The sequence below is a fragment of the Lissotriton helveticus genome, chromosome 10 (assembly GCF_964261635.1).
Source record: "Lissotriton helveticus chromosome 10, aLisHel1.1, whole genome shotgun sequence".
NCBI classification, from domain to species: domain Eukaryota; kingdom Metazoa; phylum Chordata; class Amphibia; order Caudata; family Salamandridae; genus Lissotriton; species Lissotriton helveticus.
In genome coordinates this window covers 751,247,230-751,391,408 of record NC_136071.1, presented here as the reverse complement: position 1 = coordinate 751,391,408, position 144,179 = coordinate 751,247,230, and positions in this window count along the sequence as shown.

Genomic DNA, 144,179 nt, shown 5'->3' with positions numbered 1-144,179 from the left:
ATTTTCATAATGTTCTCAAAAAATCTAATCTGATTTACTGTGGTTACCTTTTACTACTTCCCTATCTGCACACTCATCTCTACACTAATAACTATTTGACTATCCCCTTTCTCTTTCTCTCACCTCTGCTATTTCTCTCCTTCCTCTTTTCTTTTTCTTCTCTTTCCTTCTTTCTTTATTTCCTGTATTTCCTGTATTATATAAATAACTAATAATGAATAGGTACCCTAATCTTTTTTCTTTTAATCTTTTACAAAAGGTTGTATGTTACCTGTTGTATTCCATAACATGTTATTTCTCTTCCTCATGCAGCATGTATCCTTGGTACTTTCTTATTTTGTTCAATAAAAATTATTTATTTTTTTAAATCACTGTCTACGAGAGTTTCTAAAGGAAGTAGGGGGTAGGCTGTGTGTGTGTGTGGGGGGTGGTCTCGGTTTTATTATTTCAAATTTTGTTGTCAATTTAAATTCACCTTGTTAAGGAGTATGTATCAAAACTGCAAGTGGCTTTGAAAGCTCCATCCTATTGGAGGTTCTGGATGTACTGTGTGTAAACATACATAATATCCACTAGAATGAGAGAAGAGTTGGAGTAAGGAGGTCGCACAAGTGTATTATCAAAATACATTCAAATAATTTAACAATTTCGAAGTCGAATTCAGATTATGGTATAGGGGACATTTTCACAAATATCTGCTATGGCGGAGTTTAGTTGCCAAAACATACAAAAGTATAGGAGACTGAATTCTGCAGAGCCCGCGAAAAGTGTTATATCACTTGTATATATGACCAAGTCATAGTAAAGCATTAAGAATGATCATACCAAAATCCTTACACTGTGGACAGAAAGATTAGGGTTTGAATTTTCCTATGAGGAATGGAAAAACAGTCAAACAATTCATTTACTGTCTGATCTAATCTAAGAATACAGTAGGACTGTACAAAAGCGTTATTACTTCACAATCCACCTGCAAGAATTGTCTAACAGATATTTGGATAGGGTGTTAGATATTCATTTGGACAGGGAGATCGTCTTCACATTCTGTGGGCTAACATGGAGTTTAAACATTTTTGGAGAACTATAGTTAAGGGATTAAGGGATATATGTCAACTAGAGATACCTCCTAAACCTTTTATGACTTTGTGCCAGAGCGATCCGGCTCGCTTTATGAAACAATACACACATTTTGCGTATTTTGGTTATTTGATTACTCGCACATTATGGCCTAAAAGTAGCACCCCGTTGAAGATTCCTTCGCATTTTGCGTGGCTCAACAAATTAAAACATTAACGGTAAAGAGAAACTGTTATATAACAAAATAAGCAGCACGACACGTTAATCGACATACTGGACTCCTCATAGCAAACTTAGGATAAAGAATAGTTTTATCTTGTATTTCTTGCGTTGTTTTGGAAAATGTCATAATGTATGGTTCATGTTATATTAGAATTACAAATAGTTTTTTTTATTTATGGTATCATCTGACCTTGCCTCAATTAAATGGCAACGCATCGGTCCTACATAAAACTCCTAAATCAATTAGTGTATTCTGTTATTGGTAAATTAAGTGGATGTCGAAGTATCCATGTCTACTGCAGCTTTTCCAGTTAAATTGATGTAGACAAAGTACGAGTAGAAAAACAAAAAAACATGTTTTCCGGTAGCGAACAGGAGGTAGAAATGTTTGCAGGTCGTGAGAGAAATGAAGATATTTTTCGAGGAATGCGCCCTGTCGCACAGCAGGTATGTCTGCTCATGTTTTAGAAAGTCGGCATCTGTTTTAAATAAACCACCGTGTGCTATTCTGACCCCTACCCTCTGTGTTGAGCCCGCTTGACAAGGTGTTTACAGCTACATATTAAATGAACAGGAACGATTAAATTATGCTCAGTAAAGTGAATTTATTGTAGGTTCCTTACTGGCATGTATTCCAAGAGCTTTATAAGTTCTCAGAGAACGTAAGCGCCTCTGCCTTCTACTCACCACCACACAAAAGGCTGTTCTTATAAGTGGCGCCCTGCCAAAGCGCACCTTATGCACTATGTAGTCGTTCATATTTTTTAAATACATGGGTCAAAAAAAGTTAAACATGATTTCAAATTGACCCTGTAAGCCATCTTGTCTATCCTCTACACAGCACCAGATGTTATTTTCTGTCTTTGAGTCAGATATATGGGCCTGCAAAGCATGCTGGAGTAGCGTCTATTTATCACGTGACCTTTGTACTGCCTTGGCACTATATAACCCAGCCTCTTTCTGGTTCACCGGCCAGAATCAGCACTGCAATAGTTTTAGCAATCAGTTACCCGGCTGTTTCTGACAGTTTGGGCTACTTCACAAAACATTGTTGATTAGCCGGTGAAAGGGCGAGATTTTGATCGATACCTTATTTCTATTGATCCAAACCTCGATCTGGTCGACTGAACCTTTATTGCCTGTCTTGGAAGGAAACAGTACACCTATCTGCAAATTAGTTCACCCAAGAAAGGACTCTACTCTTAAAGATCACGGACAACTTCTAGGTTTCAAAAGTTTATTGTAGAGATATAATGAGCTGCAAATACAAGCATCTCAGAATGAGATTCACGAGATACACAGGTCCAATTACATACATGTGCTCTCGAAAAGCCCTCAGACGAGCAACAGAAATCACTAACACAAGTTCTAAAAATAGCAAAGCTATCAGCATAGACGCATATCTCTCCTTCATTTAGGTTGGAGGAAAACAAACACAGGTTAGGCGTCCCTACCCTGTTCTAGATGGTATCCCTACTTAACCAAATCCCAACCTAACAAAGGTGTCAGCAATGAATGACCCCCAAGGGAAGTCACCCACTCTAAGTCTCTTGGTGAAAACCTAAAGTTCTCCAGTCATGACCCCTCACTGCCTACCCATCCGCTCTCTAAAGGGTCCTCAGGTCTCTGCTCTAACTCCACCCAGGGGTGCTGTCCCTAATACAAAACAGTCAACAACATTTGAGACGCCCCTTGCGAAACGCCTCTCACGTGGTGCAACTTCAGGCTTTTTCCATGATGCTTTGTATTGGGCCTCAGACGTTAGAGTTGACCTTGCTTCTCAGTCTCTTCTCCGGCCCGCTGATACCCCTTAAACATTCCAGAACCCTCCTCCATGTCTGGGCCGTCTACTGAACAGACCTCTATTCATTCACTTATAATTGGATCCCCCCTTTCCTGTTGCAGACAGATATCTGCCGCCAAGAACCCAACTCTCATAGACTTCTAAAAAGGCTTGCAACATTTCTCAGCCCAGACATGTACGTGTAAATCAATGCTAAAACATTTCAGGCCTACAATATTTCACATTATGATTATAGCATTCAATTTCTTCATTTAATTAAAGCATGTTAAAACTCTTATTCTATTATTTAGAAAACATTACTCTAAATCATGGCCCATTAATGCAATGACCAAAAACGTTAAACAATCTGTGTCGTGAAAAGAAACACCTTCCCTTTTAGCTCCAGCTCTGGCCCTGAGGCCTACCACGTTCTGCGTTTTACCACAGACCATCTTATATGTTAACAGCTACACGACATAGATTCAAAATAATCACGTCTAATAAAATCATATAATGTCACACATTTCTGTATTAATTCCACTTCTACTTAAATCTCTATATTAGCTATACATTTAGAATATAATTTCAAATACTATTAGCACTCATGGCATTTCTCTTCATGAATTATGCTCTCTATAGGTAAGTGTGATGTACTCATATATTTATATCAGTTTGCGCTCTCTCAGTTCCCCCCTTTGATGACCTCTCGGGGTCATCACTAACATTTAAACTGCAGTTATTGCTGGCATTCTCTGCGCTTCCAGAGCTCTCAGGCTCCTGTACTGATTATCTTGTATGGCAGCCAATCTCTGCAACTGTTCTCTTTGGGCCCTTTCTGACCTTCTTGCTCTGTACCATTTGAATACCCTCACCAATCCCCACAATATTATCCCACAGATCAATATTATGATGATAGGCTTTAGGATATACCAAATAAAGCTTTTGCCTAAGGTGGAAAACCACCCTCCAACTGTACTCATTCCGTGGCCCACCTTTTCCCAGACATTTTCTCTACTCAAGTCTTCGATCTCTTTGTGTATATTAGTTATGTTCTTAATAACTTTCTCAAGGGGTTTTGAAAGGTCTGGAATGTAAGTGCAACATTCCTGAACCTTCAAAGCCTTACAGACTCCGCCCTCTTTTGCTAATAAGACATCCAATGCAAGCCGATTTTGAAGAACCATAGCCCTTATCGATTGCATCTCTCCTTCTACCAGCATTAAGGACTGAGCAGTGCTGGCAGACAACCTGTCGACAACTGTTGCCAGTCGTCCAATTTTAACATCATTAAGGATTATTCCCAAAAGAGGGAACATAGCTCCAAAGACATCTCCAACCATTTCTGCATCGCCTAAATCCCTCCTTCCCCTCGATGATGTCTGGCCCTCAATGATCAATAAGTCTTGTGCATGATATATTTTGGGGAAGACAATTGCCAAGTAACATGATCCATACCAGTTGTCAGGTAGTCTCACGTAAGCATTTCTTCCACATACAAAATACACATTTGGAATTACTTGCATTCCCTTCAGGAAATCCTTAGTGTAGTACTCTAAATTAAAAGCATGTTCACAGTCAACTTCACCCACGTATACATTTTCATAATACGTTTTGGCTCGGTGAAGACATAACTTTCCTTTCTGCGCTTTATCTAAAGCTATTGGACCACTACTACCCTTTCTCTTGTGTGACTTCTCTTCCTCGGTCCAATCTAATTTCCCTTGTCCTGATTTTTTCAAAATCTTTTGTCTCCTGTAACGATCATCCACCTGCCCTATGAACTTTTTCTCGACTTCGGACACCTTACATGTCAGGTTATTTCTACGGGCATGTGAAGTATCTAAGGTAATCCAAGGAATGAAGAACTTGGCCAATCTGTCTTCACTCTTCCAGTAATCCCATTTATTCATCTGCTTATAATTCGGGACTTCTGGCAACACAGAATCATAATTGGAGAAATAGTATTCAAAACTATCTCTCTCATAAAATATACTAAGCAATAAGCTACATGTAATGCCATATGTCAGAGGGAGGTGATGATATCGAATTCCTTCATCTACAGACGCAGGCAACTGCATGCAGACGTAGCAATCCTTAACCTCCATGGCATCCACGTATTCATACAAAAGTTTAGCATAAGCATTTGACCTAAAGTCTCCTTGGGACTCGTCTACATGTAACCTGCGGGCTTCTGCAGCCAATAACGCTTTCTCTTGAGTGTTTTCCCTTTTCTCACCTGCAACAGTGGGTGTAAGTGTTACTACAGAATTCGCATCAGTTACCTTTACCTCTTCCTCATGTCCCTTTACATAAGAAATTGTTACCACTAAAGCTATTAATATTATCACTCCTACTATTAGTGTACCTATTATACATTTAGCTCTGCGGTTCGGGGTGCCGGCCTCCATTTCGTCAGACAATCTAGCTTTTCCCTTTCTCTTTGCAAAAAAAGTTCTTTTCCTCTCGTTCCTTTACAGTCTCTTTCAATCCTTTTTTTGTCTTTAGAATCCACACAGCTGGAGGCTGACAGCCTTTTTCGCAAAAAGTCCTTTCACAGTTCAAAAAGACAACCCTAGCCCTTCTCCATCCACTCAAGGGGTTCCCTAAAATTCTCTGCTTCCTGGGCGCTAGGTAATCTTCTTTTCTTCTGCTTGCTTTATTTACAAAGTCCTTTAACAATCGACTATTAGATTTGTGGTTGCAGCTTCAATAGCATAGTTCAATATTTCCATGCGAAGAGTATGCTCTTCATGTGCTGTTATCGTGGTACCAAAGTCGGGGAATTTCAATTCTGTAAGAAACATGTGTTTTAACTTGCTGAGGCGGGGAGGTCTGGGGAGCACGAATGTTAGTGACCCTTCTTGTTCGACACCGGGTACCAACAGTTGTATTTCCACGGTGATAATGGGCTCAGAACTGGACACCACCACCGCTCGGATCCTCCCTGTCTCCGGTTTCACAGACATTTGTCGCCAGATATGTCCACTCAGGTGTGGAGTATCTTCTGTTAGGCACACGCACTCTTCTTGACCTTCTTCGGTCTGGTGCTTCAGCGCCCTGAGCACCTTCTTCTGGGTCGGAGTCTTCTGATATCGGAGGAAGGGTTGCTTCTGGAGTTGACCTCAGGCTAGAACTTCTTCTTTGCGGCCAATTTGCTTCTCCACGTGCCCTTCTACTCCTTCTCCTTCTGGTCTGTTCTCGCTCTCTTTCAGACCTGTCAGGGTCAGACTCGTACTCCCAGCTGTCTTCTCCTTCTGTAGCGTCTTCTGTTTCGCTGTTGTACTGACCGTCCTCAGCTTGGTCAGACTCGTTCCCTGCTTCCACTGGCACCTCTACAGCTTGGCTAGCCCCCTCTATGGCTTCTTGGTCCTCAGCTGGACGTCCATCCGAGAGAGGAGCTGTTTCCAGAGGTGCTGGAACCCTTTTCGTATGCGACGCGTGTATCCAGTTGGGCAGGCCTCCCACCTTTACAGCTGTACTTGTGATCAGGATGACCTGGTAGGGCCCACGCCAACGAATATCCAAGCAGCTTCTTCTCACATGTTTCTTCACCAGGACCCAGTCCCCAGGATACAGGTCATGGCAAGGGCCCTGGCACGCTGGAACCTCTGCAGCCTGCACCTGAAGGGACACAGAACGCATGGCGTCAGACAGCCCCTTACAATAGTCCAGGATCATATCATCTGTGATATTTAACAGTGCAGTAGCTGGAATAGATGGCAGTCTCATTGCTCTCCCCATTAACACCTCATGTGGTGACAACCCTGTTCTTCTGTCTGGGGTACTACGAAGGCTCATGAGTACCAATGGCAGGGCGTCAGGCCAATTCAGGGTCGTTGAGGAGCAAACTTTCGCTATTCTGGACTTGATCGTGCCATTAATTTGTTCCACAATTCCTGAGGCTTCTGGTCGGTAACTGCAATGGAGCTTTTGGTCTATATTCAGTGCAACACAAATCATCTTCACAAGCTCGCTGTTAAAATGTGTTCCCCTATCTGATTCCAAAAAGGCCGGCACCCCGAACCGAGGGATAAGTTCTCTAAGCAGTAACTTAGCCACTGTGAGGGTGTCGCACCTACGTGTAGGGTATGCCTCAACCCATCTGGAGAACACACAAACAACCACCAGAACATAGCGGAGGCGGTTGCATCTTGGCATTTCAATGAAATCTATCTGCATTCTGTTGAATGGACCTCCAGACTTTCCTATGTGACTTAGTGCAACTGGTGTTCTTTTCCCTACATTCAGCTGCTGGCAGGTCACACAACGCTGGCACACTGCTTCTGCTGCTATTCTAAACTTAGGATTGTACCAAGTCTGTCTAAACACTCTCAGCATAGCATCTCTCCCTAAGTGTACGGGACCATGTATGAGTCTAGCCATTGGACTCACCATCTCATTGGGCAACACTGCTCTGCCGTCTGCTGAGACCCAAAAATGAGTCTCACCCATTACACATCCTGCCTTTACCCATGTTTCCTTTTCTGAATCAGGAGCATTTTCTTGCATGGTTGACAATTCATCCCAAGTATCAACAGTTTCCAGTATCATGGCTAATTCAGTTCTTACATTTATTCCACCCACATCCACCTCTGTGAAAGAGTAACCTTGTTCTGCGCAATACCGCGCAACTTCATCAGCATATCTATTGCCTTTCGAAACAAAGTCCTCATTTTTGGTATGTGCGATGCACTTTACAACTGCGATACTTGCTGGACATTGCAATGCTTCTAACAACAAGCGCACAAACTCTCCATTGCGAATGGGAGAGCCTGAAGAAGTCATGAACCCTCTTTGAGACCATAACTGCCCGTAATCATGAACTACCCCAAACCCGTATTGGCTGTCGGTGTAGATGGTGACTCGAATTTGATTGCCTGCTAAGCAAGCACGTGTTAGGGCAATAATCTCGGCTACCTGAGCGGAGTGTACTCCTTCCAGGCACCCTGCTTCCACAACTCCTTCAATTGTACAAACAGCATAAGCTGCTCTCAACTGCCCAACTTCGTCTCTTACACATGAGCCATCGACAAAGAAAACTTCGTCTGGGTCGGTCAGTGGCTCATCTACGATGTCGGGTCTGGGTTTGGTGCATAGTTCAGTCACATCGAGACAGTCATGGTCTGTATATTCATCATCATCATCAATATCATTTGGAAGTGGCATTAAGGTAGCAGGGTTCAAAACAGAGCATCTCTTGAGGGTCACGTTCTCTGCAGCAAGAATAACTTGCTCATAGCGCGTGAGCCTGCTATTGGTCAGATGCTGTGTTTTAGTCCTGGTCATCAACAGTTCAACAGAATGTGGCACGCACACCTCTAACGGGTGCCCCATGACGATATTTTCACATCTCTCAATGCTGACACCCGTTGCAGCAACGGATTTGAGACATCCGGGCAACGCTGCGGCTACTGGGTCTAAAGTAGCTGAGAAATAAGCAACTGGTCTACGGGCATTCCCATGGATTTGGACCAACACAGACAACGCACAACCTTCTCTCTCACAACAGTAAAGAAAGAATTGTTTATTGTAATCAGGCATTCCCAATGCCGGAGCACGACACAGGTCCTCTCTCAGCTGTAAGAATGCCATCAAACAGTCTTTGTCCCATGGTACCGGATCACTCACCTCTTTGTGCGTCAGTTTTTGCAAGGGCTTTGCTTTCAGTGAAAAGTTCACGATCCACTGTCGGCAATAACCCACCATCCCTAGGAACATCCTGACCTCTCTCTGTGTCTGAGGCGCGTTCATTTTCATGATCGCCTCTATCCTGTCTGGTGACACCTTTCGTTTGCCTTTCTCAATTCTGTGTCCCAAGTACTGTACTTCTGTCAGGCAGTATTGCAATTTTCCCGGGGACACCTTGTGCCCATTGGCAGCTAGGTGATTTAACAAAGCAATGGAGTCTTCCCTGCAAGCTTCTTCTGTTTCTGACGCCACAAGGAGGTCGTCTATGTACTGGACCAGAACTGACTTCTGGGGCAGCACTAGACTTTCAAGATTTTTCTTCAGAAGCTGGTTAAAGATCGATGGACTCTCTGTATACCCCTGAGGGATACGACACCATGTTAGGACGCGATTTTCCAGCTTAAATGCGAAAAGAAAATGGCTATCTTCGTCCAAAGGGATCGAAAAGAAAGCCTGACAAAGATCTATCACAGTGAACCACTCAGCTTGGAATGGAATCTGAAACAGTATCACTGATGGATTCGGTACCACTGGACAACATGAAACAACTATGTTATTAATCTTTCGAAGGTCCTGCACTATCCGGAATTTCCCATTTGGTTTCTGCAGACCCATAATCGGGGAGTTACATGGACTACCCACGATTTCTTTCAGTATTCCCTGTTTAATCATGGACTCGATCACGGGTTTTATGCCTGCAATCGTTTCTGGAGTCAATTTATACTGGGGTGTTCTTGGGAACTCAGCATGCGGTTTCACTACAATTTTCACTGGGTCCACCCCTTTGACTAATCCAATCTCTTCCCCAGTGAAATCCCATACCTCTGATGCCACTGTCTCTCTCAAATCCCAGGGAAGCTCGTCTACTGTCAAAGTAGGGTACAGCTCCACACATATTCTTGAGTTTGCAACTTTGAAATCTGCATCATCATCATTAGTCAATACCTCCACTCCCTGGGGTGTACAATATATAGTACAATTCAATTTGCACAACAGGTCTCTTCCTAGCAGACACACAGGGCTTGAATCGCAAACCACAAATTGGTGCTCATCGCTGTACTTCCCTATTTTCACCTGTACCGGTTCTGTCAATTGGCTGGTTATTCTCCTGTTTGCGACCCCTACCACCTGTATGGTCTCTCCAGACATGGGCAGGTCTGGAACTGCAGCTGATCTGATCGTGGATCTAGTGGCTCCTGTGTCCACCAGAAATGTCGTAGGGCACCCTGCTACTTCTGCTTCCACATAGGGTCCCCTCTGATCTACCTCTAAGGCTGCCCCAAGGGTGCAGTCTTCTCTTTCCACTCTCTGTCCGGTTAATGGGTCCACATAATAGCATTCTTCACCTTCCACAAACAGGGGCATTTGTCTATAGGTCTTACCCATACTCCCTACTCGAGGAGGTTGCGGGAACTGGGCTCGGGGAGGAGCCCCCCCCCCTTTGAGCACCTTTCCTTGGTATGGCGTCGCCCCTCTCATAGGTGCGCTCTGGACCTCTTCCTCCTCTATCTCTTGCTCTCCGATCTCTACATTGTAAGGGCACTCGCGTTTCCAATGCCCCAACTCGTTGCACTGGTGACACCTAGTCGTTTTCTTCAAGGTAGCTATGTCTACTCTGGGTCTAAAGGTAGTACTCTCCTCATTACCCTTGTTCTGACTGTACTGCTTCTTACCTCCTGTACCTGTCCCTTGTTGCTGTTGTTGCGGTCCCCCCTTTCCTGCTGCCTGCAATTGTACCACCATCAGCTTCTCTTTTAGTTTCTTAGCCTTGGAGTCTACCTCATCACAGCAGTACCTAGCATATCTCAGTATTTCATCTAGGGGTCTACTTTGCCAACAAATCGAGTGTTGCTGAATCATTAAACTAATATCCGGTCTCAGTCCCAGGACGAACTTGGACACGAATTGCCCTATGTCCTTTGGATCCATTACATCCAAGCCGCTATACTGTTTAAACGCCTTCAGCAATCTCTCGTAATATTCATGGACTGTCTCTTTGGGTTCCTGTCTCGTTCTGTCTATTCTGACCCAATCTATGTCTTGCATTGGCACTTTTTCTTTCAGCCAAGTCATCACTCTCTCGAATTTTGCCATCACGATCTCGGACGGCCCATTAGTCCTAGCATCTCTCTCTGGCTCCGTTGTGGGCCACTCAGCGCTAACCTTGCATGCTGTCCACAGATCTCCTGGTACTACAATGTCAAACAGCGTGTTCAGATCTATCCATAGGACTTTTGAGATCTTTACAAACCTCTCGACTTGCTTGTACCACTCCACGGGGCTCTCTCGTAACTTGGGGAAAGATGTGGTAAAAGCAGCTAAATCTCCCCTACTCCAAGGGACATGTACATAGCTCCCATTGGCAACTTCACGCAAAGGGTAAGCTTCTATTCCCTGCTGTCCTGGTGTTATACCAATCATGCTTCTTCTGCCGGTCCCTTTCTTGGACCACCTCTCTTCCCATTTATCTAGTGCCCTCCATGTCCTTATTCCAGTAATCAGTTCCCTTATGTGTGTTTTCAGCCCAATCGTTCTCCTCTCATCTAGATCTCGATCTGAGTAATGTAGCCTGTGGTTACCCTGTAATGCTTTGGTTCTTGACAAGTCCACCATATATTTGCCTGCTAGTTCGACTAACTTCTCATGGACTGCTCTCGCCTTTCGTGTGATGTCCTTTGCCATATACAGTATTTCATCCTGTTCATACATTTCCATTCTTTCTAAAGGCAGGGTACCATCTACCATGTCATCCAGATCTGACCTTAAGCTGGAGACATCAAGTCTCTTGGCTTTTATCTCAGCTCGCAATATGTCTTTTGAAGGGGGCTCACTGGTCTCCCTACCATCCCAACTTCGAGCTCTGCGTTTGGGCTCAGGAGAATTAATGGGTGGCCTCCCTTGCTCCCATCTCTCCAGGTCCCATGCTCGGCCATCCAATCTTGGAAGGTGATGGAACACGGGCCTTTTATCCCTACTCTCTCTCTGCCCACTCTCGTCTTCTTCTCTCCTCTCACCGCACATCTCTCTGTTATTTTCCCTCTGGTCGCTACACTCCCTTTGCCTCGTATCGCTCAGTATCCGATACGATCCTTCCTGGTTCCCCATATTCCCTGGGCTGCGCTCATTTCTGTCATCACAGGGACTATGGTGCGACCTCTCACAACTCCCATTCAGTTCTCTGGTGCCGGGCACACAGTGTGGACATTTAAAGCTGTTCCTGTACTCTTGCGCCCTCCTCTCCCCTTCACTGAGTATTGGGCACGCCACCCCTCCATTCCCGGGGCCCCCGTTTTCCAGGTCTGTTCTACCTCCACTCCGGGCCCAATGGGTGACTCCCCTACTCCCTCTACAGTCCCACTCCGGGCTACTCTCCCCAGCCCCGCAGTGAGTTCGTGCTCTGCTGTCCTGACTTTCCCTTTCTGCTTCTGCAGCATTGATGCACTTTTGAGCCTTCACTGCCTCATCCCACTGCTTCATGTACTCATTTAGCTCTTGAAAGGATTTTCGTCCAGATCCCCTCAGATCCATTGGCCATCTAGGGCCCCCAGGATCTCCCCCTGGGTCCCCTGCTGTGTGCATCGGGGTACTCCACTCTCTGGGTATCGGCATCTGACTTGGGGAATTAGTGGTATCGTTCCTCCTTGCCTGCTCTGCTCTTTCTCTGTCTTTCCGTTTCCGTTCTTCCCCTTTTGCTCTCTCTTGGTCATATATCGATATTATAGGACCTATGGTAACAGGTACCTGTAGTGCATCTGGTAATGGGTAGGATGTGGCGCTTTCCGTTTCCGGCGCTCTTTGTACCACAAACCTACCGACTACCTGTTGCACCTGACTAGGCTGGAGCAACTCTTTCTTTGGCTCAGGATCCCACTCTGAACTGGGAAGCGGTCTATGCTCTCCTGCATTGCCCCCCTTTTCTCCTTCAGTATTCTCGACCTCTCCCCCTGCTCTATTATACGGGGGTGGCCTGTCTGTCAGTAATCTGTTTATCAGGCTGTCCTCTGTTTCGCTCTCATCATCTTCTTCTAGGGGGCTTTTATTTACTGGCGCCTCTAACACTGGGTACAGTTTATTTATTTCCAAATTATGCACTCTCCATCTTTTAGCATCCGCATCCCACCTGGCATCCTGTACTGCCCTTACCGAGCGTTTCACCCTTTCTTGTCGTCTGTTCATATTCCTTTCATGCGCTGCCCTAAGCCATGCTTCAAGGGCTTCAAACTGGGTTGGTCTAGGCAAGGGTCTCTTTGAGGTCATGACTGATTTCAATCGATGTAACACCTCTAATCTGAACGTCCCGTACTTCGGGAACGTCAGTTCCTCGTTTCCTTCAGTAATCTTACTCCACTCTGATATCCAAAGGATCGTATGCAACCCAACATTTACTGCCATGTAACGAGCTGGCGTACCCTCCGGCGGGGCTTCTTCCCCTTCATACGATCCTCGCCTCTCTTTCTTAAACAGCGCTTTCAACCATTTAAAACACTTCATAATTATGCGCACAAAATCCAGCCTCGCTACTCTGTTTACTTCCTGATGACAATCCACCAATCCTGTCGCGGCTTTGCTAGCTTGGCCTATCACAGCGCGGTCTTTCTCCTGTCAGCCAATCACGTCGCGACCCTGTATGACGTGTTCGCTAGCTGGCCTATCACAGCGCGGTCTTTCTCCGGTCAGCCAATCACTGCGCGACACCACCTGACGTCTCTTTTCTCCGCTTCGCAGCAGCACCCCTCCTTTCTCAACTCGTCTCCCGGTTATGCATGCGTCCCATTCATACACTGAAAAATGACTACTTCCGACCAAGCGGTCACTTCTCTCGACTGTACGTCCACAGTCTATCTGTAATTGTCAACACAACTGACGAGATGTCTATCGTCTCTCTGATAGGTTACTTACACACACAGTAACTTCCGACCAGCGTCCGTTACTCACGCACTCACTCTTACGTTCCCCCTATCTCGGTCTCTCGGGTGATCAATGGTACCTCATGACCCCCTTCACACTAGTTGACAATTACTCTGGGTGTCCGATACACCCGAACCACTTAAGCTCTCCTTGAACTTAAGATTTCCACCGGTTGCGCGCGCTCACAACCTGTTCCACAGTCACTCTACAGACATTCAACTCCGCCAGACATTACAACATAGATACAATACAAAAACACCGCAATCTAACACGCATAACCCTTTATACTCACTCTCGACCGATACTGCTGCTTTTTCTGTCTCACGTCATCCGGATCTTCATCTGCGGGCTGTTCTTCCGATCATCGATTTCTAGGGGCCTTGGGGTAAGCTAACCTGGCCTAGGTCACCGTCCTCAAGAAGGCAACCATCCTCTATAGCTACCAACTGAAAGGGCGAGATTTTGATCGATACCTTATTTCTATTGATCCAAACCTCGATCTGGTCGACTGAACCTTTATTGCCTGTCTTGGAAGGAAACAGTACACCTATCTGCAAATTAGTTCACCCAAGAAAGGACTCTACTCTTAAAGATCACGGACAACTTCTAGGTTTCAAAAGTTTATTGTAGAGATATAATGAGCTGCAAATACAAGCATCTCAGAATGAGATTCACGAGATACACAGGTCCAATTACATACATGTGCTCTCGAAAAGCCCTCAGACGAGCAACAGAAATCACTAACACAAGTTCTAAAAATAGCAAAGCTATCAGCATAGACGCATATCTCTCCTTCATTTAGGTTGGAGGAAAACAAACACAGGTTAGGCGTCCCTACCCTGTTCTAGATGGTATCCCTACTTAACCAAATCCCAACCTAACAAAGGTGTCAGCAATGAATGACCCCCAAGGGAAGTCACCCACTCTAAGTCTCTTGGTGAAAACCTAAAGTTCTCCAGTCATGACCCCTCACTGCCTACCCATCCGCTCTCTAAAGGGTCCTCAGGTCTCTGCTCTAACTCCACCCAGGGGTGCTGTCCCTAATACAAAACAGTCAACAACATTTGAGACGCCCCTTGCGAAACGCCTCTCACGTGGTGCAACTTCAGGCTTTTTCCATGATGCTTTGTATTGGGCCTCAGACGTTAGAGTTGACCTTGCTTCTCAGTCTCTTCTCCGGCCCGCTGATACCCCTTAAACATTCCAGAACCCTCCTCCATGTCTGGGCCGTCTACTGAACAGACCTCTATTCATTCACTTATAATTGGATCCCCCCTTTCCTGTTGCAGACAGATATCTGCCGCCAAGAACCCAACTCTCATAGACTTCTAAAAAGGCTTGCAACATTTCTCAGCCCAGACATGTACGTGTAAATCAATGCTAAAACATTTCAGGCCTACAATATTTCACATTATGATTATAGCATTCAATTTCTTCATTTAATTAAAGCATGTTAAAACTCTTATTCTATTATTTAGAAAACATTACTCTAAATCATGGCCCATTAATGCAATGACCAAAAACGTTAAACAATCTGTGTCGTGAAAAGAAACACCTTCCCTTTTAGCTCCAGCTCTGGCCCTGAGGCCTACCACGTTCTGCGTTTTACCACAGACCATCTTATATGTTAACAGCTACACGACATAGATTCAAAATAATCACGTCTAATAAAATCATATAATGTCACACATTTCTGTATTAATTCCACTTCTACTTAAATCTCTATATTAGCTATACATTTAGAATATAATTTCAAATACTATTAGCACTCATGGCATTTCTCTTCATGAATTATGCTCTCTATAGGTAAGTGTGATGTACTCATATATTTATATCAGTTTGCGCTCTCTCACCGGTTTCATGTCCCGGTAGTAAGTAAGGCGGTACTTAGTACAAGCACCTTTTACGATGTATAAATAAAGTGGATTTCCGGACTTGGTAATGTGTGACAAGAATGTTTGCGCATATTTGTTTTGTGGCATTGTGTTGTACTGCTTTTCTTTATGCTAATGTATAATGTTCTGATGTTTCCTTCAGAGATGTCAAGAAATGCAGCTACAGTTCCAGCCAAATGAAGCACACGCCTTGAAGTTCCTTTAGAAGCAACGATTGAACTCTATCACGTCTATGATTACCAGTGTGTGCAGGAGTTATAATTATAAGATATGCAGAGTTTACTTCTCCCACTAATTAGCGGGTTTGTTGAAGTCATCACCTCTATTTTCTTCTATTAGATATCAATAGGCAATACTGACAGACCCCTATGTTCCACTGGTAGATGGCGATAGGCAATACTGGTAGATGGCACTAAGCAATAATGATCACACTTTTTAGATTCTGAGCTCCCCAGTTTGGATTTTAATGTGCAGTAAATATTACATCCGAGGCCGTCATTCATAATCGAGGCCTAAGGTGGTAAAGTATCCACTGCACCAGCCCAATTTAAGACACATGTCAGACCAAAACTGTGGCAGAGTCCTGTCTTATATTAAAACGTCCAGGGCGAGAGACCAAGACAGTGGATACCAAGGGCCTCAAAAGAGAAGAAGTGTGTTTGAATAATGGAGGATTAAGACATGGAGCCTTAGCAGTGAAATGAATTGCATCTTGAAAAGAGTAAGGAACCAATAAGTCACGTCAACAGAGAGCCAAAGGGGAGAAAAAGGGTCTATGTTGTGTGATAGCCAGCGAGAAGCCTGACGAAGAGAGAAAGATTTATGGTAAAGTCGGAAATCTGGAAAATTAACCCCACCATGGTTCACCGACGAACTCAAGAGCTCCAAGAAGAACTGCCGAGCCCTCGAGAAAGTCTGGAGAAGGGAACCGACACCGGACAACAGGACCTCCGTCAAACTTGCCACCCGGAAACACCACCAGCTAATCCGCGCCGCCAAGAAAACAGCTTTCAAGGACCGGTTGGACAACAACGCACACAACTGCAAGGAACTCTTCAACATCGTGAAAGAGCTTTCCAACCCCAGCGCAGGAAACAACGACATCATCCCATCGCAAGACCTCTGCAACTCCCTCGCTTCATACTTCCACAACAAGATCGCGGACATACACAACAGCTTCAACAACCAACCTACGCACACCACGACCGAACAACCACCCCCCACCACCACCCTCCACGCCTGGACCCCGATCAGCACCGAAGACACCATCCGCACGATGAACTCCATCCACTTCGGATCACCGACCGACCCCTGCCCTCACCACGTCTTCAACAAGGCCGACGCGGTCATCGCACCCCACCTGCGAGACATCATCAACACATCCTTCGACACCGCCACCTTCCCCGAGAGCTGGAAGCACGCCAAACTCAGCGCTCTACTCAAGAAACCCACAGCGGACCCCACCGAACTCAAGAATTACCGCCCCATCTCGCTCCTCCCGTTTCCAGCCAAAGTCATCGAGAAGACCGTCAACAAGCAGATGGCCGCCTTCCTCGAGACGAACGGATCCCTCGACCCCTCACAGTCCGGCTTCCGAGCCAACCACAGCACCGAGACCGCCCTCATCGCCGCCACCGATGACATCCGAGCCCTGATGGACAATGGAGAAACAGCGGCCCTCATCCTCCTCGACCTCTCCGCGGCATTCGACACGGTCTGCCACCGCACCCTGGTACGGCGCCTCAGCAACATCGGCATCCAGGACAAGGCGCTGGAATGGATCACCTCCTTCCTCGACGGAAGAACACAGAGAGTCCGCCTACCACCGTACAAGTCAGAGGCCTCCGAAGTCATCTGCGGCGTCCCCCAAGGATCATCGCTGAGCCCCACCCTCTTCAACGTCTACATGAGCCCCCTCGCGGCCATCGTACGCAAACACAACCTCAGCATAATCTCCTACGCAGACGACACCCAGCTGATCCTCTCCCTGACCAACGACCCCGCCGCCGCCAGAGCCAACCTGCACGAAGGGATGAAAGAGGTAGCCGAGTGGATGACGACCAGCCGCCTGAAGCTGAACTCGGACAAGACGGAGGTCCTCATCCTGGGCTCCTCACCCTCCGCCTGGGACGACTCCTGGTGGCCTCCCGCCCTGGGCACCGCACCCAAACCGACAGACCATGCACGAAACCTGGGCGTCATCCTGGACTCCTCCCTCTCCATGACCAGACAAGTCAACGCCGTCTCCTCGTCATGCTTCAACATCCTACGCATGCTACGGAAGATCTTCTGGTGGATCCCCACCGAGACCAGAAAGACTGTCACCCAGGCCCTCGTCACCAGCCGGCTGGACTACGGCAACGCCCTCTACGCCGGCACCACCGCCAAGCTCCAGAAGAGACTCCAGCGGATCCAGAACGCCTCAGCCAGACTCATCCTCGACATCCCACGAACCAGCCACATCTCCGGACATCTGAGAGACCTTCACTGGCTCCCCGTCAACAAAAGAATCACCTTCCGCCTCCTCACCCACGCACACAAAGCCCTACACGACCAAGGCCCGAGCTACCTCAACAGCCGAGTCAACTTCTACGCTCCCAAACGCCACCTCCGATCAGCCAACCACGCCCTCGCCGCCGTCCCCCGCATCCGAAGAGCGACTACAGGAGGAAGGTCCTTCTCCTACCTGGCCGCCAAGACCTGGAACTCCCTCCCGACCGACCTGCGCCTGACCCAAGACCACCTCTCCTTCAGGAAGAAGCTGAAGACCTGGCTGTTCGAGCAGTAGCTGATTGATTGACGAAGGGCTAAGAGAGAAATACGCGCTTTCTTCTGTTTCCAGAGAAACTTAGACAAAACTGAGTCAATACGACGGAAGTAGAGAGCCGGGATATGGATTGGAAGCATGGAGAGTAAATAAATCAGGATCGGAGCAATCATCATCTTGATCGAGTCAAGACGACCCCACCAGGAAAGGTATAGGGGGTTCCAAGAAGAGAGCAAAGAATCAATTCTAGAAATGACTGCAGACATGTTAAATTGAATAGAAGATGAAAGAGAGTTAGAGAAGAGAACGCCAAGATATTTTATTTTCTTACTATTCCAATCAAAGCCAGTGGAGGCAAAGAAGTGTGGGAGGCAAAATTTAGTTAAAGGAAGAATCTCCGTCTTATCCGAATTTATTTTATATCCGGAAACCAGGGAAAATTTCTCAAATTCATCTAATAAGGAAGGAACAGATGTGACTGGATCTGAAATAAATAAAAGTATGTCATCTGCATAATCAGATAGTTTCAGCTGATGAGGACCGTACGGAAAACCAGAAATGGAAGAGTTGTTACGAATAGAGGATATGAAGGGTTCAAGTGCTAAAATAAAAAGAAGGGGGGAAAGAGGGCAACCTTGACGCACACCACGTTTAAGTGTGAAAGGGGAGGTAAGTTGACCGTTAACGAGAACTGATGCTTTGGGCATAGAATTGTAAAGCGCTCTGATATCCTTCGGGATCAAGTTCGCGCTATATAAAACTTTATAAATAAATAAATAAATAAATAGAGTAAATTAAAGAGATGTAAGATATAAATTTCGGGCCAAAGCCATGCCATTTCAGGGAAGCAATCAGAAAGGACCAATCAACCCGATCAAAGGCTTTTTCAGCATCAACCGAGATAGCTGCAAGGGGAATAGAAAGGGAGGGGGCCTTATTGAGGACATTGAGAAGGAGTCTGGAATTATCTGAGGTAAGACGGCCCTTAACAAAACCACATTGTTCTTTCCCAATGAGATGTGGCATGAATGGATCAAGACGAAGAGCCAACAATTTCGCAAAGAGTTTATAATCTACGTTAACTAAAGATATTGGCCGGTAATTCTTACAGAATTTGGGATCCCGTCCATCTTCAGGGATGAGGCATATGGTAGCGTCTTGAAATGAACCTTGAGCTAAACCAGCGGAACAAAAAGATTGAAAAAGGAAGAGAAGATTAGGTAAGAGAAGATCGGAAAAGTGTAAGTAAAATTCAACTGGAAAACCGTCAGGTCCTGGAGTCTTACCCTTGGTTAGAGAAGATAGAGCAGTGGATAACTCAGAAAGGGTAAGATCTGATTCAATGTTCGAGAAATTAAGTTGGGAGGTGTCTGGTTTGGGCAGATTCTCAAAATATGTTTGGAGGAGTTCCGAGGTAGGAGGGTTCTCAGGGGAGTACAAAGACTCATAAAAGGATTGAAATTGCTCCAAAATTTCTCTATCTGTATGTAAGAGGACATTAGTCGGAGAATAGATAGAGTCAATGAGAGTTCGCTCTTTACGCGATTTTAGATAGTTAGCAAGTAATTTACCTGATTTGTTACGACCCCCATAATACCGTGCACTACCCCGAAGGAGGAAGGAAGAGGCGGAATCCGTAGTAAGTTTGTTAAATGCAATTTTCGCTTGAAGAAGTTCAGGGGACATATGATTTGGAGAGGAGGTATAAAATTGATGTTCTAATGACTTAATATGTGCAAGAGCAACCTTACGTTTGTGGATACATTTTTTCTTCTTTTTTGAGACAAAGTCAATAATAAATCCGCGAGCTGTGGCTTTGAAAGAATCCCAAAGAACATGGGGGGGAGTGTCAGGATCAGAGTTAATTTGGAAGAATTCAGAGGTGAAAGAGCGAAAAGAGGAAGAGAAGATAGGATCCAGAAGGAGAGAAGAGTTAACGCGCCAGCGAGAGGGTTTAGGAGTAGGAGGAAGAAGATCAAAATCAGTGATAATAGGGGCATGATCAGAGATGACAATAGGTTCAATAGAGGAAAAGATAAGGGTCTGAGATAAAGAGGAAGAAAGAAAGATATAGTCTAAACGAGAAAAAGAGGCATGGGGAGGAGAGAAAAAAGAAAAATCTACAGTGTCCGGGTGAGTAAGCCTCCATGAATCCACAAGATGAGCCTGTGTAATAGTATCAAGAAACTGTTTGTGAGGTTTGTGAGGGGTAAAACGAACAGAGGATTTACGATCTAAAAAGGGATCCATGATCTGGTTACAATCTCCACCCAATAGGAAGGAACCATCTTTATGTTGAATACATTTTGCAGTAATCGATGGCCAAAAAGAGGAGTCAAAACATGTAGGCCCATAGACATTGAACAAGGTAATTGGGATGGCATTAATAAGTAACTTAGCAAGAATCCAACGACCTTCATCATCCTTTTCCTCAAGAATTACCTTACATTTGAGACGTTTGTGGAGCAAGATGGCAACACCATTCTTTTTATGAGAGGCCGGAGAAAATAAGACAGTACCAACCCATAATCTTTTTAGTTTCAAAGATTCAATATCTGAAAGATGCGTTTCCTGAATGAGAACAATATCAGGATTATAGGAGGAGAGGTGGGAAAGTACTCTCTGCCGCTTAATCGGATGATTAAATCCTTTCACATTCCATGAAACAACTTTGAAAACCAAAACATATTAAACTGTTCAAAATTGAAAAATGCAAAAACATACTGTACAAGCAACAAGCCAAACATTAAAGAATTAGAAAGAAAGCCAACCATTAAAAGAATTATTATCACCCATTTGGTATAACTCACTCATCCTCATACGAAATAGACCTATTGCTTGGACTTCGTGGAGATCGAAAGGTATCATCTGGGTTCATCATCTTTTTGACGGGTCCACTCCTTGTTCCTTTCCTCAATTTCACTCAATCCTTATTTTTCTTCTATCACAGACTATACCTTTCTCCCCTCTCTCTATCTCGTTTTCTCTCCTCTTCTACTGCTAATTGCTGGACCTGTAATGCTCCAAACGCTGATCTTTTTCATCTTTTCTTTCTCTGTCCTTCAGTCCGACTTTTCTGGACGCAGGTCTGGTCTCGCATTTCCCGTATATTTAATCTTTCTATTTCTTTTTCTCCTTCTTTGGTGCTTTTGGGTAGCCTTTCAGAATCTTTGGACCTTCCTCCACATTCACATGGTCTTTTTGACCTTATGCTAGCTCTTGCACTCCAACATATTGCTTCCAATTGGAAATCTTTGACCAAACTCTCCATAATTTGTTGGTGGAACCTCTTATGTCACTCTCATAGATTGGATGTTGCATTCGCATCCAGCTGTAAACCTTCTCGCAATGTTGAACTCTATTGGTTGCCTCTTACCCTTTATTTAGATCAATTTGCAAAGAAGTCATACACCCCGCTTTCCTGTGACGATTTTAAGCCTCCTTGAACAGTTGTACTCCTGCTTGTAGTTTCCTGTTTTAGATTTCACTAATGTAGTTTCTTTTCTTTATTTGTATTTTTGATAAGGTTCTTACTTTACATACTTTCTAAGTATTTGTGCATTTACTGTACTTTAGTGCCACCAATTAACTTGCATATCTTTATTTTATTCTTAACTGTATTAGCATTGTTTCTCATCCCCTTCCCTCCCTATCCTCCCCCCCCCCAAAAAAAAAGAAATTTCTCAAAAATGCTTTGGGTTTTTCAATGTGCCACCAGCTGCCTATGTTTTCTCTCACCCATGAATGCCCCTTTTGCATTTTTGTTTGCTGAGGTCACCTTACTGTATTAACAACTTTATCTCAATAAAGCTTTCAAACATTAAAAAAAAACAAAAAAAAAACGTCCAGGGCATTATAATGAACAGTGGTGCTCTTTCAGAGTAGAGCTAAACACCTGTTTTTATCTGCTTTCAGTCAAAAGTCCATTAATTTAACCCAATATTTCTCTGAATTAGAGGATGGTTATCAGATGGCACAGCTCGGCAACAGCGTGCAGTGTTTGCCCCTTACTGTGTGTTTGCCCCTTACTGTTTCCTAACTCTGCTGTGTGAAAATTTTGTGCTAACTCAAAGAAATATCAGATTATATCATTTAGACAGTGGAAGTTCATAAAAAACAGTGCTTGAATTGAGCCAGCGCAACAGTTCAGAAAATGTTCCCCTTTGCTCAGTTTATGTCATGCAGCCCATTTGTATGGTCTGGTAATCCCAGGAGAGAAGAGCTTTGGGTCCACCCACATGTTGGGAGCCAGGAGTACATGTTTTGATTCCGCATAATTTGTGTGATTCCACCAAAAAGGTGCTTGCTCTCCACACAGCTGTGATCATTTTAGTTTATTTATCCAGCTGCCTGGGCTTGAACTTTCAAGGGGAAGCGCATGACATTGTAATGCTATTAAAGTGTCACAGATAACTAGATCATTGATGGTGTTTTTTTCTCTGGCAGCAGCATAGATGGAAGGAGGACAGTTATTAACCTACATGGATTTTTAGGTCTGGATAGACAGTGAAACTTTTACCTGACCTTTTAAGGTCCACCACTTTCCCTTTAACATCCTTATTTGGCTGACAAAAACAACCATAAAAGAGTACAATAAATATGGCATAAAAATGACCTTGTATAACACATTAGGAAACAGGATTACTGAACAGTTAGAAACCAGATTTGCAAACATTAGTAAAAACATGTACAGTACATGAATAACATTCCCAAGATCAATCAGGTCTCGACAGCCTGGACATTAGTTCAGCTCGTAAACAACAGGATACCAGAAATAAAACAAGGTCATATGGGTCATCTACAGGTAGACGAGAGCGGAGCGTTCTTGGGTAAAATGAAGAGATTTCAACAGAGAAGTTAAAAAATTGCCTCCTGTGCCTGCTAAAAAAAAAAAATCAAAAAAATCATTGAGCATAACAAAGTGTAAAGTGTCCTGCGGAGACCTATTGTCACAGCTGCAGGGCAACCTTGACCCAGAATGAGCCGAGCCACTAGGTCAGCTAAAAGATGATGTATCTGGTTGAATCTAAACCTGGCAAATAGAAACTTACTTTGCGTATTGAGTACCTGTGCTAGATAGCACTCCATGGCCTGACTGGTCTTTAAAAGCATATTTCCTCTCTCTGAAGGTTTCTGCAACTCAATCTGTTCCCTAGATGATAAAGCTCGCTCAAGGAACAGACTCTTGATGCTTAGGAAGTCAGGTTGTAGGGAGCAGAGAAGCAATCTGCTCTGCCAAGGGAGGCAAATGTTGCCTTTACATATGCTATCCAGGGGATTCTATATGCAAAGTAAAGAGACAAGCAGCTGGAGAGGATCAGACGATTAACCTTTAAATCCTCCCTGGTCCAGATCTTGAGCCAACATAACAATTGGTTGAAGGCTACTAATTCTGTTATGTTGCCTATTCCTAACTCCGCAGCCACTGAAAAGGCATGGATGCATTTACGGACCTTTTCTAGTCGAAGAAATTAATTTGAAACTACCTGAATTCTATCAATATTCATGAACCCCCAAACCTCACTCCCATATCGAATCTGGGAGACACATTTAGCCTGGTATACCATGAGTAGAACTTGCGGTGACCAGGAATCCAGTCTATGTGGGAAGCTGTTTACTACCCCAATGGTTTTGATGAGGTCCGATTTCTTGACCTCCATTAAGGAATTCCAATTGTTCTTCACATAAAATAAAACCTCCAAGTAGGGGAAAGCAGAATTTACCCAAGGTATGGTTTGCCACTTTAAAGGTCTTGTAATTGGTGGATTGTGGACCCGCTACCATAACATAGGACTTAGTAAAATTTACTGTCAGGTTCAGAATCTCCATGAAGGAAACAAATCTGCCCAGGAGTTGCTGCAGCCCCCTGGCCATTTGAGCCATGAGGACTGCATCATCTGCATACATCAACACCGGGAGAGATCCAGCTCCTGCCCTCGGGCAGTCCGCCTGGGCAGAGAGGTGGGCAAATTCAAGGCCATTTACATACAACGTAAACCGGAATGGTGCGAGGATGCACCCTTGGTGGATGCCACTTCATACTGAATGACTGTGGGGCCATCACCTGCGAGATGCGCACCAAAGCAGTGGTATCAAAGTGCAGGTCAGTCAAGAGGGCCACTATGCTTGAATCCACCCCTAACTGGGACAACAGGGCCTAAAATGTAGTACGATTGACCCTGTCGAATGCGAATGTTCAGTCCATGAATGCAGGATGAAGGAATTCTAAGCCAGGTAATGGTGTATTTATTAATTATAAATGAAGGTTCAGACATTGGTCCAATGTTTACCTACCTGGTATGAAACCATATTGGACATCACTCAGGATGTCATTGACCACTCCAGTAACCTATTGACAATTGCTGTCCCCAGGACCTTTATCTCCTCATCTATTAATGAAGGGGGGGGGGGTAACATTGAGAATTATGGGTATGATCACTGCTGATGACCATGAGGACAACACCACTGCCCATGCGGTAGCATTCAGAACCTGGGTCAGGTGGGGCCCCTAGAACTCTAGATCTGCCTTAAGAAGGTCGGCAGGAATTTCATTCAGTCCAAGGGCTTTGTTACAGGATAATTGCTGAATGCCCTGTAAAACTTCTGCCAGTTAAAAAACCACAGGGTCTCTCCTCAGTACAGCATCTGTCCTATCCTTGCCCTTCCCGAACCCCCAGATTATAGACCCTTCAAAGTGTTCAACCCATTGTTGTTTGGATAAAGGATGGTATATTACTGGGCCGGTCCCTTCCAAAAACACAGGGCCCGTTTACAAACTTTCAGAAAAGAGAGCTGTCCCCACTCACATGTCTTAGCCTAATTCCTCTCAAGCAGTCTCCTGCAGAGTAGACTTACGAGCAGCAAGGGCCTGCTTGTAAGTCTTCCTACAGGTTGCAACAAGGCTCCTGTCCTTAGGGACTTGTTTGAAAGCCACCTTCAGTGACCGAAGGCTCCTCGAACAATCTCCATCAAATCATCTAGGGTCAACTTGGCTCAATTTGGGCACTGGTATTAATAGTAAGCTTGATACCTCATGAGGAATTCCCTCTAAGGCTTGCAGGGCATCTTGCTCAGGGGCATTTAGGACCAAGCAAATGGAAATGTCCTGCACACAACTGACGAAAAGGGAGGCATAGAATGACGTTGAGTCCACCAAGGGCCACTCTACCATGATCAGTCAACGAAAGCCCACTGTGAGCATTCCCATATACACTGGCGACAGCAGTTCCTACTTCAAGTACTAAGGACAAGAGATTATGATCACTAAAAGGGCTGTAAGAAATGTTCAAATGGGAGATGAGCAGAAATAGAGGCCCTCACACAAAAATAAAATCCATGATTGGCATTCAGCTCCTTCCCTGGAAAGTTGGAAAAATGCAAGGGTGCGAAGAGTTACCTAGCTTTTCCAGAGTGAATTCAAGATTATGAACATCCAGAATGGCTCCCAGCTCTAGGCCCTCCTCAGAATGAATAAAATAGAGCCTCTCCCTGCCGTTGAAGGTACTGCAGGACGGCAATATGTCTTATAACTCTTCAGAAAAATACAAGTTCTTCACCTCCCATGTTTCTCGAAGACAGATATGCTGGGTTTTAACAAACAAAAACCTATTGGGTTAAGCCCAAAGGACCGGGGACAGGTAGGGCTATTCGAAATTCAGAAAAACGAACAGTCAACTCTTTTATCTTTCCGAATGGAATTTTTATTAGACCATTCCTGTTTTCTTAAAAGTTAATCAAAACAATATTTTTTGGACTGAAAAAGAAACATAGACTCATCAATTTCACACATGAATTTACGCATATATACAATTCACAATAACATACACTTAAAGAAAAAAATGGACTTAGAAACTGTGAAAAAAATATTCGCAACAGCTTGCAACATGACAAAATCAGCAAATGAATGCATACCTAATTCTGATGCAAAACACATTTTTAGAGCGCACTTGAACTTAACGAGAAGAACACATGATACTCCGGACAGAGTTCGACACCGCACCACAACCTTGTTGTGGTCAAAAAACAGTCGTCTTAGAATTACATTCAGCGGGATCTACAACCACACCTCATCCTACTTGAGAGTCACCCCTCTCGCTATCAGCAAACAAACTCCTCTGTTTCAAACCCCTCAGCCGGGACCCTCCTGTTTGACCACAATAACTGTTTGGTAATTTTGTATGCAATGCTCTTAAGTTTACAAGCTGTGGATTCTGCCTCCACTGGTAAGGCGCAGAATTGTACCTGCTGTGAAGCTCTCTGATACCCTCCGGTCCAGCTAGCGCTATACAAAACCTATAAATAAATAAATAAGTAAATAAATAAATAAACAAAAGTATTGAATATATCTACTTCTACTCTCGACTTACAACCCCAAAGGGAAGCACCAAAAAGATATGTACCTTTACTGCAGAGTATGGGCAGGACTGTCCTCACTTAACAATGTATCAAAACAGGCACAATGCATGAAGCCCTTTAAAACACTATGAACAAGCGGGCTTACTTTACCACATCTTCACCAATTCGAAACTCTGGCTGCAATGGACTATCCTTTTGCTCAAATACAGGCATGCTTTCCCTCAAGGGTATTATCAATAAGAAGTACAAACGTAAAGGCATTTAAGCATATGGTCGTATGTTTTTTAGTATTGTAATTTTTAACCAAACAAACACAGGGGCAAAACAGTGACTTACTTTTCACTCAAAAACGAGAAGGAATATTCAACTCGTGCACCATGCTGGTTGTGACTGAACTCGGCATCTCAAACCAGAGCACTTCCTGTTTGGAGAGCTATTCATATTCATGAACAATAGCTCTCCAAACAGTAACTGCTGTATATGAAGCCCTGATGATAGTCCCAGTACTATTTACCTGGATCTTGAAACGCATTGGCATTTTGGGAGGCATTTAGTTAATTCTGAATGCGGCGAATGTTGAAGGAAACTATTGGATAAAGGATTGATACATTATGCAGATACTCTTTTGACCCTGGAGCTGGAATAACATATGTGGTTCATAATATTGGATATGTTCATGTTTATTATTAAATGTTGTATATGATGTACATTTTTCTAAAAATGTTTTGTGCGTCAGATCAATGTATGAATTAATTTGCTGATTTTGTCATGTGGCAAGCTGTTGGTAATAATTTTTTCACAGTTTCTAAGTCCATTTTTTTTAAGCGTATGTTATTGTGACTTGTATATACATGCAAGTTCATGTGTGAATTTGATAAGTCTATGTTTCTTTTATAGTCCACAGAAAATTGTTTTGATTAACTTTTAAAGGAACAGGAATGGACTAATAAAAATTCCATTCGGACAGATAAAAGAGTTGACTGTTCGTTACTCCAGGAGTACTAGGAGTGTACGGTAGTACGGAGCCGGGTTTATTGTTTTGTGTTCTGGGTTTTAACAAACAGCACCCAATCAGGATCGGTGAACTTTGCAGAGAGTCCTGTGATGTTCCAAGACATACACTTCAGGCCCTTTATAACCTCAGAGATAACCCCGGAGGGAGTTTTCGGCACAGGGGTTGGGGGGGGGGGAGGAAGGTCTGTGATGCCCAGTCAGTCGCACATCTCTAGATTACTCAAAGGGGAGAACCTGTTTTCAAAACTCATGAGGTGGTCTGCTGCAATGCTAAGCTACAGCTGCAGTGGAAGTCCAACTACTGTCTGGCCTAGAACCTATTTTGACAGCAGACTATCTCTGGCTTGTAAAAGAACCCCAATGGGAGGACAAAAACTCTCAGTGGACCGTATACCCTAGGTGATGGTAATACAGACAGGACATGTGCCAAATTGGAAGGGCTGTTAAAATTGACCAGCACACAATCCCCTGCCCATCTCTTGGAATCCTTGGAATCCACTCCCACCCAACTAACTCTGCGGGCCATTATGATGGACTCTGAAATCCCCAGGTCAAAACGGGGGTGCAGGTTAAACCAGTGTGTCACCTTGTTTTAGAGCTCCTGAAAAAGCGCAGGGTGGGATTAGTCTGAGAAGGAACATTCCCTAAGACAATGACGTATGGAGTTGCCTCAGGGGGCATGTTGATCCCAACACCAGGGTTCCCTAAAGAAGGGGAAGAAAAAGCTAATGAACTGTTCACCCTCCATGAGATGGATTGAGTCTGAGGAACACCAGGAGCTGCCTTAATGACACTGAGAAGCTCAGAAATACGTACAGGTTTGACTGCTTCAGCAGGGGGACTGTTTCCACCAGTGGCAAGAACAAGTTGGACAGGGATGGATCTTAAAGGAGTCAACCAGACCAGGATAAGTGGGTTCCCTCAGCTGCAAAGCCCTTCTGGATTTTATATAAGTCAGGATATTGGAGATTTAGGACTCAATATGGATAAGTATTTACATGATCGGGTCAAGCTTAGCATTCAGGGCCACCTTAACCTCCAATATTAATTCCCTTGCATTGGGTTGTGCATCCTCAGGGCCGGGTGGATTGTGAATAGTATACACATCCACATTGGTCAGGGAGTTACTCTTAGACACAGCACCCCTGTTTTCTACGTTTACATCTTGGACTGATCGTGCAGTTATAGGAGTTGGTTCCTGGACGGGCCCTCCCACTCAACCGCATCAAGTCAAACTAATCAGTCAACCCCCCTCCCACCTAGGAGCCTCAGAACAAGTGGGTGAGGATGGAGGGGTAGGGGGAGACTGTTCCTAGACAGAAAAAGCCTACTTTCTGCCAGCTCCATTTTTTTAAAACGACCACCACTGCTTGATTTAGAATCCCCTCAATCTTAGAAACATGAGGAGCAGTAAAGTACAGGACAAAACTTTATTGTATTAATCACAATGATTACAATATAAAAGTAGTTATTCCACACACAGAGTGAATTATTAAATCAGGTTTAAAAAAAGTAAAATAGTGAAACATACTTAATTGTGATTACTTAGCAGTTTAAAAGTTAAATCTAAAGAAATTCATTAATTGGATGATACAGTCAGGATTTTTAAAATTGAACCAGTGTTTTCCTCCTTCTGAGATTGATCCTATATTAGCATAATGAAAAGGTTCACAGATAGCATCTCTATAAGTACAGGAGTGTCAGGCATATACATAATAAGTGACTAAAGGTTTCCTCTCTATGTTCACAAATATGACAGGTCTTCTTTCGTTGTAAAGACTGGTGCCATGACCCCTCAAATTCAATAATAGGGATATATAACAATCAAAATCTTAGATATCTCCTTTTTATCGCATCTTTCAAGTTAAAGTGGATGTAATCCCATTGATACAATACATAGGATTCATGTACCAGTTCTAAATGCTTGTACACGATTAGGTCTTTTGAATGTGAAATAAGGTCTTCCTTACGAAACTCTTCCAAACAGATCGGCTCGGTTTAGTTAGACTCTCAAGATCTCCCAGTTTGTATGCTTTTATGACCTCATTTAAGGAAGATATATTCAATTCCATATAATTATTTAAGTTCATGAGTTCCAGATAAATTAGATATTTTAGGGGGATGGAATCTGCACTTGTACAGTCACAGAAATAGTTGATCGTAGCTCCAATATGAAGTGATATGACTGATTTAAAATTCAACGCCAACCTGATGACAAAATGAGGGGTGGCAAATCAAAGACATAAGAGATGGTGAATACTCTGCATAGAGATTCTCAAATTGAATAACCTTCTTCCTATTCAAAATGGGCAAAGCATAAAGTAGAAAAAGAATGAGTCAAGTCATGACTTTGAGACAAATCTAAAGCTCTACCTCCAAATGATTTTGCAAATCTCATAATGGATTTAGTGATGATGGTAGATGTCTTCTGACTTGAGGAACACCTGAAGTACTCAAAATGAAAACACGCTCTTCAAGAAAATTGACATAACCTACTCACATTAAGGATTTGGCAGTGTCATCTAGGAATAAGGCCTCTGTGGACAAGATTGTACCACATTCCACGATACCTAGTCAAGGTGGCCCAGATGGACACTTAATGGATATGCACCAGCAGGAGATGGAATATGTAGAAGGAAACAAAGATACAAGTCTAAGGTTAATAGAGACAAGGATAAAACTAGCACAAGGCAACAATCAATCTAAGAATGTTTATAGAAGGTGGTAAGAACAACAGATAACATATTGCTGTCTAATCTGGGGAATCCGGGGGAGTTCTTTGTGAAGCATGAATGTGAATCCGGAGTTGTTAATAAAAATCAATGTATAATAACTACAGTAGCAGAAATATTTATACCTCCTGTTAACATTATCATATGAGATTGTACTATCCCTGATGTCTCGAATCCACATGTATATTTCCCTGGAAACTCAGGGATTCTGGAATCAGATTCTATTTATGGGTATGACAATTCAGGAGTTGGAGAAATTCTGGGATCAGGACTGGATCATGATCAAACTGAAATTTCAGTGAATTCTTTTGACGATTCACTACCCTTGGATCAATTTCATATTTTAGAACACAGATAGTAGTTGTGCATACGTTGTGATCTTTAGGTAAACAAATGGTACTTTAACATTTGGAACCAATTGTAATGATGGTATTTAATTTGCTAGGTGTTATCCTCTAGGTCGGAGCATGTGCAGGTATTTAGGGGTTTCAATTTGTGTGATCAAGATGCCCCAATTAGCAAGGTTCTCGATAGGCTCCAGTTATCTGGATGATAGAGTTCCCTGTCCTGGTGGTACAGGTCATTTTGCCACCTCCTTTATTTGGTGATTTTGAAGAATGCACACTCAATAAGGTTGAAGATTTTACTTCTCTTAGTTTGTCAAAGAAGTTTAATAACTTGATTATATTTGGATGATTGAGTAAATCAAAGTAGACCTCTGATTTATATAATGGGGTAAAATGTAATTTGTGTATCTCCAGAATAATACTCCAGATAAGTGAGCCATATCTGCTTGTAGTATTAAATATAGTACTGTCACTCATAGTTGTAGTGTGCTGTTGCATCACCTATGCATGCTCCTGAGTGTGCTCTAAATTACATTAATCTATATTGTTATAACTTGATAAATTTACCTTATTCAGTGCAATAGGTGTTTTAGAAAAGGACTTGCTACCTGCCTATTGGACCCATGGGTGGATCGGATTTAAATTGTTTGCGCTTTCAGTACCAGAGTAGGGAATTTCTAGGGTTTTTGCTATGAAGGTGACCCCATCCATTATATTTTTAATATTACAAAATCTGCTGACTGATGCGATGATGGAGAAACTTCCACCTTTTCGTCTGCTCCTTCAGGAACAGGCGTTCCTAATTTCACTATGTCACTATACCTAGGATGATGGTTTATTGGCAAAGTGACATTTGAGATGACTGAGGTGGAAACCAGCATATCTGTTGAAGCTGCAACATCTATATTTGTAACTGGTGATGGTAAAGTGGGTGTCCTAGGAGAAACTGGTATAGTATTGGAAGTTGGGTTCTAAAAAATTGAATGGTTGTCTAGTGTTGTTTGAAAGTTTTGTTTTGTAGTTTCCTTAGTAATACATACATTCTTCTTAAGCCGTTTTTGTTTCTTCATTTGATGCTTACTCATAAATAGGACAAAGCTGTCACTATTTTATTCGTTCCCTGGTGATGTTTCAAATGATTTTCCTGTGATTCTGGAGGGGGAATGAAGAGGAAGTATTGCATATTTCAGCAACTGCTCATTTGTACTATTCGATTTATTAGCTGATATATTCTTTGGGCCACTATCATAGATTTCATCTGAGTTTGTATTGATTGGTGTATAAGTCTTGTTGGTACGTTACAAGATTCTGTATCTTCATATGGAGTAACTGCAGTAGATCTGCTATATCATCCAAGTGATGTAAATTGTTTGAAGCAGATACCAGATCCTTAAGGCCATGTTCAATTTGGATATCTGATTTACATTAGTTTTAAGCAAGGTTAATTACCTGTTAATTTGATTTAATAGTGACACCTGTCAGATAATAATGATGATTGATTGCTTAGTATTTCTGATATTTGTTTCCGGGAGTTACTAATAGCCCCAATTGCCACTAATACTGGATAGTTAGGAGGAGTACACTCATCTGTCAGGTTGATCCTGTCAACTCATGTAGATTTATTATTTACATCCACCTTAACTGACAACAGAGTGAATTGATCCATATCCCCCAAGTGTTCTAACATTTGAAGTTTATCCAATGTCAGTGAATCGTCCAAAGAATTACCCAAAAATGTCCGTTTGCTCGTGATCCAGTCCTGATCCCAGAATTTCTCCATCTCCTGCATTCCCATGCTACCTACTTGTAATGCATCACATTACCATACCACATTCCTTTCAAGACAGACCTATTAGCATTGCTAATGCTTATTCCTCTATTAAGTGACATGTGAACAGAATCTGATACATAGATTTCACTATAACCGAAATGAATGTAGAGAACGTTGACAACATGGTGCTTCAAATGGACACCTGTTGACTCATAAGATGTGCATACTTTCTTAAATTGTATTCTACTTTTAAATAGAACTGAGTACAACAGAAACTGGGTGTATTTTCGCAAATATGAGCACAGTTTCACTCCTCGATACTTTATTAATTGTGTTATGCCAGTGGCTGTTAGACTGCTGTACAACATTCCAAGCATTTTGTATCATATACCACACTGAAATATGTTATGAAATGTGGCAAAAGTTAGTGTGGGTGGAGTGAATCCCATGGATGTCTTCCTTCAATGAACCTTTTTAGTGCATATGTTCTATTTTTTTTAATGTAAATCCTTCCTGACATGTTCCTAACTGAGATATTTGATCCACCCTGCTGGTGGTTAACGTGGTGCTTGCTTCACTAACTGGGTAGAAAAATCGTAGAGATGTTAAAGAGCTCATAGATACCCTTGCTATACTAGGTATGCATAAATACCATTATAATGCTATTTCATATTAAATAGAGTTTGACGCCAAACTTCCATGGATATTAATCTGATTTCTTATTTTCTCTAAAAGTATTAATTAATTATAATTCTCTTGTAATCACATTAACATTTAAGAAAAAATACAAAAAAGAAATTGTGAAACATAAGTTTTCCATTGAAAACTAAGGGCCAGATTTACAAGCCCTTGCACCTCCTTGCGCCACAATGGCGTCACTTTTTTTGGCGCAATGGCGGCACAAACAAAGCGGCCAATTTATAATGTTATGCATCGAGGAAGAAGCATCAAGTTGTAAAGTCCTGCGTCACAATATACCTGCACCAGGTATAATGTATGCAGGCTAGGCGTTCTGGCGCAAAAAGCCATGTAGAACTGACGCAGTGAAATTTACAACATTTCACTGCATCACTCAACGCCTTCACTGCGTCAAAATCCCTACGCCTGCTCAGACCAGGCGTAAGGAACGATGCTTAGCTTTTTGTATGGAACTCACCTATCTGTTGTGGCACATTGCTAGAGTTGCGTCACTTTTATGAGCAACTCCAGCAATGCGTCACTTTTGTTAATCCTTCGCCATAGAGCACTCTATTGTAAATATAGCGCATCCATGGTGACACAAGGACATTTGGTACTAGAGCAAGGAAAATGACTCATCTATGCAGATGTGTCAGTTCCTTGTAAATCTGCCCCTCAGTGATCTTTTTCAGATCCCTCATTCCTGATAGTGACACACCGCAAATTTTGGTGGTTGGAAAAGGCCAACATCATGGATCAAATTTCCATTCATAGTCAAATTACCAATGACATTTATTCCTATTTCCCTTAGCACTGCTGTGCTTTGTTTCCTACACCTTGCTGACATGTACGTTCTGGCCAAATTTCCCTTTTATCTTTAACAATCTTTATTCAGCAAACAATGCCATAAAAGTTCACATGAATAAAAACAGGATAAAAAAAAATAAAATCAATAAAAACACAATTATAATCATTTCATAAATAGCAGCATAGAATGTAAACTTTTACAGCCATACAAATATCTCTTAGAAAATAAATACCTACAACCAGTCAGCTAAAAAGTCAAGTTTAAAATTGGGTAATTAAACCGTACATTCAAACTAAATCCACTCAATTATAATTAGGATATCCTGTTTTAGGTTTAAAACTATAATAACTGATAAAACCCCACTGAAAGGAAAATAACCCTTACCAGGGTAAACATATAAACATTGAAAAAACACCTGCACAGCCACAAACTAAATACCATTCAAAGAAAGTAAAAGGAGAGTGAAAAGGTCATTGTTATTTTTTCCTGAAGGGGCCAATACAATGTAACTTGGTCATACAAGGTAGCAGCAAAAAAGACTGGGATAACATTGTTCTGCTTGAGCTTTGTTGTTAATGTTTCTTCTTCCTCTTGCTTTTTTCAGTTTTGTTGCCTTTGGTCTAATGATATAGGGGCTGATTCACAGAACTAATCTGAGACAAAATCCAAAACGTACTACTTTTGTTATTCTCAAAAGGCATTTAGTAGTAGTAAAGTTAGAAATCTAAACTACTACTACTACTAAATGCCTTTTGTGAATACTGAAAGTCATAAAGTTAGTATTTTGTCTGATTACTTTTGTGAATCGGGTCCAGTGGGTGTAGAAACATGTTTTAGGTCTGTTTAATTTAATTTAATTTAAATATCATTTATAACGCGCAGCTATGCCCAGTGGGCGTCAAGGCGCCTAAGTCAAATAACAGGCTGTTAGCGGACAGAAACAGAGCCTACTGATATGCATTGCTAAAGAGCCAAGTCTTCAGTGACTTCCTAAAGAGGGCAAGGGAAGGCAGTAGTTTAATTTCCAGGGGGAGTGAGTTCCACATCTGAGGTGCTAGTATGGAAAAAGCTTTACTCCCCCATCTAGCCTTCTTGGCTCTGGGAATCACCAGTTGACTAAGCTCACTAGAACGTAGGCATCTGGTCGGAACATATCTAATAAGTAACGACCCAAGGGCATCAGCCGAGCCTGCAGTTAAAGCCTTATATGTTAGGCAGAGGAGTTTGAAAGTAATCGTAGAGGGAATGGGGAGCCAATGGAGGTTCTTCCTCGCTAAGGTCATAGAAGCCAACCAAGGCAGAGCGAGAGCAAACCGAGCTGCCGCGTTTTGGATGACCTGCAAACGCTGGAGCAGGCCCTTGTTGGCCCCGGCGTACAGTGAGTTGCAGTAATCTAGCCTTGAGCCAACAAGGGCGATCACCACCTGTTTCCGTGCCTGTGGGGACAGATAGTGAATGATCCTTTTCAGGGTCTTGATGACACCCCAACAGGTAGCCACCGTTCTATTGACCTGGAGCTCCATGGAGAGCTTAGTGTCAAAGATGACGCCAAGGTTCCTAGCAGATTGTGTAGGTATAGGGCAGCTACCTAGAGAAGGAGGCCACCAATCACCTGACCACATGCCCTGGTCTTTGCCAAAGACCAGGACCTCTGTCTTATCACCGTTCAACTTTAGGGAGTTGGAAATCATCCATTCTGCAACAAGTTGCATGCAGGCCCTAAAGTTCGATGCGGTTTCATTCACAGAGTGAGTCAGGGATACCATAATCTGCGTGTCGTCGGCATACGACACTACCTCCATCCCCTGAGATCTTACTAGTCTTGCAAGGGGGGCCACGTAGATGTTAAACAGGGTCGGACTCAATGCCGACCCCTGTGGCACCCCACATTGCAAAGACTTAGCAGGGGAGAGGTACTCACCTAGCATGACACGCTGCTCTCGTTGATGTAAAAAGGAGCTCAGGAGACTAAGAGCCGGTCCTTCGACCCCTGCCTCCCTTAACCTAGATGTTAAGGTAAGAGGAGACAGGGTGTCGAATGCTGCTGAAAGATCTAGCAGCACCAGTACGGTGGTTTGACCCAAATCCACCTTTCTGCGGATGTTATCCATGACTTTCGTCAGGGCAGACTCAGTGCTATGCAGCTTTCTAAAGCCATGTTGGGACCCATCCAAGAAACCCGAGGTATCAAGGAATTTTGAAAGATGGAAATTCAAATGGGTCTCCAACATCTTAGCAGGGGCCGGCAGCAAGGAGATCGGTCTAAAGTTCTTCAGTTCTCCAGGGTCTAAGGTGGTCTTTTTAAGCAGCGGCTTTACAATGGCTTTCTTCCAAAGTGAAGGAAAAATGCCCTGTTCCAAGGCTCCATTCATTACTTCCAGCATCGGAGGAAGAATGATCTCTCTGCAATTCTTAAATTGTTTCAGAGGAACTGGATCAAGTGGGGATGAAGATTTTGTTTTGTCCAGCAGACTGTTAAGATCCTCTAAAGAAAGAGCAGGGAAATGTTCAAGGGGCTGAGAGGCATCTTTATTCCAAGCTTCCAGTCGTTTAATTTGAGAGAAATCCTCCGAACTAAGAGAGTTCCTCTGCGACTGTAGAGCTATGTAAATATCATCTATCTTTTTATAAAAAAAGTCCGATATATCATTACATAGCTCCTGGGAAGCAACTACCGGGTCAGAAACCTGAAGAGAGCACAAAGAGTCAACTATATTAAAAAGCTCTTTAGAAGATGTTAAGGCACAGGTCAAGTTGGAAAAATATTCCTGTTTTTCCTTAATGACTCTATTTTTGTACTCTCGTAGTAGGATCTTATAGCATTCTCTATCTCTGGAATCCCAGGATTTACGCCACCCACGTTCCTTCTGTCTGCATTTTTGTCTAAGAAGCCTCAAATCGGCGGAAAACCAGGGGGCAGTTGGCTTCCGTCGAGCTGCAGATTTCAAGGAAGGAGGGGCTAGTTCGTCAGCAGCTCTGGTAATGGCATCAGTGAGTTCTTGAGCCAACTCATCCACCCTGTTGAATTATTTTATAACTAGTAGAGACTCAGAAAATGTCAAAATGATGTTTGATATTTTGGTTACGCTTGATTCTTTGGCGGATAGGTGAAATGGTTGGTTTCAAAAGAATCTTTCCCAATATGTACCATCACATTTACCAACAGAGAATTGGTAAAATACCTTAATACATCAGCCCCCTTTTCTAGTGAGCCAGTATTGATAAGAAGTAAATTGCCAAACACACCAGACTTTAAACATTCAATGCAAGGTGTAGTAAGTGACAGGTATATGTGAAAAGAGTGCTGTCACCAAGCATCTGGGATAGTGGTAAAAATATGACGCCAGACTATTGGAAAGCATGGAATGCAGCGTCACTTGGAATGCGCCTGCAAAAAGTTCCACAAAGATTGGAGTGATTTTGTTTGTATTTGCGTGATTCAACTATGTATATGAAAAGTTGTGTGAAGGCCTGTCAAAATCGATACCTGAGCTGAAGTGCTTCCCTGTAAGAGATCATTGCCACTTGCTAGATGGTATGCTGAAAGCCTCTTCACAATTGTCAGAGTTAATAAAGAATGCTATCGACTTTTTAGTCCATTCTGGTGCACTGTTTTGCTGTGCGTGGGAACTAAAACACAAATACTTCTCATTTAGTGCTTTGTGTGGCATCAAAAAAAAAGTCATCCCAACTGCTTCAGTTAGCTGGTGGTTATCAGTCCTAGAGGCAGTGAATTGTATGTTAACCATGTGGCAACCGTTTACAGAATTTTTGCTGAGTGATGATGCCAAAAGCAAGAAATGTGAGGATCTTCGGTCGCATAGTGATAGTAATGTGAAAAAGTACACTCTAATGCATTCCTAAATTTTTACAGGAAAACATTAACCTTTCTGTGGTACTCTACACAAGTTATAAATCCCCTCTGTAAACTGGAATTTTCTCCAGACAAAAGTACGGTTCATTTTTGACAGCTTCAATAACTCAGAGGACATATACACCCAGTTCAATGCATTTGTTGCAGAACCTGTTCCAGAGAATCGCAATCTTCAGGTGCACCAGTATTGGCAAGGAAAGCTATGTCAGTGGCCAGAGTTAGCAAATTGTTTAGTGGTTGTTTTGGTGTTGCCCGTCTCAAGTGCCAGTGTTAAGAGGGCCTTTTCACAGATAAAGGTTCACATGGGAAGGAAAGAGCAAGTGTGCATAACCAAACACTCACTGAAGAAGTAATGTATGGTGTACTACAATAAGTTTTATTTGTAAAAATGTATTTGGAGTTCATATACACTGTACATACACTGTCTATATACCTTGTGCTATCAGTGCAGAAACCGATAACAAAAGCAAAACGTTCCATAAACACCAGAAAACACTTTCTGTTGTTTTTAATTTTAATAGTGTCGCACAGAACTCTTTTTCGAGGCTATTAGAGCGAGTGTGTAGCCTCAATGCACTTAGTAAGAGAGGATGTGTCAGGCCGTACCTATTTTATTCAATTAACCAGTACAGCAGAATCACGCTGATGTTCCCCGCGTCCTTCCGTCATGGATTGGAACTGGTCTTCTTTCTGGATTGGCGGCTGCTTTTAATTCCTTCAGTATTGTCTGAGCGGCCCATAAATAATAGGTACAGCCTGACACTACCTCTCTTACCAAGTGCATTAAGGCTACACACTCGCTCTAATAACCTCATGAAGAAAAGTTCTGTGCAACACTATTGGCTCACCAATGCTGTAGTGTTCAATCCTCCTATTCTTATACCTGCAAAAACTCAATACTGCCAGACCTTCCCCTACTCACACTTGGGTACCCGGCTGGGACCCATTGTGAGTATTCATTTCCTTTTCTTTCACTCATCTGTGGCACACACCCTTGACACGGCTGTGCTTCCCTTTCATCAGATGTCCCTACCACCCTAGGTACTGATGAGACCCCGAACATCCTGCAGTGGGTCAAAACATTGTTGACACAAAAGAAAAAGTGAACCATTACTCAGCATATATTATTTAATTTAGTTGCTATTCATTGTGTATCTATGTGTTAATGCTCGACTTGTTTGCAACTATGGAAACCTTGTAAAACTGTCACAACTTTCAATACTTCAGTAAGGTTCCTTTTTTCACTTGGGACACTACGCACAAATGTCTTATTTTTTCCTCATATTTCACATATTCTAATTTGAAGTATATAAACAATACTATGCTATACTGAACCATTTGTGTATGTGGCTTCTTTGCCCTCTGAGATCACTTCAGCCCTCCATTGCGATTGCGCATCCTATTATTAATATTGATAGTATTATTCCACAGGAACTGCTGTTCTTTTTTAATTTAATACTTACCTTGGTTCCCCTGTGAGTAGGGTCCCTCTGTTCTGTTTCTCGTTTGTTGTTTTTAATGGCGCAAAAATGTGCAACTACTGATAATCACTTTTTAAGGTATTGAAATCACTTGCAAACACTAAAAAAAAACACCAGAATTTACCCAAAATTGAAACTGAAAACAGAAAAGCCTAATTATAGTACAAGATTTAGACATAATTATCCACATGGGTAATGAAAATGGACCAATGCGCCAATTCAGATGCAGGCAGTTCAAAGTTAAGAGCACTGCTCTTTTCCTTCTAGATCTCTAAATACTCACAAAAAAAGAGAGATCGTAAATAGAATCTGAGGTGCTGTATGAGAGCTAAGGATCATGTTGGTAAACCTGACATCTGTAATCCTCATATTGCAGCAAAGCAACAATATTCATTTATTCCTAAGGACATGATAGTGATGGCAAAAGAATAAAACATAATCAATACATTCCTTTACCTGGGGAAAATGGGCAAGTCGTATAAGGATCAGTGGAGGATTCCTGCCATTTGGCAGTGAAGGTATGCAGTGGGGAAGTCCCAATACGAAATTTAATATGCAATGTTTTTCCTAGTGGAGCCTCAATAGCATCCATATACCAATATAAACCCTTAAAAATAGCCTTTGACACTCGGATTGCAGTTTCTGGGTTTGCTCACAGTTGTTCGCATCTAAGCTCAATCAGGTGAGTTGAAATTTGCCCAAACCAGGGCATCCTAGAAGCTCCTGAATGCCTTAGGAGCTCCCCCAGTCCCATCCAATATGGTGCTGTTACACTTGGCATACTTAGCATGGTTTCTCTCCTCTTCCTGCATTTTTGACTGTGTGCTGGATACTGTTTTTGCTGGCTTAGGTGCTTTGGATGCTTTGCCACTGCTGATCATTGTCAAGGTGCAAGTGCTCCATGTGTAAATTGTGATTACGATTGGTTATCTATGATTGCCATATTTGATTACTGGTACGTTCCTAGTAAAGTGCAGTGAGTGTGCCAGGGCCTGTAAATCAAATGCTACTATTGGGCTCAATCAATGGTTACGATACATCGACGACGTCTGGCTCCTGTGGCAGGGGAGCCAGACCGAGTTAGACCAGTTCCATGCATGGTTAAACTCTTGGCACAACGACATACAATTTACACTGAACTCCAGCCAACAAAAAATGACTTTTCTAGACGTCACAGTAGGCATCGGCGATGGAACGCTCTCTACAACAATTCACAAAAAAGATACAGACAGAAACACTATTCTGCACCATAAAAGCTCACATCCACAATGCTTAAAAGAAAATTTGCCCTACGGGCAACTGCTAAGGATAAGGCGTAATTGCACAAATACGTCGGATTTTGAAAAGCATGCTTCGTCATTCTGCGGAGAAATGGCGAAAAGGGGTTATCCAAAAAAATTGCTTTCTCACTCCACAAAAAGAGCCAGATTCATCCCCAGGGAGACTCTACTACAAGTGAAAAAGAAGGAGGAGCTTGACAAATTGGTCTGCGTGTCGACCTTCGGTCAGCACACGAACCAATTCAAGCGTATCATTCTTAACAATTGGCATTTACTTGAAACGTTGGAACCCCCACTTCAAAAACCAATTTTCGCCTTGCGGAAAAACACAAGCATAGGACAACAGCTCATAAAAGCTGACAGCTTCATTCCAAAGCAGAAAAGTGATCTTATAGCACAGTGGAATCTAAAACCGATTTGTGGGCATCGCAAATGTGGCAATTGTGTCTCTTGTGCAGCGACATTGGAAGGAAATGTTTTTTCCCATGATGGTGTGACATGGAAACATGATGTATTTACCAATTGTAGAACTAAGAACGTGGTCTACGCTGTGGTGTGCACGTGCAATAGAGTGTATATTGGGAAGACAACTCAGGCTGTAAATGTCAGGATCACGCAACACCGTTCACGGATAAAGAAAAAAGTACTGTCTGCCCCAATGGTGGAACATTTCGTGAACAATAATCATAGTGAAAATGATTTCAGATGGACCACATTGTTTTGGATTGACCCAAAACACCACACTAATGTCGAAACAGCCCTACTTCAAAAAGAAGCTTATCTGATCATGAAATTCGATAGTGTAAATAAAGGGCTTAATTGCCTCAGCGAAATAAATAGAGCGTGAGAATCACATAGAATACATAAGTTTTGCACAACTACCATTCCCATAAGACACCATTCAGTTCTCCCGGCCCCACACGCCCCAACAGGTCACATGAACACCACATGACCTGGTTTCAAACTCAGAGAGACGAACGCGACTCCCGCGAGCAGATTGATTCCGCGTCTGTGTGCCAGAGAGACACGTTTTCAACAGTGCAAAACGAAGGTAGGCTCGAATGCAGTGAGGAAAGATTTAGGCAACCTTTTGTGCAAGTGATAACAGCGAAGTGATTTACACACGCTCTCGCACCGCCTTTATGTCTTCACAGAACTAAATTCATTGAACATAAAGCAGCGGCAGCTAATTCTGCCCCGGTTGGGTCGTCCCTAAAGTAAGTTTGCCACTGATCATAAACGTACAGTTGACATTAAAATGTTTAAAATCTACAATACACGTCCATATATTTTTGCAGAAATGTGATCCCCACGAAGAGAGTATTTTTTTGGCACGAAGGCAGGAACGCCGCCCAAGTGAAACCGCAAAAGGTAAAAAATGCGCTTCCTTCCCCTCCCCACCCTGCTCCACCAAGCAACATTCAGCAGTACAATTTTCTAAAAAAAAAAACCACTCTATTTCAGCTAGCACCCACGGCAGAGACCACAGTTCACAACAAGTGCAGCCTTGGGATATGAAAATACCAGGTATGCTGCACCAGAATCATTGTAAATAAGTAATGGATTGAGGACCATATAGCTAAAAAAAAACCCTTGTTCTTTTTGTTTTGTAAATAGTTCCCATGGATCAGACTCACACTGCCCTGATGAGAGTCCTTTGAGTTACACAACGGGACTCGAAACGCGTCGGCATTTTTCTTTTTCAACAACATTCAATGCCAGCGATCTATGTACACTGAGTAGTTTACATTCCTCTGACTTGCATATAAGCGGATTGATTTTGTACTGGGTAAATTATTTTTTGATACATTCTCTAAAGATTTTTTTCCAAATTGATGGTGTGATATCTATCATTGAGACTGTAATACTGAGTAACAGTTCCATGTTTTATCAAAATTGTGAGCACACTGTTATTGTTATTTGTTCACTAATGTGTTTATTCCACTGTAAATATTTATGATTTGTTTTTCAATTTGTGCAATGTGTCACTATATGGCAATACATGAAGTTGATGACGATCTTTGGTTTGTCTGTACAAAATAATCAAAAAATCAAATTGAAAGAAACTGACAGAATTCAATGTCAGGATGGACTAATAAATTTTGGTTTATCCTAAGTCAACATTCATTGTGTAATTCTTAATAGAGGTCTAGGTAAAACCCCCCTATTTCTATACTATTGGGCTTGCAGCACTGGTTGTGCCACCCACATGAGTAGCCCTGTAAATGTGTCTCAGACCTGCCACTGCAGTGTCTGTGTGCACAGTTTTAAACTGCCATGTTGACCTATCAAGTGCACCCACTTGCCAGGCCCTAACCCTCCCTTTTCTTACAGGTAGATCCAAGGTACCCCCATGGGCAGGGTGCAGTGTATATGAAAGGTAGGACATGTGATGGTGTGGTTTACATGTCCTGATAGTCAAGTCAAGTCAAAGTATGTTTATTATGACCATAGTCTTTAAACAATTGCAAGTAGCCGTATCACAGAATGAAATATTCCCATAAAATACAATAAAACCTTGTAGAAATTAGTCCAGTACAGAATTCTTATGCACCAGTAAAAAAATACAAAACACCAATAGAATTACAATTGCCTTAAAACTTAAATTTACATTTAAAACCTATTCCTTTTATTTACTACAGGGTGTATTTTCATTGATTTAAAATTTCATACAGTACTTCAGATTAATCCTGATTTCTTAATGCTCTCAAGGCCACCTTTATATATTTCCCAAGGGCAATTGCGATATCAATAGTGGGGATTTCAGTTAATAGGTTGGCCGCCTGCTCCCTTGTTCTTATATAGTGTTTTTGGAACACTGGGCGCAGCCACTGTTTCCGCTGTTCCAATAGTGCCAAACAATCAAGTAAGATATGTAGCAGGTCTCCTTTGGTTCCCAGCTTACACCTGCAGCACCCTTGCTGATCTAGCATTTTTGCTTTAAGGTCTCTATTTATTAGCCAAGGGTTAATCCCAATCCGCAACCTCAGAATCTCTTGCCTGTAGCCGCGATTGGGTAGTATGTCTAAATAGGGGAACCAGTTTTCGTTGGACCAAGAGTTTAGCATGTGTGCTACTGAATTCTTTTTTGCTAAGTATCCTAAATCAATCGTTCTGGATACTTCCTTCCCATTTAGCTTCAGCTCACACTTGGTACCAAGAACTTGATACGTTTCCTGGTCCACTTCTATCTTTAGCCTTTTACAGATCTGCACCAATCTTTCCCTACAGGCCTTTGCCCATTTTAGCTCACTGTTCTGTATTTCTTTCCGACACCAGTGAGCTACTTTTTGCTCTTCTGGATCCTCAAGTCTTTCCAGAATCTGATTACAGCCATCTGTGTTTGTATCTCCCATGCCTTTGTGCCTATTTCTGTTATTATGGCTTGTATCATAGAGGATTGTGGAAGAGATAAGAGACTTTTTATGCATTTCCCTTCCACCAAGTCCCAGGCTCCCTTACCGCTCAAATAAAGGATCTCTGCTCCATACAGGACTTGGGGGGGGGGGGGATCATTGCCTCAAAAGCTCTAAGCATTGGTCGATGTGACATCTCTCCATAATCCCTATTGAACATTTTTAGACCACATATGGAAGTGTGTGCTTTTGCTTTTTGTGTTTCTAGATGGGTGCTCCAATTTAGAGTCTTATCGAACCATATGCCTAGGTATCGATACTCATTAACTGTCTCCAGTTTGAGCTCGCCTATATACCAACTGAACCTGCTTATCTTTTTCCCAAAACATAGGATTTTTGTTTTGTCTATATTGATTGTTAGAAATTTGCTAGCGCAGTATGTATTGAAGGCGTTAAGCTTTCTTTGAAGGCCTCTCTCGGTCTGGTCAACTATTACCAGATCGTCTGCGTAAAGTAAGCAGGACACCTTGTTTCCATCCATTTTGGGGCTTGCGCTACCCTCAACCTCTAGGTGGGCCGGGAGGTCTGACAGAAATATGGAAAAAAGCTGAGGTGCCAACACGCAGCCCTGTCTTAATCCGTTGGCAATGGGTATTTTTGGGGTCAGAGATCCCATGGTGTCCCTGATAACTTGCCCCCAGTTTTCCCTGTGCAGTTCCTTTATTATGGTCAGAAGGTCTTTGGGAATGTTGATCTTCGTTAGGGTATCCCATAGGCAGGCCCGATCGACTGAATCGAAGGCAGCACGGAAGTCGACGAAACAGCAGCATAACTTGCCGTTATGTTCCGTCGACTTCCTTGCCATAGCCCATAAAGCAAATCCATGGTCTATGGTCGAGTGGCCTGCTCTAAATCCTCCCTGTTCTGTGGGTACTATTTGAAGCTCTTTTACCCATGCGTTCAGTTGGTTCAATACAATACAATTTTTGAATATACTTTTTCTCCTATGTCGAGGAGGTTAATCAGCCGGTAGTTTTGTGGAGCCTCCTTGCTCCCTTTCTTGTGTATTGGCCTAATTATGGCACCCTTCCAAGTAGGTGGCATTACGCCTTCTTTTAGTATTACCTGGAACATCTGGGCCAGAAATCTTGCCCACCATTTTACCTCCGACTCCAGTATTATTGCAGGGAGGTTGTCTGGTCCTGCCGCACGGGTTAGCTTTAGTTCTCTTATTGTAAGCTCTACTTGTTTTTCAGTAAATTTGGATTTTAAACCTTCTGATATTTTTTGCCATGTTTTGGTCTCTACATACTCTCTTGGAGCTCTTACCCCGTACAGTTCCCTTATATACTCTTCCCATGCAGCCTCACTCACCACGCAATTTAGTTCTCCATCTGTTGTTCCAGATGCTGCCTTTACCAAGTTTTTTCCTCGATTGCTTCTAACAGGTCTAACCAGCATTTCTCTTTGTATGCCCTTTTTGCGTCCATTACCATTGATTTGAATTCTTTTTTCAACTTGTTTATATGTGCCTGTCTCTTTTGTGTGAAGTTCTTTGTTTGCCTTCTTTGGTCTGCCCGTATCTCCTTTTTTTTGGTTTGGCACTCCGCAGAAAACCCTTTGCCTCGATTTGACTGTTTTACCCTATTATGTTTATCCCTTTTTAGTTCTATTCTTAGGCACTGGACCACTTCATCTCACTTTCCTATGAACCATTCTAAATTTTTCTTATCTAGATTTTCAGGTTCCATTTTCATTTGCATGGCCTTCAGCTTTTCCAGGTATTCTTCCGTTAATCGTGTCGTCACCCGTTTAGGGTACTCGACCTCCTGGGTAATCACTGTTTCTCTATGCAGTTTCCTTCCCCCAGATATTGTTAGGTGAAGAAGGTTATGATCACTCACCTCTTTTTGCTCTATCCTAAACCCCCTAACTTGGGGGAAATTCCAGGCTTGCATGAACATATAGTCGATAGGGCAGTTCTGTAAACCTAATTTAAAGGTCTTCCCTGCTCGGCTGTCTGTCTTTATTCTGCCATTAAGACAATGGAGACCCCTACCTCCTAGGGCGTATACTAGTTCTGAGTCCTGTTTCGAGATCTCCCCAATTGGAAAGCTAGCCGGGTTTATTCCGTACACCTCTAACAGTTCGCTGTTCCATAGGTCAGCCTTTTTAGGATTTAGTTTGTGGTTGAAGTCCCCCATTATTATTATTATATCTGCTGCATAGTTTTCCAATGTGCTGTCAACATCCTCTTTAAAGAACCTCATCTCCTTTTCATACTCTACTCTATTGTCCCATTGCATATATACATTCATTAGTGTCAACATTTTATGTTTCGATTCCACTGTTAGAAGTTCTATTCTACTTGCTTGAACCCATTTACATTTCGTTTTCAACGGTGTTACTTCCCTCAGCACTTTTGTTGAGACCAATGTCATCAGACCCCCCGATGGGCGGCCAAGACTTTTCTTCGTGGCTGGGCGATTTAACTGTAGGTATCCATCAGTAATTGGGGTTTCGTCGCAAGTCCAGGTCTCTTGTAGGCAGGCAATGTCCACTTTATTTTATATTTCCTTTATATATTTCCGTTTTTGCTCATTGCCTAGCCCATTCACATTCCAGGTTATGAGACCTAGGTTTTGCGACCCCCCCGTCCTATTCAACCCCACTCAGACTGCCTTCTTCTTCCTCGTCCTCCGTGTTGCTATCATTGGGATCTCCCACGGGACTACTACAAAGAGACCAGTTATCCCATACGGTTTCATTACCTATGTTATCTATTACTATGTTCAGGCAGCTGCGGTTTCCTTCTATTTCTCTATACAGGCTCACTTGTCTCTTCTGTAGACCGGCGTGCTGTTTTAGGAAGGTATTGTCTGTAGGGGTTTTTATTTCTCTCTCAGGAATTATCCTTATTCCCTGTTGGTTTATCTCATTGGAGGCTTTCAGGATTGCCCTTTTTACCAGGTCTGAATGGAGTGAGATTTTTGTTATTTCCTTTCCATTCCTGTTCTCTACAAAGCCGACTTGCCGAAGATCATTTGTTCCGATTCCACTCAAACTACAACATTTTGCAAATGCCGTTAAGATCTGTGCCCTATTTAGTGGGTTCGTTTTTCTTACCGACTTTCCCTTCTTCCCTGCTGGTTGCTGGTCAAGGTATATCCATTTGTTGTTATCCCTCTCTTGTACTTTCATGTTGGTTTCATGAACGTGGTGGCTGACATTTGTTCTCCCTGGCTGCCACCCTTTGCTTCTCATGCCGGATGGTGCCTGTGCATGTGGGCTAGCTGTCCTATGGCCATTGGATGGTTCGGGTATTATCCTTACTTTCTGCTTCATAGTGCGGGTAGTTGAGGGTTTCTCGTTTGCCTCCTTACTTCCCTGATTTTTCCTTAATTCTCTCAGGGATTTTGTTGGTTTATCCTCTGATTGCATGTGACTGATTGGTATATAGATCGGGGCTGAAGCGTTTAATCCTGACTGTGCCCCCCCCACCGTTTTCTTCCCTTTACTCTTTCCTGATGGTTTTAGTTCTTTATTCCTTACAGCCCTATTCCTGGCAGGGGCCGCGGCATACCCCCCCCGCCTTTTTATCAACATAAGTCTTCTCGAAATGTAAACGTTGCCTAAGGCCTCGGCGGAATCCTTTGTAGTAGATTGCTCTGTGGGATGTAGAGTCCTATCGAGGTTTACCCCGATTTCCTCTGCTGGTTCATTTTCAGCGTTTTCCTCGATGGGTGGTATTGTAGCTATTGGCCTTACCATGCTTGGCATTTGGCTCTTTATCTCCACTAGTTCTTCTTCAATTTTTTTTAGATGTTGTTTCTGGGCTTTCATCACTCCGTTGTTTGAGAGAGTTACTTCCAGGATTCCTTGTAGTACCTTCTGCAACATCAATATTAGTTCCATCAAGGATGATGTGGGTGTTACAGAAAGCTCAGAATCCTGAGTACTGTTTTTATCTGGGTTTTCCTGGTGATCAGTACTTGTGCCATCTTGCTGTAGTGAAAATGTTTGTGTTTTGTGGAGCTGCGGGAGTTGATCTGGCGCGCCTCCCCAGACGTAACTCTGGTTCTGACTTTTGTTTCCCCTTTGCCCTTCATTCCCTGATGATTGTAACGAGAACATTTTTGGGGAGGATGAGAGCCGAGGCGACGATATGTGTTGATTTTGACTCTGGAGGGTCAGGTTTACCAATTCGGAGGTCTCTCTTCCCTCCTCAGTGTCGATGGCTTCTTCTTCATGGAGTTCTCCCGTATCTATCCATATCTGGTTTGCTACTGTCGTACCTGACTCTTCACCAATCTCCCCACCATTTTCCTCTCTTACTCCGTCGTGTTCCGATGTTATCACAGGATCTATTGATTTGTAGTGTTTCCCTACAAAGTCCTTTATGGATTTTGACGCTGCCGTGTTCTCTTTCTGTTTCGAAGTTGTTTGATTACACCCTCTTTTTGCCTGCTGGGCGTTCTTCGTTGCTCTTTTAACTTTTCTTTTCTTGCGTCTCCCCTTGCTGTTATCCATAGGGGATGCCTGGCTTTCCTGGCTCTCTTCCAGAGATATTGAGCCCTCCATTAATTTACTCTTTTCTGGTTCATCCACTGTACGTGATTTTTGCCCTCTTTTGGGTGCCATTTCTAGGTTTTTCGTACCTAGTCTGTAGTTCTGCTGACGTTGGTTTCTCTAATTAGTAGGAACTAGATTACAATTTTTATCATTCCATAGGAACTTTCACTTACCTCTGTTATGCCTTAAAGTCTTGTAGCCGTCAGCCTGCCTGCCTTGCCGCACTTGTAGATCCCTTTCACGGCGACTCCCCGGCTTTCCCCGGTACTTGTCCTTCTTGTAGTCGGGATGCAGGGATCGCCCCTTTGCTTCTTGGCTCCTTACTACTTTCAGGTGTCTCAGGAGTTAATACTAGATTCTGCCGGAATGTCCAAGCCTGCTGGGCCCCCCCCTTTATTCTGCCTTTCTGTTGGAGGGCCTCTGCTTATTCTTAGCGGCACCGTTTTCCTTCTTTATTTGCTCCCTACAGGGGTGGGGGTTTAATAGGCATTTGGTATGAATGGGCAGATGGTCTTATTTCGTGGCGGCACCCCGCGCTCCCTATCTAGCACGCTTTGTGCAGCTGCGGGGGTCTCCCTATTACTCACGGTCGCTAGTGTTCCGTGCCGGCTTCTCGCACTCTCGGCTTGTGGCCGGCGTTCTGCAGCGTTCTGCTGTGCTACTGTGGTGCTCGGCCAGCCCTCCGCCCCTGGCCGCTCCCCACTCCACGCCTCTTACCCTGTGGGTTCCGCGGTGCTCTGGGGCTGGAGTGGGGGTCGGGGAGTCTCGCAGTTGTCCTCACCATTAACCTCGGCTGCAAGCTCCCATTTCCTCGTCCTCGATCCTCGGTCCTCCTTGTTCGCGTTTCTCCACCGCGTCTGCTCTTACTCGGCGCTCGATTCCGTGGTCTGGTCTGGTCGCAGCTGTGTGAGGCAAGGCGCGGCTTAGGCTCGACTAGGCACAACAGAAGCTCCGCTGTGTGAGGCAAGGCGCGGCTTAGGCTCGACTAGGCACAACAGAAGATAGTGAAATACTGTATATTTTCATTTTTTCACTATTGAAAGGCTCTCTGTCCCATAGGTTAACATGGGAGTTGCCTTGTAACATCTTGCAAGTGTAACTTTCCATTGGAACAAGATAGAGAAATGGAGTTTAGGCTCTCTGAACTCAGAATTCATTAACTCACCGATTAGTAAAGGTGTTTAAATTGTGTGTTTGAAAATGCCACTTTTAGAAAGTACAAAAAACAACAAGTGATGGACTGAATGTGGATCAATGTCACACGCTCCCCCAGTCAAAAGATCTGGGCCCAAATCCATCGTTTTTTTGCACTCCACACCACCCTGGGTCAGATAATGGCTTTATGCAAATCAGCTCTGACCCTGTTACTTTTAGAAAGTAGACATTTTCTTGTTTAACCATCCTGTGTGCCTTTGCCGGTTTGTGCATTCACCGCCTGGTTTTGGAGTGACAGGAGCTGGGGATATGCATTCACACTAGACAGTCACAAGGCGTTGAGGTTTGTCTTGCCTTTTGTGGGTTACTCATGGCCAGGATGAATGGACCTTTCTGCATTTCAAAAGGTAGGAGGAGTTTTCACTAGCACCTGAATAGGCTTTATCTGCTCTGCACAATGTGGTCTCTACCTCCTATAGTGAAGCTGGGCCAGAGAGAACAGAACAGTTTTTTTACTGAGCTCAGAGACTCTGGTAACAAAGACTACAACGAGAAAATGGGGTATAAATATTAGACTTGAAACCCCCAGAACTTTAGTTTACTTCGGGACTCAAGAGGAACCTCTGCCAAGGAAGAAGAGCTGAAGAGCTGTTAGGAGGAGACTGCCTCTTTGCTGTGTGTTGCTTAGCTGGGTTGGCCTGCAGTTGCTGCTTCTGCCAAGGAGAGGACAAAGACTGGAATTTTGCTGTGAACCTGCTAGTGAAGACTCTACATGGGCTTGTGCATGCTTGACTCCTGTCTTGAAGTTTCAGGGACACAAAGACTTCACCACCAGCTTCATTGAACTCCACTGCTGGGAGTTATGACTTGCCAGGAGGTACCAGTTTCACTTCTGGGCCTCTGAAGGTTGTTTCTCTGTCACAGACCTGAAAAAGCTTGAAGAAACCAAGAAACACAGCGCCTGTTTTTCCCATGCAGCACTGCTTTGCAGGAAGAGTTTCCACGCTCCGCTACCGTGACCAAAGAATCTACGCAGCTACTGCCAGCAGCTGAAAGAATCGATGCAACATAGGACTGCGACTGAAGAAATCAATGCTGCCCTCTTTGCCCAAAGCCTTCTCCAATACAGCAGGGGTCTAAGGGCCACTTTGTAGATGATCAATCTATGGCCAAGATCCACCTGGAGCAGGAGGAGTGCGGTTCTAGGATGAGTAAGCAGGGATCATAGGAAATGATTTTCCACCTGTTCCAGATCAGTAACATTCTGATGATCCCAGAGTTCTCCCTTGTATAATGACCCCCAAGTGTTTGGAGCTTATACATTTGGATGGCAGGGGATAATGGTTGAAAACAGATGCCCTCAAAAGCCCCTCGTAATACCTCCTGTGAGTGCTCTAGCTTCAGCTTATTCTTTTGGATTTACGCGGGCCAACCAAAGAGCTCCATAAGAGTAAACCACAAGTATTCAAAGGTGCAAACTCTCTCCAGGGGTACACTATTGTGTGATGGATTTAGATGGGTTGTGTGGCAAGGGTTCAAAACCATGTACTAGGTCTTTTGGAGGTTGATCTCAAACCCTCTCTGCCCGCAGAAAACACCAAGCTGGTCCAACAAATTTTGAATGCCCATTGGGGATTTGGACACCAGTAGAGTATCATCTACAAACAGGTGGGCTGGGACCTTCCTGTTCGCTAAACTCGGGGCATCATGATTACATGCCTCTAAGTGGGCCACCAGGTCATTGATGTAGACTAGGAACAAGGTTGGGGCAAGAACATAACCCTGCCTTACTCCCCGTGTGTCCAGGATGGGCATTGTCAGTTCCCCACGAGTACCATACCTAACCTGCACCTAATTCTTCTGGTGCAGCCTACTGATACCATCAACAAGGTATTTTGGGGCACCCAAGTCAATTAGGACTTTGCACAGGGCTTACCTCGGTACGAAATCGAAGACCATCCTAAGGTAATGTATTTTCAATAATTAAGTTGTAATCTAAATACTTGGTCGATAGTGCTGGGCCCCACACAGAATCCTTTGTGTAGAGGAGCTAGTAAACCCACATCCTCAATTCACTCATTCAGACTGTCCAACAATATCCAGCTTAAAAGCTTCTGCAAGCTATCAAAGAGGGAGGAGTTGGCAGCCCTTGTAGGTTGTGGTTGATGTACATTGCAAAGTAGATGCCCTTGCTACGTTTAAACAGGTCCCCCGTCACCTTGTCCTTTTTATCTGGTTTGCCCACAGGTTATGATTTTCCTGACCCAGGGCAGAACCTGTTCTTCTCATCCTTCACTCATGGCCTTCATTCAGTTAGTGAACCCCTTTCCTCTTGGGTCTGTTTGTGCACCATGTAAATGTCATCTTCTTATGGTCATGCTTTTCTATCCATCTACATTCTTTCTGAACTGATCTACTTGAGAAGTTACTCAGAGCGTTATGGTGGCATCATGTCTTTCCTCACCAGCTCACTGCCAGGGCGGGTCCCAATGCATAGTGTTTCTAAGCAATCACGTATTATTCCACCAAACAGAGAGAATCAGTTTCCCTCTAGAGGCATCAAACATGGCCTAACTGATAAGCCAGGCCAATTTGTCATTTTAAAACACTCCAGTGGTGATGAGACCGCCACAGGACAAGATAAATTGTGATAGTTAGTTCTTCCACATTAATTCATCCAATATCCCAACTGCGCAGTTTTCACAGCCAACAGCTGTTTCACAGACTACCCACTTTTTGAAGGTTGGTGGAAAAACATACATAAAAACAATAAAAGTATAACAATATATTGCTCTTTTAAATAATACAAAACTCTTTGTTAGAACAAATTGAGCTGGGCTACGAGTATTTTTGAGTGCATCAGATAACTGGCAGATTTCATAAACTGAAAACATCTGAGTCCCTCTAGAACTTGAGAATGTTCTATAGATATGTAAAGATTGGAAACCTTCACAATGACATCCATATCTTCCCATGAAGTATCAGAGATTTGTTTTAAGTGATCCTTAATATCCCTAATGTGTGAGGGAATATTGAGAACCAATGGAGCTAAAAATATATCTTTATACTCTGAAACATGGTATGTATGAGAACCAGTCCCCCAAATAAGAAGTCTCCCCAGGAAATTCCTCCCGCCTTTGTGTACTTTAGGGTGTCAGAGGATTTTCCACGTATAAATATTAGGATTCATCTAAATCCAATAATTGTCATTTTTCCTAATTGGATGAATTACAGCATTGCATGAAGATTGATGTCATAGAAAAGGATAATTGTAGGTGAAATATGTATTACTCTTGTTTAGTTCTTTTTATAATCTAGGAATCAGAATTAAATAATTTGCATATGCTCTTAGCACTCGTAATAATTAAGCGTGAACACCCTATAATCTGAAGGCTATCACATCAGCTCAAACATTATGTAATAATTTTTTGACTTTGCAATTGGACATAAATTATGGGCAGGTTGAATGTCAGAAACTAGACATGGTGAAGTGTAATATGATGGTTTTTGAAATAAATGGCGAGTCAGTGATTTTACCTGGATATATTCTCACTTAAATTGTGATTTAAACTGTGCATGTATTGATAGTCTGTCATTTTAAAATCTCCCAGATGTTTAAAATGTTTTCTTTCTATGATATTTCTCTATTTCTTCTCTTGTAGTTTTCTAGCTTTCTTTTTTAATCTCTTTGTATTTTATCATTTTTAATAATCTATTTTCTATATTAGTTATTGAGGAAAAAGTACTATTGCGATGTAAAGTGTCATGAGAAACAATTTAAAGTCTTTAATATACGCCTATTCATAAGTATTGCAATTTAGGGTGAATGTTGCAAGAAATGTTGTACATCACGTAAAGTAATGCTATTCATCTGAGTATGTTTCAAGGCTCAAACTGATTTGGTTGAAATACTAATGCACAAAGTTTGGGATTGATGTGATGTCAAATGATAGATTCATTTTATTTGTAATTATGTAAAAGCATAAGAATATGTTTTTGTATTATGTAAAGAGGCAATATATTCTTATACTTTTTCTAGATTCTATATATGCTTTTTCACCAGCCTTGTTACAAAGTGGGCAGTCCGAAAATGTGTTGGCTGTGAAGACTACATGCATGAGATATTGGATGAAATTATGTGAAGAACTAAGCATCATAACTTGTCTTGTGCTCTGACTGATAAATGAATCACCATTTACACAGTATGAACTATGATTTGAAAAATAAATGTTCTTGTACAGAAGACAATATGAAGTGTAATAACCCATCACCTCCTATTTTTTTTTCATCTGCTTTGTAAATTAACCAACCTAGAGGGTAACTAGTGCCCACAGGAAGTGTAGTACCAGGCTTAAACCTGGTTTACCCACATACCAAATTAGCGTATAGGGTATGGCTAATCCTATTATGAGCTCTATTCCCTTCATATGTAATCAAAAGTGATGCAGAAACATTGCATATGATTAGTGCCTTCCTGTGGTAGTATAGTGAGTAGAGATATAGTACAGGATTCATTTAACAATGTTGGCCATCACATTTTGCTTTACTTAGAGAGTAACACTATGTTTTTATGGGTATGGGCAGATATCTGTCCAGTTGCTCACTATGCCAGAGGCCTCAAGGTGAAACTCACGGATATGGATCAACAATGCCAATCAAGTGTCAGAGGTCTTTTTTGTAAGGAACCTGTCCTAGCAGTTTGGGCTGGACTATCTCTTTATAGGTGAACCAATGCCTCTGTGCATATGGTTGATCCCAGTTTCTAATGGTTCGATGATCAAAACATGTTGCCAGCACACAGAGCATCTGACTGCCTCCCTTCACTTCTGTACCCGAAGACATCATATACTGCATCATGTACTACAAGGATCATCCCTCAGTCCTACCCAGTTCAACATCTACATGACCCCTCCTTGCAGACATTGTCAGATCCCACGGACTCACCATAATCTCCTACAAAGACAACACTAAACTAATCCTCTTGCTCACAGAGGACCCCTCCAATGCCAAAACCAACTTCTGCAACACGATTACCAAAGGAGCCAAATGGATGAGAGATAACTGCTTCAAACTCAACTCTGACAAAACTGAAGAACTGATCGTCAGGATAATCAACTCTGCAGGGGCCCACAGCTGGCGGCCTGCAGAACTCAGACCCATACCAACAGACCATGCACATAGCCTTGCCATAATCCTTGACAGCCAACTGACCGTGAAACAACACAGCTGCCTCCTCGTGCTTCCACACACTTTGCATGCCCTTCAGAATCTTCAGATGGATCCCAACCATCACCAGATAGACCATAACTTAAGCCCTCATAAATAGCAACCTTGACTAAGGCAACACCCCCTATGCCGCATCTCCACTGAACTCCTCAGAAGACTCCATGCCATACAGAACACAGCAGCCAGACTCATCCTGGACCTCCCCAAATGGACCCACATTGCCACCCACCTGAAAGACCTCCACAGTTCAAGATCCTCACTCATGACTACAAAGCCCTCTATGACCTAGGACCAGCCTACCTCAACCATCAAATGAACTTCCACAGACCCTCTAGGCATCTGCACTCCTCTTCACTCACCCTTGTGCACACACCCTGCATCTGTCGCAGCACCACCAGTGGCTGAACCTTCTCTTACATTGCTGCCAAAACCTGGAATGACCTTCCCCTTCAGCTCACTTCAGCCCCCTCACTGGCACACTTCAGAGACTCAAGACCTGGCTCTTCAAGGGAGACACAATGCCCAGATACCCCTGGGGGTGACAGTGTTGCACTTTACGAATGTTGTTTGACTGATTTATTGCCCTGGAATAACATCTGGAATAATTACCAGCAGCTGACTATATTTCTAGCACTTCATCCGTTATCTGCTTTGGAATGCACACCCATTTCTACCTTTCTAAACAAACATAGACTCTTGGGTATAAACCCCTTCTCTCTTTTGCAATTTAAGCAGATTGGTATACTGAAAAGAGAGGATGTTTAGCGGACAGTTACAAAATGTGACCTTCCCCTGTAAAATATATTTACACACAAACAAACAGTAACATAGCTTTGGGGCAGTAGGGGGTTGAAGGGTATTACACCCCCTTAATAAATGCGTTATCTGCCTTGTAGGTATTGTTCAGAGAATCCCATTCGGGAAGGCAGTGTTGGATTTCACCTGTCATTAGCAGCTTTTAAGAGTTTAAGCCATGTTCTCACCCGCTCTCACACTCATGCACAGCTAGCAGAACAGGAAAACCCAAAGAAAACAACTAATTCAGGGTCAGGTCTGATAGTACTGAAGTTCCAAATAGCAAGTTATTAGCACCTGTTCCTCATATTTGGTCCGATTCACAGAAAGTGAGAAAATCTGCACCCTGTGATTTACAAACTCACATGGATATATATTTACTAACTGTTAGAAATAGGGGTCTCTAGTTGGCAGAGGTAGGTACCTTTGTCCAAATAGGGACCCTTGCTTATAGTCAGGGTATGGGGGGATACACACTTTTGATAACCCCTGCTCACCCCCTTGGTAGCTTGGCAAGAGCAGTTAGGCATATCTCAAAGGCAATGTGTAAACTATTTGTACCAACACTGACAGCAACACAGTGAAAATACCACAAATTGATACCACACCAGTTGAAATATCTTTATCTAAACTAAACAAGGCAACAACGACAAAAATCCAACATACAGATACTCAGTAGAATGTCTTTAAAAAGGGTTGTTGCAAAAATAAACTTGTTGATGATAAATGCGACACTTTAGTCACAAAGTGCCTGGGATGTGTAAAGCAAAACAAACAAAAGAGGCACAGAGAAGGTGATGCATCAATTCTTCCTGCGCTCCGGTCCCAATGCGACAAGATGGTGCCTCGATGCATTGCGACAATCCGGTGTGATGCGAGAAAATGGTGTCTTTACTGCAATGTGACAACGTGGAGGTGATGCGTGCACACCAGTCAGCCGTGCAGCAAACTCAGTGGTTTTCTGAGCCATGACAGGCCCTGCGACAAGCTTCTCCGATGATGCGACGACACCCTCGATGACGCCGACACGCTTCTCCAGTGTTGCGGCGGCGATCAGCGGCAGTGCGTTTCCTCAGCAATGCGACGGCCCTGCAACACGCTTTTCCGATGATGCAATGGCACCCTTTGTGGCGGCAGCACGCTTCTCTCGTGATACTACAGCTAAAAGCAGCAGCGGCGACACGCTTCATCAATGATGCAACAGCGGCGTCACGCTTCTCTCGGTGCATCGCGCGTCCGGCTCCCTTCAGCAAACAGGCCTCACACACAGTTACAAGCCCTCCTGGCAGACTGGAACTCCCAGCAAGGAAGTTCAGGGAAGCAGGAGGGGAAGTCCTTTTGTGCCTGGGACTTCAGAAACAGGAGGCCAGCTCTTCTCAGACCCTTGGAAACTTCTTCAGATGGACACAGCAAAGCCCTACTTCAAGCAGGGGACACAGCACAGAGCAAAGTCCCTTGGTCCTCTCCTCAGTAGAAACAGCAAACTGCAGGCCAACCCCAGAGACACAGCAAGGGCAGTACTTCTCCTCAGCCTCTTCAGCTGATCTTCTTGGGCAGGGATTCCTCTTGATCATGAAGTAGTCTAACTTTCAGGGGTCTCAGCTCTCATATTTATACCCCAAACGTCTTTGTTCTCTATGTATGAGGGGTCTTGGACCCGGTCCAAACCAGTTCTGGGTGCACTCTGCCAGTGCACAACTTCTTCCTTTTCAGTGTGGGCCAGGATCATCAGGCGCACCACAGGAGGTGGAGCCAGCATTGTGGAAGGCAGGCACAGCCCTATTCAGGCCCAGGTGCTACTCCTCCCACCACTCCAAATGCAGATAGGTCTATTCAGCCTAGTGCTAACTCACCCAAACTCCTGGAGCCACCCCAGCCCCTGTCACAATCAAACCAGACAGTCAAGCCACAAACAGGCAGAGGCACACAGAAAGGTTGAACAAGAAAATAGCCACGTTCTAAAAGGGCTTTTTTTAAACACAGAATTTAAAAACCATCCCTCCTAAAAGATGTTATTAAATTCTGAGTTCAGGGATACCAGATTCCAAATTTCCATCTTGCTCCTATAGGAAGATATGCAGGTAAACATGTTACACAGCATTCCCCATTCTGTCCCATGGGCAAGATAGCCTTTCAATAGTGAAAAATGAAATTGGCAGTATTTCACTATCAGGACATGTTACCCACATAAGTACATGTCCCACCTTTCACACACACTGCACCCTGCCCAGGGGATACCTTGGGCCTACCATAGGGGTATCCAATGTGTAAGAAAAGGGAAGGGTCAGGCCTGGCAAGTGGCTAAACTAGCCAGGTCAACAGGGCAGTTAGCAACCTGCGCACAGGCACTGCAGTGGCAGGCCTGAGCCCTCTTTTCAGTGCTACTCATGCGTGTGGCACAATCAGTGCTGCATGTCCACTAGTAGCATTTGGATTTCCAGCCCTGGCACACTTTGTGCACTTTACTAGGGACCTACTGGTAAACCAAATAAGCAAATCATGGATAAACATTCACAATAACAATTTACACAGGGAGCACTTGCACTTTGGCACTGATGAGCAGTGGCAAAGTGCCCAAAGCATCTAAACCAGCAAATATGAAATCCAGCAGTGTCTAAAATACAGGAGGTAGAGGTAAAAAGTCAGGGGAAACCACCTCAAGGATGCCAAGTCTAATACTCACTTTCTGAACTCATGAAAGGTTTCTAGTTTAAGCCTGTTAACTGGCCCCTGTCTCAGGTTTCAAGGTACATGCCTGGAAAACCTTTGTGTAATCACACATATGTACACACATCAAGTTTTCAATACGTAAAAATCAGAGTAAGATTAAATGCACTTAACATGCTTCTTTTACTCTCCACAGGAAAAATATTTTTTCTGCTGTGAAAAACCGTTCCCATATATTCCCACCATTTTTGTCGATATTCCCTTGCCAATGTCACCCTTGAAAGGTATTTAATCCTATGTAGTAAAAGTAACTCAAAAACACAAATGCAAGGATGTTTCTTCCACTTTTCCCAGGAATATAGATGAAAAATTAAAAAAAACATTCTTACATGAAAATTACATGTCAGACAATAAACTGGAATATGAACTAAAAAGAAGAAATGAACTGCGTTGTGTTTTGTACCTCCTGAATGTGTGGATTACTTCTACAGTTCAATTACGCTATCAGATTATTTTTCACAAAACAAAGAAAAATTCGGTCCACTTGTAAATTTTTCGAAGACATATGGATTGGCCGTCTAAGAAGGTGGTGTCATAGATGGAAACCAAGATTTTCTTTTGAATGGTGGAACTGTTACTCCACTGCTTAGAGGGAGGTTCAAAAACAAATAATGCCATAGAGGATTGCCATAATTCTTTCAACAACTCTGTAGGAAAAAGTCTCCCCAACTTCTTTAATTTCCTGGAAGTATTAATAATGGAACTTAGTTTCCAGGAAATGAGAATGGCGCAATAAGTATAAACCCTGGATATCCCAAAAAAGTACTGCCATGATAGAAAGACTATTAGCAAAGTTTCATCAATTTCCATTGATGGATGGTTCAGACTACATGACAATATTGCATACATTTTACACTACTAAACACAACTAATACCTTCAAAAATTACGCTCCTGTTTTGCCTCCATAAACTCATTAAATTATCATTTAACATTTCTATTTAAAAAAATTCTTTGACTGTCTGTAGTTGTCTCATCAAGAGTCTCAAATAATCCATAATCCAAAGACTTCACCACAAATCCAAACAACCCATCAAAAAAGAAATTGAAAACCAAAAACTTTTTTGCACATTGCATTCTTAGACAATCCACAAAAAAACCAATCCCAAAACCAAAGTACCCAAAAATAAATATTTTTATAAACATTTTAAAATGTATAATTTCCCAAAACTAAATGAACGGAGAAACAGAAAAGCAATCAAATAATATAAATTATTTTCTTCAAAAGAATTGTAATCTTCTTTGACAACTGAAGAACAATAAAAACACGACCCATAAAAAATTAAGTGTTGGGTTAAGTTCAAATAGTTTTAAAAATGTTGCCAACTTAACTCATCCCCCTTTTTTAAACAATGTTTAAAATGAAACAACTGAATCAACAGGCACATATGAAAACCTGGTTGGTGATGTAAAAGTGGTTAAAACTAAAATAACATACTTTTTTGTTAAATAACTCCCATCATCTCTCCTTACAATGGATTTTGTCAGCAATATGTTTAAAAAAGTAAATTAAATTGTTCCCACCTGACGGCAGTATCTCCTAACTTTTGAACTTGACCTGACACTACTGACTGTAGAAACATATTCCGAACAATTCACATAAAGCTGCACAAAGTAAGAAACTAAAAAAAAGGATTTTTTTTCCCATTGTAGTCAAAAGAAAATGCTTTAATAATGTAAACAAATATTCAAATATATATATATATTGTTAAATAATTAGGTTTTATTCCTTTTTATAAATATTTATATTTAAAGTTAATTATTCAAATTAAATATTTTAAGTAACATTGTTATGTATTTTAAAATCATAATAAAAATATTAAAATGGTACTTTGCCTATTTTCTTTAATAGATAACTGATTTCTCTGTTGTACAATTTTTAAAATGTATTTACCACATTATTTATGTATTTAATTATTGATTAAAATATATTTGTATTTTTTAATTGTTATTACAATTAATACTCCAGTATCACAGTTGATGCCAGAGTATTAATACACTTCCCCACCCATTAAAAAATATTTTTAAAACATTACAGGTATTTTTTAATGGATTACATATTTTATACTCCAGTATCAACTGTGGTGGAGTATTAACACACTACTCCACCCATTACCCCAGATCTCTTACACTCCTCTACTAAAAAGTTATTTTTAAATATTTTAATAAATGTGCATAGATTTTGAGAATATTAAAATTAACTTTAAATGGATTACATTTAAAATACTTCGGTATCACAGTTCAAGCATGAGTAATAACACACCTTCCCACCCATTACCAGTATATCTTTTTCATCCCACTCCTAAAAATGTTCTTGATATTTTTAAATAAAACTGCATAAGTACTTTTCAAACATTACAATTATTTTTAATGGATTACACATGTAATACTCAGGTATTACAGGTGATCCCATGCATTGCCTCTATATCCCTTGCATGTCACTACTTAAATTATATTTTGATATGTTTGAATAAATTTACATACATTTGAAAAATATTACAATTCTTTTTTAATGGATTATAGATTAATTTTCAGGTATCACAGTTGAGACAAGAGTATTAATATATAATTCCCCACCTATTTCTCCTATATCTCTTACATCCCGCTCCTAAAACTACAGTCCAAATGTTCTATCTATCTATCAATCTATCTATCTATCTATCTGTCTATCCATCTACCATCTATCCATCTATCCATATATTGCCTGAGATGCGGTCATGGTCTTGCAGATCTGTGGGATAGTTGCCAGGGCCAGGTTGGCGGAGTGGAGGTGTCTGGTGGTATTGTAGAACGAGAGACGGTGGTCGAGTTATGCAGGTCCGATGTTGTGGAGGGCTTTTTAGGCGGGCGTGAGGAGCTTGAAGGCGATTCTTTTGTTGATCGGGAGCCAGTGTAGGTTTCTCAGGTGAGCGATGATGTGACTGTGGCAGGGAAATGTCCACAATAAATCTTGCGGCGGTGCTCTGGATTCTTCGTAGTTTCTTTTGGAGCTTCTGGGTGGTGCAGGCATAGAGTGTGTTGCTGCAGTTGAGTTTGCTGTTGACGAGCGCCTGGGTGATTGTTCTTCTGGACTCGTGGGGGATCCACTTAAAGATCTTTAAAACAAATGTAGCTTGTGGAAGCAGGAGGATTAGACAGCATTGATTTGGTGGTTCATTGAGAGAGAGGAGTCAAGAATGATGCTGGGGTTACCTGTGTGGTCAGTGGGTGTGGGGGGCTCTGAGCGTTGCAGGCCACCAATAGTTGTCCGAGTCGGTGGGCGTGGTTCTCAGGATGAGGACTTCGATTTTGTCAGAGTTGAATTTGAGGCAGCTGTCCTTCATCCGGGGGGTGAGTGCTTTCATCCAGTTGTGGAAGGTGTTCTTTGCAGCTGTAGGTTCATCAGCATAGGAGATGATGTTTAGTCCGTTGTTTCTGGTGATGACTGCCAGCGGGCCATGTACATGTTGAAGAGGGTGGGGGTTAGGGAGGAGCCCTAAGGGACTCCTCAGCCGATTTCTGTAGGTTCTGAGGAGAACAGTGGGAGAATGACTGTCTGGTTTAGGTCAGTGAGGAAGGAAAGAGGATCCACTCGAAGGATTTGTGTGGATGCCAGATTCGTGGAGTTTTGCATAGAGAGTGTTGAAAGCAGCAGAGTGGTCCAGTAGGGTGAAGCCTGCGGTCTTGCCTCGGTCGAAGAGATTGCGGATATTGTCTGTTGCCGAGACAAGTGCATTTCTCAGTGCTGTGGTGGCTTCTGAAGCCTGTTTGGGGGGTGTCCAAGATGTGGTTTGTTTTGATGAATTTGGTGAATTGGACGTTGAATGTCTTCTCTATGACTTTGGCTGGGAAGGGGAGCAGAGAGATGGGTCTGTAATTCTTGTCGCCCGTCAGGTCAGTAGAGGGTTTTTTCAGCAGGGGATAGATCTCTGTGTTTTTCCCATCTTCAGGGAAGGTGGTGGATTCGATGGAGCAGGTGAAAGTCTGGCAGACTTCGGGGGCAATTGTGGCACCGATTTGGTTGAAGATGTGGTGGGGGTAAGAGGTTAGAGGGACTCCAGAGTGGATGGTCCTCATGATCCGTAAGGTGTCATTGGTGGTGAGGATCTGGAGCATTTGGGTGTGGTGGTTCCCTGCTTTGCAAACCTGTCGTAGAGGTCTGTGTTCATGCAATAAAAGAAGGTGGCGAGGTTGTCGCAGAGGGCGTGGGAGGGGGGATATCAGTGGCATCCGTGCTGGGTTTGGTGAATTCTTTGATCACGGGGAAGAGTTCTTAACTGTTTTGTGCACTGGCATTGATATGTTCCTTAATGGTGTTCTTTGTGGCTCTGATGAGGTGGTGATGTGTGGTGCCAGAGGTTTTAAAAGCTGTGTAATCTGCTGGGGTCTTGCTGCTTTTCCATCTTCTCTCGATTCGTCTGCAGGGCTGCTGCCAGGTGCAGTCCGTGACTTCACGGGGGAGGCGCAATCACTGTATCAGTGCCCCATGGCCCGACGAACTCTTGCTGTCGTGGCTGGGGCGTCTGGGGACTCAAGGAAGTTCTCTAACATCAACAAAATCGGGATTTTCAAACCACACGGGACCCTCCTTTGGCAGGAATACCAGCGCCCACTATGGCATCAAGTTGGCCCCGTTGAAGGTACTATCCTGGGTATGTTGCCCGCTGGGAGTTGTAGTTCGATATCTAGAACTACAGGAAAACTCGTTACAACGGACCGGGGACAGCTGGACTCCTACCAAAGGGAGCGTCGCAGCATATCCAAAGGAGGTTTGAGGCAGGTCTCCCGAGATTGGTGGCATCCGATGGAGGCAGATTCTGCCGAAACGCGTCATGCCCCAGTTATTAATAAAGAGGACTTCCCGCAACTCCCCGCTGCATTCTCTGATTACTTTCAACTAAAATTGGGCGTGTTATGACATAGATATATATATGCTTCTATGAGTCATTACTCCACCAACGCACAATGCGGTGGCACCAAGCACCACAATGGTTTTCTTTGTGCATGTGTACATTACATTAATGCGGAAAAAAACTCCATCAGTCGCCTCCAATAAAGTTCAAATACAAGTGTGAATTTGACGCGCTTCAGTGTGGTGTCTTGTACTGGGTATATATATATATATATATATAAATATGCAAAGTACTGAGACTTCAGCACAAACAACAATTGACACGCTTCTTGTTTATTTTTTTTAGTTTATTTTATTCTTGCCTCAGTTTTTTCTTATTGACATAGCTAAACAGTCTTTTATACAGTAAGCAGCCACAGAAAACAAGTAACACATGTTTTGTGCTCCATTGCGCTTCTTCAGAGCTATTACAAACATAATTTATGTCAATTAGAAATTTCAAAAACCATAACAAATCATAATCTATTTAACAACACTACATGTTATACAGTACAAAAAATAGATTTCACAAATCAGTTACTGACTATAAAGAATACAAATGCTGTATAGTTATCAACCTATCAGACACTTTCTCATAATACAGAGCCTTGATGATAGTACAGTTTAAACCAACATTATCCCACATTTTAAACCCAACATGAGCAAGGAACTATCAAATGTGAAGACTTCTTAATACTAATCAAAATTCCGGTAGTTACTTTCAAATTCTATATCAAAAATCGTCTTGGTCTCATGCTGGCCTCGAGGACTGTTTTCCTTCTCTTTTTTAGTTCTTAAAAATATTTCCAAAATGTTCTCACCTCAACCTTTTGTGTTTGGCGCTTTCCTAACCTTAATTTCATCCCAAAAAAATGTTCATCCCTGTAAACGCTGTTTATTAGTGATCAGGTTCCCCTTGATTCGGGTTTGGAATAGGAAGAGTCGCAATATTTCCATTACAACCCCAATATTTTGTACTTAGATTGAAAATTATTTAATAGCAGAATAAGCACCACAGATCCCCTAGTTGCAATTTATTATACCTTGTGTTCAAGTACCCATGGTACTTATGGGTGCTTAAGGAATATATATTGCCAGTCTAAACCTTAAAAAGTAACCTTTAGTTTCACTTGAGCAAGTACCCATGGAACGTATGGGCATCTAAAGAATACATATTGCTAGCTTAAACATTAAAATAACCTTCTGTTTCACTTGCTTTCAAAAATTAAATGAGAAGGCTTCTCTTATTACTGTCTTAGTACCCCCTTCGGAATTGTATTTAATAAGGAAACACTGTAAAAGGAGAGTTACCCCACTGCTGCTCCTCACGGTTAAGGCTGCCGCCATAACGTCCACCCTGGACCTCAAACTCCCATACAGTTCCTCACCTTGAAACCGCCTGTCAGCCCCTGAACAATCACATATCTTGAGCGGGTATGGACTGTGCCCGATTCCCCTGCTCTTTAAATACTCACTCCTCATCAAATGCACTACACCTGGGGTGGCGCCAACATTTCCTTTCGTGCTCGTTTTTTACCGGTAAAGCAATCAATTATAGAAAAACAATGTGTTGATACTTATTGTAAAGGCGCTTTAAATGCGTGTAAAATTAGTCTTGATAGAATTCCGGCCCCTTATTTTAACAAGTTGTGTTATAACTTAAAAAAATAAAAAATATAGAAACTAAACGATATTTTCATATGTTGTGAGGTCGGGATTCAAACCCATGACCTTTCCCTTGTTAAATAATTCATTTAGCTCCTAGTGCTAGCGTAATTGATGATCAACCATTGGTGTATTGAATCTTCAGTCTGTTCCTTTGGTGTCTATGTACTACATCAGGGGTAACCCAAAATGACGTTTATACTAATTAATATGCAGGTATCAAAACTGGACGGCCTTATTCTTGCTATTAAGTTCTTCGGGTTACTTATTATGTGTATGTTTAGACTTAGGATGATCCTTTACAATTATTTGTTTTTCTAAACACGACCTATCATCGCTGTTCTGTTATTTTCGCACTCCCAGGAGTACTCGCTATTCCTCTCATTCTCTATACCTGGGGCAGCACCAAAGTATATTTATGTACTCATTTCTTCACCGCTAACTTATAAAGAAAAACACTTGTCCTACTTAGTATTTATTTATACGCTTAAAAATATATAAACTTCAGTCGTCACACTCATTTTCTCAGGTTGTGGCCCCTATCAAATTGTTACTTATCAACTTGCAAAACTACCAATTTACTACAACACCCTAAATTAATGTTTCATGTGTTGGCAGGTCAGGAGTCCAACCTCTTGTGTCGCGCACTTGGACAGCGCCGACACTAAGGGAGTGGACGTGACGGTAAGGGGGCTGTGGGCCTAGCAAATTAATAAAGACAGGAGCCTTGGGTGGTTGCTAACTGCAGGTAGTCGTCTCCGTCGCCAACTGGCCGACGTGAGCACGCCCCTGACCTTTTATTCACTTAGGGTCATGTGGTGCATACGTCACGACATAACTCGATCGTCACGTATCGCTACATTACATTCCTCCCCAACAAGGTTTTAAACAACATAACATATAAAGATTCTTTATCAATTACCAAACTTGGGATAGTCCCGCTGAAACCCTTCCCCACCACTGCTGCATGGGCATTCAATTAACAGAATAATGTATAAGGAACAGTCTTACATTACATAGCTTCGCAGTCGCGATGAGGGTTCAGGATTTCTCCGCAGGTTGTATTGGGACAGACCTCGACCAGGCAGCAAAGGATCAGCCGCCTCAGGAGCCTCTTCAGGTTGTAGAGGGCCAGACGCGGTGGGGGCATCACTGCTACCCTCTGCCTCAGCTTCGCCAGCCCCAACATCACTCAAGTCAGTGTCTTCACCGGCGCCATGCAGGATGGTGGGAGCAGTGGAAGGTGCAGCAGAGACCATGGTCTCGGCATGAAATAGTTTGAAATGGGAAATATTGCGAGACACCGTCTCCCTTCCTCGAGTCGCAATGGCTCGGGTTCCTTTGACGCTCACCACGGTCAAGGGCAACTTTTCATAAGGGAGTTGGAATCTTCCCGCTTGACACCGATTTCTCAACAGGACCAGGTCACCTTCTTTGATCATGCTGGCTTGAGCGTTCCGGCAATGGCTCACATGAGCATGAACCTTCTTCCGCCTCGTATCAATCCGGCGGTCATCGGGACTCTTTGGCTGCCACTGAGGATGATGAGGTATGGTGTCGTTGATGACCCGACCCATCAGCAGGTGTGCAGGGGCTACCCCAGTGGTGGTATGAGGGGTCTGCCGATAGCTACGCAGGAACGTGAAGATGGCTAATTCAATGGGCAATTCGTATGACTTTATTAAGGGTCCTCATGAATCGTTCGGCCTCATCGTTGGCTTGAGGCCAACGGGGCGTGATTCGACGGTGCTGTATCCCAAGGCTGGTGAGGTATTTAGACAGTTCTTGTCCGTGAAACGGTGGTCCATTGTCGGTCCGCAGTTCTTTCATCAAGCCATGGGTGGCCATTATTTTCTCGATTTTGGGTATCACCTCGACTGCACTGGGAGTCCCAACAATCTCCACTTCCAGATATTTTGAATAGTCATCGATTGCCACCAATGTGTGCCGGCCATTTGGAAGACTGCCAAAGTCCATGCTCACACAGGACCAGGGAGATTTAGGACGAGGTTCTGTTATGATCGGAGCAGGGTGAGGTAAATCTCCAGTGACTTGGCAGGCTGGACAGGAACGAACCATGCTCTCTACCAGCTCATCCATGAGTGGAAACCATACTTTATAGCGAAGACATGATTTAGTCTTGACCATGCCCTGATGGCGAACATGTGCAAGTTGCACACATCTGTCGGTGAGTGCAGTGGGTATAACCAGACGGTGCCCTCGCAGCAAGCATCCAGTGGGGTCTTCGGTGTGTTCATCCTTCACATGATGCAGGCTTTCCATTATCCTTTGAGCAGGAACAGTCAAGATCTTCCACTCTTCCTTGGCCTTGTGCCAATTCCCATGCTGTAGAATTCTTTTAGCCCATTGGAGACAATCATCATGTGCCGTGGCTTCAGCTAGGCTCTGCATCGATAGGGGGAGGGGACAGGACCTGGCAGTAATATATCTAACATACTCTTCCGTGTCCAATGCATCCGCCTTTTCTCTGTCAGTGGCTTCTCGGGGGTGTCTGGATAGGTAGTCTGCCGGGTTGCGGGACCCCGGCTGATACTCCACACGTCAATTGTAGTCCTGCAGCTGGAGCATCAATTTCTCGATCCTCAGCGGAGGTTTTGTAGATGTCCCAGCGACGAGGGCCACCGGCGGCTTGTGATCCGTTGTGACTGTAAACGGTTTCCTATAAACGTAGAGGTGAAAGTGGCGACACCCCCAGTGAATGGCGATAGCCTCTTTCTCTATTTGAGAATATTGTTGCTCTGTCACCATTAGAGATCGGCTTGCAAACGCCACGGGTGCACAGTCTTCCTCCGATCATAGCTTCTCTAACAGGACAGCACCTTGGCCCACCGGGCCAGCATCCACGGCAATTTGGGTCATCTTCTCCGGATCAAAGAATGCTAGTGTGGTCGCTTCCGAAAGGGCATCCTTAATGTCCTTGAAGGCCTTTTCTTGAGGGAGGCCCCATTCCCAGGGGACAGAGTCCTTGGTCAATTCCCGGAGCGGCGCCGTGAGCGATGTCAAGTCTTTGATGAATCTACCGCAGTAGTTGACCATCCCCAGAAAACTTCGGACTTCGGTCACACTAGCAGGGGCAATGGCGTTTTTGATGTCGCGCACTTTGTCGGGATCTGGGTTAACGCCTTCCGTGGAAAAGGTATAGCCAAAGAATTGTAGCTTGGTTCTCCAAAATTCACATTTCTCACGATGAAGCGTTAGACCAGCTTCTCGCAGCCTCTGTAGCACCTGGGTAAGACGGGCATTGTGTTCGGGTAGAGACTTGGCATGGACCATTATGTCATCACTGACGTTGATGACTCCTGGAATGTCTGCAATTAACTCTTGTATGACATGTTGAAACACCTCCGCAGCGCTGGATACTCCAAAACTTAACCGGGTGTAGCGCCTCAGTCCCACACGGGTGGAGAATGTGGTTATGTTGCGGGGTGCTTCGTCAAGAACCAGTTGATGATAGCCGGATCGTAAGTCAAGCTTGGAGAACCAACATGCTCCTGCCATTTCTCCAATGAGGTCGTCAATGGTAGGGGTGATGTGCCGCTCGCGCTTTATGGCGGCATTCGGGAGGCGCATGTCGACACAGATGCGTACCGCTCCAGGCTTCTTGAGCTTCCGAGTGACCACAATGGGTGATACCCATGGAGTGGGTCCCGTCACCTTTTCAATTATGCCGGCAGCCTCCAGTTTCTTTAGTTCCTGTTCCACTTGGGGTCTCAGATGGAAGGCAATCCTCCGATGCCGTAAGGCAACAGGTTGGACGGTGGGGTCCACATGCAGGTGTATTTCTTTCCCCTTGAATCTTCCAATCCCTTCAAACACTTCTGCGAACTCCTCCAGGAGATGTTGTATGGATTCTTGATGTACGCTGAAAGAGAAAGATACGATCCCCAGATCCTCGGCAGCCCGGCACCCTAGGAGCATGCCTTGACCGTCCTCGGTGACATAGATGTTGGTGTGGACTCTCTGGTTTCCATGCGTCACTGCCGTTGTGAAACACCCTAGGATCTTCGACGGAGTATCCTGCCCATATGCAAACACCACTATCGCGGAGGGCTGAAGTGGAGGTGTAGGTCGCAGCGTGGGGTGGAGGGCGGCCGCCATGATGTTAATGGTGGCCCCGGTATCAACCACCGCTGTGATTTCTTGGTCCCCCACTTGAAGGTGGCATAGGGGCAGACGCCGTGCTTTGCGGGTCGTGGTTCCAATCATGTGCACCTTGTGCACTACCTTCTCTTCCTCTTCATCATCGTCCATATCACTTGGCGATTTATCACGGTCCATCACCGCGTTGACCCTTGGTCGCGGCTTGCGATATTTCTTGGCTCTACACACTTTTTCAAAGTGGTTAAATCACCCACAGCCTGAGCATCTTTTCCCTTTTGCGGGACAGTAGGCAGATGGATGGGGTGGTCCACCACAGTATCCACAGGTAGTGGCAGGCGCCGCCGCGGCACTGCGTGGGCCTTTCTTGTTCCCTCTCGACGCTGGCTTGGTGGTGACCACATTGACCGGTTCTGTCTTTACGGGTGCTTGGAGGGCCGCCTCCATGTGGGCCGTCCGAGCCTTGGATTGCTCTTTGGTGCGTCCAAGAGTCAGAATCTCTGCCAGAGGTTTGCCAGATTCCTCAAGGATTCGTTCCCTAAGCTTGGCAGAAGCACAGCCTTGTATGATCTGCCCTCTTATCTCCTCCGTTTCGTCCAGAAACCCACACGTTGAGGCCAGATTTTTTAGCCGCGCATGGTAGGTGTCCAGGGACTCGTCCGGAAGTTGCCGGGCCTGACGAAAGATGAATTTCTCGTAGTCCTGATTTGCCATGGGCTCAAAGTGAGCATTTAGGGCATTTATTAAGGTGTGGTGATTTTTTGGCGTCGCCTCCACAATCATTTTGGCAATGTTCTGAATGTCCTTCCCTCCCAAGTGGAGCAGAATCGCTCTTTTCTGTTCTTTATGCACCTTAGTAGCTTCAAAGAAGATCTTTAGGCGGTCGACCCAATCTTTCCATTTGGGCGCCAGAGATGACGGCGATCCTTTGACTATGAAGGGCTCAATGGGGGGCATTTGCGACATGGCGTCTGGGCACGCGCGCGCTTCTCTGTCCTTCATACGCGCTGCCAATGAAACTGCCTTCCTATCCTGATCCTCTAGCTAGGACAGATGCTGTGCCTGCAGCGCTAGATTGGACTACTTTCTGGACGGGTGCGGTTACCGAAAGTCTCTGAGGCACTATTGGTAGTGGCAATGTGAGTGCAGCTTGTGAGAGACAACTCCTGTCGAGGCCTTGAGACTTTTTGTGACGTCCTCCTGTGGCGCTATATCCTGGTGTTGGGTTATATCCCCTCAGCTTCACCTTAACCTGGCACTTCTGGAGGGTTCAGCCAGTGTTGCACTCTCTCAGGCAGGGCACGGCGCTGTTCTATTCCTCCCCCCACGTGGCTGCTGGGCTCTCCTCCTGATGCGTGGGGAAGTGGGCGGGGCCAAATCGCAGGCAAATTTCAGGCCCCGCTCCGGTGCCGCTGGTTGTTTAGCGCGTGATGCCGCCTCCCTGTGCGCTGTTCTACCCGCTCTGGGCCGACACTCGGCCCGGTGCCGAGAGGCGGGGACGCGCGGACCGGCAGAGCACCACACGGGGCACAGGAGAGACGTCGGGTGCAGGTACGAGAGTCGCGTCTGCGACCAGCGGCTCCCACGCGCAGCGACCTCACCTCGTGGCCACGCCGGGCCGTCGCACAAGGGGTACCACACTCCTCGAGCAGCAGGAGCAGGGGGCGACACGCCAAGGCCACGCCAGGCACCAACAGTAGGGCACGAGCACCGCGAGCTGCAAGATACGCTCGCGGACGCCACCACATGAGTGCACGCCCAACCTCGTCGCCAGTGTTGTGTCGCGCACTTGGACAACGCCGACACTAAGGGAGTGGACGTGACGGTAAGGGGGCCGTGGGCCTAGCACATTAATAAAGACAAGAGCCTTGGGTGGTTGCTAACTGCAGGTAGTCGTCTGCGTCGCCAACTGGCCGACGTGAGCACGCCCCTGACCTTTTATTCACTTAGGGTCATGTGGTGCATACGTCACGACGTAACTCGGTCGTCACGTATCGCGACATTACAGAACCTACAACCTTCCCACTAATAAATGCCTCCTCCAGCTTTATATATATATGTTTCCATTTGTTGTCCTGAAGCCAAGCCGCACGCCCCATTAGGTTTCTAATATTATGGAAAGAACCGGCAAATACAGCCGCCGTATTTTCTTGCCCTTTGCGTTTCAGACAGCCATTGTCCTTGTTCACTGGCACACTCGCATCCTACAATTACTGCAGACCACTCAAACATTTCGCCAATGTCAGCCATTTATTCCCCCCCTGGTGGATTTAGCCAAAGCAAAGCATGCTGGCATGACTATTTCTTGCAGTCTTTATTTTTCCCTCCAGTGGATAAGTATGATGCCTCAATTCTTTCTTTAATCACTGTTTGCCCTCCAGTGGGCCACATTTGCATATTGCACAGTTCTTAATTAATGTAGCTTGTTGTTTCGTCGTCGGCCTTGGAAGTCCAGACCTCGGACCCGCTTATATCTGCCATAATATTAGGGTGGTGTTGGGTTTGGGAGTGGTGGTCCTGGGTTAGGGAGGGGGTGTGTGGTTTTGAGATCGGGCCTTTGCCTTCTTTAGGGGCACCTTGGGGCGTAGTAGGAGTGGTTCCTGTCTTTTGAGGGGTGAGTTGGGATTTGGAAGGGATGGATTGGGAGTGGTAGAGGTAAGTGTGCATTTGGGTGGGTGGGTTTGGGTGTGGCAGGGGTCTGAGAAAGGGCAAACAAGACTCTCATGGGAAAAATAATTGGGATGGTCGGGAGGGAGTTGGGATTGGGAGGTAGAGGGAGTTGAAGTGTCTGTTGTGCATGTGTCTGCTGAGGGTGCAGGGGTCTATGTGTCTGGTGCATGTTGTGAACATTTGGGTGTGTTCTGCTTTGTTTATGTGTGTTGTATTGTGAGTCTGGGCATTTCTGTTTTGTGTGTGCTGTGGAAGTGCTGGGTGTGGTTGTGTGGTTGTGGCTGTGGTGGTGTTTGCAGTGTCTGTAACTGTGGTGGTGGGTGTGGTGTCAATGGCTGTGCTGGTGGTGGGGTGGTGAATGTGGGTGTGGTGGTAGGTATGGTGTCTGTAGATGTGGGTGGGTGTGGTATCTGTGTCAGGGCTGGTGGTGGGTGTGGTGCCTGTGGGTGTGGGGGTGGGTGTGGTGTCTGTGGTTGTCCTGGTAGCAGGGGTGGTGTCTGTCTGTCTGGTTGGATGCACGCCTGTGTTTGTGTGTGGGTATGCTGCTTGTGTCCGTGTGAGTGGGTGCATGTAAAATGTGTGTGTGTGCTTGAGACATGTCTGGGAATAGGGAATTTAGATGGGGACAGGGTTGAGGTGGGGCACAATGTTGGGATAGTTGGGAGGCTGCAGTCAGTAAGGAGGCTGGACCTTGAAAATACCTCTGAAAGGCGGTTATAGCACTGTGATTGCCTTCCAGTTCAGCTACCAATATGTTGCAATTGGCAGCCCAGCTACTGGATGGCATTCAATAGTGCAGTCTGGCCTACATCGATGTTCGTGAGGGGGTCAATAGTCTCTTCACTCAGTGCAACTACGTGGACAGGGGCAGGGGGTGGGTGTGGTCTACTGTGGGGGAGCAGGAGGGAGGGTAGAGATGGTACTCTGGGTGGTGGACAAGAGTGGGATATGAACAGCCCACCACCACTAGAGATTTCTCACTGGAGGATACCTCCGAAGAAGAAGTTGAGTCATTGGTAGTCTCCATTGCTCTCCCCTTACCCTAGATGCAGCTCACTTCCTCAGTGTCAGTGGTGTCTGCAGTAGAAACACAGTGGCCAGTAACTCCCACACAACTGTTTTAAGACCCCTAATATAGGTAGTGATTTGTGGGACCACACACATAGCTAACATCATTTATATTATGTTGGTACAGAAATTCTTCTTTTGTACTGTTGTAAAGAGTATATAATGTGTTTCCTCATTTCCATGATGTGAGTTTTCAATGTCAAAGGAGCAATTGATGGACAGAATGCCGAACAATGCAAACATTCACCCCCATTCACAAAGATCTGGATTATTGTTCTTTTGCTCACCACGCCACCCCTGTTAGGACCCAGCCATATGCAAATCAGTCTTAGCCCTGTTCCTCATGGGAACAGTCCAGCCTAAACTGCCAAGCCAGGTCTTCCCTGGACCAGAAACAAGCATCCTGGGACCAATTTCGGGGCATCACCTCTCATCAGCCAGGCTAGCTTGAATCTAGTAGTGCAGTGAGCATGGGACCCACGTCTGGGCATACACTTCCCACTTAGTGCGTCAAAAGCAAAAGGAACAATTAATGGACAGAATGTTGAAAAAAGCAAACATTCAACTCCAGTCACAAAGATCTAGGTATAATTCTTCGTTCTTTTGCTCATCACGCCACCCCTGTTTGGACCCAGCCATATGCACATCAGCCTTCACAGCTAGAACTGTCAAGCCAGGTCCTGCCTGGACCGAAAAAAAGCATTTTGAGACTTGTTTAGGTGCATCACCCCTCAGCCAGGATAGCTTGAATCCAGTGGTGCAGTGAGCATGGGGCCCATGTCTGGGCATACCTATCCCACGTAGGGCAACAAAAGAAAAAGGAACACTTGATGGACGGAATGTTGGAGAATGCAGACATTCAGCTCCAGGCACAAAGATTTGGGTTTAATTAATCTTTCTTTTGCTCACTACCCCTCGCCGGCTTGCACCCAGCCATTTCTCTCCGTGCACACCAATTGGAATCCAGGTCTTTAAACACACAACACATACTGATGTTGGCATTTGTTAACATTGTAAAGTGCTTAGAAATCCCAAACATCATTGTCCTCTGTAAGAAACAAAATATATGACAGTTCACGTCACTATCAGCACGCCACTCAGGGACATAAAGGGACATTGTAGCCTGTATTAATGGAAAATAAAACAGTTAGACAAATTCTCATACACATTTCATACTTGTACCTGTTCCTCTGGTGAGCCATAGAGCAGGCCATACTGGGGAAGGACCTCCTGTTCCAGCAAATCCAGCACCTCTGGTGAGAAGGCAGTGGACCTCTCACCTGCTCGACCTAGAATTGTTGCTCTCAGAGGCAATAAATAGCAGCAAAAGGGGAGTAGGTCTTGATAGCAGCAGTGTTAGAAGGCAAATTAGCTTTTATTCCAACTGTCGTATACATGTATGAGACATACTCGATCATCAGTGTAGACAGACACAGCCATTGGTCTTCATATGTTACTTTCACCAACGTTAGCTAATGGCTGTGCCAGTCGTGGCGTTTACTTACTACTACGCGTTGAACATCCATCACGCCCGTCCGATTCCAAATGTCCTATGGGCGATGTCAGGCACCCGCCATTTTGGAATTTCAAAATAGTGTGTTTGTGACTGTTAAGTGCGCCACCAGCACTACAAATGGGGTCTATGTTGTTTACATATACAAACTTGGATGGACACACTCTTTTTAAAACAAACATTTAATATAGAGTGTTACTGTGCTGGAAAGTATTATGAGTGTGGTGTTGTTTACACCTCTGTTGACAATATATTTGGAGAAAGAAATATTTTAAAAAGTAATGTGTAAATAATACAATTGAAATGCATTACAAATGTTTCAAATTTTGATTTTAGATTAGGATTAAGTGTAATTTGTGAAGAATAAAGGACAAAAAGCAAATGTTGGATTCAAATAAGTAGTTAGAGAATATATATTTTGTAGAACAACATGACTTTAGTGATAATTACCAAATATGTTGCTGTGGAAAATGTGTTAAATGTTCAAATGTATTTTCCCGTGCAGACATATGAACCCTGGGAGAGTGAGGAGATGATAGCCTCAGGTATACCACCCATTTCCATACCTTACCACGATGGAAGAAAGGAATATAATTGAGAAGTTCGGGTTGAATAGGCAAACTACACTGAATTTATGTGATCAGCTGCCACCAGATCTTCAGACTCACAACAGAAATCTCAAATCTATAACTCCAATGGTCAAACTCATGGCAGTACTTCTTTTAGTGGCCACAGGATCCTTCCGATACACTGTGGCAGTATCTGGTGGAATGTCACAACCAACTTTCAGTGGTGTTACAAGAAGTTCTATCTTCAATGATGACACATATCAAAAGGCATCATCTAGTTTTCATGGCAGCAGGATTTAGCCAATGTGAAGGGGAACTTTTATGGTTTGTTGCACCTACCACATGTGATTGGAGCAATTGATACCACACATATTGCCTTAGTGCCACCACATGCCAGAGAACATGTCTCCTGGAGTCGGGAACACTTCCATTCAATCAACGTGCAAATTGTCTTCTTACTGGATTTGTACATCACAATTGTCTGTGTACATTTCCCCAGCTGTGCCCATGACTCCTTTGTACTACGGACCAGTTCCATACCTGTTCAAATGTAACAAATTAGACCTGAGAAGGCCTGGCTTATTTGTTAGTACACATTTTCATAATATTGTTTGGGAAATCTATAATTGTGTTACATTTTTGGGCTCTTTTTTTGTTTTCCATCTAGGAGACTCAGCTTATCTCAAACAACCATGGTTGTTGGCACCGCTGAGGAATCCAACAATGCTGGGTGAAGTCCACTTCAATGAGGTCCATGGAAGGACACAGCAGCCAGTGGAGCGGACTTTTGGGCTCCTGAAGGCAAGATTCCATTGTCTGACAAAACTGGTGGAGGAGCCCTCCTCCATTCACCAGATAAGGTGTGCAAAATCACTGTGGCATGCTAAATGCTCAACAATATTGCCCTCCGATGAAACATCCCTTACATCTCAGAGGATGGAAACCATGACGAGACACTAGGTGAGGATTCTGAATTGCCAAATGAAGATGGCAGTGGTGAAGAGGAAAGGGGTTAACTTACATCAAGATGTAAATGACTGCTTCTTCTCATGAGTATAAGTATATCTTTACATGTTATCACTTTCACACTTGCACCAAATATTGATGTGATGAATAGAGAAGTATGTGGTGGTAATTCATTAGGAATGGTAAGTTCAGGGAAAATCAAGGTTTTGACACATGACTACTGTGTTGAGTTGCATTGTTTATCTCTGATTGTTTTGTGAAACTGTGTCCTCCAAAAGCTGACTTTGTAATCTGCCTATCATGTTATATTTTACTGGTAATTCTTTTGTTTTCATCTGTTTTAGGTTCCTTCACCATGTCATCTCCATTTGGACATTTCAGAGTTGTGACATTTGGAAGTATATGCTGCTGTTTTGCAGTACAAAGGGAACATGGGTTGATCCTGGGATAGACAGACACAGACTTTAGACGTACAAATCTTGTACTGCCGTAACTTGCACTATTATTGAATAGAAGATTTGAAGAATGCATTGGACTTGTAATCCGTCATGTGTTAGCATATTTTGTGCCATCATTAGCTACTCTCCCTTCACATTGGCAAACTCCTCATTGATTGTAAAGTCCTATGTCCAAAATAAGACTGACATCAGAAAGGCAAATGGGTCTAGAAATAGTTTTCACAGTAAATGATAGGCACACACTGAAAGAAATTAGGGTTGGGGTTTCTTGCTGGTGGTGGCAGAGGTCTTGCATGGACATCTTCTTCTGTGGGGAGGTTGGATCCACAGTTGCAGGGCCTGTTTCTTTCCATGGCAGGGCCTCCTTTGCTGTGGCAGATGTAGATGAGCCAGATGTTGTATGCCCACAAGAAGGGGTAGATTGTGCTAGGAACGTCTTTCACATATGGGTATAAATGTCCTGCAGCACCCTGGTCAGGGAACTTATGTTGGAGCTGTGAGCCTCCATCTGATAAATGAGCTCCCTCTGCAACTGCTTTATCTACCAGAGCTTGGTGAGTACCTGGCCCATCATGTCTTGGGATTGAAGATAGACTTCCAAGACTTGGTCAATGGTGCTCTGGGTGAGAATGATCTCAGTGGCTTCACTATGCTGGCCCACATTATCACTCCCACAACCTCTAATCCCACTACTCTGTGCTCTTGGCCCAGTGTGCCCCATCCAACTAGTTCCTGGGTGAGATGGAGCTGGTGGTGCTGTGGTCTCAACTTTACCCAGGACTGAGGGGCACACAATCAGTGTGTCACAGTGGTAGGAACTCAGGAAGTTGAGTCTTTGGGCTGCTGGGGTGTTGCAGCTGGGATGGGAGGTGTTGGTGTGGGTGCAATGAATCTCACTGGGGCTGTCTGCCTGTGCTGACCAGATGAACCAGGCTCCTCATCGTCATCCAGATTACTAGGAGTGTTGTCCTTATTGACAGTTTGATCCTGGACTGGAGTGGGGTCTCTTCAGTGGCATATTCCTGGCCACATGCTCTCCCAGTCGGACCTATTGAGAAAATGAGAATATTTTATTAGTAAAAGTGTGTACTGTTCATTCAAATCTTTTTTAACAAACAATGTACATATCTAAAAGAAAAGATAGGTAGAAAGTATAGTGATTGTAGCTTTCGTTGGTATTGCACCTATTACCCTAATGTTTAGCAATTTCAAACTGTACAACTTCAAAAAATCAAGTAATAAGATGTATTGAAATGTTCATGAAGTGATTATTAAGTATACCTAACATCAGTGTTATTGACAAATTCAAGGCCTAACTGACTTCAAAACAGATATTTCTACAACTTGGATATATGTTTGGCATTGGTCATCATGTGAACTGTGCAGAGTCAATTTTTGCAAGTAGCACTTCTATTGAGCATAGTAATTTGCATACTTTACAATCTTTGTATCAATACAGCTTGATTTGTGAAACTGAGACATCAATTCAATTGTTTGAGAAGAACAGGACAACATTCAGGAAGCAACACACACCACTTTCAGACAAGAGCTTTAAATATACCAGTTGGTGGAAGGACCAGTCAATTTTTGCAAGTAGCACTTATATTGAGCATAGAAATTTGCATACTTTACAATATTTGTATCAATACAGCTAGATTTGTGAAACTGAGACATCAATTCAATTGTTTGAGAAGAACAGGACAACATTCAGGAAGCAACACACACCACTTTCAAACAAGAGCTTTAAATATACCAGTTTGTGGAAGGACCACTCACTTGGCAGGTCATCTTTTAGAGGACAATTTTTCAAACCAACCTCGTCTCAGCTTTCAGGGGTCCTTGCCCCCTACTTGGTCCGATCACTCTGGCCTCCTCCATGATACACAATTCAGCTTTAGAGGAGGCCATAGTACGGAGTCTGCCTTGCTAAAAACAGTAGAGGAAATCAAAGAAGAACTTAATGGTGGAGGTCAAGCTGTTTGATCCTATTGGAGCTCTTGACGTCCTTTGATATGGTTCATCACGGTATCTTATTGCACCGACTTGTGTCCATAGGAGTGCAGGGAACTGCACTCACATTGCTGTATTCTTTTTCTCAGATAGGGTGCAATATGTAGAACTAGATTCCTTAACTTCCAAGCCCTTTTTCCTCCCTTGTGGCGTTCCGCAGGGGTCCTCTATCAGTCTGACTTTATTCAACATTTAGGTCACTAAGCTGTCCCCAATAATTAGATCTTTTGAGTTAATGCTGACATCCTATTTGGAGGATATGCAAATTGTTGTTTCCATCTCTAAGTAAGACTCAAATGTTAATAACTGCTTCCATTAATGCATGCTAGCAGTTAGCACCTGGATGGGCCACACCTGTTTAAAACTGAACAAAAAAAAACCAGACCTCCTAGTTGGTAACAATACCTCCTTTTTGTCCCCCTCCTGGTGGCCGGCAGACCTGGGCTCACTCCCTATCCCAGCCACAAAAGTAAAAAATCTAGGCGTTATCATGGATCACAGCCTTATCTTTAGTGATCAGGTTAATTCTGTTACTTCCTCAACTTTCCTTACCATACAAATGTTTAAAAAAATCCTTTGTTTCATACTGCTAGATGGCCGGAAAACCGTCGTGTTCTCGCTCATTCTGTTCGGCTAGACTACTGCAACAGTCTGTACTTGAACATGCAACAGCAACATCTTCACAGGCTTCAGGTCCTCCAGAATGCAGCTGCTAGACATCCTTCTGGAACGCCTAAATTCTGTCCCATTAAACCTGTGATCATGGACCTTCATTGGCTCACCTTCATAAAAAGAATTAAATACAAAGCACTCTGTATGGCCTATAAGGCTTCCCAAAATTTGGGTACTGCCTTCTTCAGACGAAGACTGGACTGCTATCTTCCCAGCAGAACTCTTCGATCCTCCAGAGCAAAGCTCCTGACAGTCGCCAGATTCAAAAAAACCAAGTGGATAGGCTGACGCTTTATCCTGGGTGCTGCTAAATTCTGGAATGCTTCACTAATTTCCATTGGTTCCTCCATTACTCTACTGGCTTTCAGAAAGGCCTTGAAGACTTGGCTTTTCTCCCATTAGTTTGTACAGGTATGGTCCTAGGAGCTAGCGCCGGGATGCCTTCTGGTTGCTGCGTGCTTTATAAAAACCCAATAACATTGACAATAACATATGTTTAAATTGGTTATACAAGAGGTATTGAACAATATGACATTGCAATATTATTTTGAGAAAACAGAAACAGCGTATAATGGTGGTTATAATCATTTTGATAACAACTGTCCAACACTTACAAAATGGTTAGTGGAACATACCTGTGGAAAATACGTAGCAGAAATGGGACAGACACTTACAATATAACACACATATGGGTAATGAGTTTTTTGATGTTGTTACTCTTACAGGCACCATAACATCATGTGACATGTAATGGAGATTGACACCTGTAATCTTAGATGCAACACAATAAATTCACACACATAATTTAAATGACATGAATTAGACAGTTTGAGGTTTCTATGCTATGAAAATACGTGCAGAATTCATTGGCAACAGCTCACTTAAAAGCAAACAGGACATTGAGGTTTAGTGAGAGTTCAGGGCATGAGTTGTAAGGGGGCCTCGGAGAACCACCACCAGGACTGTTGGCCTCCAGGTGATACTGGAAGGCCTAGGAAATCACCCTCCCTGCAGGTTGTTCCTCTTCCTAATTTCCACCTGTGTGCACAGGTTGTTAGCTATAGTATTCACTCTGTCAACTATTCTGGCACACATTTGCCTTTTCTGAAATAGGGGTGTATTTTGGACTTGAACTCTAAACAATTGTGACTCTACTCTTATGATTTCATCCACCATGACTAACAATTCTCCCTCAGCAAAACGGGGATTTTTGGAGCCTGGCATTCTGCAAATAAATTGGGTTAAATAAAGAAAATTAACCACAAGGTAATGAATCAAATAAGATAACCCGGAAAAAGGAACGAAATAACCTCATGTACCTCTCAAAATCTCTGGTGGAAAATGTTGTGGTGCAGTAGAATTGCAAAGGATCATGGGCTGAAATGGAGTGTGTTGTATGGTATGGTAAGCAGGTGTTTCTATTTGGTCAATGGACATCTGGTGTGTTCTACTTGCATCCATGCAATGGCCTCAGTGATGGTGCATTGTTAAGCGCATACATTTGACAGACACCCTCTGTCAGAGAACCACTGCTAGGAGACCACCAACACACTGTGAAATCTAAATAGGTGGAGTACTGTTTGCCAGCATTGGAGTCTGCCGCGACAGCAGCAGTATGCCGCACTATTCACCAGCATTAAAGTCTGCAGCTGTGTGGCAAGAACTTGTCAGGAAACACTCCATCGATGTAGACAGCGAGTCAGCCTGTATGCATCTAAGTATGGCTGGCGAACGACCAGCGACTTTATCAGAGTTCTTGGGTCTGCTGCTGTGGCAGAACGGCAGTAAAACTGTAAAGATCTAAATCAGGACCTTAATCTTTCATGTTCTTGGAGCTTTTCTCTCAATGGCGAGTCTTCAGGTTCCTCGGATCAGGAGTTCTATTTGATGTCAACTACCTGCTGCAGTGCGATTCCGCTGTGAGACTCTGGAGCTCTTTGTCTTTGTCATAGACAGCGAGGAGCTCCAGAGCTTTGAGCGGCACAAACCAGCGCGGTCTGGCCAATTCGCAAGTCAGTGACGGCTGCTTGACTTTCGATGTCAAGCTGGTCTCCTACTGGAGCTTTTCTGCCAAACTTTTCAAAAAGTTTCCAAACTTTGAGATCCTGCTTCTTGTTGGCTCCTTTGGGGGAAAAATGGGTCTACTAGTTCAGTCCATGGGTTTAGAGACTCTGGATTGCCCTTTGGGAAGCTAGGACTCAGTTTCCTGCAGCACACCTGTGCAATCCAGGAAAATCCAGATGTAACTGGTCAGGTGGTAAAGTCTTCTCTTTGACTTTGCAGGTGACTTCTTCCAGGCCTGTTGTAGTTGTTGCTGATCAGGGAGTCCACTCCTTTACCTCTATGTCAGACACAGTCCATTGTGTGTGGAGTCTTGATAGTGTAACAGGTGCAGTCTTTCTGAGTGTCAGCCTTCTGTGGGGCAGTCTGAGGGTCCAATAGGGCAGTCCTTATACTTTTGTTCCAGGCAGTGTTCTGAAGAGCTTCTGCAGCTTTGCTATATGTATCCCCCTTTCTGGGCTTGCAGAGGGGGCACACCAATCACGGTGACTAAACCTCCTCCTGTTACTATTACCACTTCCTGCAAAGTGGGGCATATTTGTGACCCAGAATGCACTATTCTCCTAAAAATCAAAAATGGAGAAAATCTTTCCTTGGTGTGTTTGTGGCTAACAGCTGACTACACTCCCTGTCTAGCCCCCCTCCTATTATGATTAAGGGGGACTTTCCATCTGGCTATAAATCAAAGCACTGGGCGTTGTCTAGATCCTGTGACATCTGTTTTCGGCGGAGACTCCTGCCTTTAAATTTCAGCTTATCTCCCCAGCCCCACTCCTCTCCCTGGCTTCTCCAGGAAGCAAAATTCCCCCCACCAAATGGTGGTATTGTTCCAACCCTAGGCCTCTTCAGACCTACTCAGGGAACAGATCGGCTCAGGCTTTCATGGGCTGACCAATCAGAAGAGGCTGCTACAGGGTTACTTTAGGAAACTTCACAATAGTAAGGTCTAAAACTTCTTTCCTGTGATAGTTATATAAAATCCACTATTGGCAAGTTGCTGGATATATTGTTACCATTATTTTTTATACTTTGAATGGATTGCTAGCAAGCTCAAATGCAAAGATAGACTTTATTACATTTAATAAAGGCTTCTGCATGTTGGCCTGTGGGGCTAGCAGCTCTACAATAGGGAAAAATGACTTAGGTTGTTTTTCCTTTGCAGGGCACATAAAACAACTTTTATATTGTCTCTGCTTTTTATGGCAAACCCTTAGGGCACCTAAAGCAGACCTTAGGGGTGACTTATAACTAATAAAAGGCCATTTTGAATTTTGGAAGTGCTTATACTTCCAAAGTTGAATTTGGACATTGTTTAATTTAAAAACATGCCTGCAAGGCAGGTCTGGCTTTAACAGCCAGACACCACAGCAGTGCACACTTAAGTGCATTAAGTTTACTGGGGTCTTGAAACCTACATGCCCTACCATATACTAGGCACTTACAGGAAGGTTGTCTTTGCCTATTAGAATTACACCCAGTACCATATACATTTAGAGCACAGAACACTGGCCCTGGGTCTGGTTAGCAGAGTGAAGGGTACTTTTAGAGTCAGTAATCACCAGCATAAGTCCAAAAATGGGGGTCATCATGGCATTAAGGATGGCACGTATTCTTTTACAAATTCAACAGAGCGTATAGTTACCAGCATACGTGTGTACATGCAAATATGCATATGTGTCTATGGGGACGCAGGTATAAGTTGGGTTGAAGGCGTTTATTTATGTCAGAGTGATTGTGTGGCTGTGTGTTTGTGTGCGTGTGCGCTCGCGTTTGTGAACAGAGGGCAAGGATGTAGATCTAAGCTGAAATGTTGTCTTTGAACACCTACATTTCAGATTTTCAGTTTACATGCCTTTGTTTTATTTTTCTCTGCAAGTCAAAAATGAAGAAGAGGAGAATTGAAAATAGCTTTAAGAAGAAGCCAAACATGCCTGTATTTTTTACTGACGGTTTCAGTTGAGTGCAATTTAAATTACTATGCAGAGTAGGCATTTTCAACACACAGGCTTCGAAATCGAGATTTACAAAACGTATGATTATTTTAGTTACCCATATTTTTGATAAGTGTGACATCGATCGGGATTCCTTTTATACTGTTCCTATCCATTCCGTGCCCTTCTACAATCAGCATTACAGTATTGTCTCCTTTCCTAATTTGGCATTTTTTAGGGCTGGCCCTGAGCCTATTCGTTCCCCTCTGTCGCGCTCACTGTCATTCACTGCCGCCGCTCATTGAGCAAGAAGTGTAGTCATGAAGAGAGGCCTTCACAGATCACTTGTGAAGTCAGGCCCTGGCTAATTAATGAGTACTGGACGAACAATGCATCCAGCTCATTTAAGGAAATCCTTGACCAAAGGCCAGCGTTTCCAGCCTATTATCCAGTTTTACTATGTCATTGCTTTTATTGCAATTACACACACAGTACATTGTCGAGATGGACCGGCCATGACTCGTGCACGTCACAGCACTTGTAAACTCGTCTTTATTATTTAATTAACAGGGAAGAGTAGGGTAGGAATTGATATAGCTCAGTTTGTGTACTGAACCTGTCCGCGATGACACATCCAAGCACTTCTTTGTCTTTTCAGATTTTTTATTGATTTAAAATAGCATGTTTTATATAGTGCTTTTTTAAACACACTTCTACCGTTTCTCATTGCTATAAATCACAAAGGTTGATACTAACCTATTGAATAGAACCTAATGTGCTGACCTCAGAAGGATTGAAGGCTGTGTTGGCCTTGACTATATTCAAACGTGTGACCTTCGGAACACTGCGGATGACAATGACAAGCAGGAACACCATAAACTATCTTGCTGACATCATTGTATACAGATATATATTATACGAATCAGTTCCTGCATTACATTCTGATCCTTATTCTCTTACCTTGGATGGCAAGTTTCAGTGTAGTGGATAAAAAGGGATATTAGCTTCTGCCACCTTGAAAGCACCTCCCCCATTAAACTCTACACAAGACCACTGATGCTAAAGAATTGCCCTTTCTCTCTTTTTCTATAAATTCTCCTCTTTAAAGGCACGATTTTACCTTTACATAAATAACTGACGTGTGCTGCCACCAGTTTCTGATGAACATTCATAAAACTGGTTTATATTCACGAGAAAATATATATAACATGGCGAACTCATCTGACTTTAATTGGGGAATTCGTATACATTAGCTATTGATAGTCATATATTTTGAGTTCAATATTTGTGATTGACATGGCACCGGATAGTTTCCCTAACTGCAAGGGAGGGGTAGGGTGAGGTACGGTCCAGGCAGGATGAGGATGGACAGGTGGGATCACATATGCATCAGTACCCAGGTCAGTTGCATATTTGTACACAGCAGTCAGAATCAATGATTGTGCATTGTGCAATAATTTATTACACGTTCTCAACTCCCAATTCTTATAATGTACATATTGTAGCCTTTGCCTTCATAATGTGAGACCTTAACCTTTGTCTTTGCATATATCATTCGAAGCAGAGAAGATAAAAATATTACAAATTCAAAACTTATGTTTAACTGGAATATATTAAGCTGTTCTATAAATCAAAGGAGACTCTATGTAATACCGATATTTATTTCTCATGTACATCACTTCGTCAAGGATGTATTGAGACTGTGAAACAGTTGTTCTATGCTGATAAAATTACAATTTGTCACAGGCTATTCCGTTTAAAAAAAATACTTTAAAAAATAGCACAGTTTTTTTGTTTAACTGAATTTTTTCATTTTACGCATTATGTATATGGTATTGTTTTGAGGAACTCTACAGATAACAAAAACACATCGAAAAGGTACAACTGTTCAGTATATTACACGTAATAGAGAGAATCTTCTAAACGTGGCAGAAATGACAAGGCAGCAGTAAAGATAATCTAGAAAGCTTACCATATGCAGCTACAGGACTAACTGGCATTTATCGGAAGACCACGAGTTCTGGGGTACTTCATTAAGGTAATTGTTTGCATAAGATGGGCCCTGTTGACAGACCAGGTAACTATCAATGAATGCCACGTTATCTCTAGAGGTTGCATGAGGAGTCAGAGTTACAATGTCCCGAATTTGCCTGATAGCTGGCACTACTGATCTTCTGAACACTGTTTCAATGCTCTCATGTAAGGACAAGCATAGGGTACTCGGAAAAGCATGATGCCATCGAACCCAGGAGTGACGAGATTTGTCTCAGTCTTGAATGTTTCGTTTTGAAAAAAAATTTCAACACTTCTGAGGGATAGAAAACCATCTGTCCTATGAAGCATACCCTTTCACTTTAAGGTATCCAGAACTGTTGCCAGGTAATCCACCTTCTGTACTGCAGTTGATGTTGCCTTTTTTTGATTAACCTGTAGTCCCAGCCAATTGAGAATCTTTAAAATGAACTAGAATGTTGTTGAGGCAATTGCTGTATTGAGGCCTTGATCATCCAGATACGGAATGATGAATATCTTTTGTTTTCTGAGATAGGATGTGATCACAGCCATGCACGTATAGAAGGTCTTTGGGACACACTTAGGCCCAGTTGAAAAACCTTGCACTTATATTGATGGTGGCCTGCTATACATCGTTGGAACATCTTGTGTTTGTTTGCTATTGGATCATGAAAGTGTGCATCCTGAAAATCTATGGAGCAAAGCCAATCCACCAGAGGGAGCTGCGGGTAGATTTGATGGAGTGAATGTATACTGAAAACGTCTTTCCATAGCCATTAGTCTGCCAGTTTCAAATCTACACGGCCCGGGGTCTCAATTCATTCTTAGGACCTTACATTATCACCAGAGTATAACAGAAATCCATTCCTAAGTCTTTCTGGGAAGGTGGGAAATCTCTCCATTGTTTCAGCAAAAGAATGTAGACCTTTTACTTAAAGTTCTCCTGATGTAGGGGGTGGCATCTTTTGGGGAATCACCTGCAGAGGGCATCTGAATCTAAAACAATCGTCACATGCTGTCTCTGAAAGATTTCTAGTTTTCCAAGTATTTTTAGATGATTTGCCGCACCAGAGAGGGTAACAGAAGAGGGGATGTGACATGTCACTGCTTCACTTCAGCTTGTGGCTTTCCTGCTGCTGCTGGTAGTTGGTGACCCTTTGGCTCTGGACCTGTGGCACCTCTGGTGGTGGTAAGGCTGCCTCTGAAGTTGCATCTAAAGTCACAGAAGGGTTTGGAGGATCTTCAGGAAACAGCACCATATATTTTGTAGGAATATGTCTTATGTTTCTTCTTCTTTTCTAGATCAGTATCTCATAAGGACTAACCCCCAGATTCATCAAAGTCATGTTTTGCGAGTCCTTAATAGCGAATTTTAAGGATTCGCTATTAAAGACTCGCAAAACGGTATGCATGTAGGAGTCACAATATTATTTGCGATTCCTACTGATTCCTAATTTGCAATTAGCTAATTGCTAATAGCAAATAAGTAATGGTTTCCCATTCATTCCTATGGGCCTAAAGGCCCATAGGAATGAATGGGGAGTCATCCCTTATTTGCGATTAGCAATTAGCTAATCGCAAATGTGCTGCAATTTCAAGGGTGGCAGGGTGTCCAATGGACACCCTGTTGCACCCCTGAAATGGTAATGTTCACTGGTGTTGCGCACACACATGTCCCAAGGACATGTGTGTGTGTAACATACAACTTAGAAAATGCACTAAAGTGCATTTTTCTAAGTTTTTTCTATTTACCACGTAGTTTGACTTGCGGGAAATAGCGGCCCCAGATTGCTAATTCGCAATCTAGGAATGGGTCATTCATTGCATTTAAGGAATCGCAAATTGCGATTCCTTAAATGCAAATAATCGCAATTTAGCGATTTCTACAATTGTGATTTTTGCATTTGGGATAATGCATCCCAAATGCAAAAATACCGCTCACAAAGGGCCACATTCTCAGAATCTGGCCCTTCGCGAGCAGATTTTTTGTTTGATGAATCTGGCCCTAAATTTCAAATGTAATTAGGGAAATCCCATTGTACGGATGAGTGCCAACTGAGGTGGTGCAAGAGGTTTGACGCCTATAAGCCTCAGCCATGAAGCCCACTGTAAGGTGATGACATGGCAGTAGCTGTGGGCTTCAAGAATGGGTGTATCTGCAGCAGCACTAATAACATGGTTTGATATCATCATGCCTTCATTAAGCACTCCTCAAAAATTCTCACAGTGATTTCTATGCACATCTCTCACAAAACTGTTAGAATGAGTACCAAAGAGACCTTTTGTGTCTGCCTATTAAGACTGTAGCACTTTTGGTATTCATCATAGTGACAGATGTGCTGTTCATCTTTAGCTCCACTGAGTCGATTTTTCATTCTCCTTGTCTCGAACAGCAGTAAAAGAAGGAGCTGTTGTATGGTATTTTCTCGCTGTTGAAATGATGACAGAGTCAGGAGGAGGGTTCAGTCAGAGGAATTAGTAGATCCTGATCTTGCTCTCTGTATGTTTTGTGGGACCTGGGTGGAACTGCTTTCACCAGAGTTGGAATAAGGAAAAGCACCATTGCTGGCTCAAAACCTGGGACTAATGGGAACAAAAGTCTTGAGGATTATTTTGATTAAGAATCTCAAATATCACTAATACCAAAGTAGTGGTATCGGAATACATAGTTTTTTGCACCTCTGATGAAGACCTCCAGAATTGTGATAATGTCATTGAATGTGTTGATGGCATCAATGGGAGAAAGTTCAAAAATTGGCTGTGTCAAGGTTGGCAAATATTTTCCAGATTGTGGTGAAGTGGATGGCCATGAAAAAGGTGAAGATGAATGTGATGTACTGTATGGCGAGGAACGGAAGTACCACCCCACCTCAGACCCGAACTTGATCAATTACCCCCTTACCTAACTCCCTGTTCCCTTCTCTGCTTGCAGACTCCGTCTTACAAACAGGAGGAGAGCTGTCCCTTTAAGGACCCTGGGTCTCAGCCTACGTCAGCCGATCACGTGGGCTGGTCACATGATCCCTGGGCCTTCAAACAGGAAGAGGAGGCGCTACGTTGGCATTCTGGTCGGGAGCCCGAATGGCAGAAGAAGGAACTGCCGGTGAGGGAGCGAGACGTTGAAACCTTCTTCGTGGAGCCAGGACCTCGGGAGTGAGAAATCCTTACTGCGGAAGAAGAGACGACAGAAACTGGTCGAGCAGAAGCGCTGACCCCAAATCTCCAAAGAAGGAAGCCGGACCCACTTCGGCAACGCTCAAGAGACGGCCACGACCCAGGAGGGTTGTGGCTTCACAAGGTACGGGCCGGTTAGAGGCTGTGTGGGGCAGGGGAAATACGGAAGTGAAAGGAGGGTTAAACCGCATATTGGATCCTTCCGCTCTGGGTGGAATGGAGCAAGGGAGACGACAAGGACCTTGATAAAAATGTGTGCTCACACTGGTGAAGGTCGGGTGCAGTTTCCCTTACTCCCTTTTCCCTGACACTGAATTACCCAGTAGCCAACACTCCTAAAAAGAGATTTATTTTCTCTCTTTTCTTTCCTTGTTCTTCCATTTTCCTGGTGGCCTGAGTGACTGGATGACAAGAACAAGCCCTTAAAATTAAAGCATCTCAAAAGCCGAAGGACATCCTTGCTCTATGAGGGAAGAGAGCGAAGAGGACCTTGAGAAAGACTTTTGCTTTTGTTTCTTTTTTACATTAGTAGAGATCCCATTCATAACTCAAATAAAGATATTCTATCACCTCATACTCTGGTCTCTGTCTCCTTCTCCACCACCTTACACGATGTTCGCCTTAATAAATGTTTAGAGGGTGAGTGTTATAAATGTATTGAGTGTCTGGAGTGCCGCGAACAATGGATAGATCTTAATAGTTGCGAGGCATATGGTGATGTAATGGAGTCTTGGATCTCTTCACAGAAGAAGCCAAATGAGCAGTGGGTAGCAAGGGGTGTATCCCCTGGTGCTGGATATCTATGTCTAGAAAGCTCATTGAGGCAAAGGATGAGCTGATGGACAAGGAATATTAATAGCCAGAGTTGTGAGGCTGGTATAGTCATTGGATAGCAGAGGCCCAGTAAGAGAATTGGCTCGAAAGTAGTTACAGTCGGAAGTAGAGGGCACCTCCATGCCTTGCTGATCCATTCCTCAGATCTGTGAATGGAAACAGAGGATTCTGTAAATCCTGATGGGTGAGTGGTGTCTCAATGTCATAATCTTCGTTGATGTCATACAGCTCTTCCTCTTTTACACTGTATGCTTTTAAAAAACCAAAACATTACTCATCATCAAGCAAGGACAGTGATATTTTTGCTTGTGATGTCCTCTCTTGGAGCTCCCTCTATGGCAGTCCACAAGGAATGAGACAGGGGCACAGCTCCCTACTCCTTTGACCCCCAAGTTTTTCTGGACAGAGAACCTTTCCACCATTGTCTCTCCTCTTGACCATAAAGGCAAATCCTCTCCTGATTTTTAAAGTGCACCTAGAGACAGGGTAGCACCTCCTAAGGATGATGGAATCTGACAGGAAAAGCATTTAAAAAAAATGTATTTATAGGTATTTTTCAAATTGCAGCAGTGCATTACAATCGGGTACCATGCAAACGTTATCTGTATTACCGTACAGAATCAATGAAACAATCCAACTTATAATCATCCCTCCCCCTCCCTCCCCAATAATCCCTTCCCAGCTCTCCCTGTGCGGCTTGAAAGAAGAGTCAATCAACCAGATGTACGAAAGTTCTCGGTTGTGATCATACATAAGTCCAGAGTTCCAGCGGGTTAGGGCACTTCCATCGTCAAAGGCCTTCCTCGCCCCAACATTGGTACTAGTCGTAACTGAACCCCCCCGTCCCCGTCCCAACTCCCACCTAACCCATCCAAACGACCTCCCATCTCTACGTTCCGGCATACTTCAACACTCGCACATCTCATACATCCTGTACCCTCTCAGCCAGCTCTTCATCAGACACCTCATCCCTCCCCTGCGTCTTTGTTAGGTAATCTATCAAAGGACCCCATATATCTCTCGGCCGAGATTTCAACGGCATTTGGTCTGCGTATACATGTAAGTATTCCTGCCAGGTGGACATGTCCCGGATCCAACCCTTGAATATAGGCGCTCTGCCCCTACCCCACCTGCAAGCCACCTGTCGTCGGGCCAGTAGGAAGCCCATAAGCAGGACTTTGCGATGCGGCGTTGGAATGTCTCTTACCAATCCTAGCAGGGCCGTGATGGGGTGTAGTGGCACGGGTGTACCCAGCATATCAGCCAGTCCCCTAGTGACCTCCTCCCAGAAGACCGCAACCTGGGGGCACGTCCATGCCAGATGAATGAATTCAGCGGGACTCTGACCAAATCTAGAGCACCTATTGTTATCGCTAAGGCGGAGCTTATGAAGGCGTGCTGGCGTATGGTATATCTGATGCAAAAATTTATAATGTATTAAGCACAGCATGCTACTCCCCGATACCGCTTCTGTTTGCAAACATGCTAGTTTCCATTGTTCATCTGTGAGTGGGACATCTAGGTCTTTATCCCATTCAGCCCTAGCCTTGACCGTAGGGTCCGGAGGGGCCGACCGTACTCAGGCATAGAGCATGGAAGTAACATGCCCAGGGGCCTCTGATTGGAGTAGGATGTGTAAGCAGGTGAAAACCTCCGGTGCCTTCGGGAACTCCGGAGTCTTGGCTCGCACGCTTTGCCGCAAGCTGGTATAGAGAAAGAGGTCCATAAAGGAGCAAGTGACCTCCCCGAAGAACTGGTCCTTGGTTCGGAATTTGCCGTCTAGGTATAAGTCGCCCCAGGTCACATAATGCAATTTATCCAGTAGATTTAAGCAAATCCGCTCAGTAGTGACTGGCAGCAAGGGGCAGTGTTTTAACAGGAGTCTGGGTGAATAAAGCTGGGGCACTCCCTCGGCCTTAGGCAGCCAGTGTAGTGCCTTAACCAATCCACCGTAGTGGGGTCACTGTTCCGCTCTTTGTACGGTACAAATATGTAGCCAGAGGGGGGGACCGGAGCCATGTGTCCATCCTCTACAGCCAGGTGAGGCATGTAAGGGGGGGGTGAAACCAACACACAGCAAAATGTGCCTGGGCGCTATAATAATATTGCTCGAAATCAGGTACATCAAAGCCCCCGTAGCGATACGGTAGAATAAGAGTGTCAAGTTTCAGGCGTGCCTGTTTGCCCCCCCCAAATTAGCCGGATCAATTGTGTACGCAGTGTTTTGAAAAAGTGTGCGCCCAGGTGAAAGGGGATGTTGATGAATAAATATAAAAATTTTGGAACTATAACCATTTTTATCAGGGAGATTCTCCCAGCCATTGAAAAGGGGAGTTTGAGCCAGCTTGTAATGTTACCCATCACTTTGGTCATGGCCCGCCCGTAATTTGTCCTCAGCAGAGCTTCTTTATGTTATGTTATATGTTATGAGCTGTTTTGTAGCGCGCTCATTTACTACCGGAGTATCCTGGCGCGGTATACCACTGGGGAACCCGTCCTGGCTTTCCCTGTGGGATGGTCCCTACTGGGAGTCCCCAAGGTGAAGCCAGGCATCCCCGGCGTTGATGGGGCCGTTGTGGAGATTAGGCAAGCTAATGCCCAGAGTTGCCGAGTGGGACCCCTGGTTAGAGTAGGCACCGAGGCGAGAATTATCGAGTCCGCTGACCCTGGTCCACGACCCTGCCGCGTCAGGAATTGAACCCCGGTCCCGGGCTGACTCCTGCTTCCGGGTCTGCCACCTCTAACCAGTGAGCCACACCACTCCCTCATGATATAAATGCCGAGGTATTTAAACTCGTCTCCTTCCCATTGCAATGGGTAGTCTAGGGGATAAGGGAGAGTGTGCTCAGTAAGGGGGAAGATCGCGGACTTGCTCCAATTGATTTGGACTCCTGCGATTGCCCCAAACGTAGTAATTTCCCGCAGAACCGGGTTTAGATTTTCCCGTGGCTTATGAATGTATAGCGTAATGTCGTCCGCGTACAGCGACACCAGTACTTGCCGGGAAGGATATATGAGGCTCCTATGATTGTGGTGCTGTCGCAGCTTGGAAGATAAGGGTTCTACTGCTATAGCGAAAAGGACAGAGGAGAGAGGGCATCCCTGCCGTGTCCCTATGGTAACAGCAAAGGAGTCGGAACGCGCCCCATTGAGTAGCACCCTAGCATGCGGCGCCGTATAAAGCAGTCGAATCCAGCAGAGGAATGATTCCGGCATCCCCATATACGCCATAGTTCCCTCCACATAGTCCCATTCCACTGAATCAAACGCCTTGGTGGCATCTAGGAAGACAGCCACCGCGTCACTTCTCGGGTCAATGTCTTGAATAATGGCGAGGAGAGTCCGTAGGTTATGGGAAGTGGCCCGGTTGGGCACGAACCCTGACTGGTCCGGAAGTACCAATCGTTCCAAAAGGAGATTCAATCTGATTGCAAGGACCTTGGCCAATATTTTTGTATCGCTATTTAGAAGGGACAAGGGTCGGTATGAGTCGCAACGATCTGGAGGCTTTCATGGCTTAAGTAGGGATAGGATCTGAGCTTCTCTCATCGTGCTTGGGAGCGTGCCTTCCCCTAATGCTTCCTAGAATATGGATTTAAGAATGGGCGCCAAAATGGTAACATAGGTCTTGTAAAAATCGATGGGAATGCCATCCGACCCCGGGGCTTTCCCCGACTTCATACCCATTATTGCTTCAGTGATCTCATCAACTTCGAGATCTAGTGATAAAAATTTGCGCTGCCCGTCGCCCAACCATGCCAGGGCGAAGTCCTCAAAGTAGTCTCCGAGTTCTAGCGTTTGTTGTCTTTGGGACGTGTAAAGGCTTTGATAATATCCGGTCACGGTAGCCATTTGGTCCTGTAGGGATCTGCAGGTATCCCCCTGCTCGTTGCGGAGCTCAGTGACATAATTCCTGAACCTAGGGGGACGTATCGCTCCCGCGAGGTACTTCCCGGGCCTGTCGCCTTCCCCATATATTCTAGCTCTGCAATGTTTTCCCCGAAATTAACATTCCCGTTCAGCAGCGTCCGTGTATTCGGACAATTTCTCCCACTGGCAAGCTCGCAAATCAAGTGTGTCTTTCATGCTCGCTAGGTCTCGCTCCAGCCCCTTCAACTCTCCCTCGAGTGTGGTCAGAGTCTGCCTAAGGGCCCTCAAAATGCCCCCCCTTTAGATATACACCATCCGCGTACCATCACATTGAAGGCCTCCCACACTGTAGTGAGGCTAGTTACGGAGCCGGTATTCCTTGGAAAGAATTCTGTTATCTTCTGCTCCAGTTCAGCCTTAAAGACTGCATCCTGAAGGTGTAGGGGGTTAAGCCTCCAGTTAGCATATGGGGTCAAGTCTGTAGGAGTCTTCACCCCGACCAAAACCGGGGAGTGATCCGAGAATGTTTTGGCAAGATGAACAGCCCTGTCCACCCAATGTGTCATACCCTTGGAGACAAGTAAGTAGTTCAGTCTAGCCCAGGTGTTGTGAACAGTGGAATGGTGGGTCCAGCCGCGGCCGGTGGAGGGAGTTGCGGTGGGGCAGGCAGGCGGGGCGGGGGAGGGGCAGGGTGGGGGGTGATAAACACCGGAATCTGGATGATTGCAGGTAAGTAAACAATTAAATTAATAAAACGAATTTCGTAGCGCGCCATTCATTGCATTTTGTGATGCAGGGCACGGAACGAAATTCGTTTTTATTAATTTAATTGTTTACTTACCTGCAATCATCCAGATTCCGGTGTTTATCACCCCCACCCTGCCCCTCCCCCGCCCCGCCTGCCTGCCCGCCGCAACTCCCTCCACGGGCCGTGGCTGGGTGGGTGCCTTCCCGCATGGTCGGATGTAAATAGCGCCATGCGTCAGTCAAATTATCCTGTCGGACAATGTCACGCATCATGCGTTGGGATGTGGTGTAGTGGGCAGCTGTGGCTGAGGATCGGTCCAAGTTGGGGTCTATAACAGTGTTGAAGTCCCCACCCCAAATCACCTGTCTGCACCCTAGTGTGAGTAGTTTACCGCGTAGTGTGAGTATGGAGTGAGTGTCATCAATATTGGGCCATAATAGTTCGTGATGGCAATATCGTGCGAATTGAGCCTGCCCCATAGTATGCAGTACCTGCCTTCGGGGTCAACCTTCCCCCCCCTCAATGAAATGAGTCCAACGCCTAATCAAAATTGCAACTCCCCTAGAGTAATTAGAGTAAGAAGTAATACTGCGATGTGATGCCCATCGTGATGCAAACCTGGGCGTGTTACCCTGAGCTAGATGAGTCTCCTGTAGGAGAGCGATGTTAGCCTGATGCCGATCTAAGTAGCCCAGCACTTGCCTACATTTTCTTGGGTTGTTAAGGCCTCTAACATTCCATGAGATGATGTTTGGAGCTAGTCTATTATTTCGAGCAACATCCGCGCCTGTCACTCTGCACGATATGTATACATATTCGATCACACAACCTTCCGCGACTTCTGTATCGCACTTTCGTTCCCCCTGTCCTACCCTCCCCCCTCCCTCCAACACCCACTCCGGCAACCCCAACAAGCTAGAAAGAAGCCCCCTCCCCCTCTTCCTGTGTCCCCTTCCCCACCTGGGCCCATAACGCCCTGAAACTTTGTAACATATCCAAATACAACCAGGGGAATGCCCTCAATTGGGTGCCACTAGGGGCTCCCGCCTTTATCACTCGGCCCCACTATCGCACCCATCCGCGACTCCTCGAGTATGAGGAACCGTTCTGACGGGATGGAGGCGAGCGGCCAGGCGGCTAAATTATGCCACCATAACAAGCAGTAGATTTTATACATCACCAATCTGCGGAGCGTCCACCAGCGGCCCTGGGACAGCAGCACTTAACAGTCAGGCCCTGGTGGTGAGTAGCCTTCAGCCGGGTTCAGAAAGTGGTGAGTGAGATCTGGAGCGTCGGCGCATGGCTTCCTCGATAGAGGCCGATCTTCTGTCATTCTTGAGGTACTCCTCCTTCTGCTGCGGAGTGGTAAAGATGCGAGGTGTCCCTCTATGATGGATCCGAAGTTTTGCAGGATAAAGCATGGCGTACTGTATGTCTTGGGTTTGCAGTTTCTTCTTTACAGCAACGAACCTGCGGCGGGCTTCCTGCACTTGCTGGGTAAAGTCAGGGTAGAATGACAAGGTGGTGTTTTCAAAGCGCACTTCCCCTTAATCGCGCGCCAGCCATAATACCGTGTCCCAGTCCCTGTAATTCAGGAATCTCATTATCACCGGTCGTGGGGGGAGGCCTGGGGCAGGACGTTTCACCAGAGATCTATGAGCCCGCTCGATGGCCATGTGGGCAGAAAAGGAATCTTGTCCAAACAACTCAACCAGCAATTTTTCCATGAAGACTTCCATTTTCCCTGTGTTAGTTGTCTCTGCTAGGCCTAGCATACGGACGTTGTTCCGCATAGAGCGGACTTCCAACTCCTCGTTCTTTTCTGCAATAATTTTGAGAAGTTTATCCATTTGTAGCGTGTGCTGCTTACTCGTCCCTGCTCCGTCCTCCAGATCCGACACCCTCTGTTCTGCCTCTTTCAACCTTTCCTCATGATTATCAAGCTTCGCCACTACGCCGTCTAGTCTAGTGCTCATGGAGTCTATTATAGCGTCGATAGCAGTGAGGCTACGTTGCACACCCGTAAGTATGGCCTTCCACTCCTCATCCCTGGTGTCAGGGGGGCCTCTGCGCCCTGCGTCATGGTGGCGTTGCTGGGCATTTTACGGGTATCAAACGGTAGTTTCGATTGCCTGGGTTCAGCTTTCCCCATGGTGTGATGAGGCGTGTGGCCTGCAAGGGAGCGGTCAATGGAGCACTCCCCGTCGCCGGTTCTAGGGCAGTCCTCTCACCCAAAGCAGCAGTGAGGCTGGGTTTCTGCAGGTCACTGCAAATAAACGCTGATGGCTATGTTGTTCCCGATGGCCCGTACTCAAAATGACGTCTATGAGCGACTGAAACGCAGTGGGGGCCACCCCCGCTGCGCGCGAGGCTGCCGGTGGTGATGCGGGGGCCCCCAGTGCAGTGTGTAGTTGCAGGTGGGTAATGTCTATGAGCCTGAACCATCTGCTTCCCTGTGCTATTTCTCGCAGATAGCGCCAGCCCTGTCTGTAAAGCGTCCGGGGCTGGGGTGATCTAAAATGGCGGGTGCCGCCTCTGTTATACTTCTTCTCCCTAGTAGGGGTCCGCTCTGTGTCCCCCTGCCCGATCACGATCTGCAGCTCCCTCTCTCACCGCCTGTTTTGCTGCGAGGATTCCTCTGTAGCCGGCCTGCCAGCAAAGTCGTCACGGTGGGCTGTGTGCGGTCGCTTTCCGTCTGCTTCCTCCTCCCCGGGCGGGAGGTCCTACCACCCCAGGGGCAGCGGGCGCGACCCCGCCCGCCCCGCGATCGCAGCCTCAACTCTCTCAGGCAAGGGGAGGTGGTCCCCCGGGTGTCACGGCCAGCGCCGATCTTTCGGGCTTCACCTCCGGTTTCGGTTGGGCCTATGCAGCCCCGGCCTCTCCTAATGCGTGCACCCTAGTTCGGCCTCTGGGACGTGCCAGGCGCTACCCGCCCCCACAGCGATCAGCGTGCAGGTGGCTGAAAATTGGACGTATCGACTCCCAACTTCACTGGCACTACTGGCGGACCCTCCGCTCACAAATGGCTAATTCAGCAGGGCATTAGTTGGTGGCAGGATAGTGTTTATGTGTGGAAATCCGCCCGACCCCGGCAGGAGCTTCACGCCAAGGCGGCCATTGCTGTCCGGCGCCACCTAGCGCCCCCCCTCTGACAGTAAAAGCATGCATGTACTATGAGGAACTTTGTGTGCCCTCTTCCTGTCACAAGGCAACACTTTACAAAAAGGGGTGGTAATTTTTCAAAAATGAAAACTATTTTCTGTTAGAATATCACAGGCAAATACTCTGAGCCCTAAAAATTGTTGAGTCAGACAAGTGTAAAGAAGGTTTGGATAGGGAATTTAGGCATCACTGACATAATAACGATGCACACAATAGTGAAAGAAAAAAATATTGGAAAATATAAATAGCAAAAATGTTGCCTCCTATACTTAGCTAATAAAACCACAAATATCAAGAACACAAATATCATTGCTCAAAATAGATTTTTACTTACATTAAAAACACAAAAATCGGAAACATAAATATTGTTTCCAATTAATAAACATATCCCATCTCAAAAATATCACCTCACACAATTATGACTACAATAATAGTGTCAATATAATGACAATATCTTTGATAAAAAAGCTACTTTTTACTTTAAAGAAATAATTACTAGGCCCGGGTTTAAAGGTTTGAGGAATTCGGACACTCCGTGCTCTGTGGAGGAATGCAGCGTTCTTGACTTTCGGCGGGGAGTTTTTTTCTATTTGTGCCCTTGAGTTATGTTAGGCACTCACTCGCAAGTGCCAAGCTACTCTTGGGCCGCTAGCGAGCACGAGTGACACTTACCACACCAATAACGAGCTCCTGCAGGACTATGCGTTCACTCACACAGCTTCTGGCTGCGATGGCACCAATTTAGTGCCAATCACAAACAGAGCACTCCAGCAGCTTTTGTATTTGAGATGCAGTTGAGAGGCTTTTGGAGTGGATTTTCTTCTCCAATTGGCCTTTGGAGTTGCATGGCCAGTGTGTGAATGTGTTTGCCGTAGGCCATCATTTGTCTTTTTTCCCCATGCCAAGTTGTCTGGCAGGGGGCCATTTTGCAAGGTCAGTGTCCATAGGGCTTCATGTGTTCTTTGCTTGTGACCATGCCTCCCTGCTTGCTTTTTGACCATTGGCTGGTGGCTATTTTGTGTAGGCAGCCAGTGTGCTTTGCCATAGCCATGCATGTGTTCTTTGTTGCCCATGCCTTCTTGCTTGTTGTTGTGGTTATGTGGCTGGTTGCCATTTAGTGTAGCCAGCCAGTGTCCTTCTGCCATAGGCCTGCATGTCTTCTTTGTTGTTGCCAAGCCTCCTTGTTTGCTGTTTGACCATGTGGCTGGTGACCATTTTTTGTATCCAGCCAGCATGCTTTTGCATGGGTTTACATGTGTTCTTTGTTGTGGGCATGCCACCTTGCTTGTTGTTTTCACCATGTGGTTGGTGGCCATTTATTTTGCTTTTGCTATAGGCATGCATGTCTTCTTTGTTCCCCATGCCTTCTTGCTTGCTTGTTGTTGTGGCCATTTTGTGTAGCCAGCCAGTGTGTTTTTGCCATAGACCTGCATGCTTCTCTTTGTTCCACATGCCTTCTTGCATAGTATTGTTGTTGTTGACCATGTGGCACTGTCTGGCAGCCATTTTGTGTGTCCAGCCAGTGTGCCCCTTTGCCATAGGCTTGCATGGATGATTGAGATAGCAGTTTAATAAATTATATGCCTGAGGATAATTTCATGTATTTATATAAAAATATTTATTTTAAAATGTTAGGGTTATTTTTAAGATAATTGTTTTTAATTCTTTTTAATTAAACTTTTCTGTATTTATATTTTTTCTATTCCCTCCCCCCCATTTTTCTAACATGCAGTATCAACCTCATATCTGCTATACATGTACAACATACTACGTCACACACCTCATGTATAAAATGCGGAGATTAATATTATCTTGTCTGCCGTAATTAGACATTGGGGAAAATGATGGACTGCACAACAGGGAAAGGAACAGCCTATATAGATTGTATTTGGCACATTTGTCACTATGTATCCCATATGCCAAACCTGCCCCATGCACTTACTCCCACTTTACTCTGTGTCCTTGCCCACCACCACATATTATTCCCAACAAATTAATTCGCTGGGCAGTAAGCAAGGAAAGGAAACTTGACTTTCTCAACTGCAGGGGGTAGGGTAGAGTGCTTAGACAAGGTTGAGTATTTTTTATATAGAATAGAAGGGCCACTACACAGATCATTGACTTGTCATCTTTGGCTTATTCAGCCACTGTTCAAGTTGAAAGGGAAAAATCTGAACAGGTGTAAAATAAATCAGTTATGGGAAACCATGAAATATATTCTCAATTCACTTCACTTCACTTCATATCGTTATAAAATTAAATGTGGCACGTCATAAATGGATTTTCCAATTTGGTGGGTTGGGATGGAAGAACTTAGGCAAAATAAAGGAGTGATGAAGTAATAAGAGGTGACTGAGTTGGCAAAAGGAAACAACACATCTTCTGTGTTTGGTTTGAAATGTGTTGAAAACATTGTAAATGCTGCATTAACTGAATCAGACTCAAATTGCACAGCCAACACTGTAGTCACAAATTGACACATACAGCATTATGGTCATAAGTGGCAAAAAATGCCATAGGCGGGGAGAGGGGGTGATGAATGATGGGTGAAATAAATCTAGCTAACTTAACAAATACGGCGAGTCAAGAGAGTAACTCAACTACTGCTGCAACTGGTAAAGTTGATGGGGGGTGGGGTCACAGTCATGTGCTGATGGCTCCCTGGTACTAGCTAGTGCTTATAGTAATTACAAGAAAGGATGTGTCTTACCAGTGCCCATCCCTGCTGCAAGTTCTCCCTCTCCAACTGACTTGTCTCCTCCTGCAGCGACACTGGAGGGGGCATCACTGATGTTCGGTGTGGCTAGAATAAAGCATTATGCATATTTTATAGGCCAGATATACCACCCGCAAATACAACTGTATGCTGTATAAATGAATGAGACAGCAGCACTACATTGGAGGGGTTGGTTCATGATGACTATGCCAAATCACTTGTGAACTCAACTGCTAGAGCATGGGCAGGAAAAAGAAAGCCTACTCTCAACAACCATGCATGGTGAATAATATTTATAGTACTATCTTTCTTGGGACTGCAACCTTCACGCTAGACAGTACAGTACTAAAATGTGGCATTATTAGTCTTACAATACCACAAGATATATAGGAAAGAGGGAAAGATTACCAACAAAGCAGAAGATAAGTGAACTAGAGATTAGAGTAGAGACCGAAAAAAGCCAGCTACCAAAAAAGAAAACCATATAATATAAGGAAAAAAAGATAATGTAGGGATAACAAGAATGAAACACAAATTGAATCTATTGTGCTTTGCACAAGTGGGTTCATATCCTATCTTTGTTGCCATGTGGAAGTAAGACGGCAGGTAAGGGTGTCAGAGAAACTTTATTTCTCACCAGCAACACCAGCCTCCTGGCAGCAAGTCCTATCTTGGAACCTAGCACCGACATTCCACTACCCCAAGATTCTATGATAAGCCCACAACAATCATAAAACGCAACAATAGGGAAATAATAATATTAAATATTAGGACTTACTGGGGTCAGCAGAGCCCTCAGCAGCAGCGGTGGTGGTCGGTGTTGGCTGACCAGCTACTCCCGGACCTGTCTGCTGAATGTACCTCTTCTTTCTCCTTGGGTGCTGATGTAAGAAATGAAGAAGACCAAAAATAGATTAGAGATTCAGTTAATCTTCACAAAATATTTATGACAGGCTAGCACAGTCACAATGTACTTCTCTAAAACAGATTGCCTATTGTATTTGTTTCAAGTCTAATGACTATCGTTGACTTACCCATACTAATCCTGAAATCCCTATTTCAAATCTCCTTAACTACATTTGGAACTAATGCATTGCATTGAATGATCTTTGATTCTATTCCCATTTCCCAATGTTCTCCATAGGCCAACTCATTCTCCCTTGTTTGCAATGCATAGATGCATACTACACATTGCAGTGAAATAACTTTGAACTGTGCGAGCTACATAAACAAAGTCACAGAGAGAACACTCTGATATCACTGATTCACTATAGTGGCAGGACAACAGTCTGCAATGGCTTCTTAATTAATTAGCCAAAGTGAGCATCAATGATGAGTATGATTAGGTAGCACTGAGCACCTGCGAGCAGAAACTCTAAACTGGATCACACAATAATATTGCAATGTAAACTAAATGGAACTTACCTCTGAGTGTGAGCTGCATGCTATTCATAAACAAAATATTAGCGTTGTAGAACACAAATGTAATAAATAAATTATTGTTACTCATTGAGCCCCCAAAATCTCGGCGCCCAGGAGGTCGAGCAGGTCCTGTTTCCGGTCCAAGATATCCACCCAGCGGTGCATCAGCTGCTGGACAGTGCGCCAAACTTGGCTGGTTCGCTGCATACACTGGTGCACTGTCCCCCAGCACCGCCGAAACTACCGCAGAGGGGATCTGCCACTGGGCCTGCAGCTTGCTGCCAACATGGAGGACAGGTGGCACTGAACAAAAAAATAAGTGCTGCCACTTACTCCTCAACAAGGAATGCCTGAGGCTGCACACCTGGGAGGCGGCACCACCCTCAACGTAGCTGCCCTGCCTCTGCCGTGGTGCTGGATGAGTTCGAAAGGTGAAAAGAAAGAAGAGAGACATAAGGAAGTAAGTGGAAATAAACAAAAAATCATGAAAAACACGTCCCAAAACCATAAAATATACAAAGGCACACACTAATATAAAAATAAAAATGAGGGGTAGATTAGTTTTAAAGAGGAAGGATTACACAGATAAAAGAGAGAGATTACATTTTAGGCGCAGCACCTTAACAGAGAGCAGAAAAACAAGATGGCTGCGCCCATGCAGACCGTGTGGTGCAGTTCATGCTCGATTTGGACAGCAAGAATGCCCATTAGAACTACGTGTTGCCGTTTGCGCTTGATTTGGAATGCGAGAACGCACTACGCGTTCCCATTGCAATGTGATCGGGTGTGCCCGCAGACTCCGCCCGTTATTGAAATTCCACATAGCACGGCAGAGTTTTTTTGCAACTATGTGGAGTTCCACATAGCGCAACTCCATGAGCTCTGCCCAGGCCTAATAATTACAATAAGTATTAAACAATATATACCTCTTTGAGTAAAATATATTACCTACTGGCGGTCGCCAGTAGGTATATATAGTTAGGATTTTTTCTCTATGGGTTTTTTGAAAATTCTATGTCTAATAACTTTGGCGTTTGTGGACGGAATTGGCTGAAATTTTCAGGAAAATGGCACATTTTGTTTCTGAGCAGCCCTTGAAAATTTGGGGGGGGTTCGTCCAGTGGGGGCCGAGAAAAAAGGGGGGTCCCAAAACGTGTTTTTAACATTGAGTTTTCCATAGGGCGGTTGGCCTCACTTTTAGCCCGAACGGCTGAATGGATTTGCACGAAACTTGGCAAAATTGTAGGGACTGGTAGCCCGATGTGCCTTTTGTAGGTCTCAATATATGTGCTCCAGTGGATTTTGAGAAATTAACGTTTAAAAAAAGATATATATCTGTAAGCGCGGACTGGGCAGCGCACTGGTTCGCGGACTTTTCGCGCAACGGAGCTTTGTGAAGCGAAGCTGATTGGTTCTCCGGCGTCTGTCAACATTCCAAACAGTCCGTAGCGGCCGCCATCTTGTCTCTCGGTAGGATCGAGAGACAAGAGGAGGTCAAAACAAAGGGGGAAATAACTATAAGGGGGCATAGTAGATCCTCGCTGACCCCCTAGGTTTGATGTGGAGGTTTTAAAAGGGCCCCGCGGGGCAAAAAAAAATAATAATAATAATAATTGAACGGCTGAATGGATTTGCACGAAACTTGGCAAAATATTAGGGACTGGTAGCCCGATGTGCCTTTGCTAGGTCTCAATATATGTGCTCCAGTGGATTTTGAGAAATTAACGTTCAAAAAAAGATATATATCTGTAACAGCGCTCCGCTTCGCGTAACGGAGGTTTGCGAAGCTGATTGGTCATTCTGTCACTGGGCTATAGTTGGGCTACATCTGGCTGATATTTGGGCTACATTTGTTTTTTTGTGTGTCTGGCGGCCATCTTTGGGCTACATTGGGCTTCATTGGGCTACATTCGGCTAATTAGCAAATAGCTCATCGCAAACTAGGAATGGTAAAGAATCGCTATTTATTCCTTAAAGTTCGCTATTTAGGAAATGCAAAAAACTTTGATGATACATATGGCGGTTCATCTCTAACAAGATAAGAAGCATAGGGATACATTTATGATGACTGGCGCATCACCAGGGATGTGTTAGTCATTCTGTGCCGCTGTTCCGTCACCTATGGTGTGCTGCATTTACAATGCGGCGCATCATGGGGCAAAAACAGCACAGATGCGTGATGTATCTGTGCCGTAAAGGTGGCGCATTGCTGGAGTTGTATCGCAAGTGTGATGAAGCTCCAGCAAGGGTCGGGGGTGCCCCTGTCGCAGGGTTTCTGTTCTCACACAGAACTGTGGACAGAGGATTGGAACCTCGGCGAATTAGGGTGTCCCAAAACTCACGTTAGTAATCAAAAACTCCTTAGCAAGCTAGGTACAGTGTCACATTGGATATAACAAACTCTCAATGTTTAGACAATCCAGAATATGAACTTATAGTACCTCAGGATACGTGGAACTCATGAACAGTCGGTCGTTATAGATTTCTTAGAAACCAGAACATGGAGTTAAGAAGAACAGATGTGTATTTGAAATGTTTATTTACTAATGCCGTCTTCTCAGGCGTAGTACCTTAGATAATAAAAGTACACATATTATCAGTAGCAAAATTACCAGCATAGTTACTAGTACATAAAAAGTGAATGGTGATAGTATGTTAACATGCTGTAAATGAATAAGAGTTAGCAACACTTATAAGCAGCCGCGGGCCGTGGAGGGAGTTACGTTGAGGCAGGGAGGCGGGGAGGGGGAGAAGCAGGGTGGAGAATACAAGTACACATATTATCAGTAGCAAAATTACCAGCATAGTTACTAGTACATAAAAAGCGAATGGTGACAGTATGTTAACATGCTGTAAATGAATAAGAGTTAGCAACACTTATAAGCAGCCGCGGGCCGTGGAGGGAGTTACGGTGGGGCAGGGAGGCGGGGAGGGGGAGGGGCAAGGTAGAGAGGGCTCCACCCTGCTTCTCCCCCTCCCCGCCTCCCTGCTTCACCGTAACTCCCTCCACGGCCCGCGGCTGCTTATATCTCACCCTCCCTAATACACATATTATATTATTTGCTAAGAAGGTCTCTTTGTGTTGGTTTAGGGCGTGCCCATACTTTAGTGTCTTAGATTTGAAGGAATCACATCAGCATACACCAGCTCTCTCTTCATGTGAACCGCATCAACTGTTGTGTATGTGTGTTCGGCAAAGCAATATAAAACCCGCCTCATGCCCAGAATTGGCAGAAGTTGCACTTATGTTATGAGTATGAAGTCGTGGAGATCAGACCTCATAACAATTCTGTATCGTGTTGTTCTTGAAACTTTAGCACTCGCTGTACAGATATAGTTTAACAAGTAAAGCAGATAGTAGACCAATAACATATTATTCTCATGTAAACCACGATGAACTACTAGGTGGAAAGCTAAAGCAACAACTAAGTGTCGTGTGCAGAAGTTGCAAAAAAGGAAAAATGGCGTTTAAACCGGTAATGAGCCCATGCTAACTTAACACGGTGTAAAGATATCCAGGACCTAGATGACACCTCCTCATGATCCGGAAACGAACTGAATAAGATAATAGAAGTGCCATCTCATGAGAGCAGATTGCAAGTTTATATGTGGACGGTCCGCAAGGTAAAGCATTAAAAACTAGGAAAATTTAATGCTAAAGAAAAATAAAACAGCCAAGTACTTTATCGAGTCTTAAGCCAATAGGCAAGGTAAATAATACAAACTTGACAAATAAGTCAATGAATTGTCAATGAAATGCTAGTACTCAGCATATCAAACATGAAAAAGGTCTATGACATAACTGTGTATGCAAAATAAGCTGCAACAGCCTCCAATAGGAAGTCACCGTCTTCATCCGAAAACAGTTCAGCCATCCAATTTAAAAGCGGAAAAGAACATACGTGCTCTCCCAGCACCGGATCCTCTATCACCATCAGAGGACAGCTCGGTGGGTTTTCAAGAAAGCTCTGTTCCAAGAAAGACTGTGCTGCCGCCAGTAAATTCCAGGGACCAAGTAGTCCATGCATCAATGCCACAGCCATAATCCTTTCGCCAGGACAAACCAACTCGTGAGTAATGATAGGAGTCATCAGCTGATTAAAGTCGACGTCAGGAGAAACCGGTCCGCAGAGACACAAATCAATGGCCCAATCGAAATCACAGGTCAGGCAGTGAAATACAGGCTGGACACAGGTGAAGTAGGAGAACCGAAAAGATAATCCATATGCCGTGCTTAATATCGCCAACGGCATTGTGCCATAATATTCTAGCATGCGATTGCGGAACAGTGTCAGCAGCTGCAGGGTCGGAGGTTGCATAGGAGGGACATCCATATTTAAAAATGTAAAAAAGCACAAGAGCGTCCGCTGGTAATGCAAGTAAAAATGCCAATCCACGAACCAGAGTGCAGAAAATACAATGAAAGGAAGCAGGGATGACTCCAAAGATTTTCTCAAATGAAGTGACGAGACCACTGGTAACAACTTTAAAAAAGTGCACCAGGGACTTTGTGGAGGATGCGTTAAAGATAGTCGGAAACATGTTGCTGAAATTGAAAGGCAAATGTTAATTGAAAAAGGTTTTGCACCTCTGTATGGGTGTTCGCTATGTGAAGTACGAAAGTTTCACGGGCCGAACTCAAGGCCACCTCTCTCTGAGACAAAAGAGCTCTTATTCTTGCCATGCCGTTGAAACGTGTCTCAAGGTTGGTATTTGTGGCCAGATTGAAAACTCCCTATGTTCATGTGTGGGAGGAAATAGAACATTTCTGCAGCAAATAACCCGTTCACTTACTGTTACGATAAAAGGAATACTTTTAATTAACTCAGAACAATCTTCATTATTGAGCATCAAATAACTACCATTTTCCAACAACTTGAACGTGGGGATGATAGCAGGAACTGGCGTGCCTTGCAACACGCAAGCCATATTTGGTCGGTGTTTGTTGCATGAACCGTGTAAATGTATGTGCCTACACATTAGTGAATGATCTGGCGTCTCAGTGCATTCCTCTCCATTCAGATAAACTTCTTGATCATCTTTGAAACATCTGTATGTGTATGGAAGCGACCAGACCTCATGAAGAAAAGCACTACCTAAAGGTTCATAACGACCTATTGGTATATATTTCATACAATTTGAAAACTTATATAAAGCAAAAGGCAGCGTTATTAAACCGTGGATAAGGCATGTTGCCAAAAAACCCGCAATCCTCTGCTGATGATGTCACTGAGCATGTCATGAATGATGTAATATGTGACATCATCAGCAGTGGATTACGGGTAATGGTATCTCTAGTTTACTCCCTTATAGCTGTCTTTCTTTTAACATAAGTGTCTGTTTCCTTCCCTTATACTTACTGTTTTTGGGTCGCTTCCGGTTCGCGTACCCGCGAGCGAACTGGGAAGCGAACTAAGAGAAATAGAGGTTGGCACAGTTCCAAATATTGTACCAATTTTTTAATAACGGGGAGGTAGTTCTGAAAAGAACTTTTTTTTTTATTTTTCTTAACATTTTTTTACTGTTTTTGAATTTTTCGGAACAGTTTTATATTTTTGGGGGTTTTTCTTGGAGGGGGCAATGAAAACGATTCATTGTAAAGGGCTCAACAGGAGCAACAAAACAAAAAAAAGAAGTATTTATTATTTTGGGCGTTTCGGACAAACTTGCATATGATAGTCAATAGCTCTGTTGATCAGAGTGATGCTTTTTTCTCCGTAGGAAATGAATCCATCGCAAAATGCGCAGATGTGTTTTACATCACCAAATCTCATTTGTATATTTGGCACCATCTCCCTGCCCTCTGGTCCCGTTACTTCCGGTACAACAGATCTTCTGGCCATAATAGGGAGATTATCTAGGTCGTTCCGAAACTGTGCAGCACTGTAGTTGTTAGGATGCCACCTAGTCATATGGCGATGCATTGTGTAGTTTCCGAAACTGTATTTTTTGTCGGTCCCTCTGGACAGTCTATCTTGACATATAAGGCAAGTTACGTATCTTGCATTTACTTTTTTCTGACCTTTGGGAATTTTAAAAAATTGCCAAATGAAGTTTTCTTTCCGGTGAGACGTCCTGGGCTGCTCAGGCAAAAACTGCCTCTCTTCGTGCTCGTCCTCCTGTTCCTCTTCTTCTTCTTCTTGTTGAATTACAACTTGAGCAGGTGGTCCACTCTTCCTTGGATGTGGTGGAGGTGGTGGGGAAGCACCAGCTGAAGCTACTAAAGAAGCCATTGCTCAATGATCACAAAGGGTCTTTCTCTCACAATGATGTTAGTCAGAGTGAGGAAAGAAGGAGGGATTTTCATCATTTGGGAAAAACAAGAGTTCTCAACCAATCAAAAGTGTTCATTTTAGATTATATGACCTAGTCTTACATCATTAGGAAACCAAAAGTGAAATGAACCAATGAAAAGTGTTATTACCAAGTCACATGACTTGCTGTGTTTACGTTAAGCGCTTTGCAGGGCCTCCCGGTTTGCTTCTAGAAACCTGCTCTTTGCGACTCGCTTCGCGTACCAGTTCGCTAACGTAGCACGTCATATGACGTATCACGCGACAACGTGAAACGTCATGCGGACGGGAGGCGTCACGATGTTGTTTTCTAACGCGGCACTTGCGGTAAAGAAACGTTTACCGGCTCGCGGTCTATTTCGCGGCATCAAGGTCAGCTAACGGGAAGCTTCCCGATTCGCGAAGCGGGAACGAAGAAAAAAAAATATTTTAAAAAAAATTATTCATAAACATATAAAATATATTTTTGGATTTAAAGAAGAATACATTTTACAGCTACAGATATTAGCTGTTAAAAAACCAATGAAATTCACAGAAAAAACCATAGGTTATAGACCATATATAGTTAGGAATTAGCATTTACAAAACCTTGAAAATTCACTGAAAAAACCATAGGTTATAGACCATATATAGTTAGGAATTAGCATTTAAAAAACCTTATTTTACTCACACAAAACCATTGAAATTCCATATATAGTTAGTGGCACTAACTATATATCGCGCACCCGCAATCCACTGCTGATGATGTCACATATTACATCATTCATGACATGGTCAGTGACATCACTGATTACATCACTGATGACATCTCAAATGACATCACTGATGACATCACTGATGACAACATCCAGTGACTATGTTTCTGTAAAGTTAAAATATGTCTTACATATTGAAGAATGAGTGGATGTATAAGTGTCTGAATGAAGGTTTTAGTAGGTGCGTGATTGACTGTATGAGTGAGTGATTAAATGCGTCTTACTGAATGCACGGGTTAGTGACTAAACTGTCTGAAAGTGTGCATCAGTATGTCTGTTGTTGTGCAAGCTGCTGCATGTGTTGATCAGTAGCTATATAAGTAGCTATATGGGTTATTGATTGGTTGCACAAGTATTTGTATGGGAGACTGAGTGTGTGTATGGCTGGCTGGGAGGTGTGTGACTCTGTGCAGATCAATGTGTACTTGTATCAGTGATTCTATAAGAGAGTAACTATGTGTTAGTATATGTTTCAAAAATGTAAGGTGTTCTGTGTTTAACTGTATAGATGAGAAAATGGAAGTGTGATTGATTCTTTTCAGGACTGACTAGGTGTGTGAGTAACTCCATGGATGAGTGGCAGAGTGTGAGTGTCTGTATAGGTGTATGAGTGCATATGATAGTGTTGTAAAGATGAGTGATTGTATGTATGAATGATTGTATGAGTGAATGTGTGTGTAGACATAGGAATCAGTGAGTGCGTATGTAGTAACTAGTATTGGTGTGTCAATGGTTTCAAAAATGATACTCTCTATTTAACACTGGGTGTAACGGAGGTTATATTACAGTGTGAGGAGATGCATTGTATTATGACATGAATGATATCATCAGTGATGTGATCATTGATGTCAAGTGAGATGTCATCAGTGATGTCATTTGAGATGTCATCAGTGATGTCATCAGTGATGTCATTTGAGATGTCATCAGTGATGTAATCAGTGATGTCACTGACCATGTCATGAATGATGTAATATGTGACATCATCAGCAGTGGATTGCGGGTGCGCGATATATAGTTAGTGCAACTAACTATATATGGAATTTCAATGGTTTTGTGTGAGTAAAATAAGGTTTTTTAAATGCTAATTCCTAACTATATATGGTCTATAACCTATGGTTTTTTCAGTGAATTTTCAAGGTTTTGTAAATGCTAATTCCTAACTATATATGGTCTATAACCTATGGTTTTTTCTGTGAATATATATATATATATTACTTCACCCAAATGAGTATAATGCACCCCAATAAAGTATATAACTAAATGCATATTAATATAAGCAAATTCAAGATAAAACTAAACTATGTAATAAAATCAACCTGTAGACAAACTTAACCAATAAAATTACACAAACAATTAAATCAACAATATAAAAGGCACACAAATGTAAACAACTGAATACTTCAAATACCACAAAAGCTGCAGGACGAGGAAACTCCAGACCCGGAAAAACTAAATATATATAGCTCAACAACTACTTTGCAAAGTAAATGAAACTTATATTTAAACTACAAATTACTTGTAATTAAAATGGTAAAATAGCAAATACTTAGCAAAACACTCTACAGTTTCTTCTGAACAAGCTGGAGAACCTGTCTCTGGTAGCATTAAATGGCCGATTCGCGGGAGATCGCCCACAAGCTGCTACTTTTCACACTGCCCTCCCAAACACTGCAATACACTACACTTTTACTTCTCTATCTTTCTTTAAACTAATAAAAGGGTTTAGAATTGGAACGCCGGATTACAGTGATCATCAACCTCAAGAGTTCATACTCTACGCCCATGGAACGGCAATTACTTACCCAATTGAGAATCTAAACTCAAAGGTCACATTAAACCACCGGCGAATCAAATGCAACACGCGTGATCCAGAAAAACTTCTGGCCCTATCGAAAAAAAGATGGGAGGAAAGCAAACAGCTGTGTGTGAACAGTTTAGCGGCCTGGGAGAACTTCATTGGAAGCTTCAACCCAACTAAGTCTAAAAATGAGCCAACAAAAGGAAAAACAAAGCCAAAGAAAGATTGCGAGGCATGATGTACGGTGGCAAGCAGCCAAAGAATTTATCTTTCAAGAACACCAGAATGCCGAACTAAGGAAAATAAAGACCAATACTAACAGTGCACTGCGTAGTCTCTGTCTACATGGCCCAGTTGATAACATTCAGTCCGAATTAAGGAGGCTCAAGGCAGGCAGAAACAAAATCATATGGCTTACTAAAACAGATAGTGCCGATTCAACATGGGCAACACTGATATATGACGCAAAAAACAACAACAGCGCCACGTTTTGGCAGGAGCTTAGAGAACCCAACAGCTCCGGGAATAAATTCGCACATAACGGAGGACACCTGGGTAAAATTATCTACAGCACCACTTTAATACGGAAGTTGGTGAAAGCATACAAGATACGTCGGTGTATCAATGCGACCGGCAGTTCCCCAGACCCCAAGGATCAGAACTCGCCCCCTTCTTTTCAAACAAACAGCTTGCGGATAGAATCTCGAAAAGCTGGAAAGACGGAGCCCCCTGGGCCCATCGGCCTACCGCCAATCATATATAAGCAGGATCCGAATTACTGGGCTGTAGCGCTACTACTCCTCTACAACAATATTATGGAACTTGCAAGAATTCCTGATTCCTGGAAGGGGTCAATAATTTCACCGATCCATAAAAAAACAGGAAAAAGCCCTAATTCCCATCAATCAAACCGGCTTTCAGAAAAGCATGGGGACCACAACAGATATTCTTGCTCTTTCTCTCTTGATAGACGCTACTAAAAATATCAACAAGCCACTATTTGTCTGCTTTATTGATTATAAAGCCTCTTTCGATAGCGGTGAAAGGGGGATACTTTGGGCAAAACTTTCAAGGTCGGGAATAGCTACAAACCTCCTGAACCAGCTAATTTTGCTTCACTCTGAAACATGGGTACAAATTAAAGTGGGAGCAGGAGACAGCTTGTCAAGAAGAATACCAACTACCAAAGGCCTGAAGCAGGGCTGGGTCCTGGCCCCAACCCTGTTCAACCTCTTTCTGTCAGACCTCACCAACGAGCTGGACAAATGCAATCATCATGCCCCGAATCTGGGGGACTTAATCCTTTCAAACCTCTTGTATGCAGATGACCTGATACTTATCAGCCGCACTCCAGTCGGCTTGAAGCATTTGATAAACACCACAAGTAACTTTCCTGACAAGAACAGTTTGAGTATAAACCTTGAAAAATCCAAAGTTATGGTATTAAACCAACGGAACAACAAACGCCATCCCCGATGGACGATGGTGGGGAGATTGCTGGAGACAGCTGAGGAATACAAGTACTTGGGAGTAATATTTGATAGGAACGGCTCGTTCATCAAACAGAAAGCAACCATCAAAGGTAGAGGGACCGCATTGGCAGTTGCACTAAAAAATATCAAGCAAAAAATAACTGCCCGTAGTCTTCTTCCACTACTAGAAGTGCTCCGAGCAAGACTTTTACCTTCGATCACTTAGGGTAGTGAACCAATGAGAGGGAGAGACGAGGTTACCTTGGAAAATGTGGTCGCCAAGGCAATGAGATTAACATTCAATCTCCTGCAGTTCACTTTGCCAGCTCAAATAAAGCTAGAGTTTGGGTTTCAAAAGCAGCAAATTTCACAGAAGGGTGCCTATGCCAAATGCTGGTTCAAAATAAAGGGAGCTGAGCCAGGCACATTGAACTCATACGTGTGGAAGGAAATCACAAGGAAAAATGACAGCCCAGCCATGAGTTACCTTCAATCAGCAATTAGGCTGCTTGCTCTACAGGACCTATGGGAAACTAGAACATCTCCAACAAGTTTTAAGGCCCTATTAAATAAATCAGTAAAGATTGTATCCCTCACAGAAGACAAAGCTGCCCTTAGCAGGAGGGCCCATGGCTGGTTTCTAATTTCAGAGCTACGCGAGGGCAAAGCCTCAACCATATCTAGGAACAGGTTTCTCAAGAATCACAAAAGAAAGATTCTCGCTTCTGAGGTTGGGTAATCTACCCGCAAAGTGTCATCTTCCACCATGGAAACACACAGATACTTCAAACCATTGTAGATTATGCGGAGAAATCAACGAGGATGTATTACATCTACTATGAATCTGCAATGGCTTGGGAGCAGAATGAAGCCGTGCCTGATTGCAAGCCAGGTACGATCGTGCAGGGAGGCGGTAAAGGTTTGCTTTGAGGGCAGCAACGTCCGGTTGGCCTGTAGCCTTGTCCGGTTTATGAGTGCCGCAAAAGCAAAGTTAAGCTTGGAAGTACTCTAACAAACTGGTCATCAGTTCAGGCCCACTGGCCTCTGAGGAATGTATAACAACACTGTTCATAAGAGACTCTTCTGGTAATTCTGCTTATCATCATGGTTCCTACGCACTCTCTTGAGGCCACGTTTGGCTGGTGGCCAGCATAGCGACATGCATTTTATTTATATACATTTTTATTTATTGTGTCATCCCAGGCACAACAACATGAGCAAGGGAACAAGATGTTTACATATATGGGAATTATTTGGCAAGGGTCGCAAGGAACCAGGTGAGCAAATGATATGATGAACTATAGACTGCTACCGTCAACAACAAACTCTCTGTCACCCGCTACAGACCTAAACACTATCACGATCAAGATACATAACACTAATTTCAAAGGAACTGGGATTACACACGAGCCCCCAGTAGTTAGCATTCCGATAAATGCTGCATTTTGCGCCATCTTATCCTCCTTACTAGCTCGATTGCACAACAGTTTTTATTGCCTTGCAATTTTATGGAATTACTTTAATTTTTAAAAGCACTTAACTAATCCTAGCATTACCAATGATGTTGTTTTGTTTTTTTAAACATATGTTTATTTGTTTGCAAAGGTTTTAATCAATCATGCAATAAAGTGAATTCCTTACGTACTCACGCTCTAGTTTCTATCTCTTTATATTTACTTACCAAAATAAAATACAACTTCAGAAAGTGCGGACCTGCAAATAAAATCAATCACAAAACATAAAAAGAACATAAAAAAGTAAGCGTGTACAAATTATTTCAAAATAGAAACTCACCCAATAAGCTAATAAAATAAAACCTAACAACCTCAATTTCTACAAGCTAACAACACATGAACATTTAAAATTACTGACACTCTTTTTTCTTCCAACAGAAAAGAATACACCTGCTCCACTGAACAACATCCTCAACGGAAATGCTGCAAAAAACTGTAAAAGATAACAAGAACATGCATGTAGATATAAATAATAAAAGTAGTTGTGTAATTTTACATGTAAATAAACATAAACATTTTAAAATTGTAACTATTTATACTAATACGCGACTTTCAGACAGTAAACAACGTTTAGATCGCATGCACTACAACGCATGCCATTACAACGCGGGTGTTACAATGACTGCGCTGTTACATCACAAACAATTACATCGCAAGTCGTTACAACAACTTCCTGTAGGGGGCAGACGGTGTTGGATTTATAATCCAACACCTTCCTTGCTGTTGCACAAACTGGAGTAGGAATAGTAAATTATGCTATTCCTAAGTCTAGCGCACCCCCTACAGCAAGTCATTGTAAGGACTTGCGATGTAATGGTTTCTGACTTAACAAAGCAGTCATTGTCACAACTGCATTCTAATGGCATGCGATGTAATCGCATGCGTAGAAAAAGACATGCGTACTAAAGACATGTATTCCTTTCAGACACACTGACAGAGAGGACCAAATATATGGCATCCCAGAAAGCAAAACAATTACTAAGTGCCATGGCCTACACCTACAACCAAAAAGTGCATAGATGGAAAATGTGAATTGTAAATTTCCTAAATATTATTCTAATGCATGCTATAGCTGGGCCACCACAAAATATGATGTTGTAATTAATGTAAGGGAACACTACTACCACCACCCCAGTGTGACAGAAGTTGAAATAAGGGATGTATTGCAGGATATAAGATAAGCAAACACTAGCTCCCAGGAGCCCTCAACCAAAATTCTGTAAACATATACTCCCTAGAGTCCCTGAACATATCACAGGTCAACTATCACCTATACCCATTTTAAAACATGTAATTGCATGAACCAAAAAGACTACATCGATACTCTTTCTGCCCCTAGAAGATACCAAAATATTGAAATACCTGAGCACTTAACAATTACACAAAATAAGGAACCCTTCCTGTTATGCGATAACCTAACCAATGAGAGACGAATTCTAATATTTTCAACCGCGGATAACTTCACTAAAACTAAGTCATTGTCAAACATGGATAATGGACAGAACCTTCAAAATGTGTCCCAAACCATTCCCTCAGATGTACACAATACATGGTTAACATCAATAAACAAATATCCCTTTTATATATGCCCTACTACCAAATAAACAAAATAGCACTTACTATTAACTCTTAAACCACATTCAACATAAAACAAATAACTAATACGAAAAAAGAATAGTCAGAGACTACGAACAAGCCATGATATAAACATTTAAAAAATGTACCCACACAAAGTCATAAGAAGCTGTTACTACCCTTTCAATCAAAACATATGTAGACACCTCATATGCTGCTCCTACGCCATTCCCTGGGGTAAGAACAGCAGTTAGAGGCTGCAAGATGTTTGGCAGGACAGCCATGGTCCCGCCAAGCATATTACAAGCTTCCTTCCAGCCAGGCTTTTCTGGCTGTTCCCGCACCATGAATAGCCTCGCGGAGAGGTAACAAAGGAGGCCCTACAGGGGTCCCATGTGCCTCAAACATATGTGGATGCACACAGGGGGCATAGCATGTGCCCCCTGTTTGCACGCACATAGATTCCTTCACAGCATGGACTTTCGAATCCATGCTGTGCAGGAACCTTGTGAGGCGTTCCCATTGCGGTGTCCTATTAAAAGGCACAGCCGCCTTTTAAAGGATACCGCAGGGGGAACCGCAGTACCGCCCACCCACCAGACCACTGAAAACTAGTAATCTGGTGGGTGGGCAGCGGCGACCTTCGACGGAGCAGTTTGTACCGCCATGCCACCGCTCTCCTGTAAGGTCGTAATTAGGCCCTAACTGTAGAGTATGCTACAAGTAGGAAATTTGACGTTGAAATGAAAAAGAATGATATAACTAGCCTATGTCTCCATAGCTGATATAGCTAACCACTACAATTTACTAGTAGAAAGTCCTTTCCTCCAACAAAACAAATGCAAACTAAGCCCCTTAATAGATTATTTGAAAAATACTTAGGTTGGCAGACTACATCACTCCACAAACCGACGCCAACCCAAATTCCAAATACCATAGCGGAATGTCTGTGACAGCACCTTGGCACAGGAAGCCAAAACAAACAATACAGTGAAAGGATGCCACAATGCCTTTCAATCCACAAGCATAACCCTAACCCACACTCTTTAAATTCATAGAAGACCTTTAAAAAGAGAAAAGCTAACAAGAACTATGAATGGAGCAATCTGTAACCCAATGTGCACTTCAACCTAGCAAAAAAAACAAAAAATTTTACCACATGCTAAAAGAGTGGATCACTTAGCAATAATAGCCAAAAGCATGCTGCAAAATAAATACTCACCCACAAAACTCCCCAAAAACTATAGCATAGTCTTAACCAACATGACAAATCATTTTTTCTATGAATAATAAGCATATTATTTGATTACATCAGCCAATATATTAAATGCAAACATAATCTTAAAAAAGATCAATCTAATAAAATGATATAACAATTATTTCTATAAATATCTAAGCCTCACCAACCTAAAAGCTCAAAAAACAAACTCGGTCCATAATGTAAAATAATTACAACACATTTAGAATGACAATCACATAAAAGTTGGAAAAGTAATAAAATATAAGACTTCCCATTAAAAAAAATTAATTAAATATGTCTTATTGTTCTGTAGCTGCAGATCATCTTCTGTGTCCATGTAGTAAACAGTGGAGTAGTAAAAATGTATAATCCACCACAAAATGGAAAAAATCTTTTACAGAAAATGCTAAAATAAAACCAATACAATAGAGATCCTTTGAAGAAATACAAAGCTTCTGAGAATCTTAAAAAACCCTGAAAAAGAGTTCAAAATGGAAACCGAAACCAAAAATAATCATAGTTAAACGTATTAGTTTACTATAAATTAAAGCAAGATTTCCTTAAAAAAATAGTAAATCCAAATGCACATAGGATATGTACGTAGTGAAAAAACCTGCAAAGTAATGCAGAAAACCCACCCGCAAAAAAAGTTACTTTTCCAAAAGTATATAGCCATTACACTTAATCACCATTAAGCAGGTAACATAACACAACACACCAAAACACATCTATACATTACAATAACGATGCATGAAAACTCAAATTTACACACTAGTGAAAAACACTACAAATAATACATTGAAATGTATACAAATGCCACAAACAACACTATAACTAACCACTGCACCTTCCCCCTACATCTCCTCTCCCTTCGAAACCCTAAAAAAGAAAACCTTTAGACAGGACTTACCCATTCCAACAAACAGCAGCACCTTGCCGCGGCCTCAACCCCAGAAAATAGACCAATAAGGGCAGAAATGGGCTACAAAATAAAGGTAGAGGTAAAAAATGTTTTTTGCTAAATAAATAAAAGACTTGCACCCACATGCATCATCCCGGCCGTTTGCGAATTCCAAATTGCGAAAAATAGCGAATCGCAATTTGGAATTCGCAAAACGGGATGCATGAATATTTTCTAATAATATTAGCGATTGGGTAAAATTCGCATTTTTTACCGATTCGCAAATATTATGCGAATTCTAATTTGCTAATTCCCATTTCCCATTGATTCCTATTGGCCAAAAGGCCCATAGGAATCAATGGGAATTGCGAATTTGCAAAATAGAATTCGCATAATGTTCATGCATTCCAAAGGACCCCCCCTGCACCCCTGAAATGTATTTTTAAGTGGATGTTTCACACACACATGTCCTAAGGACATGTGTGTCTGTAACGTGCAAGTTGAAAAAATGCATTTTTTTGCTTTTTTTAAAATTTTCGCAAATTAACACGAGGGTCAAGCTCGTGGTAATTTGCACTTCCAATTTCCAAATTCGCAATTTTAAAAAAAATGATGCATTGCATTTAAGGAATCGCACAAATGCGATTCCTTAAATGCATTCGCATTTTTTAGAAATGCAAAAAAATGCGAATTGTGCAAAAAAGTTTGATGCATCCCAAAAATGGTTTTTGCATTCGCAAACGGCTGATTTTTCCGATTCGCACCGTTTGCGAATGCAAAAACCAATGATGCATGTGCCCGAATCTCCACATAGAAATAAATGGGGAAATAACTATTGTATAACTATAGTAAAAAATGTTTGTCAATGGTAAACTATAAATTATATACCAGTATAAGAAATAAACAAGTATTCAATATATACCGGAAAGACATGTTAAAATAAAGTAATTGGGTAACATACAGTAACCCAGTGGCAACACTACGGATGGACACCACAAAGTTACTTATTAAAAATAAGTATTCTTTATATAGGTTTACCACAAGACCACAAACGACAAAAAATCCACAATAGAAGTTGGTGGTAAATAATGAATACTCTTCAAAAAGCATTTTTTTGCTTTAAAAAATGTGCCATGTTGCAGACATACATGCCCTAAGGGCATGTATGTCAGCAACATGTGCACCCATGCACAATTGAGGGGTGCAACAGGGTGTCAAAGTGACACCCTGTCCCCCTTGCAATTTCGGTAATTTTACCGAATCGGTATTTACCGATTCAGTAATTGACATTGATTCCTATGGGCCTCAAGGCCCATAGGAATCAATGCCAATTACAGAATCGGTAAATACCGATTCATTAATTAAAGAATCATACCGATTCGGTAATTAATTCGGCAAAATCACCTACATCCCGATTGCCAGTTCTTAAATACCGAATCGATATGTTTCGGTATTTAAGAATCGGTAATCTGGGATTACCTACATCGGGCCCCATGTAAGCTATGGCCGGAGTGTGAATTGTCAAAATCATGCTAAGTTTACAATTGTTTTTAGTTATTCAAAGCTACAGGTATTTCTCATTTATGTAATGGCATTGTACACCTCCCAATCTTAGATCAAATGTCATACATTTTGGATATAGGGCATTAGTGCATTACATTTAAGTTATAACAATATCCAAAAGACAAAGCAATATTTCCCATTGAAACGTGATGCAATATTTATTTAGATGTACTTTCGGTTCGAATTTCACAGTGATAACAAACATACTCCACCACAAATATTTAAATCTTTAATTTAATGGAAAGGCAAGATGGATTTTCAGGTCATGGAAAAAATCAGCTTCTCGAAATGTCGCAGCCACTGCTCTGTGTCTGAAAATTCATTTGATACATTATGTGTCCATAAATCATTTATTTTATAGTTTGGAATTTGGGAAATTAAATACAGTGTATACATGTGTTATCAATAAAGAAGACAAGAGTATTCCATGGTAGTATTGAACCACCGTTAGGAGCAGGTAAACAACCACCCCCCTCCTGCGACCCATGGTGTGAATCCTTGACACCAAAAAAGTGCAGAAACCGTAAGTTCGGAATCCTCCTAAACCAGGAGTAATTAGGAAGACACTATTTTCCTCCTAATTTTTTTGCACCTTTCACTTTTTTTGTTAATTTTCACTTTCACGTCCCTAGGTAAGGGTGGGCCTTAGAGAGTCCATACCACCAGGGTTTAATACACACTGAGTCTTGATGAATGCCAGGTAAATTCATACCGTTTTGTGGCTGAAACATGTCGACTGATATTAGGAAACTACCACTTAATTAACTGTGAACGAATTTCCTACACATAATTTTAATCCATAAGTCCTTAGTGATCATTGTAATAAAGTTAATTTTGATACACTACTGACTATTTTTAAACTATTCACCACTCACTTAATTTTCTTTGCACAACACTGCCTTAACCCACCAACCCGCTCCACAGTAGATCTGGCGTTGAAGCACACAAAAGAGACGCTAGGTCTCTTTTGTGGGGCCCGATGATGAAGCATGTCATCACTAGGTGGTGAGTGAGGGCTTTCCTTAACGCCTTAAGTGAAGTCGTTTACCTGCTCCTAACGGTGGTTCAATACTACCATGGAACACTCTTGTCTTGTTTATTGATTAATACTGGGGTATAAGAGTGTCCCACTACTCTCCCTGCCTCTCTTTTTGTTTTGACATACATGTGTTATCTACAAAATAATTTTTTTAGCAAAGACATTCTGTTCAACTTCAGTTAGTTTCAATGTATTACATAGTCACGATTGTTGTGGACCTAATTTATTTCTATTCATACTGGAATGGACGGGGTGATTTTAAATTTCTATTAAGGTTTTACCAACCTGAATATTTAAATTTCTTTATAAAGGTTTTTAGAACTTTGTGTTTTACGCTTTTGCGGAAGCAGGACTGTGTTTCATTTATTTGGCGCTGTCTCTATGCTTGAAAGCAGCCTTTTTGGAAAGTACTGTGCACTTCTCAGGAACTCAAATGGACACACTGGACAGCATGGCCCCAATGTTATTATCAAACAGAATTCTCAGCAAAGGCATGTGCCCTTTCACATGGCATTTGGCCACTCTCTGGAGCATATTGACATGCACACAGGGCAGCAACCCATCAATAAAAGACAGCACTTAATTCCGATAGCCTGCACCCATGAATGAGGCGTTGTTAGCAACACTAAAAAGACACTGACAGCTCAACTGATGGGACCATGCCCTTGAATTCAGTGGGGCACTGTGGGCTGAAAACAGCTCTGATTAATGTGTTGACCCGATATTGTCCCACGTGTATCTGTAGTAAATGAGTATAGCCGTCTGCCGGACAGGAGAATAGGAACAACAAGAAAATTATATGTGCACAGAAAAAAAATGTCTGTGTTCCTCGAGGGCTGTTTGCAATGATGGATAGCTGATGATCTTCTGTCCACCAGCCTCCGAGCCCACTATGCTTTCTCCCTGTGTCTCAGTTCACCAGCCCAGCCCTGCCTACATCAGAAGCAGCTGGATTCTCTTAGTGAGAAAACATATATAGCGTTCAAATCTATCTTTGTACTGTCACTCCAAAGAATCTTTCAGAACAATTATCCCATGTATTAGAAATGTATTTTAAATGCATACATCATCAAAACATTTGAACCTTTAGCATATTCAATTATTACAGTCTTCATGCATACCTAAAATGAAACCCCTTCTAGAGTATAAACGTTTGTCACTGAAAAGCGAAAACATGAATAATATTATTGTCTTTTTTTAAATTCCAATAATTTTTCCATAACTTAGAGCTCCCATAGCTGACCTGCAACTTTTCAAAATAATTTACAATGACATCTTAATTTGATTTCACTCCCACTGATTAGTGTCCTTTTATATTCCACAATTTTGCTTTAGGTTCAATTTGTTTTTTATCAAAACATTCCATAACAGATGACCTCTCACTGTGGTGTGCACTACCTACCTCAAAGAAACATGCTTAAAGTAAATCTGGAAAGAATTGACATCAGTGCTGGATGCTGCTTTCTTCTTTAATCTTTTTGATTTAGGCTTAAAGCTGATGCTACAATACTTTGATAAATTGGCTTGAAGTGAAAATCCTTTCTCAATGTGATTTCAGTCACAGGCATTCAAGACTACTAGAGTTTAGGAAGCCATTTTCCATTTGGCTTAAGGTAGAGCGAGGAAAAGAGGTAGTCCAGAAGGGTCTGAAAACCAGGGTAAAATTCATGCCCTGTATCATATTTTACTCTATTCTCTGGTGGTGACATACTAACGCTGCTGTTCTAACACAAATATTGTGGAATGATTAGTTCACACAACACGCCAGAACATGGGAACGTGCTGCCCTGCATGAACCGGAGAGTTCACAAATGCTCCATATTCATATGCACTTGTGCACTGTGTGATGCCTAGCACCAATGCAGCCACACTTGTACCCTAGTGCAAGAGTGCCTGCTATATGGGCAAAATTGTTTTTTTGCAGGAAGTAACACATTCCTGCACAAAAACATCCTTAGAAGCATATTCACCTTTCTATTTGTGTAGAATGCAACACATATAGAATGGGGAAGTACAGAGGAGAACTAAAGATATTTCTCCTCTTTAGATCTCGGTTGGGTAGGTGCACCAGTTTGGTGCAAATCCAGGTTGAAAAGTCTTTGCAAATCTGGGATTGCCTCAAATTACATGGGTGGATGCATAGGAATGCCCATGATTCTCTCGTGTAAGGCCTACCTGCTGCAAGGAAACGCAAGGCAGTGCTGTGAGACATATTGCTTTGCTTTGTATTAAGTAAATCTTGCAAAGCCATACCAAATGGCTATGCGTGACTTAGGACCTTATTACGAGTATGGCAGTTCTCAAGACTGCCGTACTCGTGGTGGCAGTCCGACCACTGTGGGTCCACCCACAGTATTCTGAGTGTGGCAGTTGGACCACCACAAGACAGCCGGCTCTGCTGTGATCAAGGATCCCGCTGCACTGGCAGTCTGCAACCAGCCTCAATATGCTGGTGGTGCAGAGGCCTGCACCACCAATCATATTACAAGTTGGCTTTCCACTGCCCATTTCATGGCCGTGAGCTCACCATGAAAAGGGAGGGCAAATCCTGCTGCTTCTGGGCCTTGGAATGCATGCAGGGGGGCACATGTTGTGCCCCCCGGGAACTGCACCCCATTCCTGTACCGTGTGTCATGCATGCCACATTGTGCAGAAATGTGCTGAAGGCACTGCTTCTACGGCATCCTGCAGTTAAGGCACTCCTATAAGCCCCGCAGTAAGACCACCCCAGCAATGGCCGTCCGCCATGGATTATACTCGTAATCTGGCAGGCAGGCGGGCGCACGACGGGCTTGGCGGTCCTTCTGTTGGTGTGGTGGTGGTGTAGCTAGGCCCTTAATGAATGGCAAAAAAGATTTTGTAATTTTGCATCAGGGCTATGTCACAAAAGTGATGCAACCTCAATGTCAAATCATAGTAAATCTGGGCTCCAGCTCTCTGAAGAGCTCGCTGGAAAATCTAAGAAGATCCAACACACGTCTTCGCAACCCACCCAAAAAAACATAAACGTAAAACCCTCTTGCGTTCTTTCTCAGGCAATACCCCCACAGTCTGGAGCTCTCTTCCAATACATTTCAGAACCACGCCCTCCTTCATGAGCTTTTACAAGACAATTGAATGAATTCCTCCCCAGTCAACACCTCATCCACTGAGGAATTGCTTCCTTTTTCTATGTAGGTATCTGGCAAGAACTCTACAATGGTTCGACACTCGACACTTGAATTATACTTTATTATACTGTATTACTATGGATTAGCAATGCCTCTGATAATGGTGTAAAGTATTTTTATTGACTGATATTGGCTGACAATGTTGTACAGCGCTTTGATACTACCAGGTCTAGCCAGCACTATAGAAAACTCTCTAACTAAATAAATAAGCTGTTAGTAAAGTGCATTTCTACAGTCAGCAAAAGCATGTCGGTGAGAGGGAAGCAAATTTTGAGTGTACGTGGAAGATAATCATAGCTATCAATAAGCTGGCGGCTGATGTGGTATCTGGTACCCGAAGTTTGAGGAGGCCACTTCATCCCAATTCATGGATTCATCTTTTACGAAAAACATGAGATTGGGTTTCAATTTGTCCCACTTAGATTTGGGCCCATGACCACCTTTCTATGGCACTGAATGAAACTCAAATTTAAGGAAAGATCTGATGAATGCCTGGCATAATTAGGTGGTGTGGGTGCTCAAAGTCGTCACGTCAGGGTTGCCAGGTTCCGTAATTAAATTACATTACCTTGCTGTGAAGAGAGCTTACACCCCATATAACCTCCATGTCTGTCATCAGTGATGTAGACTGATGTCTGGATCTCTGTAGGTGAATGTTTTTTGAAGACAAAAAGCAGTTCAACTTGATTGCTGTCACCTCGGTAACAGTTTGTAGATTACTCTGTTTGTGAATCCAGTGAATATCTAACCTACCTTTGCTCCTAATCAGTATTCATCCCGTCACTGTGGAGAATTTAATGCTTTTGTGGAGGAAAAATTCTAGTCTAAACCAGAAAGAAACCAATTAAGATCCTATTGACTCAGACCAAGGTTCACTAGCTCCTTTGAGCCACCTAATGGAGGTTCTGAAAATCGCCATAAATTTTAAGCCAATCAGTATTACGCAAGCATTTTCTTGCCATTTCCCTCAAACCACAAAATGACTTTATTTTAGAAAATTAACTGGTCATCTGCTGCTTTACGTTTGACATCCATTATAAATGCTAACATAACCTGTTCACCAAGAATCTAAGGCTCCTTATTCTCTGACATTGGAGGTGTGGCTGCGGGCCGCCACAACAGTGCCCTAGTGCCACAACCCCAAAGTCAATTCAATTTCAATAGTCTTTATTCGGTCATAATCCTGACCATAAAAGCACAAGATAAAAATGCATTCTAATCAAACTATAAGCATAAAACGTCAATCAGAACAACTATATTCAATTCAGTGGACCATAAAAGTTTAAACATACATACATGGAACTTTATAAGGATTTACAAGTAACATTTATACAATATTTAAATAAATAAATCACTAAAACCCCCAAACCAATCCCAACCCGCTTAGCCCCTTGGTCTACAGGTTTTAATACCCATTAACAAAATTCATCATGTCAGTATTTATAATATAAAAAGTTCCGCCTTTGTAAGGACCAGGAACTGAGACACAAGATGGCGCCGGTCAGAGTCTCCACCGAGCAAAAAATAGAGAAGCAAGGCTCCGTTCAGTGGACAGTGGACACTTAAAAGCCCCGCAAGCGCGAACGCTAACAGCCCACACTCCCCCGTCAAGCAAAACAATCCAAACAGGCTCGCCGCGCACCGTGAAGCAAAATCGAAAGCGGAAGCTCACCCTGGGCGCGGCTATATTGATAGAGGCAAGAAGAGCGATTAGAGAAACTAGGTCTAAGAGAGAACGACAGTTGCTGGAACTGCGAGAAAGATAAAGGGGACCTAACTCACCTCATCTTCTACTGCAGCAAGCTCAGCAGATTCTGGCGGAAGGTTTTCGACTTCACTAACAAGGTCCTAGGCTGCACACTGAAACAGGAATTCAGCACCATAGTAACAGCACACTTCAACACCGAAGTCACAACACAACATGACAGAAACCTCCTCGACCTCCTCCTAACTAGCGTGACAAAAACAGTGCTAACAAAGTGGAAAAACACCACCAAGGCCACTTTCAAAGGGTAACTGAACTGGGTAACATTCCTAAGAGCAGCCGACACCACCGCACTAAAACACACACCTTATAGAAAACCCCACAAGGGGTTGTGGTCATCTCTTGACAGCTTCCTAGACCCGTACAAACCACCCTAGACAACATTGAGTAAAGCAATACAGCTGAACTCGACCACAGCGGTTGGCGGTCTCTCCACAACCAGCTGCCAAACGCGTGTATGTTATATGTTCTATGTTGTATGTTAGAACTAGGCAAAAAACCTAGGACAACAGGCCCTCCGCATTGTAGCCATAATGGCCGCCAGCCCATAAGGCATCCGAAACGCCATTCAATAACGATATACCTAATGCTGCAAAAATTATGTATGCTGAACGTTACAACGAAGTGCTATAATTGTTACAAGTGTATGTATATCCTGTGTCTAATAAAATCAATAAAAATATAGTTAAAAAAAATAAAAAAGTGGAACTAAGAATTTTGCCCATGGCTCATTATAGAGTGTGCAAAACAGCATAAAGTGCAAAGTGTTCTGCGCTGCCAAATTATCGCATGGACAAGAGGTGAGTTTATCACTCCAAACTATCTGTTTAGGGTAATCCACTAAGAAATGCAAAATGCATAAGCGCAATCCGGTCATAAAATCGAGTCTGTGCATCAATAGTAAAAGATAGCTAAAGCTGCTGTTGAGTGAGGGAGGGGCCTGGGTGACATTGCGTTCCCAAACGCAAGTGGCGCATGTTTACCTCAGCATAATAAGCTTCATTTATAATAGTTTTCATATTTGAGGGGATAGTAGCAAGATTGTCATAGTAGTGCCCTAGGCCAATCACATTATATTTTTCTCTAACAAACTGGAGCCATGGGATCGCCAAGGCATTCTCAAGGTTAATGCAATCCTTGGGGCGCTAGGTGGCACACAAGCGGAATGACCGCCATTGCGTGAGGCTCTCGCAGGCTGGCATCAAAATCCGTTATTTATCCTTCTCCACCGAAGGTATAAAGCCTGAAATAGAGTGGTAAAATGTCCTTACATAACCAGGTACTCAGCGGTGTGAAAACGTGAGGAGTTTGCAGCGTTTGGTTCGGAAAGCGGCGGCCGAGTTCACAGACCAGGGACAGTAGCAGACACGCCTGTAACTGCAGTGCGGCTTCGCAGGTCACGATAGCGCTGTGGTCCCCACGGAGGAGACAGGCCTGCAAACAAGTAATGGCAGGGTTAACATTGCACTGCCCGTGCGCCCTGTGGAGCCGCCTGCTCTTGGAGATCACTGGGAAATACCCGTCAACACGAGAGGCGGAGGTAGGCGGAGAGCGCTCTGCGAGAGAAGCGGTGGGGGAGGACGCTGCTGAGAAGAATAGCTGAGGCGCGGCAGCGGCCGGAGGAGGCGGCCATATTGAGAATGAATATGGGGAGAAGCAGGCCTGCCTTGATGGTGTACTGAGGTGGGCCTTGGGATATAAGACATGGTGTGCCTGTTAACAGTGCAAACGGCAGGAGCGGCTCTGGTGACACCACTGCAGGTGATATAACGGGCCACAGAGAAGCTGACAGGCCAAACCTATCCCCTTTAATAGGCTGGAGGTGAAAATAACGGACGCAGTGCACGCACTAAGGGACATTAATGCGTGGACGTCACAATATACAGGCGACAATTTACTGGCTCCCATTTTGGCAGCAACATGCAGTTGACTCCCAAGCACTAAGATGGCGGCGCAGGGAGGGCCCCATGGAAAGAGGAATAGCTGTACTGGGAAAAGACAGGAGAGGATAGAGCCACCTCAATCATGCATTGTGGGGGTCACGCCACACAGGCGACTGTTGCAGTTGCCGGTGGCACTGGTAAGAGGAGGGACGTGCGCAGACAGGATTGCGACCTGAGGGCCGCGGGCGCTGAGGAGCGGGCAGTAAGACTCACTCCCAGAGACAACTGATAAGGCTCCAGTGAAGAGTAAGAGCTGCGGGGAGCCATTTACAGATAACAATCTCTACCTCTGAAAGACCGAGTGAATCGCGCCTCCTAAAATAGGGGTAGCAGCACAGGAGAAAGCCCTGTAGAATGACGGAAAAGCAGCTATAAACAATTTAGATTGGTGGTGATAACTATGGTGAAACCCGTTGAAGATCCAACACAGTGCAGTCATGAGACCCAGGCCTAGCCTAATACCATAACATACCTGTGAAGACAGAACAAAGATGGGGAAGCCAGATACTCGCCAACTGAAGCTAACATTCAACGCCCAAAAATCCGCAAGACAGCAACAAGCGGAAGCGGACCTTGAAGCAGAATCCTTGCAGCAGGAACAACATTCTAAGCCAGGGGAAGACCTGATATCGATATTGCTGGAAGAGCGACAAGGTTTCGCGGTCATAGCGGATAAAATAGACACGCTGACGATGCGGATGGCCACTATAGCCCGGAAACTTGAGGGGCACGAGACACGCTTGACAGAAGCGGAACAACGCATCTCCGCTGTTGAGGACACCACCAGTCATGTTCAAAAAGCAATGGCACAGTTCGATAAGCTGCTTAAAGTCTTAGCAGCTAAGAATGAGGACATAGAAGCGCGCAGCCGGAGAAACAACATACGCGTGCTGGGAATACCAGAGAGCACGAACACGGGCAAGATGGAAGAGTATGTTGGGAAATTATTGGTCGCTGTGGTGGGCACGGAATTGCTCTCATCTCTCTTTATAGTTGAAAGGGCGCACAGATCCCTTGGGCCAAAAGCTCCTCCTGGGAGCGCTCCAAGGCCTATCATTGCCCGCCTGTTGAACTACAGGGACAGGGATGTTGATTTGCGGGTGGCCAGGGAGAAAAACAATTGAATTACAAGGGCATGCCTTTTCACAATGTACCCAGACTTTATATTACATGTACAGGAGGAAAGGCGCACATTCCTGGCAGTAAAACAGAAGTTAAGGCAAGCCCGGATCGACTATGCCCTCCTATATCCAGCTTGCCTTCAAGTCACCTATCAAGGAACCCAAAAGTTCTTTACTAATCCCCAACAAGTGGAAGACTTTCTAAAGCAGATACACAAACAGAGAAGATCAACGCCACGACCGGACAACTCACCATGATCTAGCTCACCAGGGATAGAATGAACACTGCTGTAAACTACGATAAATAAGTGATGTGACAAGTTTTATGACAAATGGACACAGATTCCCTCAACCCACAGTATATGAGAGCGAGGTCCCACTCACTATGCATGAGGAAAGAGGCCTTACAGTTGCCAGGCATCTCGCGAGGAGAATGATCTACAATTCAGCCGGCCACCCTCGAAGCCTGCCCAGGGACTCACAGAGAGATAAATTACACCTGGACTGACTATTGGTATTCGTGGGCCACCCAGATGCATCATCCCACCTGGGAATACCCCACTATGGTTCTCACTTTGCTTATGCTTTTTTCTATTCTCTTCTCAAGTTTGAAATGGTGAGGGATTGACCTAACCGTTGTAATGGAGAAGCTGACGGGCATTGGGGAGGGGGTGGGTCTTTTACACCTGGCATATTTTGGGATGCTTCAGTGGGGGGAGGTAAGGGGAGGGGATTTTCAACATTACACTGAGCCAAATGTACAGTATGTTTTGCGTATGATGGTTTTTTGGGACATGCACATTTTGGAGCATACCCGCTTACAGAGCACAGACCAGTTAAGACTAGGCAGACACGATGACACAGGAGGATAACACTACACTAAGAGTGATGTCTTGGAAAGTCAGGGGCCTGGAAACGGAGGCAAGTATTAGCTTAGCTAGACAGACAACAAGTACACATGGCACTATTACAAGAGACACATCCCGACCCGAGGGCCCAGGATCACTTTGCCAGTAAATGGGCGGGTTGTTGGGTCTTTTCTTCCTACTCATATTATGCCCATGGGACAGCCATACTCTTCAAGAAACAAATCCGCTTTAAGATGGCTGGGGTGATGGAAGATCCACAAGGCAGATATGTTGATGTGTGAGAGAGACTAGGTAGAGACTCAGTCACGATTGCCTGCTGTTACGGCCCTAACACGGATAGCCCAGAATTCTTCACTGACCTATGGGGCAACATTTTGACAGTTGGGTCCACTCACATAATATGGGGGGGGATTTCAATGTTGCCCTGTAACCACACCAGGACAGATCTAATACGGCCTCACACCACTATACCAACGCACAGGAGGAGCTGAAGGGTATAATTGAGGAGGGTGGACTGATCGCTAGTTGGAGGCACATGCACCAACAAACACGGGAGGGCACACACTACACATCGCACAGGGGACAATGGCAAGGATGGATTATTTTTTGCTATCGAGGGGATTGGGCTCCAGTGTACGCAATGTGATGCACCTAGCAAGGACATTCTCGGATCACTGCCCGGTTAAGGTATTACTTGTTCCACCAGGATATGATAGTCCTAGGCCAAGCTGGAGGTTACAACCAATGGCTTTGCTAGATACAGTTTTCCAGATGGAGTTAGGAGAGGAAATCCAGGACTTCTTTGCTTGAAATAAGGGGTCGGTTGACAGAGTTGAATTGATATGGGAGGCTTTCAAAGTCACAATAAGGGGATTCTGCATCTCAAAGAGTTTCGGGGTACTAAAGGATATACGGCGCACACTACAAAACCTTGAGCAGGAATTACGGGGGTTGGAGAGACAAATGAGCGGTGGGGAGAAGGGACAAGTGCAAAGCAACTTCCGAGAAAAATTATCGGAATACGAGGAAGCTGCACAGAGGTAGTCGAAGTTTAGGGGACGCTACTGGGTTGCTCGCAGATACGGGGAGGGGGAGAGACCGGGCAAGGCATTAGCGGCAGTGACAAGATGCCCATGCTTCAATACTCACATATTGGAGATACAGGGACCTGTGGACATACTACAATGGGACTCATTAGACATATTGGACACGTTTGTTATGCATTAAAACACGTTATACACTTCTCAGAGACATGGCTCACCTGATCTGGAGGACTTCATGGGGGAGGTTGCACTTGGATGGCTCAGTGATACACAACAAGAGTTCCTTTTCCTCCCGTTCGAGCTGGATGAAATCAGGGAAGCAATCATGCAGCTAAGGAATGGGAAAGCGCCTAGTTCAGACGGCCTACCGGCTGAATTTTATAAAAGCTACATTGATATTATGGCACCAGTATTAAAAGAGGTATATGAGGAATCCCTGGAGGTAGGGATACTTCCCCCCTCGATGAGAGAGGCCATAGCCACATCCCTATTGAAACCGGAGAAACCCCCTACATCTTGCGACTCCTATTGGCCATTGTCACTGATGAATTGTGACACAAAGATATTAGCAAAAGTATTGGCTAATCGGCTATCCTTACTAATGGACAAACTCATACTTCCGGACCAATCAGGATTTGTGCCCGGTAGGGCAACGTCACACAATCTCAGAACCTTGTTCTCCCTGATCCAGACAGTGGCGCCTGAATTTCCACTCGCTGCGGTGTTCCTAGATGCCACCAAGGCATTTGATTCAGTGGAATGGGACTACATGTTCGGGGTATTGCAGAGGATGGGGTTCCTGCTCTTATATTTATCATGGCTCAAATTACTGTATCATCAACCCACGGTCAGGATATTGATTAATGGTCATCTGTCCCGTCAGCTTACAATCTCCATAGGCACCCGTTAGGGGGGCCCGCTTTCCCCACTCTTGTTTTCTATCGCTGTAGAAACCTTAGCCTCTAGACTGCGTCAAGTTCATCAAGATAAAGCGTTCCGCTGCTGTCTACCCCAAATATTAATATCACTCTATGCAGATGATATAACGCTATACATCAGAGATCCCCAAGACAACATTAACCCACTATTGCAGGAGTTTATAAGATTTGGTAGACTATCTGGCGTTAACATTAATTGGGGGAAATCCCAAATCTTTCCGCTCACACCAGCAGTGACTCACTTCCAACTTGACTTTTCCCTAGAATGGTGTCACACAGACTTATGATATGTTGGCATACACATTACCAGGGACAGAGAAGAGACCGTGAGAGCGAATTATGGCAAGGTCATTACCCGATTAACTACCAACATTACGCGCTGGATATCGTTGTCCTTCTCGCTGGCAGGGCGGGCATCGCTCATTAAAATGATAATACTCCCGCAATTTCTTTCTTTATTTCTTAATGTTCCCTATCATCCTGGGCGCTTCTTCTTCGCCACATTACGCTCAGAACTGATTAGATTGCTCTGGGGAGGAAAACAAATGAGACTTAAATGGTCAATACTAACCAGATCGTACGACTAGGGGGGCTTCGATGTTCCTGACCTTGAGGTCTATTTTTTGAGTGCTCAGGCGCATTATGCCTACTACTGGGTGCATCCTCCTTGCTATATGTCCCAAGTGGCGGTGGAGGACTGGCTCGCAGATCCAATACCCGTGAATGGACTGATATACGGCCCTTCACGCACTCGCGCAACACCACCTGCTACCGTCACTGGCACGGTCGATGCGTGGAACCGGAGAACATCACTCCTGGACTTGCCCCTTCTCTATTCCTCTAGGCTGCCACTGTCATATCATCCTCGTCTATTCCTATTACAGGAAAAGGGATTCCTAGACTTATGTAAACAGGCTCATATCAGCACATGGGAGACCTTTTTTCACGAAGGGTCATTTCGCGCACTGGAGCAATTCATGCAGGGTGTACGGCACACACCCCTGGATGTATTCCTATATGTAACGGGTACGGCAAGGAATGCAATCGATTCTTCCCGACTTCCCACGGGAGCCGAAATACCTGATGCCATTGCACCTACTATTGGGATCCACTGATGGAAAACACCTAGTGTCAGGCCTATACAGTGCTATACGTATGCACAGAGTGGAAAGTATTAGCCCAGCTAGGCTACACTGGGGGGAGGATTTAGGGCGAGACATCACTGATGACCAGTGGCAATATTGCTGCATGCAGACGTCTCAGATCTCGGCTAGTTGCAGACTGAAAGGGATACATTACAAGTATCTACATATTATACCCCGATAAAGAAACTTAGATTCAAGTTTACTGACAATGACAGATGTGAGCGTTGTAAACAGCCAGGGGCGGGTTTCCTGCACTTGTCTTGGAAGTGCATGAGAATACAGAAGTACTGGGAACAGGTGTTTGTGGTGCTGGAACAGATGGTTGATAGTGAACTGGAGAGAGACCCAATGGTAGCGCTTCTTGGGTACACAGCAAGGATATCTAAAACGCACAGGAAATTTATAGCTATATCGCTTTTGTTGGCAAAACGGAGGGTGGCATGCAGATGGGGGAGAGGCCGTGCCCCGAAATTTAAGGAATGGATAGCAGACCAGGGGCCAGATGTAGGTAAATCTCATTTACCGATTCATAAATACCGAATTTTACCGATTCGGTATCTATGAATCGGTAAATGAGATGTAGGTAAAAAAATCAGTATTTTTTACCGAATCGGTAAGATTCGGTATTTACCGATTAAGTAAATACCGGATCGGTATTTGCAATTGAATCCTATGGGCCTTGAAGCAAATACCGATTCGGTATTTACCGAATCGGTAAAAATACCGATTTGCTAAGGGGGACAGGGTGTCACTTTAACACCCTGTTGCACCCCTGTAACTGGCTTGTTCGCCATGTGGCACACATACATGCCCTTAGGGCATGTCTGTGAGCCACATGGCACAGGTGTACATGCACAGATGTGCATGTACACAAGAATTCGTAATTTACCATGCAATTGTATTGCATGGTAAATACAGAATTCTAAAGGCCCTGTAGCACTGTTAGAAGTGCTACCTACATCTCAAAATACATATTCGGTAATTTTACCGAATGGTAAATTTACAGAATCAGTAAAATTTACAGAATTGGTAAATTTACCGATTCTGTAATTTTACCGATTCGTTAAAATTACCGATTCGGTAAAATTACCGAATATGTAAGTTTTTTGAGCCCCTACATCTCCATAGTCCAATACCGGTCGGAAACGGCCAAAAATCGGTATTTTCGGCCGTTTCCGACCGGTATTGGGCTACCTACATCTGGCCCCTAATGCATTGCCAAGAACAGACTTCCACATATGCCGAACTGCTTCTAGACCCATAGACATATGGGAGCCGCTACAAGGATACCTCCTCTCGCAGGGCTCCGAAGACATGCCTACCATGACCTCCCCGACACATGCTCAGTAGAAGACGTTTTTAAGTAATTGGCCATTGGAGGAGAAGGAACCTAGTATAATAACGGGGAGAGATAATGTGCTAATGATTATGTATGGATTGTAGCCTTGGGATAGCTCAAACATGTCACTGAACTGATGTTTCTGACTACTCTGTGTCGTCACTCTGTATATAAATGTGTTGATCTATGTAAAATGCTGGTGATAGATTGTGCTCTGAAAGGGATAATTGATGTCCATTAATGTTTCGATGTGCTAAATCTGGACCTGTCTCAATATGTAATGATTTCAAATTACAAATAAAAGTTTAAAAAAACGGTTAATGCAATCCTTGATACCTTCCCTTGAGAACGTTGAGCCCTCAAACAACCAAATTTTAGCCCAGAGAAGCAATGGGGCAATATTAATCTGGTCCTAATTAAGCATGGGCGTAAAATCCGCTCCGATCGCGGATTTTTCGGATTTTCGGCAAATTCGCAATCCGCGAACGCTCGCGAATTTGTCGAAAATCCGTGAATCCGCTCGCGGCAGATTTTTTGCTTGGTTGCGGCGCGCGGCGTGGTGCACGGCGTTCACTTTCCGTCATTTTAGCGTTTGCCGAGTTGTTTTTCTTTGCGAGTGACGCGCCATTTTAGATCTTGCTGCGTGTTCCCGCGGGAGTTTGTCGCCCGCGAATACGTACTCGCGGCTTGCCACCTTGCACAGCACACCTCGCGAGAGTTCGCAATTGCGAACACGTAGTTGCGGCGGAAAGGAACAATCTCGCACTTGCGAAATAGAGATTTTGCAATTTCGCACAAGAAAATCACCAGCAAACAGGATAAACCTTCAGAAAATTATGATTTTTATCAGAATCACTCCTCAGGTTGACATTTGCATGGCCTTTTTTTTTGCAAGGAGTCCATTTTGGGGGGGGGGAGGAAGGAAGTGCCCCACAGTCTCCAACTTCCTGTTCCTGTCCAGCAGGCTCCTCCCAGTGCTTTGTCCATCTCCTGGTCACTTTCATTTGGATCTGGAGCTGGAAGGATTACTTTTTGTGGGTGCTGCTGGATATTTGGATTTGAGGCCTTTTTGACTGTCTTTGGATCACTTTTGGATTAGAAATCAACTTTCACAAGTAAGTTTGTTTGGGGCATTACAGTTGCTGCAAGTACAATTTTGGAACTTTTTCAGAAAATTAAATAAATTATATTGTGGGTAGCCACAGTAACCAGTAGGACCAGGGTTGGTTATGGGTGCATGATACAACTGTTTTGTTGAATTTAAACACCATTGAGGCCATGGATGGGCTGGGATTGTGCAGATTTTATTGTTTTTTGTCGTTTTTTTGGGCCTGCTGGTGTGGCCCTTTGCCCAGGGGTGGTGAGTGTTGCATGGGCCTAGTCTTTCTGTGGGGTGTCTTCTTGAATTTAAACATAATTGAGGCCATGGATGGGCTGGGATTGTGCTTATTTTATTGTTTTTTGTCGTTTTTGGGGGGCTGCTGGTGTGGCCTTTTGCTTGCCCAGGGGTGGTGGTGGTGCATGGACTGAGTGTGCCTGTGGTGTGGTCTCACTCTCTTTGATGTAAACATCATGGATGGCATTGGATTGTGGTGATTTCTGGCTGTTTTTCTGTTTTTTGTGGGTGTACTGTTGATGTGGACTGGCCATGTGGGTGGTGGTGGTGGCCATCTTGAGTGCTGGCTGGTACAGGCAACATGTGCTTGGGGTGTAAGGGGGCCATTTTGAGGAGAGGCAGTGTCTGAGGCCTGCACTTATTTTGCCTACTTTTTATCCCTTATGCCCAGGGGTAGTGAGTGTTGCATGGGCCTAGTGTTTCTGAGGGGTGTCTTCTTGAATTTAAACACCATTGAGGCCATGGATGGGCTGGGATTGTGCAGATTTTATTGTTTTTTGTCGTTTTTTTGGGCCTGCTGGTGTGGCCCTTTGCCCAGGGGTGGTGAGTGTTGCATGGGCCTAGTCTTTCTGTGGGGTGTCTTCTTGAATTTAAACATAATTGAGGCCATGGATGGGCTGGGATTGTGCTTATTTTATTGTTTTTTGTCGTTTTTGGGGGGCTGCTGGTGTGGCCTTTTGCTTGCCCAGGGGTGGTGGTGGTGCATGGACTGAGTGTGCCTGTGGTGTGGTCTCACTCTCTTTGATGTAAACATCATGGATGGCATTGGATTGTGGTGATTTCTGGCTGTTTTTCTGTTTTTTGTGGGTGTACTGTTGATGTGGACTGGCCATGTGGGTGGTGGTGGTGGCCATCTTGAGTGCTGGCTGGTACAGGCAACATGTGCTTGGGGTGTAAGGGGGCCATTTTGAGGAGAGGCAGTGTCTGAGGCCTGCACTTATTTTGCCTACTTTTCATCCCTTATGCCCAGGGGTAGTGAGTGTTGCATGGGCCTAGTGTTTCTGAGGGGTGTCTTCTTGAATTTAAACACCATTGAGGCCATGGATGGGCTGGGATTGTGCAGATTTTATTGTTTTTTGTCGTTTTTTTGGGCCTGCTGGTGTGGCCCTTTGCCCAGGGGTGGTGAGTGTTGCATGGGCCTAGTCTTTCTGTGGGGTGTCTTCTTGAATTTAAACATAATTGAGGCCATGGATGGGCTGGGATTGTGCTTATTTTATTGTTTTTTGTCGTTTTTGGGGGGCTGCTGGTGTGGCCTTTTGCTTGCCCAGGGGTGGTGGTGGTGCATGGACTGAGTGTGCCTGTGGTGTGGTCTCACTCTCTTTGATGTAAACATCATGGATGGCATTGGATTGTGGTGATTTCTGGCTGTTTTTCTGTTTTTTGGGGGTGTACTGTTGATGTGGACTGGCCATGTGGGTGGTGGTGGTGGCCATCTTGAGTGCTGGCTGGTACAGGCAACATGTGCTTGGGGTGTAAGGGGGCCATTTTGAGGAGAGGCAGTGTCTGAGGCCTGCACTTATTTTGCCTACTTTTCATCCCTTATGCCCAGGGGTAGTGAGTGTTGCATGGGCCTAGTGTTTCTGAGGGGTGTCTTCTTGAATTTAAACACCATTGAGGCCATGGATGGGCTGGGATTGTGCAGATTTTATTGTTTTTTGTCGTTTTTTTGGGCCTGCTGGTGTGGCCCTTTGCCCAGGGGTGGTGAGTGTTGCATGGGCCTAGTCTTTCTGTGGGGTGTCTTCTTGAATTTAAACATAATTGAGGCCATGGATGGGCTGGGATTGTGCTTATTTTATTGTTTTTTGTCGTTTTTGGGGGGCTGCTGGTGTGGCCTTTTGCTTGCCCAGGGGTGGTGGTGGTGCATGGACTGAGTGTGCCTGTGGTGTGGTCTCACTCTCTTTGATGTAAACATCATGGATGGCATTGGATTGTGGTGATTTCTGGCTGTTTTTCTGTTTTTTGGGGGTGTACTGTTGATGTGGACTGGCCATGTGGGTGGTGGTGGTGGCCATCTTGAGTGCTGGCTGGTACAGGCAACATGTGCTTGGGGTGTAAGGGGGCCATTTTGAGGAGAGGCAGTGTCTGAGGCCTGCACTTATTTTGCCTACTTTTCATCCCTTATGCCCAGGGGTAGTGAGTGTTGCATACTTGCATGTCCCTAGTCTTTCTGTGGGGTGTCTTCAATGTAAACATCATGGATGGCATGGGATTGTGCTCATTTTTCTGTGTTTTGTCGATTTTTTGGGGTGTATAACTGAACTGATGTTCCTCTGTCTTCCATTGCTTTTAGGTGCACAAGAAGACTCAATAGAACTACCAGTGCCAGGAAGAAGTCCTGCAGCGGTGTGTGCAGCATAACGTCACGCGACGTCACGTCTGGACACAGAACCCTCTGCAACTCGTGCAACTGCTGCCTGCGGACCTGCTCTGAAGAAGATGGCCCCAAAAAAAGTAACCCGTAGCTCCTCTAGCAAGAAAGGTGCCAGTAAGGAGCAGAAGAAGCAAGTTACCAAGGACACTGGTGTGCCGCCCGCCCCTTTTTTTGGGAGTAAAAAAAAAAGTATGCCTGCAGCAGCTGCAGCGGGATCTGCTGGGGACCAAGCTGGCAGCAGCACCCCCGCTCCATTGGGCTCAGTGCCACCACCACCACCACGCCAACTTAAGTCCAAGCCCTTGAGTGCTGCAGAGGCAGCCAGTATACTTCTTCAATCACCATCGACCAGTGATGTTGGCTCATCGCAAGAAAGCAGCAGCAATGTCCCTCAATCAACACAGGTTGTTGTAGCTCATCTGACGAGTGTTGAACAACCACAGCCGCAACAACAATCACATGTGCAAGTACAAGCCCAAGTACATGTGGAAGGAGAGGCAGCGCAAGGAGATGCGCAAGCAGAGGTGCATGGAGGGTCACAACAAGTGCCCACAATAGTTGTTCCTCCAGAAGTAGGGGCACATCAGGAAATCGACAATCATGGCGAGGTATCATTTGAGGAAGCCACTCCTCCTGATGATCCTTCATTGTCTTCCACACCCCTAGCAAGGAAGAGATCAAGGGTGGTGTCTACATCCTCTTCAAGCACACCTCCTTCTGATGATACGGATCAAACTTGGGAACAAACAAAGGTAGTTAAGCGTAAAAGGAAGCTCGTCCAAAGTCTCAGAGTTATGGAGTGTGATGAGTCTCAACAAGAAGTGGCGGATACTGCTGCTGATGAAGACTCTGCCAACGACGACCCAGTCATCATAAAGGTCACTGCAGCCCCAGCGGGCATGCAACAAACAGACATTTTGACCCTAGCCCGAAGAGCTGCTGAGCGTGATGATGATGTTGTCGATGAGGAGGCAGTGGAAACACCACAATCATTGGAGTTAAGTAGTACACCAACTCGGCCCGCTTCCATATTTCTTTCTGGCAAGAAGAGACCTCCGTCAACCTCGACCTTAATTAGTGGCGGTGAAAGTGCAAAACGTACAAAAGTTGGGCAATCCACATCCTCCACTTCATCTGGCATTAGCTTCATGACCACCACCACCAGTATCGCCGCCTCCTCCATGTCCCACAGACACTTCAAGTCCCCAGTTTGGGACTTCTTTACTGTTTGTCCAAAAAATCCAAAGTTTGCCATTTGTACCATTTGTAAGCAAGCAGTTAGTCGTGGTAAGCCAGGTACCAACTATGGTACCGGAGGCCAGAGAGGTCATCTTAGGAGACAGCACACTGTCAAATGGTTTGCACACCTAGATGCGATCAAGAAAGGCCAAATTCAAGGAAACGTTGATGTTTCATCTGATGATGACGAGCAGGAAGAAGACGTGTCAAACACTTCCCTTACACCCAGTACCCCTGTCAGCAGCACACCCAATGTGAGGCACACTAAGAGTGTTGGAGCGAGTGAGACACCAACGCACAAAAGTTCACCAGCGAGCAAAATTGGGTCAACGAAGTCATTATCAGCCCGTAAATGCTTGGTCCAGGGCAACATTAGAACAATGCTTACTTCAGACATGCCATATGAACGCAACCACCCACTGACGCGTCTGTATAACACTAAGCTGGCTAAAATGCTAGCTGTGGACCTTCTACCTTTTTCTTTTGTAGAAGCGGTAGGTTTTCTTGAATTAGTGGCAACGCTCTGCCCTAAATGGAAGGTTCCGAGCCGGTTCTATTTTGCCAGAGTTGCGGTTCCAGCACTACATGAAGATGTGCTGCAGGCGATTGGGGCAGCTTTGCAGAAGAGTGCTGTTCACACAATACATCTGACAACAGACATGTGGACCAGTGGCGCAGGCGCTGATTACATGTGCATCACTGGACACTGGGTCTCTTTTTCAGGTGTTTTAGCAAAGCTAAACGCAGGTGTTGACCCGGACAAAGTTTTCAAAGCTGCTCGGAAGCATGCAACACTAGCCATGTTTGGCTTGGAGAAAAGCCACACAGCAGAAAACCTTTTGGAAGAGTTTAACAAAAAGGTCTTGAAAATGCTATCCCCCCTAAAACTCAAGATTGGTTATGTTTCCACGGATAATGGCGCCAATGTAGTTAAGGCCATGCAGAAGGGTGACCATGTTAGAGTGCCGTGTTTGGCGCACTGTATCAACCTGGTAGTTCAAAAATTCTTGAGTGATAAAGACAGTACAGCGTTCGAGGTAATGGCCACCTGCCGCAAAATGTGCAACCATTTCAGCCATTCTTTTAAGGCCCGGAAGCATCTGCGGAGACTGCTATTTATATGTGGAATGCCAGTGAAAGCACTCATCCAGGAGGTGGCAACACGTTGGAACTCAACCTTCTACATGCTTGAGCGTCTGTATGAGCAGTATACGGTACTCGATCACTATTTCTTCACAGAGGGTACATCTCAGAAGGAGGACCTGCGGATGAGTGCGGCGCAATGGGACATAGTTAAAAGCCTGACAGACATGCTTCGTCCTTTTGAGTTCTTCACGCGTGCAGTCAGCCAGGAGGACTGTAATTTGGGAAAAGCTATCCCATTGTTGTGCATGCTGGAGCACCAACTGATGGCGGTGTCTTCTGAGTTTGAAAAAGATGAAAAAAAAAAGACCATTTCATTTTGTCTGAGAAATTATTAGAGCGCCTACGTGGTGATGAACGTCTTCAAAAGATCAAGTCAGATCAGCATTACATTTGTGCTACTATTCTGGATCCACGCTTCAAAAAGGCGCTGGCAGGCGAAGCATTCTTTCCTTTTGCTGATGCAGATGTTCAAAAGTACAAACATTGGTTAGCCTGGTCAGCCAAGAGGTTTGAAAAAGAACGGCAGGTTATTGAAGGAGAAGCCAGTACATCAGCATCAGCATCAGCAGGCCATCCCCAGTCACAAGAATCCACTTCTGCATCTGTGGCTGGGGCACAAGTGACCTCTCAGCCGTTAAAGACACCGGCAACTGGATCATCTGCACCACACACAACAAAAACAGTGGCTGTTGTAGAGGATTGGCTAAGTTTGCTTGGGTATGGTTCTCGAAAAAATGTCACAGCCACAGCAAAAAGTAAGCAAAGTGGAGGAACCGTTGCTGACCTTGAGTCGATGGTGCAGGACTATCTGAATGACTCAACAGTGGTCTTTCTTAATGATGAGCCATTGCAGTATTGGCATGGCAAAAAACAATTGTGGCCACAGCTCTTCAACCTGGCTATAAACTATTTGTCTTGCCCACTCGCAAGTGTGTCTTCTGAACGTGTTTTCAGTGCTGCTGGTGGCATTGTAACTCCCAAACGGAGCCGCCTCTCGCCCAAAAATGTGGAGCGGCTGACAATGATCAAGATGAATGAGCACCTCATACCACCAGATTACAAAGTACGAGAAAGCACGCCGCATGAAGACGAGGAGGACGGCAACGTAGATGAGGGGATTTGTTCTCTGTTCGGTGGCACTGACCTCATCCAGCCTGAATTCGCAGAGTATGATGACGAAATCTTGTTCTTATTCCCTGACACCGAGCCCTGAAAATGAGACAATCAATCAAGAACTTTCTTTTTCGTCCTTATTCACTTTTATTCCTGTGTGCTTTGTGTCTCTCTTTCTTTGTTTTGCAGAGTTAATTTAATTCAAACTTTAATCACCTAATCCCAAAAACAAGACCATCATCAGAACTGTCTTCACTTGTTTGCTTATTGATTTGAAGGTGCCGCAGTCTACATTCCTCAGGTTCACAAGTTCTGAAGAACATGCTCCTCTATCCTCCTCCTCCAGACTGCGATTTCCCTCCAAGCAGAGTGCTGGATTACGCCCAATGAAGAAAGACTCAGCACTTGTGGGGGTGTTGTACTTCTTTGCGGGTGAGTTGACGGATTTGGGCCCATTGCTGTGAAGCTCTAATAATGGACAAAAGTGTTTTGGACCAAATATGAGGTGGAAATTTCTTGCCGTTTTTGCTGACTTGCTTGCCTTTGAGGTGCTCTTTGGCGGGGTTCCGGGTGTTTGTGGGTAATTTTTGGTGTCTGTCGAAGCACTGATGCGACATTCTAATCTTGATTGCATTTGCTTTTCAGGAAATCCGTGGTGGAAAACAGGAGTTATGATGATTGATGATGATGACCTAGCTGAACAGCGCCGCATTTGGACCGAAGGCCGAGAGATATTGTAAGTATGAGATTTAGCTTTTTCGCTGTTTGGGGGTGTTGTCGGGTGTTTTTTTGCGGGTGGGTTGGCGGGTCTTGCCTGGGGCATTCCTGGGAAGGTCTAATACCGGATAGAAGTGTTTTGGACAAAATCCATAAGGAACAGCCTTTTTTTTGCTATTTCTTCTGACATCTTGCTCAATGTAGCGTTTTGGGGGGCTTCCTGCTGTTCGTGGGTGGGTTGCGGCCGGGGTCTCTGTCTTGTCGAAGCACTGCTGCGACAGTCTAATCTTGATTGCATTTGCTTTTCAGGAAATCCGTGGTGGAAAACAGGAGTTATGATGATTGATGATGATGATGACCTAGCTGCACAGCGCCGCGTTTGGACCGAAGGCCGAGAGACATTGTAAGTATGAGATTTAGCTTTTTCGCTGTTTGGGGGTGTTGTCGGGTGTTTTTTTGCGGGTGTGTTGGCGGGTCTTGCCTGGGGCATTCCTGGGAATGTATAATACCGGATAGAAGTGTTTTGGACAAAATCCATAAGGAACAGCCTTTTTTTTGCTATTTCTTCTGACATGTTGCTCAATGTAGCGTTTTGGGGGGCTTCCTGCTGTTCGTGGGTGGGTTGCGGCCGGGGTCTCTGTCGAAGCACTGCTGCGACAGTCTAATCTTGATTGCATTTGCTTTTCAGGAAATCCGTGGTGGAAAACAGGAGTTATGATGATTGATGATGATGATGACCTAGCTGCACAGCGCCGCGTTTGGACCGAAGGCCGAGAGACATTGTAAGTATGAGATTTAGCTTTTTCGCTGTTTGGGGGTGTTGTCGGGTGTTTTTTTGCGGGTGGGTTGGCGGGTCTTGCCTGGGGTTTGAATACAATCCACGGTCTGTATTTGGGCCTACTGTTACTTTCAAAGTACGTTTTGTAACCATTTTTCTGCTAGGCATCGTTTTTGGAGATCTGATTGGGGTTCTTCTACATTTTTGCGACTGGCTTTAGTAAGGGTCTTGGTGGGAGCATTGCTGGGAAGGTCAAATTTTGTTCTAAAACACAGTTTACAGTACACCTACCTTGAGGGGAAAGATCCGCTATAATATTTTGGCCATACTTATTTATCCTTAAAAAGGTGACTCAGACAGAGCACGCAATTTCAAAAATATTGTACTGTCTATTAGGGAAATCAAAGTGTCACTTTTTGAACCACACAGCGTACATACCTTTTATTTATTTATCAGTGGTATTGTAATAGCACTTCCTGTTTTCCATTCAATAATTACAGGCCGGGTCTCAGTCAACATCCGCCAGGCAGGCAGTGGACAGGGTGTCTTCTGTCAGTGGTCACCACATTGATGGACGAAGCGTCAGCTGGAATGGAGGAGTGCCGCCAATAAGAGGAATTGTTTGCTGCATGCAACTTACTTACCAAATTCAACAGGACAACTCCAACAACATACGCAATACAGATACAGTATCCATTGTTGTCTTTTATTCTATGAGTGTGACTGCATCTGCTTACCTTTACTTTGTAACCAAAGATTGTCTGTATCTTCAAATATTGTTTGGCCATGCTCTGCTTTTTTTTTCTTCTCTCAACAAAACCTACCCAAAAAGAAACCCCCATTCCCATCCATTTTACAAACCCTAACCCTCTTCCCCCGGGCTGTGTTGTTTTGCTTGATGTCTGACTAAAATGACATCAATAATTCCACACACTTGCTGGGGAGGATAAGGTCATAGCAACAGGCTGGTGAAGGAATACGAGGATATCTTCTAGACTTACTCAGCTTCAGTACTATATCTTCTAGTAGTAGTAGCCAATGTCAAATAAATTCAACGCAAGTACTAGTTATACTTGCAAGCAAATACTTTACCATTTGTTAGGCTACATTATGGCACTGTTCTAGTGTACTGTCACCTGCTATTTTCTCGATCGTACCGTAACCGTTGTAATGCTACAGTAAGGACAAACAAGGTTTCGTTTTCTTTTTTTCCATAGGCATGCAACTGCCACTGTGTCACACCACTAGTACCACCGCAATGAGGAAATGTCACCCGCCCAGGATTGACAACGTTAATCCCCATTTCACCTGGAGCCAGCCCTGGGCCTAGCCCTAATTTCTAACACAAATTACAGGTAAGATAAGCGTTTGGTGGGAGGTAGTATAATGGAGTATTATTTCGGAGTAGACAAGAGATTGACGGTTGTACTACTAAAGTCCTACGACTGTTCAGGAAAACAAAGTTACTGTTACACCCCCGCCCCCCACCCACCAGACTGAAAAGCAGTAAAAAACAGGTATGGTCAGATAAAGTTTAAAAATATATTTATTTAGCCCTCACAAAATAATCTCCCTCACCCACCCTAACCCCAACGATTGTCTTTGAAACGTCCCAAAACGATCCCAACTCCCAAATCCCACCCCCCAAAAGTCTATAAAAAAAGGGCAAGGGACACTCCACTACTGGAGGGTGCTGGTGCTGGTGCATGATGCGGCATGGGCATCATACTCCTTGCGGAGGGTGGCAAGCTCGGAGCGGAGGCCCTTAACCAAGTTCTTATACTTCAGGACCTCCTGCTCCAGGTTGGACATGCGGACTCGTAGGCGGCGTTGGCGTTCCTTGCAGCTCCTGTGGGGGGCAGCTGGTATTTCGGTTGCTTGGCGGTGGCGGTCGTCTTTCTTAGCCCGGCTCGGTCGCGCTGGCTTAGTCACGGAGGAGGATGCAGTGGTCACAGTCGAGGATGTCGTTGTTGCCCCGCTCGACTGCGTGTCCTCCTCCTCCTCCAGGGCCACCAGCCGCCGATATTCGGCGACAGTGGCCTCCAGCCTCCGTTGCCGGGCCAATCTAGCCTGCTCCCTCCTTGTTGTTGATTTGGAAGGAGCAACTATATGAAGAAAGAAAGACATAGTCTGTAACCAATGCTCCTTATTAATAACACAAAGTGATTGAGCCGAAAGTTGGGTCACAGAGTACAAGTAGCAAATTGAAAGCACAGTACATAACTATCGAGGACAGTATCTATGTAACCTCCCACTTCTGCATCCTTGCTCTAACATGACTTTAGGTGCTTTGCTTAATATTGAGTGAACAGTGATACACCCACACATGAATGACGTACTACAAGTAAACTAAAGTTATTAAGAGAGGTACGGAGTGTCCACCGTAATAACCAGATATATGCTGTGATTGCAAATGCAGTACAAAGTACTGCTACTATTCATGGTAGTATTGGACACATTTACAATTTCTTTTCCTTGCCTTCCCTGCACTGGAACGGACGTGCGGGTGCGGTGGTACATGCTCTTCAAGGTAACACTTACTTCACCTGGCGACCATCTACTCTCTCTAGATACACATGTGCTATCTAAGAGTCAGAGAATACCATGCTCCAGGCATCCATTCAGTCAAAGTATACGCACACATACAGTTTCTGTTTCACCCACCCAGGCTGCTGTCCTTCCACCCATCCTTGCTTCATCATTGACCCAGCCATGCACCATACCATATTCTTTCCTTCCCAGCCACCTCGGGGGCCAAGCAAACACATATCGTTCTTCTTTGCCAGCCATCATACAAGTTCGCGTCCCACTTACTTACACCCTTCTTTCCCTTTTCGTTCATCCCATCCATCACGTTCGTCTAAGAACTTATTGGGATTCTTCTCACCAAAACCTTCACAGCTAAGTCGAAGTACA